Here is a 115,991-nt window from a genome sequence, read left to right as displayed (position 1 = left end):
ATGTATACTCATACTAATAACAGTAAAGGTCTATAACATAGAAAAGCATGCAATATCTTGTTAAGAATTTCCATAGTAAAGCTATATAATGAGAATATGTTGAAAATATGTTGAAATAATTGTGTAAGAAAGATCTCTGGTCAAAATTAACTACAGTTAATCCACTATCAGAGACTTTTGTACTTCCTCCCACCAAGTAGATGCATGAGTCTATGCTGGGAAAATACTCTAAAGAGGCACAAATCTAAACAATTAACTTTTGTTTGTATGCTACAAATGTTATTAAATATTTTCGTGTTATTAAAAAATTGGGGAGACAAAGAAATAAACTTTAAACCAAAAATAAGAACTGAGGAATCTACCCTAATTAAGTTACTGCAAATTTATTGGGCTAATTCATGAAATTGAGCAGATACTTTCATAATGTAATTATTTCAAGAATTTCAAGAATTATAAAATCAATTACAGCTTAATCCCTTAAAAACATAATTGGATATCTTTACTGGAACAAAAAACATGATATAAAATGAGAAAATGTTCCAGTCAGTTGCAAAACACACTTCTACTTGAAACATCTTACATCCCACAATGATACCTTTAACACCATCAAACATCAACATCTGCCTATCCCATATCCTTGGGAGGAATTTGATAGGTAGATAAAAATATCAAATCCAGTCTGAACATCTGGCTGACCATGCAGTGAACCATAGTAATAAATTAATAATAATTATCATTAATGTTTTTGGCTGAGTGATCTACACCCACTCTTTGACAAGCTGTTTAACAATATTGCAAGGAGGTGAAATCAAATATTGGTTAACATCTGGCAAAACTTACCTGATAACAAAAGATCCAGCACTAGGCAACTATAGGTCAATTACCTGCTTACCAACAACTTTCAAATTTCAAATTGTTAACTAATGAGGTAGTTGATGCAATTAAGCAGTATCTAGTTGAAAACTGTTAAGAGAAGGAAGTCCAATTCTAACATAGTGAGGATTGAATATACAAAGGTATTCGATTCCCTGCCATATAATTGGATAATCAAGTGCTTTGAAATAATGAAACAGTAGAAACATCAGAACATTTGTGCAAAAATCAATGGCACAATGGAAGACACAGTTGCTGGTCAATGATAGACCAAGAGAGAAATCTTTCAAGGAGATGCATTATCACTGCTACTGTTTGTATTGCTTGTACTATTTATCATTTACTGGTTCCTTTGTCAACAATACTGAACAAGTGAGGCCACAGCTATGAAATATCAGAAACATCTGCCAGGCTATTTTACTTCCTTTACAGGGAAGATCTGAAGTTGTATGGAAAAACACATCTGAAATAGAATTACTGTTCAACACTGTCTATATATACAGTGAAGATATTGCAATGGAGTTTGGACTGGATAAATATGCCATCCTCTCCCTCAACAGGAGGAAAATAGTGAAAACTATTTAGATGCCATTCCAGTGAGCCATTTATGATTCTTTCAATATCTTTTCACTATTTATTGAAAATAGTGAAAAGATAGTGAAAGAATCAAGATGACCTATGGAAATAACATCAAGAGTTTTGATAGAAACGATCATTACAAATACCTGGGCATCCTTTAAGCTGACAACATCAAGCACACTAAAATCAAGAAAAAGACTGGAAATGAATATATCATGAGAGTGAAGAAAACCTTAAAGTCCAAATCAGTAAAGAAAATGCCCTCAAGGCAATTAACCCCAGGGCAATTGCACTCCACAGCTGGACTATGAATTGGACTTGAGCAGAATTAAAAGCCCTAGTTAGGAAGACCAGAAAAACAATGACAATGAATTACATCCTTCATCCATGCAGCAATGTTACTGGAAGAAAAGTTTTGTACCAATCACAAAATATGCAAAAGCTGAAAACAAAGAAATAATGATTTGCTATTACAAATCTTGAGGATATCTGAAAAGAATGCACCAGTTCTAGAAAGAACATCCAGAATCAGAAATAACACAACAGAGGCCAGCAAATCAACATCAATTATTATACAAAATAAAATATTCACAGATGCAGAATGGGAAGAACTGCAGAGGTCTACAGAGAGCAAAATGTTTTGAAGCCTTACCAGAAATAGCTCACACTGGAGGCAAATGAATGAAAGCTGGAAATATAAGACAGCATATTGAATCACTTTCATTTCTAAACTAGGTCCCTCTCTTCTGCCTTCTCCTCAGACAAAGACAAATTAAAACAAAACAACAGGATCTAGAATAGCAGAAAAACAACAGAATAAAGTTGCCTGAATTGAAGCCTGTTCCAAAGAAACAACTAGCACAATTATTAAAAGATGCCAATACTGTAATATCAAATATAAGCACCAGAACTAAAAGTCCTGGATAGGAAAGCCAGAAAAATATTGAATATTTACCAAGGAAAATAGGTGGGTGTAGACTGTAGAATGTTGCAAGCAATTGAAAAAGAATAGAAGGGCATTAGAAGGCATTATCTGGAGGACAATGAAGCTGATGCACTAAGACTATGAAGGCTTACTGAATGAGATCTAACTGATCTATAAGAAAGATCAAATGAAGAACAGAAAAGAGAGATGCTGAAGCGAAGTATTATATGGCTAGAACACAAAAAACTAGCAAGCAAAGCAGATAGAAAGATCTAGCAATGGCTAAGAGCAGAAAAGTTAATATTTAATTCTTAACGTTATTGTGATTATTAACCAGCACAACAGAATTAATATTCAAAATATCCAAAACTAAATTGAGAATGCCAGGAAAGTTAGGAAAAATATATACAGACAAAAAAAAATAGCTAAAACAAAATATAAAATAAATAAATATAATATAATATTAATATAATATAAAATTAGCTAAAACAAAATATAAAATAAAATATACAAAAAAGCTTGCTCAGGCTATAAATATACAACATGAAGAAATTAAAATTAGCAATCTGGATAACCTAGAATAACAGTATAAAATATAAATGCTATATACATGTGCCTGTGTGTATATATGTATACATACCCTCAGGCAAGGGTGTGGGCCTGTTACACGCGCAATGACCAAATTGATCAGCATTATATAAAAGCAAGCAGCTCTTCAATGGTGATTTTATACGCTGACGAAGTTGGTAGGGGCCGACGAAAGCTTAGCACAAGTTTTAAAATAAAAAAAATTCTTTTTAAAACTTTTAAACGTTCCGGAGATCGTGATGTCTATCGCTTCTTCTATAACTATACCTGGAACTCACATCTTTAGGACAATTCTTAATATATGTTATATACATACATACATACATACATACATACATACATACATACACATACACATAAATTTACACCCACTTACACCCATGTACATTTGTAAATAAAACAGTAAAATTAACCTTAAAAGGTTTTAAGAATTATAAGAGACAAAAAGGCTAATTCTGCAAATGCATATAAAGGCAGAATTGAGAAGACAGCAACAAACAGCAAATGATATATCTGCAAAGAAGCAAAATTGCACAAAATGATTACAAAGAACGTCATGACAAAGTAGAATAATGGTGCATTGCAATATCTGAGAAATACCACATGCCTGCGAGAAACAACTGCAAAGGACTACAAAATAGACCAGTAATAGTGTAGGAAGTTAGCACCCACCTCTCCTAGAAGAATGAAATATTCTAGGTAATATTAAAAAGGCAGAATCTTATACCTCCCTGGATGAGAAATGGAGAAACATGATTTTTAGGCAGGAAGCAGACTCACTCTCAATAGCCCACAGCACTTAAGAGATAAAGAGATAGCTATGTCTATTCATAAGCAAATGCTCTCATCCAAGATCCAACAAAGATAAGATTAGCCCTCTACCCATCTAGCAACAGAACTCACCACATGGCATCTGGGGAGATTGCATCACCCAGCAAGGCTCAACCAGCCTGGGACTCAAAAGACAACCTACAAAGTTACTCCTGCATGGCCCCATGGGAGTCTGACAACCAATCAGAATATAAACTCAAGTTCAAAGCCCAACAGAGGGTATAAATATCTCTCTCTCACCCATGTGCCTTTTTTGCCCAGGACCTCAAAACCATGTGGTCCTGTCCACCATTAAACCATCTTTTCAAACAGTCTCCATGTTTCCAGTGTCTTTCTCCACACTTGGAACTGAACCCAGATGGACATTTCTTCCAACAATTGAAAATGTTATTATAATATTATAACTATTATTTAGAAAGAATTGATAGGTGGACAAAAATGCCAAATCCAGTGTAAATATCTGGCTGACTATGACCAACTATAATAATATAATCTTATGGTACCCAAAAAATGTAACTTCTCTCCTGCTGTGCCTTGCCTGCCCTCCAGTGTAGCACCCCCGCCCCAAAATCTGTATGGCCTGAACCCTTCTGTGCTCACTAGGAAGATACATGTACCTAGTAGAATCACTGCCTTCTGCCAGTCAAGTTTTATTACAGGTTGACTTATTTATCCATGAACAAATCATCTATGAGCTTGGTTTTATTACAAATTGAACTGGTATTTACTAGCCAAAGCCCGAGACCAGAGGCATGAACAATCTGGACTTTGGACTCCAGACTGAAACCACTACTCCAGACTGAAGCAAACAGGACTCTAGACTGGACTCCAGTTCAGCAGTCAAGCTGAACTGAAGGCCAGTATCAAATTACAAGTTGTCCTGGAATGGCATACCCAGCAGTTCCTGTCATACCTTCTTATTCTTGTCAATATCCTAATGTTTCTGTTGTCCCTCACAATTCCTCTGGATCCCCCCTAAGACCCCCTTTTCTTCCTCCATGTCCTCTAGGCCCAAATCACTTCATTTCCACTGTCCTCCATTTACATAATACTATTTTGGTAGACTTCTCAACATAGAAACTCACTCCAAATTGCCATCTCCTCATGCAATTCTTACAGCCTTAGCCTCTCACTTCCTACTAGTAATAATTCTTTGTCTTTCAGTCCTTACTGATGATACCTACTCTAACCAGTTTCCCCCACTTTGAGTTTTGTGGCACTTTTCATTGTATTGTAAGCAGTTTCTGCATATTTCCATTAATTTTATTGGGAGAGTATCTTTTAATACTTTTTCATACAGAACTTGTACATCTTCTTCCTGCAGTTCTCCCTTCTTTATTTCTTTCATTATGTTCAGGTCGATTTGTTCTCAAGCTCTTGGTACTACCAAACAGTGATCTGTTTAATACAGCAAAACCACTCCCAAAGGTGCTTTTTCAAGAGGCAACTGGACGTTCTGGTTTTTCTTTGAAGACATTTCGCTTCTCATTCAAGAAACTTTTTCAGCTTCTCCAGAGCTGAAGAAGCTTCTTGGATGAGAAGTGAAACATCTTCAAAGAAAAATCAAAGTCCAGTTGCCTCTGTTGTGGTCCGCTGACGGCCTGTGGAGCTGGCAGCAGAGTGGGACGTTGAGGAGGCTGGGGAGGAACATGGGCCAGTCCTGAAGTCTGGGGAAGGCTCAGACGAGGGCTCTGCTTCGGAGGCAGAGATGAGGCCAGGGCCATCTGGGAGTTATGTGCGGACTCTGGAGCCTCCAGAGTCGGACACCAGTGAGGCAGAGGAACAGGGAAAGCCTGTTCCCAGTGCGTGCATGCGCAGAGCTGCCAGAAGGCAAGAACAGTTAAAGCAAAAGGGATGACTTGGGAGTAGGGCTTGGAGATGACTGGCCCCTCCCATAAGGCACAAAGGAGGAGCAAAGGCATGCGAGCCTTTGCAGGAAACAATGTTGTTCGTTCTGGCAGGTTTAAATTCTGCAGCTCTGTTTTGACTGTGTTCTGTGTGGCCTTGCAAAGGTAATTGCCAATTAGGTCTTGGCAGCGTGTCAAGGGAGATAAAGGTGGGTGCTTATCAGCCTTATCCCGAAGGACTGTGGCAGACTTCTGTCCGACTGTTTACAACTATTTGTGACTCATCTGTGAATGAACAGATTGAGAATGAACAAGCTGTGAATGAACAGAATTCACAGCCCTTGAAATAAAAAGACTAATCGTGGTCTTTTTTACTGTATCAGGAAGCTTAGGTCAGAACAGCCTCTTGGAAAAGCACCTTTGGGACAACCTCTTTGAGGCACCATGTTATGGTGGTTCTCCTCCTATCTCTTTGGTAGGTCACAGTCAGTGTTGGAAGGAGGACAGAGGTCGACCCCTAGGCCCCTCGTTTGCGGGGTGACTCAGGGCTCAATCCTCTCTCCCCTCCTATTTAACATCTACATGAAGCCACTGGGTGAGATCATCTGACGACACGGGGTGAGGTATCAGCAATACGTGGATGATACCCAGCTGTATATCTCTACCCCGCGTCAATTCAGTGATGTGGTGGATGTGATGTGCCAGGGCCTGGAGGCTGTGAGGGTCTGGATGGGAGTCAACAGGCTAGGACTTAACCCAGACAAGACTGAGTGGCTGTGGGTATTGCCTCCTAAAGACTATGTTGATTGTTCATCCTTGGTTCGGGGGGGCGGGGGGAAAAATTGTCCCCTTTAGATCGGGCTCGCAATTTGGGTATCCTCCTAGACTCGTGATGGCGAACCTATGGCACGCGTGCCACAGGTGGCATGCAGAGCCATATTAGTGGGCACGCCAGCTCAGCTCTGGGGAGCATGTGCGCACCGGCCAGCTGATTTTCGGGCCTTCTGGGCCCACCAGAAGTAGGGAAACAGGCTGTTCCTGCCTCTGGAGGGGGGTGGGGAAGGCCCGTTTTTCTTTCTTACCTGGCTCCAGATCCTCTCTATGCATCTGGGAAGAGTGAAAACAGCCTTTCCCACTCCTTTGGAGGCCCTACGGAGGCTGAAAAGGCCCATTTCCCAACTCCCGGTGGGACAGGAAGTGACGTTTTTTCCTGTCCCAAGCCTCTGGAGAATCCTAGAGAGGCTCCTAGAGACTCCTAGAGAGGTTCTGTAGGCTGGGGACAGCAAAAAATGTCACTTCCTGTCCCACCGAGAGTTGGGAAATGGGCCCTTTCAACCTCCCTAGGGCCTCCAAGGGAGTGGGAAAGGCTGTTTTCGCCTTTCCCAGATGCATAGAGAGGATCTGGAACCAGGTAAGAAAGAAAAATGGGCCTACAGCCATCATGTGCCAGGAGTGGGGGTGAGGTGGGGGGGTTGCGTGCGGATGCGTGTGGACACGTGCGCGCGTGATCTCCCCTGCCCGCCCTCTCCTGGCACGCCATGGCAAAAAGGTTAGCCATCATTGTCCTAGACTCAGAGCTAAGATTAGAGCAACATCTGACAGCTGTGGCTAGGGGGACCTTTGCACAGGTTTGCCTGGTGCATCAATTGTGACCCTACCTGGATCGGGAGGCTCTCCTCACAGTCACTCATGCCCTTGTCACCTCACGGTTAGATTATTGCAACGCGCTCTACATGGGGCTACCCTTGAAAAGTGTTCGGACAGTTTGGTCAGAATGCAGCCGCACGAGCTATCGTGGGTGCACCTAGGTACACCCACATTACACCAATTCTCCGCAAGCTGCACTGGCTCCCTATTGGTCTCTGGTCACAATTCAACGTGTTGGTTATTACCTTTAAAGCCCTACATGGTTCAGGGCAGGTTATCTTCAAGACTGTCTTCTGCCGCATAGCTCCCAGCGACCGGTAAGATCCCACAGAGTTGGTCTCCTCCGGGTCCCGTCAGCTAAACAATGCCGGCTGGTGGGCCCGCGGGGGAGGGCCTTTTCTGTGGTTGCCCCAGCTCTCTGGAACCAGTTACCTCCTGAGGCCTGGACCATCCCCACCCTATTGGCCTTCCGAAAAGCGGTGAAGACCTGGCTTGTCCAGCAGGCCTGGGGCCGTTGATCTCGCTTTTGTGATCTGGCAAGATCCGGCCATGAATGGAATGAGTTTTTAATGTTTTTAATGTTTTTTAAATTATTTTTTAAAATGTATTGTGAGCTGCCCTGAGTCTTCGGCATATAAATTTAATTACTTAAATTAAATTAATTAAACCATGACCTGGATGACTGAGAATCTCCATAGACATCAGAACCTCTCACCATTTTTGAATCTTTCACTAATCTCAAACGTCCATGAAATATAAATCAAAATATAATTTTCCTCTGATTTGCATTTATTCAGAAGGTTGCAGAATTTTCACCTCAATTTCATCATCCAACACAGTGTAACATGCAAGTGTCATTTACTGATGGATTCCTACTTTCATATGTACTTACAATCATCTGGATAACACCACTTCATACTGTTTTACAATTTAGTTATTTCCTTTGTAATTTATACATTTAGTATCCTGAGAGATTCACTAATTCTACTTGTCAATATTAGGCCACCTTTATTAAGTCATAGTACATTCTTTGCCTTCTCTTGAGTTTCCAAACACAGAACATGCCTTTATTTGGTTGATTTTACTCATTCATACTGCTTGTAATATTTCTACATCATAATTTTCCATATGTATGCTTATCACCACGTGCCCATAAATATTGCCCTCTGTTATCAATCATGGTTTTGATTGGTTAAGGCTTTCATGGAATGTTTTTTTTAGTAAAGATGAAAGTATAGACTAAGTTAAGAGTTTTAATCCTATTATGCCACTTGCAGCATGTCCTGTAATTGTAAGGACAGTAGTGGTTACTAAACCACATCTTATTACCGTGGAATTACATGCATGTAATAGGACACAGTAATTAGAAATATTACTTCTCGTGCCAGGCATTTGTCCTTATTATCTGGAAAATTTAGCTTGCATAATTGAGTAGTATTTGAAATTGATAACTTTCATTTATAATTATTTTCCATTAAATATAAGAAATAAAATCTTTTATTACCGGTTCTGTGGGCATGGCTTGGTGGGCGTGGCAGGGGAAGGATATTGTAAAATCTCCATTCCCTCCCCACTCCAGGGGAAGATTACTGCAAAATCCCCATTTCCTTCCAATCAGCTGGGACTTGGGACGCAGAGAATAGATGCGGGCTAGTCAGAAGTGGTATTTACCGGTTCTCCGAACTACTCCAAATTTCCGCTACTGGTTCTCCAGAACTGGTCAGAACCTGCTGAATACCACCTCTGGTTTAAATCTGGAATTGTATTTACTGAAACTACAAGTCTTAGACCCATTTGTAAATTATACTTTGAACTATACTTGAAAATATGGTAAAATAAGACAAAATTCTGCCCAGTAAAGTTTAATCTTCCAATGATTTAGTTATAGTCATGTAACCAATCTGAATTTTATTAAACTGAGAGCTAGGTATGAGACTTAGGGATAAGTGAACATTTGAATATATTGAAAATCTGAATTGGGTCCAATATGAAATGCTGTATCTTTGTTGATTAAATTAGTATTGATAGATGCTAAGTAGATAATTCCTTTATAGCAGATAATTCAGATCATGTGAGGTATTAGTACCGCTTTAGCCTTAGTAAAACCATACTTAGAATACTGCATCCAGTTTTGGTCACCATATTATAAAAAAGATGTTGAGCCTCTGTAAAGAGTGCAGAAAAGAACAACAAAGATGATTATGGGGCTGGAGGCTAAAACATATGAAGAACAGTTGCAGGAATTGGGTATGTCTAGTTTAGTGAAAAGGACTAGGGCTGACATGATAGCAATGTTCCAATATTTGAAGGACTGCCATAAGGAAGAGGGGGTTAATCTATTCTCAAAAGTACCAGAAGACAATACAAGAAACAATGGAGGTAAATTAATGAAGGAGAGAAGCAACCTAAAATTAAGGAGAAATTTCCTAATAGTGAGAACAATTAACTAGTGGAACGACTTGCATTCAGATGTTGTGGGTGCTCCATCATGGAGGCTTTTTAGAAGAGACTGGACAGCCACTTGTCTGGAATGGTAAAGGGTCTCCTGCTTGGAGAGAGTTGGACTAGAAGACCTCCAAGATCCCTTCCAACTTTGTTATTCTGTTTTTGTATCATCCTAACTATGAAATTATCTCTGTAGATTTACTTATAGGTCTTTTTATTGTTTTTCATTGGACTTGGTTTTATTTTTACTATTTAATAAATTTATATGCTGCCAATCTCACTCTGGGAAGTGACTGAGTGGCTTTTATTATTTGTCATACTGAGTATTTATATCTAAACTAAAAAATGGAAACTGTTCTATAGAAATAGATTAATTTAAAAATTAAAAGAATCAGAAATAGTGCTTCCCAACTAAAATTTAATATAAAACTAATATTTATGGTGCAACCAGAACATATAAAACAGTTGACTTTTTTCTTTTTCGTATTATATGAAAAAAAATCTACTGAGTGATAGTTACCATTATATGAATATTTTTACATTTAACAATAGAGATGTAAAAGGCTATATACGGTCTTCCAGATGATGAACTCCAACTCCTATCATCCATAAATCAGTCAGTTACATCTAAATAACTTTCATTAAAGTTTCTGCATGTTATTTCTATATAGTACTTCTATCTATATCAGGGCTGTCAAACCTGTGGCCCGTGGGCCGGATGCGTCACACGCTGGCTACGCCTATGCCCAGCGAAAGGAAAAAAAAGTCCCAATATGTCACGTGGCACTGCCGTGATGACGTGAGTTTGACACCCCTGATCTATATAGTACTAACAGGAAAAATGATTCTTAACCTATTAGTTATAACCAATATACCCAGGAATGTTGAAAAATCTAACTTGCAAAAGAAATGTGTTAAATTCACATAATTTTTAGTGCAAATTGTCTTATATATGATTTCACTCTCAATAAGATATACACTTATCTTTCCTTTTTATGTTACCCTATTCCACATAAGTTGTAGCTTGGAAGCAGACTGAAATGTTTAATGCTGTAATTATCATAAAATGTTCTTTTAAGAATGAAGTGCATCAATATATATTACAACTTTGAAGTAAATTTTAATGTAGGGGTGGGTAAATTTCATATCCAGAAACAACCTTGTTTTCATTATCACTGGCTATGCTGGATGCAGCTTTTTTTTTTCCTTAACTGGTTTAGCTGTTTTTTAAAAGTGAAATTTACTAAAGTTCTGCCAAGTTTCCTCTTTTAACACAAGCGACAGGAAGAATGATAAAGCAGTAGCGGGGTTTTTTTTACTTTTCCACTGGCCCTCAAAAGACATGACCACAAAACATGAAATAAGAAACAAAGGCAATTGATATTTGCTTTTTTAGAATCAGTGGAAAAGAAGCAAGGGCTGTGTTAACTGCAGTCCAGATACAACACCTGGCTATTCCCATGATTAAAGCAGAGGAATGAGTTGAATCCTGGAAAGGGATTTCTTAAGCAGGCTTCATTTCTATTTAGTTTACTCATGGGAGACAAGCATCTTAAAGTTGTAGTGCAAAAAAGTCCTTTACCACTTTCAATCACATCATCACAGAAAACAAATCTAAAGCATACACAAATGGTAAACTATAGTGTTTTATTACACAAATGATAAGATAATGGTAGTTGAAGATTATGCTGCATTCAGTACATTTTACTCCATTCTGCATAGATTAACATTGTGCTCTCTTCCAATGTAAAGAGCAAGACATAAACTTAGCTTCTTTCAGGCAGCATTTTAAAATACTCAAGGTGGATGGGTGGTGGTCTTTTTAATTCAGTTGTTAAGATATTGCTTGTTAGGATTTGGAAGAAAGTGATAGTAGCATTGCAACATGGCCCAGTTGCAAAAACAGAAGTGGGACCACCCTCAACAAAGGCTGAATTCATAAATTGTGCATTTGAGTTGATGAGCTGTATCTTCTAGGTTACTGTTTCTTTTTCTCAACCAGTTTAATAGTGTCTCACTATCCCAATTGCATCTAATGGCCTCTAAGTATATTTATTCTTTTTTTTCCTGTAGCTTTTTTTTAATTTAAAGATTCTTTTCTGCTTTTGCAAACTATAGATTCCCCTTATTTGCTTGTATATTCTTATGTGCATACTTTTATTTTACATAAATGGCACTATGCCTAAATATTTGAAAAAGAACAAATGTGCAAGATGTTGACATACGATAGGTTCTTTTTCAGGTTCTAACTAGTCAGTAAGTGAGCCAATCACTCTTTTCCAGGTTCTGCCATCACCTATGCACCCAGACTTTTTACTAACTTTCAACTTTCATTTCACACTCCTTGGCAACTTTGAGTATGCTTTTCCAGGTTAGCTTGTAAACCTCGTTCTTCCTTTCTCAGTATTTTTTAACTTCTAAAAACAAAGGTATGGATGATGCAGTTTTACTTAAATAAAAACAGCACCAAGAAAATGATTTTAGAGGAACGGCAATACATAATGGCTCTTATGTTCATGACATGATTACCTGTGATTAACAACCATGATTTATACAATCCATTTTATTTTATAAGAATTGATCACACAGCTTGGTTCACATTAAAATAGATTAAAATGTAATTGTTAAATTGAAGGACAGGAGATTATGCAAACACAAGTGTTAACATCCATTAATCCTCCTTATGACATAAAAAAACCCCAAATAATAAAACTGGCCTTTCAATGGTAAGCCTATATTTAAAGCAGCAGCAAATTTAGTAACTCAGAGCCCATGGCACGTCTTTACCAGACCTGAGTGGAATGGATTTAAAGCAAGCATCCAATCATGGCCTCTATCAATGGCTCAAATAAAGTAAACAAAAATCCAGAAACATGGTGTTTGCCAAGGCAGGGAGATCATCAAAGAGAAAAGAGGGCTGGTAGAACTGTGGAAGAAAGGAGGACTTGGGTAGGTGGGGTGGATTCCAAAGAGTAGCTAAAAGTATTGGGAATGGGTGTTGTGGGGGGGATGGGGCGACCAGCAGAAGTAATTGGGTAAATAGATACTTCATTCTAGGTGGATGTTTGATGGTCAAAGGCTCAAGGTTTTTGGTAAACAACTGATAAAGTAGGATATTCTGTTCAGCACTGAGTCCAATAGAAAGCAGTAGAAAGGACACCTATAGACTAGCATAATGGAAGCTGGTATTTTTCAGATATACAGCAGCCAAAATTAGAGCTGTTTTGTTCCTTCTGATTTTACTTTCCATGTGACGTGTGGAATTTCAATTCCCAAATAAGATATATATAAATCCCAGCTTCCCATGCTCCCATTTTTGACTATGCATGTTTATTTATTCAATATTTTATCCTGCCTTTTTACTTTATAGGTAAGCCAAGGAGGTGAACATGCCTAATATTTCTTCCTATTTTCTTCACAATGACCCTGTGATTATATACCTCTTACAGTATTTGTTCATAATGCAAAGAAAACATTTTAAAAATTAAAAAACAAGCATATTCCCATGTCAAAACGTTGCCATAGCCCCTCAATATTTTACCACAAAGGATAAAATATAAGGCTATTCTGTGGGTGAGCATTTTGAAGTTTTGAGCCTTTTTAAATCTGTAAACTAACTAGGTTTGATGCTCCCCTCCCTTTCCAGGTATTTTTTATTGAAGAATCAGGAAGCCTGTCAGAATAGGTGGAAACATGTATTAAGCAAATTTTTTACTTTTTTGAACTATTGATATTTGTATTCTGAAAATTTCAAGAAAATTCTTCCAGGTACATTAGGAACCGGTGATAGTAATTGAGATAGTTGTAAAATAATTTCTCCAAATCCGTTTCGAAGCTACTGGGCTTTTCATTTAAGTAGGTATATAAAACCTAGATGTTTGACTTTATGTCCAAGTCTTTCCAAGTAGGATTAGGTGCCGTAAATTTTCATCGGAAAGTGACGGATTTTATACGCATTACCTGTAGAACAATGCCACGCATCTAATGGCATGTCTCAATTGCTGTTGCCTTATTCATTGCGAGCATTATTCTTTCGCCCAGCGTTATGCCAAGGCCGAGCAGCCATCGGTGGGAATCGTGCGGCCAGTGTCATTAATAATGTATCCAGGACGGGGGAAGGGCGGGAAACCCGAAGCATTGGAGCGAGAAGGGGACGAACCGCTCCAGCCGAGTCCTTTGCCCGCAACGTTCAAGCGCAAAGCTCCGCCCTTCCAACTAAAGGACTGAGAGGGCAGTATTTTAATTTCGGCGAGCGGGCCGCCTCATTGGTCGGGGAAGAAAAGGCGGGACGAATTCTGTCCAATAGAAGCGAACGAAGGAATGAAGGGTAGGGCTTTAACCTGAATGACAGCTCAGGAGATAAACAAGTCCCTGCGCGAGACTTCTCCATTAACCGAGCTCCTTAGCCCAGTTTCTCCCTCCAGAAGGCGGCAGCTGGTGGCGGGCCAAGGGAATAAGCTCGTTTCCCGGTTTCTCTACTGAGCCATCCGCGACTCGTTCACAACGTGAAGAGTCAGCAACTTCCCAGCACCCACTCAGCAATAACCGAGGGAGCGCGCCGCAACGCGCAGGCGCTTGCAAGCTAAGGTATTGCAAGAGACTCTGGGTCTTGTAGTTCCGGCATTCCCAGTCTTCCCCAAGCGCCTGCGAATTCGCGCCTCCATCACTACTACCTGACCCAGAAGCCCTTGCGACTCTAACTCTTGGAAGCGGTGGTTGAAGCGGGTGGCGGCTGAGGGGACTCCCCCACAACCCCCCCCCCTCAAAAAAAAAACCCAAAACAAGGAAATGGTGCCCAGTATGGTGGCCTCGTGCCCTTGCGCTTGAACGCCGCCGGTCCCGCCGCCGCCTCACCCCGTTGTCCACCTCCCTCTCTTCCTTCTCTAGTCGCTCCTTCCATGGGTGAAAGACATGGACTACGAGTTCAAATCCAAGCTGGCGGCCGAGCGCGAGCGGGTGGAGGATCTGTTCGAGTACGAGGGCTGCAAAGTCGGGCGAGGCACCTACGGGCACGTCTACAAAGCGCGGCGCAAGGACGGGTAAGCAGAAACCGCGAGGCGGGGAGCGGGAAGAGCGCGGCGGCGGTGGCGGCGGCGGCCCAGGGGAGCCGAGGTTAGGAGACGTCGGTTTCCGCAGCGACTGAACTTTCAAGCCCTGCTCCCTTCCGCGGCGCCGTCCCAGCAGCGGGGCTTAATATCCCCGCACCCGTCGGGTTGGGGCGGCTGGGGGGTTGGAGGGCAGGGCAGCTAACTGCAGGGAGAGCCTTTGGTGGGCGGATCTAAGGGTCACCGTAGGCGGGGCCAGTGGTGGGCGGGGCCAGAGCCGAGAAAACTCCCGACAGCGTGAGTACCTACGAGACGGGATTGATCGTGCCGGAATTTGAACCCTGGGAACAGCGAAAGCATCTTTTGTGTATTGACACTTTAATGCGCCACCCGAATCCCATGCAGGGGAAAAAAGTCCCATTGAAATTGAAATTAAATCTTTGTTTGGAAAAAAAAAACACAAAAAAACTTGCTTAGCACAGCGATTTCTGCCGTTTAAGGAAAAGGAGCCCCCGTTTGGATGAAATGATGCAAGCTGGTCATTTCTTCTGCTTTCCTTCTTTTCTTTCAAGAAGAAACAAAGATCGGGAGTCATCAGTGAGTTTCCCTAGCTAGAAAGCGGACAAGTCAGCTTCTAGGGAAGGAACTCTTTTGCTTTTCCATTTTTAGTATAAGTCATGGGTGCTTTTCTCCCTGCACCGAAGATTGGTTCCACAACACTACCTAAACTTTTTGCTTGAACAGACAGTTTGATCCAAATGCTTGCTGTGTGTGAACAACACAACATAGAGAGGACTGCCCTAGTCCTAGGACATTTTATCCTCTCATTTGCTCTCTTTTGGCAACTCTGAGTGCATTCAACTTAGTTCACCAACTTGTTTCTTGCTATTCTTTCTGGGGGGTGGGATAAAGTGAGGAGAGATCATTTGTTTACTGCAAGATCAGCTACTGCCTTTATACAGTTGTTTGGCTTCTGTTTTTCTTTGTGTTGAGTTTAAGGATGGAAGGGATTGCACGGTTGCTGCTGTCTCCTCACTTTGCAATGAACATGCATCCTTGTCACTGGTAGTGCAGCAGGAAGGATTGGGCATAGTGGGACCATCAAAAAGAAACACTTGGGTATAAGGAAACATTGCCTGTATGGTTCTTCTGTTTCATGATGTGGTTTGAAGAAGTATGCTAATTGGATCCAGTCCCCACTCTCAGAATAGGGGTGGAATAAGATGAAGCATCTACTCCCTGAAATCTCTTACTCTATACAGTAGTGGGTTCTTAGAAGTGGGAGCAATTTACTGGACCAGTTTGAAACCTTCCCTGCTGGCCATTGATTTTGCTTGTGGGAAGTGAGCAAATGCCTGATATGGCCATAATCACAACCCAGACAACCAAATGCCTGGATTGTGATCATTTGACCTTGGGGATGGTACGACACCTGTAACTTACAGAACTGGTTTTATTTATTTTTTTCAGTGTCACTGTAACTTTGAACAATGAATGGATGGAAGTAAGCAGAGGACTATTGGTATTGCATCACCCATCTAGAAAGGACAGGAGTGGTTGCTTGTATTTTTGTTTATTAATATTTCTGTGGGCAGAGAAGTGCAAGAGCAAAATGGCCAAACTCAGATGCACTAAAGAAGGAGATTCCAGAGATCTTGGGGCAGGATATCTCTCTTTCTATTACGATTCATTATTTTGATGGCATGCCTCACAAATGAGCTGCTTTTGGTTCACTATAACAGGTAGCGTTAATCACCCTTTCCAAAATCAGGACTGTAAAATAGAAGAGGAAAGGAGGATGCATGTAGTAATCTTTCTGCCCCTTTAGAATTAATTGCACAGAAAAACATGTTACTCTGAAATACATAATTGAAAAATGTATTGGAAAAAAAAGGAAAAAGTGAGAAAAATAATCAGGATTGAAGGTTCCTTAATAATTTCATAGCCACCTTAAAATTGCTTCTGTACCATAGAGCAGAGGTTCCTAAACTTTTTGCTATCACACCTCCCTTTAGTGTCAACTTACACAGTTACTCTAAAATTCCAAACACCGAAATGAATACAAATGTGCAAAGAAAACAATGCCATGGAAGTATGTAATGTAACAATGTAACTAAAAATTATTCTCTCTCACACACAAATTCTTAAAATGTTTGCCTGTACCTTCCTAAAGTACAGACAATTTTTAAAAAAATTAAAAACATAAGTTGAAGGAAAGTGCAAAAAAAAAAAAAAAAGCAAGGGAAGCGGCATACCATGGAAATACCACCACCCCCTTCACAAAATTAGTGGTATACCCCAGACTTTACATTTAAAAAAGAACAAATTATTTTAGGAAATACCCAGAAGTTCTAGGGAGCCAATCAGTCAGCTAATGTGATTTGTTCTGCATGGGGGATGATGGAGAAAGAGAAAGGATTTGAAAAATTCATTGCCCTGGATACTGAAGTGATTGGCTCCTGCCTTTAGAAATCATCAGATCTGATATTTATTTTATTTTATTTTATTTATTTATTATAATTTGTCAAACAGAAAAGAAAACAGGAATAATATAAAAATACAATGACAGGGACGATAGGCACATTAGTGCACTTATGCATGCCCCCTCTATGGACCTCTTAAGTATGAAGTGAGGTCCGCTGAAGTCAATTTGTGACTAAAACTGAAAATTTGTAGCTGAAACAACTGAGTCAAGTAGAGCATTCCAGACTTTGACAACTTTATTTATACAAATTTCTACAAAAATTGTATTTTTACAGTCAAGTTTAGAATGATTTACATTGAGTTTAAAGCGATTGTTCGTGTGCATATTATTGCGATTAAAACAGAAAAAATCATTGACAGGTAAAATATTACTATGTACAATTTTGTATGTTCAATTTAGGTATTTTGTAATACCAAATCTGACTGCAATCGACACAGTTCCAAGTTATCCAAACCAAGAATTACGAGCCTAGTAGCATAAGGAATTCTATTATGTATAGAAGAATGCAAAACTTTTCTCATAAAGTTTTCTTCTAAACCCGCTCGATTGTACTAATATCAGATATATGGTAGGGATTCCAAACAGTTGAACAGTACTCTAAGATTGGTCTAGCATAAGGTTTATAAGCTCTAGTTACCAATACAATGTTTCCAGAAAAGAAGCTTTGTAGAATTAAGTTTACAACTCTTAGTGCTTTTTTAGCAACGCTGTTACAGTGAACTTTGGAGCATAGATCGTCAGAGATAAGTACACCTAGGTCCTTAACAAAGTAAGGGTCATCTGCTAGATCAATACCACCTAGCTTATATTTGACATTCTGATTATGTTTACCAATATGTAAGACAGCATTTATTAATCGAAATTTGAAGTTGCCAAATGGATGACCATCCAGACACATAGTCGAGATCACTTTGCAAAACAACAGAATTATCTGTAGTATTAAATAATTTTATGTCATTGGCAAAAAGGACGCAATTGCTTTTAAGTTGATCACATAAATTGTTGATATAGAGCAAGAAAAGTGGGAGACCTAAAGCACTGCCTTGCAGAACACCACTGTTAATTGATGCAGGGTTAGACAGTGAGTTCCCTATTTTGACTTTCTACAGCTTATTAGACAAGAAAGCAACAATCCACTTGTGCAAAGGTCCAGAAATGTCATAAGAATTTAATTTCAACAGCCATTTTTCATATAAGTAGTTTATTATATAAGTAGTCCTCTGTTAATGATGGTATTTGGAACCAGGAACTCTGTTACTATGCAACCTGGTAGTAAAGTTCAACATCAAATGACCATGCTGACTTATATTGGCAATTCTAGTTGCATTCATTAGGTATTTCCACACAATCATTAGCATGATATCACATGATTGCCATTTGTGACCTTGTGACCAATGGTTTCCCCATTGACTTGCTTATTGGAAACTAGCAGTGAAGGTCGCAAATGGTGATCACATGATTGCAGGATGCTGTGACCATCCCATCTGCGATTGTCACAATTGCAAGCTGTTTGCCAAGTATCTGAATTGCGATCATGAATTGCAGAGATGCTGCAATGGCTACAACTTTGAGGACCAGCTGTAAGTCTCCTTGTTCAGCGCCACTATAACTTTGAAGCAGTTGCCAAACAAATGGTTGTTCATCAAGGACTATCTGTACTGTGCTTGGATATGTGCATGCCAAATAAAACTATTAATAAAACTATTTGGCAGTTCGAGGCTCAAGGCTGACTCAGCCTTCCATCCTTCTGAGGTCGGTAAAATGACCCAGATTGTTGGGGGCAATATGCTGACTCTGTAAACCGCTTAGAGGTGGCTGTAAAGCACTGTGAAGTGATATATAAGTCTTAGTGCTATTGCTATTAATACAGAAAGAAGGGATCCCTAAATAACACTCCACTAGCGGCATCTAAAAGTAGGAAACATTTTACCCATTAATGATTCCGTGTCTTCTGAAGCCAGAGGAAAGGTGAACTGATGAGAATATGTGACTAATTAGAATTAGTCCTTTATTGTCACTAGTTTGTGTCATTGTGCATAAGCTCCCAGCTGTTGCAAATAATTAAATTTGCTTTGGGGGCTCATTTTGAAATTAAACATTGAAAATGGCCGCATAGCCTCAGAGCTATTGAAATTTTTTACAGCTTTTTTACCACTCAGGATGTGAGTAGTTCAAAAATGCACAAGTCGAAGAGTACCTCTTTGTTGGAGTGTTGGATATCTTGTATACATGTTATATACATACTTTGTTGACCAAAGCATTTGTGATTCCAATACTTTGAAATTCAAAGTTGCAAGCTTTGTATAGATTTATTGAAAAAAAAAAGACAATGAACATAGTGGCATTTATTTTTAAGTAAATATACATAACATTGGGGAGCATGTCTTGGTCTTCTCCTTCCATGTGTCTCCTTCCTGCCAGACCCATCCCTCCAGTGCCTTGGAAAGAGGCTGCCCTGCCAAGGATCTGCTGGTCTTTTGTCATGAACAGGATGCCTCAGCTGTGAATTTTATGAAGGTTTTTTTAAATAGGTTTTCTTCTTCTTTTTTTAAATTGTTGGGTTGTTATTTTTTGTTGTTTTTATATTTTAATTGTTTGTAAGCTTCCTAAACTCATATATATGAGATGACTATATAAATTTGAATAATGAATAGATACTCCAAGCTAATAGTAAAATCACAGTCATATATTGATGGATCAAAATGCCCATTTGAAACAAAATTATAGCTTCCTAGCACACTAGTTTATTTTTTACTCATTTAACTAGTACTTTAAAAGAAATTCTAGAAGTGAATTATATTTGTATTTCAGAAGGTTTTGACAGTCATTGAAGTCAACTACAACATGGTAGTTGAAATAATTATTGTATAATGCTATTGATTAAAAGGAGAAAGGAAAGACTATAGTTAATCAGACCTTTTAATATTATTTCTTTATGGTGTGGAGCATTGGGAAGGTTTGGGAGTAACCATCCTATTATACTTTGCATATATATGAGGACTAATTTGTTATACTTATATTCTGTATGTTCTTCTTCATTCTTCAAATGCTTTGACTTCCAAGTAGATGATGACCATGCCCACATCTGAAAAAGTATTAGTCAAAGATCTGAAGGGAAACAGGGTAAATTCACGTGTCTGATATTTGAAGAGGGGTAATATGTAAGCTTCTATTCTAAAAGTCTTCAAGTCAAGATGATGAATGTATGGTTTAAATAGAAGGTATAATGGGCTAAACAGAAACCTGGGAGCATTTGTTTTTCAAGGAATTCTACATCATAGCATAGCATAGCATAGCATAGCATAGCATAGCATAGCATAGCATAGCATAGCATAGAATTTGTTATTGGCCAAGTGTGATTGGACACACAAAGAATTTGTCTTTGGTGCATATGCTCTCAGTGTACCTAAAAGAAAAAAAAATACATTCATCAAGAATCATAAGATACAACACTTAGTGATAGTCATGGGTTACTAATAAGCAAATCATACTAGGAAACAAACAGAACAATATAAATCGTAAAAATACAAGCAACATGGTTATAATCATAGAGTGCAGAGTGCCATAATAAAAGCATAAAAAAACACAGATTTAAGACATAATCTCCAAAGTAATTTAATGATAGAAAATATCCTTTTCTATCCAAAACTGTCTAAATAGGTGGTTAAATTGTTGGATGACAACTGAGTGAAAGAAGTACTAGAGCTCAAAAGATTACAAAAAGCTTTGTGTGTATTTTAATCTGACCCAGACTAGCTCTACTTTTTCTTAAAATTAGGGAACTTCTTTCTCTTTTTCTTGTAAACAGAGCAAAAATGGCTAGAAATTTTCTCTCAACGTCATCATTGTGATAGTTGCCAACTGTGAATTAAAAATATCTAAGCAAAGCCTTTCCTGTTTTGATACCTTAGATGGTAGGAAATAGCAATGGAATTTACTCATTGCAAGGTTAAGTGCGGCTGTTTTTAGTTAGCTAGTCAGGCACTTTATCTCTCCTTTTGTCATAGCTGTTGCTGTAGAATTTTCCTTGGGTGAAGAATTGAGTAAAGACATATTCAGGCCAATATAGACCCCATAATTCTGTAGTAGAATTGACTTCAGCTTCTGAACAGTGTGTACTGAAAAAGAAAAAAAAAGTTGGTAGTCTTTATAAATATAAAGATATGTTGAAAATATATATTGGAAATGCCTGTAGAAATCTTATTTAGCTATGCTCAGAGAATGGAATACATTTCTTATATGCCTGTTTGCTCTAAATTTTGCTCAGTTTGCATAATGTGTCCCAGGTGGACAATTTGTTGCTATATGTTGCTTCCATTTCTTATTTGTAGGCTCAAGAATCTCCCAAGGTCAAACTGCTGAAATTTGACATCAGACCACCAAATAATAACATGAGAGTTATCTTCTTTCTGGAACAGGAAACTCAGCTCTGTAATACCTGTAACAGGTTTAATTCATTTTTTTAAAAATAATAATAATACACTGAATCACTCCTCACTCAGGAAGTGATGGAAAATTTCTGCTTTGATATATTTTTATATAATCATTGTGTCATTACCTTCTATGTCTCTCAATGGCTAAACATTTGTTTAGAGTAGCCCTCAATTGGTTCCTTACCCTAATTTTGATAATTTTGACAGTTGACAAAATGTAGATTTTTTTTAGTATAGTATTCTTTCTAAGAATATCTTAAGTATACACATTGTTCTGATTGTATATCTACAACAATATCTTTAAAATTCTGTAAAGCATAGATATAACTAATTATATAATAATAAATTGGTTACTTATTCTCTGTTCCTTACTGAATTTTGTTTCAAACTCAAAGACAGCTTGATTGGTAATGTGAATATATGGCTAAAGGTTGTTTAATTTTGGATATAAAATTAAATATAGATCTACCCTTGGACAGGAACGAACAATGTATGATATTAAGTTTAATACATCTAAGATGTTGTATCCTACAGTTAGCTTTGGGCCATATGAAGTCATACACCAACAAATTATCCTGAATATATTGGAAAGACATCGTGTCCAACCGAAAGCTTTCTCTATGAGCAAGCCATTACTAACTCTGTCTCTGTTTTTCTATCTCTATACATTTTCATTCCAATGTGGAACTAAAAAGCTTGGAAGAAATACCCAATTTCAGCCTCATTATACAGTATTGTGAACTCTGGACCAATCTTCCAACTTTGGAACAGTACATTGCAGCATCATTATACTGGATATTGCACTTATTTTAGTCTTAAAGGGTCAGATAAGCATTGGAAGATTAGGTGAAGAGAAATGATGATAGTGTCCGTGTTAGTAGGGATGCAAAGTGTGAGAGAAATGAAAACATGCCTGGAAAATCAGTTAGACTTTCATGATTTATTCATATAGTGATAATGTTCTCTCTTTAATATGTTACTGTTAAAATGTACTGTACAGTACAAATGCAGTTCCAAGTGTGTGGGTATAGTTGGTTTGATGCAATTTTGATGTAATAATAATGGAGCCACTTTGTTACTTCCTGATGATTTAGATTGTGTACTGAATTTTAAATTCAGAATTTATATATACTAAATCTTGAGGAAGGCAAAGACTGTAAAGAGTTGTATTACTATTTAATTATGCATTATTGATAGCAAAGTAAACTCTATGCAGTTCTGTAGAGAAGTACTGAATGGAGATATACTTGAAGAAAGAATGGCTAAATAAACATCAACTTACTCGAGGTATAAGGCAATTCAGGATAATAGTGTTTGATTCTCTTTGTCAGATTTTCAAGGTTCTAATATAATGCCCTTTATAGAGTTGCCATACTGCTTATGATATCTATTTCCTGAACTGGCCTACTTCATTGACAAATACTAAGGAAGCACATTTAAATAAAATTAAATAATTTTTAGAAGAGAAGCCAAAAGAAAATAAAAGGGGCAGTCACCAGAGGGGTGATAGAGGACTTTGTCTCTTCATTAAAGAAATCTCTGTAAACTTTTAGTGTGGGGATTTTTTTTTTTTAAAAAAGGAAGCCTGTAGCAGTGTTGCCAGTTAAAATTCCATAGAAACCCAGCAGTAATGCATATTTATAGTTTTCTAATCACCATGGTACCAAGGGACTGCTACAGTATAGCTAAAATCCATGTTAGCAGCTTACACAAATGTATGATGATTTCATCTGCCTTTCTTCTCAGAGAGATGAAAACATTTAGTACCTGATACATCATTGTAATTATGTATTTATTGGTTAATCTATTTGAATTCTATAATCTAGTTAGTCAATAAGGTTACATAGATATTTTTATATTGCACATCATCAGTTGTGAATCTTTCTAAAACGATTAATTTTCAGCCAAGTTATTGATATATAGTAGTAGCACTTTTGATTTCAGTAAGTAGTAGCATAGTCAGTAAAATTTCTTTTTTATCTGGTCAGCTATCTGTACATTTGATTTATGTATGAAATTAGCCACAATGAAATGTTAGCTTTCCATGCTTCTTGAGACACATTTAAATGTACTTGCAGGGTTTGCTGGGACATGCAAATGGAATATTTGCAAAGGAGCTCACTAGCAGCTTGATTAGGATGCTGTTAGGTTGCTAACACTGCATATGAGTAGGAAACACTACGCTTAATAAATTTAAATATGGGTAAACGAATTTAATTCTGTTATGTATATGGTAAACTTACCAAAGTAAAGCCTTTATGTGGCCTATATCTTGTAGAATGAGGTTTAAAAGTGAGGAAAAATATTGCAACTTTGGCATATTTTAAATCTACGTAACCTAATATTGGAATTGATGAATGCCTGCAATGCCTGGTTAGAGAGTTACTTGTCTGTAACAACTGTAACTCTGAAGTACTCTGAGTTACATTGATTATGTATAGTGTATTATTATTGTGCCAACCTTGTATTTTTGAACTTGATTTGCTAAAATGCTGATAGCCAGCTAATCTGATCTTTCTAAATCAATATGCCTAATAAATCCAGAGTCTTGGAGTCTATTAAGATTTTAAGCTATTTAATGTGAAACTCTAAAACTGGTAGTTATTCCAACAGGCTATTAACACAAGGAACATTAAAAATATCCAATAGGTTTGAGAAATTTACAGAAAATGCAATTATAAATTAATAAGGATTCGGTTTTTGGAATCTGGAGCTATAACATCATCTAACTACTGTCAGATATTAAATACTGGAAACTAACAATCGGTGTTAATTTTCTGATTTAGACAATATGTAGATATAGCATGTGCTGTATGATTGGATGAGCAGTATGAAGATCAAAATATACTAATACTCTAGTATCTCTGGAAACCAAAGGCACCTTCTGGTGAAAAAGCTTATTGGATGAGAAGCAAAATGCCTTCAAGAAAAATCAAGAAATTCCAGCTGCCATTTCAAAAAAGCACCTTTTGGGACAACAGTGATCTGGATGACTGAAAAGCTTGATAAAGATATATCTCTGGAAACATTTACATCAATTAGAAAACTATGGAAAATAATGTCTATCGAATCTTTTTTAAAGATTCAACCCTTTTCCCATGCTAAATTGACTTTATGGGGAAACCCAACTTTGAAAATTGGGAAAAAGATAATAATATTAAAAAAAAAATGGATGGAAGTGGGAATATTACTTTGGACTGATTTTTATTTTCACTTGTGTCAGAAGCACCGAGGCACTTCCAGGTTGAAAGGATTAGCCAGTGACATCACCACGGGATGATTGCTCAGGGGATGCCCAGTTGCTGGGCTCCTTTCAAGTCCTGGCAGGAGCTAGAGCGAAGGACAAGAGCTCACTCCTCCCCATATGTATTTTGGACATATTATCCAAAGACCTACCTCTGGAGAAGGTTCTAATGCTGGAAAGTGGAAGGGAAGAAGAGAACAACTAATATTTTTATTTATACTGGTGATGGATGCACTGTGGAAAGACTAGAAGGACCATGTTGGGGACAGATTGTCATGAAGAAATCCTGACAAAGGATGCTAAGGTTCTTCTCTCTTTATTTTCTATTTATTATTAAGAACATTTATATGGCTACTCAACTCACAGATGGTGACTCCGGGAGGCTTATAGAAGTAAAACCTCAAATACAAAACCCATTAATTGCAGTGTATATGGCATGTCTTTCATTTTCATCCTGGGATATTCCACTGATGTGGTAGTAGTGGCATATTCCCAGATATACCGTGCCCCATTATAATGTGAATAGAAGATCTGAAATTGGTTGCCATTCTTCCCCAGATGTCCAGCTGTCAGATCTAAGCTAAAGATGAATCCAATCAAACCCAGTTCTTTATTTGCTTATGCCTAATAGACAGAATCTTACCAGACTAAGGCTATAACCTTCTAATCTAACCTAATAGACATATCCTGGGAGATTCCATAGTGCAGCTACCCTGAAGCTTTTCCTCCCTCCCCCATCCAGTTCAGTACTGCACAGTCTCTTATCTTGGGTCCTTCTCTGGAATGTGCTGCCTGCTACTGCAATGCTACTGCTGACATTCTCCCCACCCCCCACCTCCTTCAGCTGCACTTTTTATCACACTAGCAAATGCATTGGGACTATAACTCTCAGAGGTCAAGGTGAGCAGTGCCTTACTGGTTAAGCATTCTGGGATTTGTAATCCCAGTGCACTTGAAGGATAGCCATTGAGAAAAGCTGTTCTGCAGCAACAAGGAATAATACAATTATCACTTGTTGCCATCACTTTTAACTTATCATAGAGACCTGTCAATGTAATTCTTCTCTTTTTATATGGTTAAACAAGTCTTCCATCTAATACTTCAGAACATTTCAAAATCGCCTCTGTCTTTTATGCATTTAAAAATAAAGTTGATGTAATATCTTGGACATAGTGTTCAAAATTTTTAGAACAGAATTCTCCCTGGGCTAGCAAGAGATTAGTAGCATTATAGCTGTAACTAGTTAAGGGTGGAATAATATTTCAGGGTTCAAATGGCAAGTCCCTCCCAAGTAACAACCAGTGTTAAATAACTATCCTCTGTAGAGTAATTGGAACTGAAGAAGCTTCTTGGATGAGAAGCGAAATGTTTTCAAAGAAAAACCAGAAAGTCCAATTGCCTCTTGAAAGAAGCACTTTTGGGTAATTGGAACTCTGTCTCATTAGTTTAAAAAAATATCAATTTGTATGGTACCTGCATCACTGATGACCAGTTAGCTTTATCACTCTTTATTCCTTCCGTGCAGATAAAGTTTTAATTTTTATTTAAAATGTATGAATGCCTCTAGAATATACATTTTTCTTAAACATTTTCATCATAATATTTTAGCATCATGCAATTTCCACTTTCTCTTGAAGCAACAGCTATGGAATTGTCTTCTGTCTCAAAGTAATTGATGAATCCTATGCTGGGTGTTGTAACCTTTTCTTGTGTTAAATGGCAAAGATTTTGAAATACCTCCTTCAATGAAGATTATTTCCCTCACATTATAAAGTTAGGATTTGCCCAGATATTAATGAAAGGCTTTTTAAAAAAAAGGTATTTGTGTTTACTTTCAAAAGCAGAAACCAGATTGTTCATGAGAATTTTGTGCAGTGTGTGAATCAGCAATGCTAGGTTGGATACAGATAATAGTTGTGGTTTTCCACTGAGTTGAAGGTGGTTCAAAAGAAAGGTTCTCATCCTGTTTCTGCTTCCATAAGCATTTACTTTTAAATGTTATAGTTGTAAAATGTGCTTAACCAGAATTAACGGTGGGAAGAAAGAGCAGACTTAGTGTATGCCATAGGATGCAAAGTGTTTTTCAAATGGCTTTCGCTTTTTTAAGGTTGACTATTTCCAACTTAGGGTATATCACAAGAAGAGAACCATATTTGTTTATTTGTTCCCTTGACAACATTTCAGCTACTTAAGAGGATTCAGTTTGGCAATGATCTTGTTTCCAAATAGCATGTCTGCTTATTAAAGACTGGCTCCATGGGTATCTAGATACTAGGCACTGCTGAGTTATGAGGTGTGAATCCTGTATATCTACATAAATTTCTGCCTTTTACTTCTGCTGTGTTCATAGATTCCAATGGGCTTCGTATATGGACTTCAAGCCTTGGAGGTAGCAAGATACTCAGCAGAAGGTAAAGAGGAGTGCTGCCTTCTGGCATCATAATGTGTGCCTGTGTGCGAGTGTGCACTGACATAGTACTGTGCAGTCCTTGAAGGTGAAAAATAAATACATGTATAACATCGGAATCCTGGTTAATGGTCAGTCATGTCATTAGACTGCCTGTTTTAGCTGTTCATACAATCCATGAAATTAAGATGGCCCTTTCGTTGGTGTCTACTCTACCTCTGCATTCCATTCTACAAGGGTCTACTGGCAACAGTAGGAATAAAGGGGCAGAAATGAAGGGAGTAGAGGAAGACAGAAATTTCTGATGTATTTTTCACATGCATGTATACCTGCCTGACTCTTATTTCTGGGTGGATATTTATCTGAGGCGTTCCGGAACCATATAACAAGTTAAACTAAAATCAAACATATGGTTAGCACGATGCATGAAGCCAGCCTAAATAAAAGCTGAAGTTCTGCACAATAAATATATGTTATATTGGTTCTTATCTTACACCATGTGACTTAAGGTTGCAGAATTTATTAGACTCTTTAATTCCTTACACTTCATTAGCACTTAAATCTTTTCTTAACTCGAAAGTGAGAAAATTTGTGTAATATTTAATTTCAAACCCTCTATTTATTGCAGTGTGAGATTTGATAGAGAATTTTGGTGATAATTTCTTTTAGATTATCCTTGAACTGAGATAATTGAGACTTTTGCTTTACATAAACTCATCAGGAACAAATGGAAATAAATATTCTTTTTCCTCAGTGATTATGTTTTTGTTTCAACAGCTGCTATGGGTCTGCTTCTACTGCAATAATTGCAATTAAAGATTGATATGACTCAGGCTATGTAAAGAAATTTAGCAATAGCAATAGCACTTAGAGTTATATACTGCTTTACAGTGCTTTACAGCCCTCTCTAAGTGTTCTGCCCCAGCTCCGGATTTCCAAGGATATTGACACACACCAACAGTCCTTATCAAATTGATTAAGTAGCAAGAATAAACCAAAGTCCGGGAAAGGTTGGCAACCAGCCCAGAAAACAAAATACGATAAGACTTCCAAAAATGCTCTGATGATAATTACAAGTTGTTTCCAGCAAGAAACTTACTAACCGTGTGTGACTTAAATAGGCTAAGGGAGTGGCCAATTAGCCTCAAGCCTTACTCTCGAGGAGACCTACTCTTCCTGAGTAGCCACTCCTATCTTTTGGCAGCCCTGCATGCTCGAGCATTGAGAAGAGGCTCCTCCACTTCGCTCTCTCCACTTGAAGGAGCCTCTCCACTTCTGAAGGCCCTGGCTGAGTCTCTGCCTCTGGCACCACATCCTCTTCAGCCTCCTCGCTGTCCGATGCGAGCGCCGGCTGCACTGGCTGCTGGCGCAACACCACATCAGCCTCCTCGTCGTTGGGATCAGCCAAGATCCGCGCAGGCCACTGGTGGGTCACTATACTAAGCAGTTTACAGAGTCAGCATATTGCCCCTAACAATCTGAGTCCTCATTTTACCCACCTCAGAAGGATGGAAGGTTGAATCAACCTTGAGCCTGGTGAGATTTGAACTGCCAAATTGCAGGTAGCCAGTAGTCAGCAGAAGTAGCCGGCAGTCCTGCACTCTAACCACTGCGCTCCTATGGCTCTTTATGAACAATAATGAGGAGTGGCTATTTATAATAGTGTTTGAACTGGGCCATTTTAAAGCTGCTTGAAACTTGGTGTCATTATTGGATGAGTACCATTCACATGTACGAAACATGTTAAATAATTATGCAGGGCCGAACATAGTTGCATGTAGAATATCACTGCATATACACAGATGGTTTGTGATTGAATTTTATTTCCTGAGGTAAAGGAGAACTATAAACATAAATGTGCTTTATTTCCTTTGGAACAAGTACAGGGAACTTATCTTTTATGGTGATCCTAGGTGCTCAGATATGCATCATCTCTCTTGTCTTGCTGCTGAAATGTACCCTTTGTGCCTAAGTATGTAAAGCGTATGAAAAAAAAGTATTCTGCAGAATTGCAAACTAAAGTTGGTTCTTATGTGGTTTCAGTTCTGTTAAGAATTTTTACTGCTCCATACTGTGTAACAATTTTCAGTGCCTGTTATATCTGCAAGAAGACTGAAGTCATTGGTTTTAGGAATTCCTTTTCCTGACAAGAATAGAATTGGCTTCAGAGGTGGCACTCTCAGCAGGAAATTATTTTAGGATTGCAATAATAGCATGTGACTGAACAGCCTTATTAGAAGTTTAGAAGAACTGAATATAAACCAGAGGTTCTTTTAGATGAATTCTCTGCCCTTAAGGCAGGCTCCCTCATTCCTTTTTTCCTTTAACTTCCCTAATCCATATTGTAATGTCCATAGGACAGCACTTTTGAATATCATATCAAGTTACATGCACTCAGATAACCCAATTTAATTCAGAAAAGGCAAATAAATTGTTATTACCTGAGCTGAACTGGGAACTGTGTTATTTCAAATAAATGTTATCAAAATCTATTGTTTTCTAGTGAATGGGTTGTGGGGTTGAGTGCTATAATGTGAGAGGACACACCTGGATTGCAATAACCCACAGAGCTGGTTTCTTATCTCGGAATACCTTGCCCAACATAGAACTACAATATGGTAGTTTTGAAGCACCTTTGGGATATCACTTGTCCAAATTGACACAACTTGGGTAAAATGAAGATCTTAATATGTGATCTTGACACAGATTTTGGGACTTTGTTTTCACTTAAGGTTTATTACAGATTTACTTTCAACTAGCTTCCTTCTAGATGCTCATGCTAGGATAACTTTCTGTTAATGAAGCTAATCCTCTATTCCAAGAGAGCGCCAGGAAACTGCCCGAAAAACAGCCCCAAAACAGCCTGAAAAATGGCCTGTGCGTGCTGGCCAGCTGGTCTTTGGGTTTCCGGCACTCCGGCGTACGCACATGCACGCACATGCACGTGTGTTCTGGTTTGGGCACTCAATGCCGAAAAGGTTCGTCATCACTGGTTTTAGAGAAGAGCCGTTTCCCCTGCAGCCCCTGCCCTCTGGAACATCTTGTTGCCAAAGATGAGATCTGCCACTATTCTTTTTGCCTTCTAGAAGGGCCTTAAAACCTGGATCTGCTGGTTGGCTTAGGGCACTGATGGGGGTATGCTGGAAGTAGTTGGTGGAGTGAGAAACATGAGCCCACCCTTGTACCCTTCATGCTCTTGGTTTTTAGTCTTTATTTACTTGTTGATAATTTTAATGCTTTTATATTTTTTATATTTATGATTTTATGGCACTGTAAGTCACTCATAGTCACTTTGTATAGTGAGGTGGATAGCGTATAAATTTAATAATAAACAAACAAACAAATAAATAAAATCAATTTCCTAGTCCTTTTTTATTATTATCCCTAAATGATGCATTTTTAGAAAAGGAATATTATAAATGGAATTCTGAAAATAGATTGAAATTACAAGAAATACTACTAATATTAGATTTTGTATCCCTAAACTGATTTCTAACTGGACCAGAAAATTAGACCTCAAGGTGCATAAAAGCTGATTGCAAAGATAAAATTTGCTAGATACTTTAACAACTATTGATCTGCTAGACAGGATGATTTTTTGAAAAATAAGAAACTTTTCCTTTCTGTTTAGAAAAATATTGTTCTGGTTACGAGAGAACTTCAGGAGGGAAGAGAGATTCTTTTTATTGTATTTTATAAACATCATTACATATTTCTCCAAAATATTTGGAAATAATTGGCTTTAAACATTGCTTCTGGAATATTATTTTAAAAATATGCTAGTGCGTAGATATAAAGAGGTAATTTTTGTTTAGAGACCACAATTAGGCCCAGCAACTCAGTTATTAAGTGAAGCGGTTTCTAAGTGCAACCAGAAATGTGCTTATGATCGTACTTCAGCTTTAATTTGCTTTAGAGTTCTGTGAGGGTCATAAATACAAGGTTTGATTGTAAAATTACTTTTTCATCATCTTCATTACTCCAAACAGTCATTAAACAAAACAGTCGCTAAATAAGTACTGACATTTTACCTTAATATCTAATAATTAGTACATTTTTGTATGTGTGCCAATACAGTTTGGTTGTCTTCTTTAAAGAGTGCATGCAAACATATGGGTGGTACATTTATTTTTAATTAGACATTTGTTTGCCTCCAGCTTGTCAGCTACATAAAAACCATAGTCTTGCCTCCAGCCAAATTCATTTCAAAACTAAAAGGGAAAAAAATGTCTGAAGTCAGCATTTGTTCTGACAAACCTTCAACTTTTCTTAGATTCTGGGCATCATAGCCATGTTTGCAGAGACCATACCAAAGCAGAAGTCAACAAACTCCTTATGGATCTTGAAAGATGAATACAATCCTGCATAGGTCGCAAGAACAAATTTCTGGAAAACTGAAGATGTGGTTGGAAAGATTTTTTTTGAGATAGAAGCTGAACATTTTCATAAAGTTGCTTTTTTATCAAATCAAAACTTTCTTGATACATTAATGTCACAACATATATGAAAGTGCATAACATTATATTGCTTGGTTCAGTTTTTAAATTAAACAATGTAAAACCTTTTTAGAAATACAATAGATATCTGTGATACTCTGTTATACCAATAAATTGTTATATAGCCCAACAAAATAAATTAATATGAGGCATGGGTTTTGATTGGTATTAAATCAATACAAATATTCTATGAACAAAATCAGTGTTCCTAATAAAGATAATACGAAATGTACATACTTGCTCACCATTTGGGGTTATAGATCTTATAATTAAGCCAAATGAAATAACCATTTAAGTTCCTTTATATAGGGATATATAGTACATTTTTTACAGAATGGCTCAAATTTTAATAGCGGTTAATAGAGAATAAAAATAGTATGCTGGTACCAAAGATGTGTATAACATTTACAACAGTGTGTTGGAAAACCTTTGGCATAGTCAAGTTCCCAAAATCTGATATATGTGTTGATAATGCAGCAGAGGAATAAAGTTTTTAAAAGTTGATGTTGAGGTTAAATAAGGTAATATTTAAACTGCAGATACAAACTATTCCTATATGTCTACTTAATTATATTAAAAATGTAACTCTGAGAATGTTACATGTGCCAATACAGTTCTGTTAATGGCAACTATATTATGTATTAATTAAATTTAGAAATCTAATACTGACTTACTAGGAGCCAGCCAGAAAATGAATACAAAAATTTTTTAAATGACGGTTTTTGAACTAACAGGTTGAATGGAGTTTATGTAAAATCAGTGACTGAGTAGAATAATATTTTGGATTACTGTACGGAATTTGGTCATTGTGTCATCATTGTATTCTTGCATAATACATGAGCCTTTTGGGGATAATTTAATTTCATCTATGATATCCGTATAGGTTTTTGTACAAGAATCACTTGTATTATTTTTGCTATTTGATTTTCAAATAATATATATTATTTTTTAAAATAATATTTATAAGTTTTATTTGGGGAAAAAAAAGAAAAGTAAAATTTAGTAAATGATTTTATAGTATAGATTTAAAATATGTGTGTATATATGTGTGTGAGAGAGAAATCCTGCATAAAATATTTTTTTAAATTAGTACGTACGTCAATTTGTAGAGATTTTGAATATCAATTATGCTTAAAATTATGTCATTATGCATATTGAATTTTTATGTACCTTTAATTGAAAATAAATTCACCATAAAATTTTACCAGACTCTGCATTCTCGCCACTCCACCACCACAGCTCCTAAAAAGCATTCATTAAAACAATTAACAATTACACAGGAAAAAAGGGCGCATTTTACTATTTCCCTAAGTACTGGGGGAGTGGAAACCTCTAATAAATGTACATAGAAAGTTGTGCAATATCATATCAAGCTTTTCATCTAACTCAAGATTTTGTTCTTTAATTCTGTTTATGCACTATATCTTAGGTATGGATCTGTCTTATCATATGTTTGGTACCTGATTTTTTAAAATTGATGCCAATAACATAGAATTTCTAGATGTAGAAGTTCTGCATTAGAGTAATTAGATATACAGTAGGTGTAACAGCATTACTTTTTAAAAACATTTTTAAAAAATTGATTTCACTCTGTATCACTTTGTACCAAACCTGATATAAAGACGAACATCCAACAACTGAAAGAACCTGTGCTTGACAGGGTAACATAAAGAGCACTTGCCTATAAAGTTGCCAAGAGTCGGACACAGCTAAATGGTTAAAACAACCTGTTATAAGCAAGCTGTGTTGTTATGTCTATGGGTGCTGATAGAGTGCTAATTGCCATTCTCTTGGCAATGTTGTCTTATTCAGGGCAACTATTCCTTCCTACACTTAGTTTTGCTCCACCCTTGCCAAAATTGCCTCATCACTGTGTTTTTCCACATCTTTAATTAGGAGGGTATTTTGAAAAGTATCACTTGAAAATCAGGTATTTTCATTAGATCACAATGTCCACTTTATTATTATTGTTGTTTTTGCCTATCGAACAGCTGCCTGTCAAAGTGATAATTGGTTATGGAAAAATAGGACGAATCATTAACCGCACTGTACCATCAATTAGTCTGTTATAAGAGAATAGAGATTAAGTGTGCAAGCCTTGTTATATATTTCAAGTGTTAATAAGTCCTGTAAAATCCACTTTTTTCTTGCAGAAAAGACGAAAAGGAATATGCACTGAAACAGATTGAAGGCACAGGAATATCCATGTCGGCATGTAGAGAAATAGCAGTAAGTGACACGACAAAAATACTCAACTCTTTCTACAATTAACAGCATGGGGAGAATCCAACTAGTTTCCATCAGAGAAAAGCTGTAGTGCAGTGCATTCTGCTTTCTGTGCAGAAAGTCCCATCTGCAATACTTGGCATTTAATTGAGAAACTGCTAGGCTAGTTGGAGCAACAATCCAAATTAATATGTAAGGCAGCTTCCTCTGTTCCTATTTCAGCTGAGAAGGGGAGACTTAGTTTCTCCATTATAAATTATGATATACACTTCAGTGCCGCTATGGACTAGTTAGGAATGTGCAGAATGGATGAAGTTAGACTGAAAGGGGAAGGAGTATTACTGAAATCAAGCCCATCCTTTTATCAGCCAGTAGAACCTAATGCTTCTAGAGGGAAACTAGCTGAATTTTGCCATGTTAATTTTTAATTATTCTGCTAAATGTCAACTTTAAAAGTTTCCATAAATTTGAACATACTTGGTTCAAATGTCATATTTGACATCTATACCTAAATAACATGGTATATTTTAAATTCAAATTTAAAAGATACCATACATACAATAATCCACATTTAAAAGATACTTAGATACTTAAAAATAATTAGATTAATCCTAATTTTAAAATTTTAATAAAAATATTAATGACTTCATTGCTGTACTATTAATTTATTACTTTTCTAATTTTTAGGAGATTTTACTTCTTGGTATATTTTACAAAAGTGCAGGATACAATATTTAACTAAACTAAAGAAATGAAAATAAAATAATATAGATTTGATTTAGATATGTAGTGATTCTATTTTCCAGAAAACTAGCAGGATACTTTCCACTTACAGAAGTATTCTAAATAAAAGATTTACTGTTTAAGTGCACTGTTTTATTTGCACCACTTGATTATTTGCAGTTGAGTGTATTAACATACAGTACATTTAATGGGGTGCAAAATGCTCTGTAATATTAAGTCTGTGACAAATAACATATTTTTCACACTATAAGACGCATTTCCCCCCTCCCAAAAAAGTGGGTGGAAATGTCTGTGCGTCTTATAGAGCTAATGTTGCCGAAGCCCCACCCACCCATCGACCTCCATCCTTTGGCCTGTGCCTCCCAGCAATTTGCCTCCTTGCAGCAAACAGCCTGGTTAGCTTCAGCACAGCCTGATATAGCACGAGCAGCTGATTGGTGTTGGATCGGCCTCCCGGAATATCACCGATCAGCTGTTACAGGCTACAGGGATTGCTGTCACCACCATGCCCATTGCCGCTGCCTATCGCCACCGCCTAATGCCATCACCTAACACTGCCTATGCGTGCCCCATTTTTGGCCTCTGTGCATCCGATTTTTGGCCTCTGCACATCCCATTTTGGGGCCATTCCAGGTGGCGGGGATCAGCGGTGGCTGGGAACAGGTTGAAAACGGGACACACAGAGGCTGAAAATAGGGTGTGTTGAGGCCGAAAATGGGACGTGCGGAGGCCAAAAATGGGGCACGCATAGGCGGCAATAAGTGGCAGCGGCGATGGGCAGCGGTGATCCCCGCAGCCTGGAACAGCTGATCGGCAGTATTCCAGGAGGCTGATCCAACCGCCAATCAGCTGCTCGTGCTAAATCAGTCTGTGCTGAAGCTAACCAGGCTGTTTTCTGTTTGCTGGAAGGAGATAAATTGCTGGGAGGCAGAGGCAGATTTTTTTTTCTTGTTTTCCTCCCCAAAAGCTAGGTGCGTCTTATGGTCTGGAGCATCTTATAGTGCAAAAAATACAGTATGTTATACATGTATATCACTTTCTGATACAGCATTTGGTTAGTCTGTTGCATCAGTCCAACAAATAGAATAGAATAGAAAATGAACCTTTAATGCAATTAAAGAATATTATTGCATCAGCATTTGTGGACCTGATTTCATTTCAGCAAAATCTCATTTTGTAGGAACTAACAAGTGATGTGTTAACCAGGCCTAAGAATTTTTTTTAAAGAAACCTGAAACAGTATACAAATAACTTTTTCTAGGATTTATAGAATTGGGGAGATAGTTGGATTAGCTCTCCTCCATCCTAAAGTTTTCCATATATGTTGGGAGTTACTGTCTGGAAGGTACCAGTTTGAAAAAGCCATTACTCTACATAGCAAAACTATGCATTGCTGTTTCATGACTGTTTGATTAGGAAATATGAACTTTATGAGATATCTTTTTAAGAAATAGAAAAGGTTATATAATTACATTACATAATATCAGCATTGTTGTCTAATCAATCAATCAATCAATTATATATGGCTGCCCAATCACCAAGTGATGCTGGCGGCTGACAATTTAAAACATCAAAAAAATTATATCCAAAATAAAAAAATGGCAAAGAAATGAATATATCACTGGAAACAATCATTCACATAATCCAGTTGACATGTATTGATGACTCATTTTACAGCCTCGGGCTTGAGGAAAGAGCCAAATCTTCAGAGCCTTTATAAAGGCCAGCAGAGTGGGGACCATCTAAATCTCAAGGGGAATGCTATTTTATAGGATGAAATGTGGCAACACTGAGGTAGAATATATACAAAACTACACATGCTGCTGTCTTCTGAACCATCTGTAGCTTCTGACCTTCAGCCACAGTCCTATGTAGAGTACATTACAAATGCATGAGTGACTTTGAGCAGGGCCTCCTGATTCAGGATCAGGCACAACTGGTACAGAAGATTTATGTAAAGGCTCTCCTAGCCCCAGGTAAGAGCCAGAAAAACAAGAGGACCCACAAATTACAAACCATTTCCAGCCGGGTAGTCTAATCCTACTCAGATGAAAGATCTCCAGCTTCAGGTAATCTCAGCATCCGCAGTCACTCTGTCTTGCTAAGATTGTGCTTCAGCCTATTTCCATCCAGAGCCCCACAATTGAATATGTATAACTAGGTGTCTTCAGCATGTTGCCACTGGATAACCTGTGACTTCATGTAAATAATATAGAGAGAGGAGAGCATTGAGTCTTACAGCACCTTTCCAAGTAAAACCTTAAAACTAGATCTCCCCACCCCATAACCACGGTGAAATGCTCCTGGTTCGGACTGGATTGTCCGATCCGGCAGCAATGGCGGTGGGTGGTTCGGAGAACCAGTAGCAAAAATCCCTCCCCCACATGCCCGGCTTAGCCGCACAATCATCAGAGGGGTTTTTTTTTGTTTAAAGCATTTTTTCTACAAATTCTTTGGTCAAAAAAATGCTTTTAAAAGCCTCTGACGATCCCAGCTGAGTTGCCTGATCGTCAGAAGCTTTTCTTAAAAAAACAAAACAAAACATTTTTTCTACAACCTCTTCGGCTGAAGAGGTTGTAAAAAAAAATGCTTTTAAAAGCCTCTGACGATCAGGCAACTCAGCTGGGATCGTCAGAAGTTTTTAAAAGAAAAAAAAATCCTCTGCCATCAGGCAACTCAGCTGGGATCATTAGAGCCTTTTAAAAGCATTTTTTTACAACCTCTTTGGCCAAAGAGGTTGTAGAAAAAATGTTTTTAAAAGTTAAAAAAAAAAAAAAGTTGGCTACGCCCACCCAGTCACATTACCCCACCACTACCAAGCCACACCCACAGAACCGGTAGTAACAAATTTTACATTTCACCACTGCCTATAACCAATACTGAGTTTAACCAGTCCTGAAGGACATGTGAGAATACTATGCCTGCCACTCCCAGCCTTCTGAATCAGTTCAGAAGAATACCAGGATTGATTCTTTAGAAAGCTATCAAGAGATAAGAAAGATCCAGGATGGACAGACCATTCCACTCTCATCCCATTTCGGTCATAATTATAAAGAATAAAATCATCAAAAATTAATGTGTACTGAGTATTCTACTGAGGCCTGAAACCTGATGAGAACTCACATAATCCATTTCCTTCAAGGCCCTCTGAAGCTACAGTTTGAGTACAAAGAAACAAAAGGAGGAGATTGGACACTGGACAAAATTTGGGAAGCTCCATCACCAGCTCTACTATGGCATCTAGTAACTGCTTTAGCAGCATTCTTCAATCAGTTCCCTAGAGGCCAGCTTCACAAACTGGGTTCACATTCAGCTACCTTCTGGTGCCACACTTGATACATAGATGGGCACATCGTCAAAAGGCCAGCGGTGAAATGCACTTACCTTCGCTACTGGTTTGGGAATGTGAGCGTGCGTGTGCACTATGCTCGCGCAAGCCTCTTCTGCACATGCACAGAGCCTTCTGCACATGCGCAGAGGGTCAAAAACTGGATGTAATGACGTCCCGGTGGGCGGGCGGAGCCTCCCACTGCCGGTGCTACTGTTTCGCGCAAGCTGGATAGATCCGGCTGGATTTTACTGTTGCAAAAGACTACATATCCCTCAGTGTTTATCTGTGTTCTGATTATACTTATCATGTCAGGCCTCTCATCTTTGATCTTGAATGAGAAGAGACTTATTACAGGCTAACTTGCAGAGCACTTGTTTAGTATAGTGGTTTAAGAGGTTGGCTTATAAACCAAAAGATTGTGAATTCGAGGCCTCCCTTGATATGAAAGCTGGCTGGATGACTTTGGACCAGTTACTCTCAGTCCAACACATCTCACAGGATTGTTGATGTGATGAAAATAGGAGGCACAAGAATTAGGTATGTTACCACCTTGAGTTGACCAAATACATATTTTAAAAGGTTGTGATAAAAATAAAACAATTAAGAATAAGGTAGTGTTAAGCAGCATCAGCAACAGCTGGAAGCCAGGATCATCAAAAATCTTCCAGGCTCTGGGGATCATTTGAGGAAGCTGGAGGATGGAATCAGTGGTAAACTCCAAACATATCCTCCCTATGAGTGGTCTGCTGCTATCTCCTGTCATATTTCCTTTTGCTTACCAACATCAAAATATTCTTCTCTGTCTGTCTGTCCCCCCATTAGACCAAGTTCCCTTCTTGGTGTTCCCTCCTCCAAGACCCTAGGTCCCATCCAGCATCATGATACTATACTCTAACCAACCAGCAATCACCGCATATTCTCAAGTTTAAGTTCCCAATCTGGTACCTTTGGTAACCAGTGGTGGTATTCAGCCAGTTCTATCGAGTTCTGGCTGCGGGAGGCTCTGCCCACCCACCCAGATGTCATCACGTCCCATTTTTGACGTTCTGTGCATGCGCAGAAGGTCCTGTGCATGCGCAGAGGTGGCGCACACACTCCCATTTGCAAACCGGTAGCGAAGGTAAATGAATACCACCACTGTTGGTAACATATTTCTTTTCCAATATTGTGCTGAAGCTATCCTTTCTGCCTTAAACATGTATCTTAGTGGACCGTGATATTTTTGTTGGAATGTTTTGGAATTATGCCTGGTAAAAAGAATTGTGATTCAATTTCAAATTTTATTTTTAAATTTCTCTGAATACTGCTATGTATTTTTTTCTAGTAATTTTGGAGTTCTTCCCATTGTTGTGTGGCAACTATTTCTTTAAAGTTGTGCATCCATTTTGTCATGCAACTTTTATTGTTTTCTGTCTCCATGTCATATCTGAGAGAGTTTATACATGTGCCCTACTAGCTGGTCTTGTTTGTTTATGACCATTTCAAATCCTGTCATTTTCCTTAAAAGCCCTCTCTCATTTTTAAAGTCATTTTTTATTCTTCCAGCAATTTGTAAGTACATGAACCATGGCATGTACTATCCTTTCCCAAGTAGTTCTTGGTCTGTTCATGGAGTTTAAATAGACCATATCTCCATATGTATTTGAACTTTTACTTATACCTATCTCTGACATGAAAAGCATTTTAAAAGAGAATAACAGTGAAATTATTGGATGTAATATTTTTCTTGTAATGTTCCATACATTATGGAACATTACATATTGCGTTAGAATATGTTTTATGCATGCTTTGAGGTAGGTAATTTAAAAGTTCCTTAATTATGGCAGAAATAGTTTTCAAAAATGGAAAATGTCAAAGTAGCAGATTATAGAACAGGGTTTTATCAGATTTTCAGTCAGTGGCATAGATCATATGGAAACACATGACTATCATGATGTTAATTTCTGATCTGGATAACTTTAATTTCCATATTGTCAATTTTTTATTGTCAATTCTCCCTATAACATACAAATAAGCTATTGCTATATAGTGAACATTATAAAAAAGTGAACTTTATACTGAATAATATTTCCAGTGCACATATGGATTACAAAGATGTTAATATAAGGTTGATTAAGTGAAAATAATATTGTGGCAATTTATTCCCACACTCAGTTCTCATGTGTTAAAGAGTACGTATTGAATTTCCTGAGTATAAGAGGTTTGGGGGGAGGCCCTGTCTACTCCTCAGGTGGCACATGCTTTTCTAGCACACAGTTCTTGTTGACCCTGAGTTCCTTTTTAATTACCATGGTAGCATATTGGAAAACTCCAGGGTGTTATTCTCTGTTGTCATTCGAGCCTTCCTGACTTTGTTGCCGCCTATTTTTTTTAATTCTGCTATATGCAAGGTTTTCTGTTTTTTCTTCCATGTTCTTGGAAACACTTGGCCAAGTCCAAAATTGCCACAGCTACAGGAGCAAACTCTTTCTATCAAATGTTTATTGGCTCTGATTAGCTAACCTGGGAGAGAGACAAGTGGTTGCCTTTTTGAACAGGTTTCTTTACAGCAGTTAATTGACATTCTGGTCTCTTTGAGGTTATCTGTTAATTTTGAAAATCTTATTTAGAATTAAGCTTGGCAGGGCCTGCCTGGATATGACATCTAGCATGTTCCATCTGGTAGTACTCAGTACTTGGGCCTCAAAATCTGTCCTTGACCCACCCTGTCATTGCATTAGCCACAGACATTACATTGCTTAGCATACTTTGATGCGTATTCTAGAGGCACAGTACCTTCACTCAGCATCAAATGATACACACTAACCTGCATTCCTACTTCTACAAGAAATTCTGGTTATTGAATTTGTTAGATGACATGCTGACAGGAATTTCATTTTTCTCTTACGCTTTCATAACAGTGATAACCTAATACAATGCTTGAAAATTGATTGAGCTTCACTATGCTTACCAGGTTTCCCTGAAAATAAGACCCTGTCCTATATTTTTTGAACCCCAAAATAAGCGCTTGGCCTTATTTTCAGGAGGTCTTATTTTGGGGGGGCACGTGGAGGAAGCCAGAGGAAATAGCAGGGACTGGCTGCGCATGTGTTTAAATATTTTCGGGGAGGGCTTATTTTCGGGAGGGGGTGGCTTATTTTAGCACATGCGCCCAAAAGCCCGATTGGGTTTATTATCAGAGGATGTCGTTATTTTAGGGGAAACAGGGTAATACCATTCATGGAGTTTCCAAATCCATGGAATTTTTCCATGGAAATGTCCCATTAAGAAGCTTGAATTATTATCAGTAGTCAGAGCTGTTTGAGTGTTTGAGAATGGATCACATCTCGGGTGGACCAGTTTATTTTGATGAGCTATACAGAATTATATAAAAATTTACCCATTTTGGTGAATCTTAGCTACTTGTGGAAGGAATAGGGAGCCTTGAACGACAAAAGGAAATGCTGCTAGCATGAGATAAGAGCTTGAGCCAGATCAAGAAGCTAACTTGAGTAAGCTTCTCAGACAAGATCCTTCCTAGTTCATGTAGCAATAAAGTGGGGGAGGGGTAATACTGTCAAGTATGCAAGATTCTGTTACTTTAACTGCTACAATAAAAGTAGTCATGACCAGTATGGATTTAATTTCTCCGTCTGGTCTTCCTTGTAGGGCTGCCAATATTATAATGTGGTATTACCGTATTTTCCGGCGTATAAGACGACTGGGCGTATAAGACGATCCCCAACTTTTCCTGTTAAAATATAGGGTTTGGGCTATACTCGCCATATAAGACTGCCCCTCTTCCAATGCACACCAAATAAAAATTAAAAAACATCAACTGGCTCACCTACAATGTAAAAGCAGCTGTGCTAGACCCAAAATGGCCCCTGTAACAAGCAGGAACCTCACACAGCCACAAAAAGCCCCCCCAAAAAACTTTCACACTCTAAACACACACAACACAACACATCTGGCTCACCCACAATGTAAAAGCAGCTGTGCTAGACCCAAAATGGCCCCTGCAACAAGCAGGAACCTCACACAGCCACAAAAAGTCCAAAAAACCAACTTTCACACTTTACACACACAAAATTCCACATACAGCTTTCTGAGATTTTGTGTGTTTGTGTAGTTGGAGTGAAACACTACAGAAACACACTAAATCTCAGAAAGCTGCACAAATATTGTTTTATTTTATTTTATTTTTATTTTTATATGAAAGCTAAATTTAAAACTTCCTAAACTTTAAATGGCTAGGTCTAAAAAAGAACAACTAAAAAAACCCCAATTGACTATTTTTTTTAAAGCCCCCAAAGGGGAAAAAAACTTACCCAATAGAACAGGGGTCTCCAACCTTGGCAACTTTAAGACTTGTAGACTTCAACTCCCAGAATTCCTCAGCCAGCTTTGCTTTGCTGGCTGAGGAATTCTGGGAGTTGAAGTCCACAACTAACTCCTTGCTTGATTGCAGGCAGGGAGTTGCTTGCTTGCCTGAATAGATTCAGGCAAGCAAAGCAAGGCAAGCGTTGCGACTAGCAGCTGAGGTAAGCAAGCTGGAGGGGGAAAACTTTTTCCCTTTTACATGGCTCTGGCCATCCCAGCTGAGTTGCAGGGAACTCAGCTGGGATGGGATCGACCCTCAGAACTGGGACCGTCAGAGCCATGGTTCTGGCGATCCCAGCTGAGTTGCAGGGAACTTAGCTGGGATCGTCAGAGCTGGGATCGCCAGAGCTGGGATTGCCAGGGCCATTTAAGGCTCGTCAGAGCCTTTCGGGCTGGTCTGCCTGGTTACAGGAGAACTACACCCGGCGTATAAAACGACCCCCGACTTTTGAGAAGATTTTCATGTGTTAAAAAGTCATCTTATACGCCGGAAAATACGGTAGCTATGTGCCTATTATTATGATTGTTAAAGTGGTTTTTGAATTCAACTACCTGCTTCCTGTTCTCAGTTTGGTGTCATGTAGTGATTGGTTTGTACACTGTTGTGATTATTCTGGGAACTAAAGGGTGACTGGGTGCTCTCTCTTAGGACACGTGTAGAATGGATTGAGGTCCCATCAAGCTTCCCAGGCTCTGGAAGGTTCCAGGTAATTTCTGCATAAGCAAGGTATCATTTATGTGAATTCATTGTCACTTGAGAAATCACAGTTACTGGCTTTAAGAAAGATGTATGTGTGTGTATACACACATACACACAGAGAGACTTCTTTTACACCTTATTAATGTTTGAATTTTAAGTATAACAAATAAGTGGTTTGGAGACTAAGTAAAGAGACCCTTTCATTTGGGTCAAATAACTTCTTAAGCTTCAGATGAAAATATAATGAAGATGGAATCCTAAAATAGTATGTGTGTGTGTGTGTGTATTCAGGCTACTGTTGATTCCTGATGACTGCGGGACTAGTCAGTGCAGTTTTCTTGGCAAGATTTCACAAGTGGTTTGCCATTGCTTTCTTCCTAAGGTGGAGAGAATGACTGACCCAATATTACCCAGCTGGCTTCATGCCTAAGACAAGACCAGAATTCTTAGTTTCCTGGTTTTTAAGATGTTATCTTAACTACTATACCAAGATGACTGACTCTTCTGCTTTAATTTTCTTCAAATATTTAAAAAGTTGGTTATTTTAACTTTTAGTGAGAATTGTAACATATGCTGAGACTGGTAGAAGGTCTTTATTAGGGTCCCTGACCTGAATTCTGAAAGATAAGAAAGTAAGTAAACGATTTCTCTTTCAGGTAAAATAAAATGAAAACATAATATCAAGATGTCGTCAAGATGATCAGGAAGTTTTGAGTTTTGCAAATAATGTAACAATTTTTTCCATATTCAAGGCAATGCATTATATTGGTCTGAAATAACTGTCAAATACCTCAAATCAGAATTGCCTGAATACTTCACCAATTTGGGAGTTTTGAAATGGGCCTTATATCCTAATAGAAGGCACAGTATAACACAGCATAGTTTCTAGATTCAGTGAGACCTTCTCCACTAATGGATAATCTTTGGTCATAAAGAATTTATGGGTAAAGAATTAAAACCTAAACTTAGTGTTCCTTGGTGTTTGGGAATGGTTATTTTATTTTGTCAAAAGGGGGCAAGTCCCCCCTGAAATGCCCTCCTAAACAGGACATATTCTATGGTAGTTCCATATCAGATAAAATAATTCATCTCTTGTTGAGAAAGCATAACTTTTGGCCATTAACTTTTGTAGGGTAGAGTAGAGTTTCAACTAGAGTAGAAAAATGTATGAATGTGAATTGTTGCTTAATAATTCTTACTCCCTTAAACTTTCACACAAGTTCACTATTATTTTACCTGGTATGTGCATCCAAATACATGGATTCGATTTAGCAACAAGCAGATGTTGATTTTATTTATTTATTAAATATTTACGCTGCCCATCTCTCCTACAAGTGTTACTCTAGGAATACATGATGTATTTAATCTTTGGACTAGAAATGCGTCAGTTGGGATATGATATATAACTGCATCATCCATTCATCTATCAGAAGAAGTTGTTAGAAACGTATTTCTAATCTTTCTGAAACTCCATAGGATAAAAGACACAATGCTAATTGTTTTATTTCCTTTATTTTAGGCATAGTATAATCCTTTTAAAAAATCACTTGCAATGCTTTTGTTTAAGAAGAATGCTGTTTAGCAGTGCCAGAACATTTTCAGAAGTGAAATTATTTATAGAACAATTGCTTTTCAAAATGCTTATTACCAAATGAGGGTGTTACGTGACATGAGCAATTGTGGCCAAAAGAGGCCTCTCTCAAAAACAATACACAAAAAAATATAAACAATTTTTTTATTATATAGTCTGTGAGTTTCAAATCCTAAATATTGTTTGCTCCTCTTGGCAAGGGATAGCTATTCTTAATCGGTAAGACAATTTGTCTTATTAATTCTGATACTCATTGAAATTCCAGTTTGACAGCTAGATATGCAACTGCATAACTTAGCATCCTTAGCACCCAAGTTTTTTTTAGAAAAGAATGGCAGTAATTAGTGGTTTTACAAAATAGCCTTGTATTTCCAATAATCTCAAAAACAAAGCTGTAGAAAAAGTATATGATTTTGGGATGAATTGTTTCACTCTTTAGACACCTAGAAATTAGGTTTTTAGAAGCTGCATCCATTACTAGGTACATTTTAACTACATTTTTACAAATCTTAAAAGCTATGTATTGTATTTCCATTTTCCAAGAGAGTAAGTTAGCAAAGTTGCTTCCCAGATTATCCCTCTCCAAGTTTTGCTGCTGTTAAAATTGTGCAAAATCATTCTCCTTCTCTGTGTCATTAAGTTGACTTGGCAGGTGGCACAGGCTTTTCCTCCCCAGACTCTGTAATATCATCTGGATTTTGCTTCTAAGAGTTGCCTAGGTGAAATGGACGGAGACTGGCTTGCAGCAGTTCATTTTTTTTTCTTTTCTTTTCTTTTTTTCTTTTGCACTATGTTATGTGACTTGGTGAGTAGCATAGTAAGATCGAAGCCAACAGGAGAGTCCCACAAGCAGATGTTGTAGAGGAAGGGTTACTTACTGGGTTTAAACAAGGCCATAAAAGAAAAGCAATAGGTGATCAATATAATAATCTACTTAATATGCAGACATTTCTGTATTTCAATTTTGTAGGTATTGAAAGAAATCAGATAATTGGTATAATTGGTATATTCAAAGAGGATCTATATTTAATTTTTGGTTTTCACTCCTTTTTAATACCCCAGCAAAATCAATAACCTAAAAAGCAAAACGCTTTTAGTTTCTCTGATTTAAAAATAGCTTCTGCCTATTAATCAACTACAAATTTATTTATGTCAAATAGATAAAACTTTGAGCTTTTTAATACTTCTATGACAAAGATTTATTCTCTTTCTATTGTTTTCTTTTATATGAGAATCTGCTGCTTCACTGCTGTATTTTTTGTTATTGCAAATTATTCATGAACTTTCAGAGCAATATATTTAAATTTTTATTGTAAATTATGTGTAGATTCTGTTACAAAGATAGCCTCAATGGTTTACACCCAAAGATTATGGAAATACTCATAATGGCATACCCAATATATAAGATATTAATTTTGCAGTTTGTTTAGCATTTGATAATTTTAGAAGATTCATGTATTGAAGTGATTCAAAATCCTTTTAGTGCATTAATTTAATCAAGGGTTGCACTTCAAAATGTTTATCAATTATTTGCTTTAAATGGTAAATTAATAAAAGAAACAGCAAATTATTGTGAAATGACCAGCTTAAAAAGTAATCTTTTTGAAGTTCACACTTGACTTCTTTTTAACTACAGAGGACAATTTTGTAAGACTAATTTACATTATTTTAATGACATGCATATACTTTATCAAATGTTTATAATACTGTGTTCTTAATAATCAGTGGAGCAAAAAACAGACTGCTTATTTAATTTGTTCATTTGGCATTCCAAATATTTAAAGCTTGGTTATAGTGATATAGTCTGAAACCTGAAAAAAACATTCTGGAGATGGTTTTACATTTTATGTTGAAATATTACTTCAATTTTCATGCTCATTTCTACTGAAAGGAAGAAAATACAAAATATAAACCAACACAGGATATTTCTTGAACAATAAAATGTCTGAATGATTTATGAAAGTTGTACATATAAAAAAATCTTTCACATTTCAGTTAAGAAACCTAGATTGATTTACTGTAATAAAATTATATACAAATAGCCCTCGACTTGCATTTGTTTAGCGACTGTTTCAAATTACAATGGCACTAAAAAAAGTGACTTATGACTGGTTTACATGCTTACAAGCAATGTAATATCCCCATGGTCATGTGGTCAAAATTTGCATACTTGACAACTGACATATATTTATGACAGTTGCATTATCACAGGGTAATGTGATCACCATTTGTAATTTTCCCAGATGGTTTCTGACAAACAAAGTCAATGGGAGAAGCCAGATTCACTTAAAACTGCGATGATTTATTTAACATCTGTAATTTTGGTTTATAATCCCTCCCTATATGCATTTTATCCCCCTCCCCAATCAAATCTCAAGGCTTGGGGAAAGCAACACAGCAGGAAAAATACGCCGCCTATCTCACTATTTAGCCTATAACCACTTTCTCATGTCTCTATCCATAGAATATTCAAAAAGGCAAACTCATATAACTCAGTCTGAACTGGAAGCTATTGAAAAGACTATCCTATTTCTTGCCCTAGCCACTTGAATCTCATCATAACTTTGGGTAGAGCGTAGCTTGTTGCCCCAAGCATTATATATATTTGATACAATATATTTTAAATATTAGATACATGTAAATGTTAAAGCAGTACAGTTTTTCATAACTCCTTTACATGAACTTGTGTGAAAATGACCAAGTGATGAGTAAGAGTTTTTATAATCCTACACTACTGAACATACCGTACTTTTCAGGGTGTAAGACGAACTTCCCCCCCCCCAAAAGAGGGTGGAAATGTTGGTGCGTCTTATAAACCGAATACAGCCATTTTTGGCCTCCTGAAGCCCTGCCCCGCAGATTCCGTTTTTGTGAAAAACGGGCCCGTTTTATGCAAAAATGGGGTGCTCCTGGGGGCTGGGAAGGGCAAAAATTCCCCTGTTTTTGCAAAAAATGGGCCCATTTTTGGCCTCCCAAACCCCCCACGCATCTCATTTTTGCCCTTTTCAGCCCCCAGGAGCATTCTGCAGGCCTCCCAAACCCTCTGCACGCCCAGTTTTTGCGAAAAATGGGATGTGCAGAGGGTTTGGGAGGCCTGCAGAGTGCTCCTGGGGGCCGGGGATGGCAAAAACTTTTTTTTTATTGCTTACCTCTTCGAAATCTTGGTGCATCTTATACACCTGTGCATCTTATAGTCCGAAAAATACGGTACATTTAGAAAGGAAATAGGAATGGGAGAATAAGAGCAACAAAGATTCCATATTTCTCTTATTCCCATAGGTAATGTAGGTAAATATTGATGGATCTCGGTATGTTGTTCTGTTTAGTTATCTATTAAACAGTTCTTCCATGGAAGGCTTTTGATAAACCAAGGACCCTAGTTTTCCTTATATCAGTGGGAGCATTTCCTGAATAAAATTGGTCTGGATGTTTCTTGCACAGGGAGCAAAACTTCCACCCAAATAAGCAATTGACTTTTTTAAAATATTGTTTTCTACTAAATGGAAAAACAAGCTTTTTACTTTCCCCCTTTTGTGCACAGATTATTCCAGAGTTGTTGGAATGAAAAAGAATAATTTTATGGACATCTCTTTCGCTAATTAAAGTGTTTTGTTTATTGGTACTATATAGAAAGATTTATGTTATTTCTCTCTTTACTTGCAGCTTTTGAGAGAACTGAAGCACCCTAATGTGATTGCATTACAGAAGGTTTTCCTTTCTCATAGTGATAGAAAGGTGTGGCTGCTGTTTGATTATGCTGAACATGATTTGTGGGTAAGTTCTGAAATTCCTTTTTTTCTTTTTACTATAATTATGTTATGTTTTAAAAGAAGTAACTGCAATTAGAATGGATTTAAAACCTTTGCCCAATCTCACGTGGTATCTTACCTATATAGCTACACAAAGCATGTTAGGAAAGAAGAACCACCAAGAAATCCATGTATCTGTATGGAAAAGTTTCATTGTGAGATATAATCAGGTAGTCTTTGAAGTTGCAGAAATGTTTTCAGGATTTTTTTTTAAATAACATAAACTGAAAAACTCCCTGCTAGCCTTTCCTGAGAAGTTGAGATTGCTCTGCATTTATTTAAGTATCTTTAGAGGCTTAATTGTGCATTCTGTGTATGATATGATTTGGAGTTCATATACTGAAAGCCTTACACTATCTTAAAACCATGATTGGCTACAAAAAACAAGGAGAAACAGGTAGAGGCATTTTGGAGGAGGCCCTAATGCCATTTTGAGATACATAACTATCCAGAAGTTATAGCAGTATGGCACCAGAACTGTTCTCAATTTCATTTTCCCACAGGATTTAAGAGTGAAAAAAGCTTAAGTGTTTTCTGTTTTCCTTGCCAAAGATCAATGTCATTTTTTCTAAAAAAAATATTTTGGAAATCAAATATGTCATTTCTTTCCATAACGCAGTTATTAAGAGTTTTAGTGTATCATTATATCATTGAGCTTATAGTTTTCCAAAGTTATAAGAGAGAGCTAATTAATGAGAGCTAATATTATATATGCTCAGAGATTAGAACTGTGTGTGTCTAGATCTGTGTGTGTCTAGAACAGGACTAGACAAGTTTTATTTTGTCTGATGGGGGAAAAATACACACATACATTCAGATTTTAATTACAGTGATATCAGGAATTTATTTTAGCTATCAGAATTAAATGAAAGAAATTTACATTTAGTAATTCCTCTAATTTTCTTCATTTGAACTGGCGTACACATTCAAGACTCCAACATATATATATCATTTAGATCTCTTGTAAAATTTAAACTTTTGGTGCTAGCCTTTCCCAGGCACCAATTTCTCCCAGCTACTGACATTTCTTTTCCAGTGGATTGTTTATAGTGGACTTGTAAACTATGTCAGGACTTTTTGCCACAGGAAGTGATATTTAGATCTTTTAGATAGCAGTTATAAACAATTAATTTTTCCTTCTATTTAAAAGTTTCCCATGTGACTAGGTTTTCCTGTATTTTTCCTCAGAGGAGCACATTTCCAGCTGAGGGAGAAACTGACATTGTCTCTCACTCCAATACATCTGATCTGCAATCCAGTTTGAGAAGCCCAGTGGCTGCTTTTATGAAGAAACCAAAATGTTAGGCAGATTTCCCATTTATCTTCCAGTTTGGTCTCAAAGTGCTTTAGAATTAAAGGTTTTGAAAGCTCTGCACTACATGCTGGCAGCTGCAGTATAACTTAAAGATGGGCTTGAAGATCAATATAAGAAAGAACTAATTCAGATCTCGACTGTAAGCTAGGATTTTATATGTGCAATTAGTGTAATGTTTTTGAAGTATTACACTTAATATGAAATGAAATATTTGCCTTTTGCAGCATGTTGTGATAGGTTTCATGGGGAAATATTCCTTTTCTCTTTTTGCCGGATCAGTTCAAGCTATACTTAATGAATATTAAATTAACATGAAAGTTAGATTTGCTAGAGACAAATTACTGTATTGCTTAAACGGTATGATGAAAACTCATTATGAAACCCATGAGTAATAGTTTACTGTCAAGAAAATTACGTGTATAAACTGTTCCAACCAAAGAGAAACTTGGATCACAATAATATAAAGTCATGAGATTTCATGCTGTTGCACGCGCCATATAATTTAATTGGAGAGTCTTGTTCTTGTAGTTTTACTAACCTGCACCCACTCTGGAAGCTTTCTCCATCAAAGTTAATTACACCAAGAGTAAATGTACACTTCATAGCTCAAAAGTGCCATAGTCTCACTATGAACAGCTTCATTTCACGTGCACAAAACTTTATCTCTGTGTTTCAGTTGTTTGCTTTTAAAAGCAACTGCAGAAGAATGTATTGCTGCTATAATAGGAAGCATGTTTAATAATCCAGTTTGCAGTTCTTGCCACCTGAATACTGCATGTTTTGTTTGAAAAAGAACCATCTAACAATAGTTTTGAAGGGGCACTCTTCCTTGTTGATAGTCTGTTGTAAAGTCATAATGCAAAGTGTACATTCTTCCTAATGTGCTCCCTAGCTTCCAGTGTCTCAATACATGCAATACATCATTATCACAAATTCCTAGGCTGTATCATTTCATATAAATGCTGCCAATATTTGCATGTGTTTGTACTGTGAATGTTTTTTTTCCTGTTCACTTTTTAGTGTTCTTGAAACAAAGCATGGAACTCATTAAAAAGTTATATATATATTCCCATCCAATTGTTAGATTAATGACCACTTCACATTTACCTGCATTGTTCAGGGAGCCACTTCCTGCATGGTATGTTCCCATGCAATTTTAGTTGCTATACAACACAAACCAGATGAACAGGACATATGCTGTTCCCACTCAAATGTTTTTCTCCCACTTGGCTGAGAAGTAGCCACATGATTGACCTTGCCTATTTGATTCTTGGAATGTTGTATATTAAGTGCTCTCATTCAATGGAGTAAATATAAATTGGTCATTTCCACAACCCTTCACTTTCTCTAGTGCAACTTTTCTTGTTCTTTTGTTTTTGCACAGGAACAATTAATCATCTCTTGAAACCTAGAAGTCAGCAACATTATTACCCTCCAAACAGATCTCTCTCTCTCTCTCTCTCTCTCTCTCTCTCTCTCTCTCTCTCTCTCTCTCTCTCTCTCTCTCTCTCTCTCTCTCTCTCCCCCTCCACCTCTTTCAATAAAGTGTAGAAAGCAGTCATACTGGTTTAACATTGAGTAATCATGCACCTCTGTGAGCAAGATTTTTTTTTAAAAAAAATGATAACTTAGGGCTAGTGAAGCAAAATGAAATATGAAGAAAATGTTGTCCTAGAGATAACTGCCGGATTTTGCACCTATGCAATTTTTTTTCTTGCTGTACAGAGTTGAAAACTGTTTAATGTTATTTTCTGACATTTGATGATGATGGCCCAAATTAATATTCCTCATGGTCTGAATAACTCCTCCTCTCAGTTATCCTAAGCATCACTCCATATTTCCCCATTGTCTTTTTTGCTCACTCCCAACTTTGTCTCTTTCCATGCTGCCTCTTACACTTGGAACAGCTTCCCAGTCAACGTATGTAAAGCTCTCCTCCTTCAAAAAAATAAAAATAAAAAAAATAATAAAAAAAATACCACTGTTGAAATCCACATGCTTAGGAACATATTTCTTTTATTAACACCATAACATTCTCGAACATGATAGTCTAGGGTGATTATTTTTTTTATACTTGATACTGAGAGCCAGCATGGTATAGCTGGTAAAGGTTGGGGGGCAGTAGACCCCAATTTAAATCTTGAACAAGTCATCAGAAGTCATTGATTTGCCTTGGAACAGGCATAATTTCTCATTTCATATTTTTCCTCTTATAATATAATGTTAACTAATTTATTGTCAGGATGAACCTAACTCAAAATTTGTAGGACCAAATTCTGCATCCAAAGATAATTTCCCTATGTGGTGATTAATATTGATGGATTGATATTTATCATTCTACAGAAAACCCTTTCCTGTAGGAGAATTGGGAATTTAATTAGTTATATACTGAGAAATCAGAGCATCTTTGTATCTTTCACATATTAACTCTGCCATCCCCAGTTTCCCTTCCCAATTTGGAACTGAGAAGAGAGTTATAATGTTGCATAAACTTTGGGCTGATTGCCTACCACCACTGTGTCTCTTAGATTGGGAGCAAGACTAATGACAAAACAGCAAAGGCATATTTGGTGGGTGAAGATATTGAATAAAAACATAGCAGTCTTTAACATTTGATAATTGATGTTATACCATTTGTAACATTCATCAATTTTATTATACTGAAATTGTTTTAGGGACAAACATTCTCTTCATTTCTTGATATCTATATCAATAATATTTTAAGGATTCTTTTTGCTAGGTAAATATTCATTTGTTGAAAGGATGTTGCTATGCATTGATTTTTCCTACTTTTATTATGGTTACATACCAATTTAATTGGAGAAAAAAAGTAAGCAAGAGCAATGAGCATTTGCAGTACTGCCATTTGTTTTTCTGTTGAACTGTCAACAAGACAAAGAATACTTGTTTTGGCTTTAATTCATTATTAATCCACAGAGCTCTTTTGTATGTATTGAATTAGCAATTTATGTGGTAAGCAATAATTGAAATAATTTTACTTTTCAACATTCCTTTTATGGAAGTTATAGGTTGGAGTCTTTCGGATTCCTTTTCTATAAAGACTCTATATTGTGGATAACTTGTGGTTCTTCACTTCAGTCCTTAAGAATGATATTTTGTACTTGAAATCTCGATGGTGTATGAAAGCCACACTTTCCCCCTGAGTTTATTTAGATCTGGTGCAAATGTAATTCTGACTTTTTGCTAACCATAATTTGCAAATTAGCCCCAAATTGACATTTTTCTTCTCATTACCCATTCATACTTTCAAATACATTTTCCCATCCCTTTCCTTGACAGTTTTAATAAAGTTCTGCATTACATTTGTCATGAATAGTAACCATCTAGTTGTGGTATCCTTGATGTTCTTTCAGTTTGGTTGTTTGCCTGAAAATGTTTCACTACCTAAGCAGGTAACACCATCAATGCAAGTGGGTGCAGGGTTTGATTCTTGTTTATATACATTGCTTGCCCTGCCAGTTTTGGTAGGGATGTGGTTTTCTCCTTGATAATTCCTTGATATTATGTCCTGCTTTGCTTGATTGTTTCCCTGGTGTTAATCCCTGCTTATCTGGGTTATGGCTCCTGGAGAAGATGTATTCTTTCTTCCTTTCTTTCTTCTTCTTCCTCCTCCTCCTCCTCCTCTTCATCATCATCATCTTCTTCTTCATTTTTTTGTCTCTTGAGTGGTGAATAAATATGATTTACTACTTTTCGATGTGTCTGTTGATTGCCGAGTTGTTTGAATACCAAGCTTCCCAAAATTCCCTTGTGTTTTTGGATTTAATTTGGTCTAGGATGCTCATAATTTCCCAGTTGAAATTATGGTTGACTCTATTCCATGTGAAATTATGGGATTGTGTCTTCTGATTGCTAGTTGGTACTCATGGATACTCTCTGCTAATCTTCTACCTATCTGACCTACATAATGACTGTTACAGTCTTTACACTCTATGTTGTAAATGTCTTTTTTTCTCATGTTACTGGGTCTTTTTGCTTATTTAAAAAGTTTTGCAAAGCTTTGATTGTTTTGTGTGCTATAATAATGTTGTGTAGTTGTAACAGTGTTGGTTATTTCTGAAATTTTTGATATATGTGGTACTGTTATCTTTTTCATAGTTTGTGTTGGTTATGCAGTAGTGGGTTGAGTGGTCAAGCACATTTTTATAAAGTTCTGTGGATATAAAGTTGTGTGGAACTTTATATCCACAGATATAAACAATAAAACTTTGTGTTTTATTTTTTTGGTGCTCTGGATTGCTACAGTGCATTTGTACTTGTCTGAGAAATATTGTTATATAGGTCCTCCTGTGGGAGGTTGAGCTGTTACTTTGGTAATGCAACACTTGGTTAGTGGGGTTGGGTTTTGGCAGTAGCATTTCCAATGTGCTACTATTTTCTCTGTTAATGTGGATATGCAAGATGGGTAGTGTATTGTTGGTTTCTTCTTCCCTTGTGAATTTTATTCCTTTGAATATGTTGACGAATTCACGTGTTTTCTTTTTTATTATGAGGAAGATTCTATAGTTTTGCTATATCTGGGAGTGCAATAGTGTCTAGAGTCTAGATACTGATTTGTGGTCTCTGCTATAAATGTTGATAGTGGTGATCCCATGGGTGTTTCTCAGATTTGTTGGCATATTTGTTCATCAAACTGAAAGTAAATAGTAAGCAGAGGTTGATGAGGTCCATGATTCTGGTATTTCAATCCTAGTATATTTGGCTAGGTTGGGTGTGTTGTGTTATACTTCTGTCATAGATTCTTTCACTGCTTCTGGATTTATGGATGTAAAGAATGCTGGGGCATTGAATGAAACCATCATGTCATGTTCTATTTTAGGTCTTTCATTTTCTGAAGGCACTGTAGTGTGGGAGTCGATAAAATATTTGCTCCCCTCTGTGAGGTGTCCAAGCTCTTTTGTAAATTTTTTGGCTGTGTTTCTTGTTAGGATTCCTGGTAATTACACAGATGGACAAAGTGATATGTCAGGTGTGTATATCTTGGGGTATTCTGCCACACTGCAAACAAACAACCAAGCTCAGAGAACACCAGAACTATATCATTTAACCTTGAGCTACATATATTTTATTCTAATGGAACCATCTAATCCAACCATCTATTCGAATTTGAAATAAATTTATAGAATCTTATCTGATCCTCATATATAGAGGATTAAGTGATATGGGTTAGCACATCTGCTCAGATATAAAACTAAATTTAATTAAAAATGACCTATTCAAGGGGGATTTTATGCTGGAGATGGAATGAAGAATAGGCGTTGCTGGGCTTGTTTCCAGTTTGAAAACTTCATTTTGGAAAAAGTTCCAGATATTTCTACATAGGAGTTCACAAGAAAAGGAGTACAGAAGAGTGAAGAGACTGCATCTTATTATCCAATGTTTCCTAGTTCAGTTTTTATACTGGAAAAACTGTTCTAATTTACTATATTATAATGTGTGGATCATCTTCAATTCAAATTTTCTGTTAGTATTGATGTGCTGCCAACATTTTTTCTAAATATCTAGAAAAAAATATGCATTACTGTTCAGGCCCATTCTTGACCTGAAAAGGGTGCCCTGTGTTTGAAATGGATTTTGAATGCAGGATCAATCAAAAGCCTAGAAGCCTTCCCAAATTTTCAGACCACACTGAATAGGAATCCTGGAAATTGTCATCTAACATTCCTAGTGGGCACCAGGTTGAGAAGACTGAACCAAAGGAAAATTTAGGGATTTAGGGCCCAACGGACTTCATTGCTCCTGTTTTCATTTTGGTTTAGTGACAATTTCCTTTCTTATTCCAATTACTGATAAATGTTCAAAAAGGTTCCTAATCTGTATTGCTTTACTATCAACCTCTAAGGTAAGCAAAGCCAATAGGCAAATTTGTCATATTTCTGAAATTTGTTCCAGATGCAGTCCATAAAATATTTCAGAGCTTTTTAAGTCTTTAAGTTTTTTTTTAAAGGTGTTGGGGGAATTATCCTAAAATTATTTTAGAACTATAAGATAATTTCATGAAAATGTCAATGAAGAGTAACTCTGTAGGAAAAAAAACCCTGTTTCAATCCATGTACCTTTAAAGCTGAGGAAACAATGTGATGTTACGGTTTCTTTAATATTAGATATAAAAAGGTCATACTTAATTCCAATTTAAGATTTCAAAATTAAAAGACTTTCATCTGTTGCAAATATTTTGTGGCTTTTTTTTTACATGATGCTTTCATGTTCGTGTTCTTTTTTGTTTCCAGCATATTATCAAGTTTCACCGTGCCTCAAAAGCAAACAAAAAACCCATGCAACTGCCAAGATCTATGGTCAAATCACTACTTTATCAGATTCTTGATGGAATCCATTATCTCCATGCAAACTGGGTGCTTCACAGAGACTTAGTAAGTGCTGTGACTTTAACTGCCTGCAAATAGACAGTTATATTTGTATTTCTTGAAAAGTAGATAAAAATGCAAAATATTAATTTCATGGATTACTACACTTCTTCCTGAAAATTTTACCATATTGACCCAATAGCAAGATGAGCCAGAATGTAAAGGTGCCCATTTCAAAGATAATGCAGAATATATAGAGTAATCCCATGGAGTTCCAAGCTTGTCACCCTAGGTTTGCCAGCTTCAGTTGAAACCAGTTCTAGAGCTTTTCTCTTTTCAGTATCTGTAAGCAGCTGATAGGCAGGCAGGCAGCTATTGGCCAGAAGTCACACACCAAAATGGCAGAGCAGAATAGCAACAATAACAAAAGACACAACAAAACAACAACTTTTAAAAATCTATGTAAAATTAAATACTTCATTTATCAAATTAACTGATCCCCTCTCCCCACATATCAACTATTATGTCCCAAACATAGCAGAAATAGCAAAAAAAGAAAACAACGGAATGAGGTGAGGGAGAAAATAGATATACATGGGGAAGGACAGGAAGGACAAAACTAGAGATGAGGCAAGAAGAAATAATTAGCAGAGAAGAAAAGTTCTCTTTAGTAATTTCAGAAAAGGGCTAATCTTCAAAGGCACCCATACTTTTCAGCAGTGATGCCTGCAACCATTTCAATCCCCTGCCATGTTTGTTATTAGCAGCCTGTATATCTGGAGTAAAAGATTGTCTCTTTGTCAGTAAAAAATGGTAAATAACTTTTAGAAATTTCAAAGGCAAAATTATTTTTAGCAATAGTATTTAGACTTATAGACCGCTTCACAGTGCTTTACAGCTCTCTTTAAGCGATTTATATAGTCAGCACATTGCCCCCAACAATCTGGATCCTCATTTTACCGACCTTGAAAGGATGGAAGGCTGAGTCAACCTTAAGCCAGTGAGAATGAAACTGCTGAACTGCTGGCAATCTACAGTCAGCAGAATTAACCTGCAATGCTGCATTCTAACCACTGCACCACCATGGCTCATTTTAATGACATTTTAGGATATTTTTACTTATAGTATATTCTACAGGTCAGTTTTAAAACTGTTAAAAACAGCTATAGAGTCTGCTACATTTTACATTGGAAGATATTAAAATATAATAGGGCTATTGTATGTTTCTACTATTGTAAAAACTGCAGCTACCATTTTGTTGAAATTCTCTCAACTTTTCACATAGTTTATAGGAAATAAACTATTGGTGACATAATTCTGCATCAGCTTAAATGATTCCTTAATAATATTGAAAATATTGCCTAAAAAGAAACTTAAAATAGCTTTGCGTTGATTCTGCACGAGAACAGAGGGAAATTCTGGCAGCTTTCAAGATTCTGTTATTGTATCCTATAATGATAAAGTAGAATATCATTAGTTCTTGTAGAGACTGTTTCTTGACCTGAGCTACCTTGAAGGATTCATAGGGTTGTAGTGTTTTGAGTATAGAAAGAAATACAATTCCATTCAAAACAGAAAAGGCAGTTAAAAGGAAATTAGTTAAATTTAATTATTAAAATTATTACATTTTTAAATTAAAATTGTTAAATTTAAATTATTTAATTTTAATTTTAATGCTTAAAAAGATGAGACTTTTCTTGAGTTTTCTGTTCTTTAAAGAACTACTTGAGTAATTAACATTATTATAAGGCCTTGTGTCTTTGAGCTGCCTTCTCAATCAGATGTTAACAATATACAGTTGTATACCCTGAAACAGTTGCACTGCTGTCTAGGAATATTATAGTATTGGTAGAGCAAGTGAATAGGGAGTGGGCAAATGGGAGTTGCCTTTGAGTTCAATAGGAAGAACCTTAACAATTTTCCTTCTAATTCAGCCTGTTTTTAGTTAACTTCAAGTCTGCAAAAGGAGCAAGAAAAAATATAAGCAATGACTATTACTACTTTAAGAAGCAGAGAGTTTTTAGTTGTGACCTGTAATGTTTGTGGCAAATTTGTGCTCCTGTTTGAGAACAACTTGTGAAGACTGTAGCAATCCTTGAAAAAAAGCACAAACTTATTGGAAAACAAATGTCCTGTAGAATATCAAGACCTTGAGGCTGAAACATTCCTTAAGTTCTGATGAACGAGATTGTATTTGGAAGAGACTTAGGAAGGTGCCTCTCATGATTCATTGAGGTGTAAAAAGAAAGAGAGGTAAAGCACAATCAGACTTGTAAGTTTCTGGTACTATGCTCTTTCTCAATAAAATATAGCTCTAATCTTCCTATGAAGTTGGTTTCCTGATCTGGTCTATCTTGTAGGGCTGACATGGCCATGCTTCAGTTCAGAAGAGAGGTACAATGTTTTTTAAGAAAATCAAGAAAGGTGCTATAACAGGGATTGATGGGGGGAAAACCCTTCAATTCTTTATAAGGAAGACAAAGAAATAAGACAGCTCAAATAATTGAAACAAGAGTCACAGAAGATAGTTTGGGTCATTGGAGCTCAGAAATAGTTTTTAGGCCTTTGGAGGATAAATTGGTTCAGAGCCTTTGAGAAAAGAAAAAAGGCTAGGATTAGGAGAGATGATAGTAGAGTCCTAAAAAACAAAGGGGATGCAAATAAACCTTTCAAGGAGAGCCTTTGGTAAATCATAACTCACTACTAGGAAAAACAGAAGTATGTTCACTGGAACTAATAAATCTTTTCGTCTAGTTCTTAATACTAAAATTGCACTAGTTATCTGGTATATCTGTATGCCTTAGAGTAAGAACTACTCAGATGTTTCTCAAAAGTGTTTCTTCAAGTCCACACTCTTTGCTCTCTATGGGAAATAGTAACCTAAGTTTTAATCTGATATATGTACTCCTGATTGTAGTAGCAGTGTGATCATTCCATGACAGAATTATAAACTGTTTCTGTATGTCTATTCAGTATAAATTAATAAGATATTTTTCCTTTTAAATAACTTTGATCTATTTAATGTAAATGTTATTTTGGCCTTTTAGAAAGGCTATGGTGGAAATAAGAATCATAGCATAGGACCATGATGGTGAATTTATGGCACGTGTGCCATAGGTGGCATGCGGAGCCATACTTGTGGTCACACGAGCCATTGTCCTAGCTCAGCTCCAGCACGCATGCGCGTGCCAGCCAGCCTGCCCACTCTGCCCCTCCCCCCCAGGAGTCTCCATGTGGCCCATTATGGATGCCAGGTAAGTACAGGGCTCACACAGAGGCTCTGGGAGGGCGTTTTCAGCCTCCAGAAGGCCTCCAGGGCAGCGGGGGAGGCCCTTTTTGTATTCCCCAGGCTCCAAGAAAGCCTCTGGAGCCTAGGGAGGGCGAAAAATGGGCCTACCGGGCCTACCGGAAGTCTGGAAACAGGCCGTTTCTGGCCTCCAGAAGCTTCAGGAAGGCCTGCTAGGCCCAAAACAGGGCATGGGGAGGGCATTGAATTATGTGGGCACACGCTTGCGCTATTGGCACCCGAGGAGAAAAAGGTTCACCATCACTGGCATAGGAGAAACATGTTAGCCAGTCCCTTACAAAGACTACATTTTATAGGCCAATGGTAGTGAAGTTTTTACTCACCAAGTGCTGAACAGGTAAGTGCTTCGTGCGTTTCACACGCATGTGCTCTTGGCGATAACCTGCGGCTCCTCCCCTGTGGGCTGTGCACGCAACTGCACCATCTGTGTGTGCGCACAGCTTTTGCGTGGCTCCCCCCATGCACTGCACGTGCAATTGCACCATCTGGGCATGCATGCAGGTTTTGCGCAGCTCTCCCTGTGCGCTGTGCATGCAATTAGACTATCTGCGCATGCATGCCATTTTCACATGTGAATGCACATGAACGCTATCTATGCATGCACTTACTGCATGCAAGTACTCTCATGCACAAACGTGCATGAGTGCTCAAAAACCAGCTGGGTCCCCTGAATTGCACGTGCGTGCACTGGAGCCCAAACACCAGTTGGGGCGCATGCGCAGCTGAAGGTGAATTAGGCGGTAGCTCGCGTGCCCAGAAAGATGGCTCTGTGTGCCACCTCGGGGACGCGTGCCATAGGTTCGCCATCATGATTATAGGGGATCCATCTATTATCTCAGCATACCATATCTATATAAAGGTGGATGAAGATGGAATGTATGCAGTAGGCAGGAACCTAGATGAATTGTGATAAGCATTTTTTTAAAATTGTGGTTAGCTTATCTCATATCATAGTTATGAGTTAATAGCAGGGAGGAAGGACTTCTGATTGTGGCCTACAGTGACATCAACAGTATTTGAAAATATAGTCCTGAAGTTGTAGGCAATGGCTTTTTGAAAAGCATCGGCTTACATTACTTAATGTCTAAGAACAAAAATGTCTAGGAACACCGTGAACCACAGTGGCGCAGTGGTTAGAGTGCAGTACTACAAGCTACTTCTGCTGACTGCTGGCTAGCTGCAATTTGGCAGTTCAAATCTCACCAGGCTCAAGGTTGACTCAGCTTTCCATCCTTCCGAGGTGGGTAAAATGAGGACTCAAATTGTTGGGGGCAATATCTGACTCTGTAAACCGCTTGGAGAGGGCTATAAAGCACCGTGAAACTATATATACGTCTTAAGTGCTATTGCTAAACAGCATTTCGGGATGACAAGAGGACTGAAGTCAAGGGTTTTTTTGAATTCAAAGTCCTAGGCTGACTCTGCATACCCAGATTAGACATTGGATCCTCACACAGGAAAAATGTTGTTCTTGTTCAACCCTGTCTGAGCAACAAAGTCTTCCTGTATCTTTTGCTGGTGTTCTTTTCGTACTCTCTTTGGTACTGTCTCCTGGTTTATCCTTTTGTCCTGAGTTGTTCTTTGGTCCTAGGCTTCTGCTTCGTCTCTTCCCACCTTTCCACACATTTCTGAGCTGAAATTGAAAAATCTGAAACAAGTGATAAGTGGAAGGGCTACCCAATTGTACTTTAACATTGTTCCCTCCATAAGCGCATGGCTATGTATTATTTCTGAAGTGAAATCTCATGACAGCTTTTGTTCTGGATAGCAACCTTATCAGAACCTTTTATTTAAAGTAGGTGTTCTGCGGGCGCAGCTAATTTTTAGCTTGCTGCCTCATGACCATTCCAACTAAACTGATAGCGCAGAGCTGTTTTCCTTGCCTTCTCAATCCAATGGCAAAACATCATTTCACACTTGAACAGCAGGGCAGCAAAAACTATGCTAATCTCTTGGTTTATCCTTCCTACTGTGCTGAGAGTCCATTTGCAATCGTTTTATGAACATTGTTTATATCTTCTGGATAAAATATGTCCTTCAAGGGACATTTCCAAGAGCATTATTAGAATTCTGCTCTGACACAATGTTGCTGACTGTATTTTAACAATTTTCAGAATAGCAGGCACAGATTGTGAACAAATCCCACTGTTTTTACTAGAGTATAGTGGTGCTATTGTTATAATATTAAAAAAAAAAGTTCTGAAATATGCAATTGCCATGAGAATAAGGTTTTTTAACATTTCTTTTTTTTCATCAAACAATTGCCACATATTACCATTTTAAGTTACAAAGAAGTTTCCTTTGAGATCTCTCCCCCCCCCCCCCGGTCCAGGCAGAAATAAAAAGGCCCAAATTCTACAGGCTACCCACTATAAATAATGAGGTCACATTCTTGCCCTTCTCCTTTCTTTTATCCCCCAACCCTCAGATCCTATTTTAGTTAGTTTAAAGCCATCAAGTTCAATCAGATGGTCAAATCATATATGTCACATATATTTCAAGTTATTATATGTTAGAAAATACTTTCATTCTTTCTCAGAATTTGGACCTAGTTGGAAGACGTTAATTTTTCTAAGCACATCTCTTATTTAGATAAACCTGGCACAACACCACATGGGCAGAATCACGAAACATTATGAAACTGGGTTTTCACATTTCAAGCCTTTAAGTGCTAGACTTAACTTTTAGATTGCACATTTAGATCTTCTATTATACTTTTCTTTACAAGGATCATTCCCAAATAATTACATCAAGACTGTATTTTTGCTGGCTGAATCTAACTTTTATTTTTTTCCCCATCCTGCTATTTGTCATGCTCAAATAAACGAGTTAATGGTTTTCAAAAAGAGCCAAGATGCAGATAAGTCTCCCCCTTTTAAAGAAATAATACACAAGTCTCTTTTCTGATTAACTCCTTCCTGATTTAATTACACAGGTTATCATAGCCAACCATTTGTAAAGACAAATTCAACCTAATTAAGGGATCTGAACTATAGCAGTTCCTAGAATATTGCTGAAAAAGAATGTTACTCTGGAAATGTTTTTATTTTCTTTAACATTGAGACTACAGAGACTTTTCATGCCATTAATAAAGATGTTGATGTACCCAGCCCATCATATGATCAATATTCTTCTACTTTTATATTGTCTCCCTTATAAATTTATATTTCAGGTATGTGCAGTGATTCATTCTAAGTTCAGAAGACATGATACCCAGGTGGCAAGCCTTCCAGTATTTTACTAATCTTCATGTTAGTTAAAACTGGGCCCCATTAATGAAACTGGGTTCATTAAAGTTAACTACAGGATCAAAATTGCAATGGATGCAAATGTACAAAGCACATGAATGTCCTAATAAAAACTTTCATTTGTTGTACAAAATACAAAATGATGCAAAGTGATATAAAAAAAGAGATACTGTGGCTCTAGAAAGGGTGCAGAGAAGAGCAACAAAGATGATAAGGGGTCTGGAGGCTAAACCGTACAATGAACAATTGAAGGAACTAGATATGTGTAATACACAGTCCCAGTGTATTCTGTCTGTATGCACATTAATGATCACACAAGGCCTTATATACAAGGGATCTTGAAATCCAATGCATTAAGTCCATGATACATTGACCACGTTAAAGCCAGTGGCTTAATTTATCAAATAATATCTGTGCCATGTTAAATAATCATACAACTATTATTGTTCATTCATTTTCATTGGCCCAGATTATGTTATCAGGATCTGTATTTTCAGGGATCTCTGTTATCCTGCTGTGAATTACTGAGTGCTTAAAACCTTTGTTTTTTATTAGATTTTATCTTTAGGAAAGGGTGTTTTCCTAATTTCAGTTCTAGTTTTTTGCAAGAATCTCAGCAATGTTTATACTTTTCAGCATTAATTTATCATACAAATTAATTCATGTATGATAATAAATCCCTGCAATATAGTTTCATAATATAATGTATAAGGCAATACAAATCATTTTTTAAAATAAAAACGTGCATGGACAACAGCACTGTGCTAAAGAGAATGTTTTTCTCATGGGAATGTCAAGTTTCAAAAGAATTATATTCTAGATAAGCCTGGGAACAGTAAGAGTTACTAAATGCTAGCATTCTGTTGTCCATTGTTTCTCTTATCACTTAATCGGGTGTGTTCCTCTCATTCAAAACTGCAGACAGTTTTACTTCTGTTTGTTTTTGCTGGCTCCCTTTTGACCTTCTCCATACTAAAAGAATTGATCACACTGAGTTGATGCAATAGCAATGTTCATAGGGATTGATTTCTTTTTTATGTTAAACGAGTTTTATTCAAGAGCATGTCATAACTGCCTTTGCACTTTCTTTCTCCCTGAGATATTTATATTGTTTATGTCCACTAATCTGAATGGAATGATAACATAATCAATTCAGTTTTTACAACTCTAAGGATTTTGCTTTAAATTGCAGCATGTATATTTTTTTTCCACAGCAAATATGCTATGTTATTTTTGATCCTGTTCATTCTGCATTATATCTTTACTGGATAGTCAAACCCTATGTTTTAGTCTCAATTGGGATCTCTTTGTTCAATTTTTATTCCTGATAATTTAAACATGAAATTCCAAAACTTTGTTTCTATAGCAACTAATGTGGCTTACTCCAGGGCCGGCATTTTCTTTTAAGTAAGGGTGAAAACCAGCAAGACCCATCAGTAAGCAGAATGTTTACTGCTAGCAGAATAAATTCCTTCACTCTCTATTATACCCAAATGGCCGCAAATCTGCTTTCTGTACAGTTAGGAGGACAGAAATAGAGGTCTCTCATACAAAACTGAATATGCCCTAATTTTGGTCATGACTTTCATAAAAGAATAACTATTTTGAGTGAATTTAAATCTTCAGAATCGGAATCAGATGAATTGCACAAACATATACCAGATTTGAATTTTTTTTCTTTTTTCCCAGTGAGAGCAGACAATATTAGAAGTCACACTGGATCTGATTCCTTCTAGGTCATCTTAGCATCTGCATCTGGAACTTCTTTCAATCTATATAATTATCTGTATATTTGTTTTCTCAGGTTTTCGCGGGTGTTTGTATGTAGGTCTTTGGTTATTCGAGTTTTCTCCCGTGTAAAATTGGAGGTGTCTTGGCAACATTTCGACGAAGTCTCATTCGTCATCTTATCTGTATATGTTTCTATACTGTATATCTTTTGAGAACATTCTTGTACAGGTAGTCTTTGACTTATAACCATTCATTTAATGATCATTCAAAGTTACAACAGCACCGGAAAAAGTGCCTTATAACTGATTTTCACACTTATGACCGTTGCAGCACTCCATGGTCATGTGATCTAAATTCAGGTGCTTTGACCCCTAGGGGTCAAAGTATTTATGACAGTTGCACTGTCCCAAGGTCACGTGATCACCATTTGTAACCTTCCCAACTGGCTTCTGACAAGCAGTCAGTGGGGGGGACCAAATTTGCTTAATGATCAAATGATTCATTTAACAACTGCAGCTATTCACTTAACAACTATGGCAAGAAAGGTCATAAAATGGGGTAAAACTCTCTTAACTACTGCCTTGCTTAGCAATGGAAATTTTAGGCTCAATTCAAAGGAAGGACCCTCGCACATGCCCAAGATGGCGACTCCCGATGCAGCTCCGGTTTTGCGGGGGTGATGTCCTGGCAGTTAGGGGGTCGTTAGGGCCAACTGTCCACCTATGGCCCATGGCGTGGTGAGAGGGCAAATTTGCCGATCTGATGGGAGCATTTTCGGCTCCGGAAGACCTTTTGGGAGAGCAGTTTATAGCTTCGCTCTCCGGAACAGCTTATACTGAGACGGACGGTGCTGGCGGGATATAAGAAGGCGAGACAGGCCAGGAGCTTTGTGACAGCCGGCCCTGCATTCATCAGAGGCTGCCGGAGGGATGGCGATGCGCAACTGCGATGGCCATCTGGCACCCTGGGCGAGACTCCGTTGGTCCCTGGCGAAGACAGGAGTTACCTGCGGAGGCCAGCGATGGACGGAGTTGGCGCGGAGGAGGCCTATGGCGATAGCGGCAGTGATGACGGCACCCAAAATGGCGGCCGAAATGGCAGTTACAGGCGGCGGTTATAGGCGGCGGTAATGGGAGCAGTGGAGACCAAAGAGGCCACAAACGGGAGAATAGGGACCTGCCTAATTATTTTCAATCCGAAACTCCTGGGCGACGGAGGGATGCCGACCCTTTCATTGTCAGGCCAGCCCTGGACCGCCTCCCAGAGGCCTCCCCCCCTCTCTTTCTATGGGGGGGGGTTTAAACCTTTATGAATGGAAGACCTGAAGGAGGCTAAGGAGATTAGAAGAGGATTGTTATATCTATCATGGGGGCTTTGCTTCTGCAAAGTGACTGCCTTATTCCATCTCCCCCCTCCTGTATTTTTATCTCCTGTGCCCCTTTTGTAGCCGGATATTAGGCTTTTCGTGATCATTTACTATCCAGGTTTGTTGTTTCCTGTATATCAGGATGAGAGTTTCCCTACTTTTATGTCATCTGAGTCTCCCTGGATTTCACCCACTATATATTACCCACAGACTATCCGTGTCTCTGAACTCAATTGATTGGCTATTCCATCTGTGCCTAGGTACAACATTGAAAAAAAACAGGACTAAAGCTGCTGTTTTTCTCCCTTATATCTGGTTGCCGTGAGAGGGTGACTGATGTTTACATCTGAGTTCAAAATGGCTTAAGTTTTTCTACCACTGATGTGAGAGATCAGTGGGACTAAAATGACTTGTACCTCTGATTGATACTCTCTCCACGGGACCCTGAATAACTAGGACATGCCTACCAGCTATGGACTATCTATCTACAAAATGTACTCATTGGGAGAACTCCTCAAATTGCGAGATGCCCCCCTCTCGCAGGTCTGGCCCTCTTCTTTATCGAGGGCCTATCTCGATGACGGACTTTGGAGTCCGGAGAGATGGCATACAGCAAAAAGAGGGTTATGGGGTTTTTTAGGGAAATTTTTAAATAAGATTTTAAGGGATTCTGGGAGGGGGGTAGGTTGCGTGGGTTCGGGGGAAGACCCGCGGAGGAGGGTATCTGGGCCAACCGAGGGACATGGCATGGTAGGTGCGGACTTGGGGGTCAAGGAGATGATTAGAGCTTACGATACAGATGGCCATAACATCGATACTGTAGGTGGGAGGGGCAGATATGGCGGGAGCAGGGGGCCACATCCTGTGGGAGTGCGTCCTCGCTGGTTGCAAGCGGTGGCGCGCTCCGACCCTCAAAGCTCTTCTCGTTCCCCAGGTTGTACGGAACCTCGGGCCCCAGGCCTTCGGCTGATGCTGTGCAACGCCAGGTCCGTAGTAAATAAAGCCGCCCTCATTTGTGACCTTATTCAGGAGGGGGGTGCGGACCTGGCGGGTATTACGGAGACCTGGTTGGGCCAGGAGGGGGGAGCTCCCCTTGTTGATATGTGCCCACCAGGTTTCCGTGCTTTCCATCAGCCAAGGTCACGGGAGGGGCGGAGGGGTGGCGGTTGTTATTAACGAAGGTCTTAGACCGAGGGAGGCCACTGTTCCTCAGACGGCTGGATGTGAGTCCCTCCTTGTGAAGTGGGGTCATAGGGTTCAGTTGGGCTTGCTAGTCACATACCTGGCTCCCTGCCATGTGGCAGCAGCCCTGCCTGAGCTGCTTGACATTATAGCCGCAGTGTCGGTTGACACCCCCAGGCTTATGGTCATGGGGGATTTTAACCTGTCATCAGTCGGCGAGACGTCTGAAGTGGCTCGGGAGTTCATGGCTTCCATGATGGCTATGGACCTGACCCAGTTAATTTATGGCTCTACTCACATGGGGGGACACACACTGGACCTGGTTTTTGTCTCTGGACAGTGGTCGAGTGATCTCGAGATAGGGGATATAGCGATTGAACCCTTGTCATGGTCAGATCACTCCCTCCGCCTGGACCTCTGAACCGCCACACCCCGCCGCAGGGAGGCGGAACCAACCAGGTGGTTCCGCCCCAGGCGCCTGATGGATCCTGATAGATTCCAGATGGAGCTTGGGCCATTTCCTGAGGTTCTGGCACACGACTCGGCTGAGGACTTAGTGGCCGCCTGGGATAGGGCGGCGGCTGAGGCTTTGGACCGAGTCGTGCCTTTGCGGCCTCTGACCCGGCGCCGGTCTCACCTGGCTCCTTGGTATACTGGGGAGCTGAGGGAGATGAAGCGCCGGAAAAGACGCCTAGAGAGCAGTTGGAGGGCTAGTCGTTCTGAATCCGAACGGACACTGGTAAGATCTCATATTAAGAATTACCTAGTGGCGATAAGAGTAGAGAAGAGTAACTACTTTTCTGCTCTTATTGCGTCATCAGATAATCGCCCAGCCGCCCTGTTTAGGGTGACCCGCTCCCTGCTCCACCAAGGGGCGCGGGAAGACCCCTTGGAGGGTAGAGCTGAGGATTTTGTACAATATCTGTATGACAAAATCGCTCAGATTCGGGAACGACTGGACTCTGACTGGGTAGATCCAGAGGAGATGACAGGGGCAGGTCCTGAGAATATTATTTGGGATGAGTTTGATCCTGTGACTCCCGAAAGCGTGGACAGGATACTGAACAGACTGAATGCGACCACATGTTTATTGGACCCGTGTCCCTCCTGGTTGGTACTGGCCTCCCGGGAGGTGACCCAAGGCTGGCTCCAGGAGATTATAAATGCTTCTTTGAGTGAGGGTGTCTTTCCCGCCGCCTTGAAAGAGGCGGTGGTGAGACCCCTCCTCAAGAAGCCCTCCCTGGACCCAGCTGTGTTAGCAAATTATCGTCCTGTCTCCAACCTTCGCTTTGTTGCGAAGGTTGTTGAGAGTGTGGTTGCACGGCAACTGCCTCAGTACCTGGATGAATCGAATTATCTAGATCCGTTCCAGTCGGGCTTCAGGCCCGGGTACAGCACAGAGACGGCATTGGTCGCATTGGTTGATGATCTCTGGAGGGCTCGGGACAGGGGTTGCTCCTCTGTCCTGGTCCTATTAGACCTCTCAGCGGCTTTTGATACTATCGACCATGATATCATGCTGCACCGGTTGGAGGGGTTGGGGGTGGGAGGCACTGTTTTACAGTCGTTCTCCTCCTTTCTCTCTGACCGATCGCAGTCTGTGTTGACAGGGGGGCAGAGGTCGACCCTGAGGCCCCTTATATGTGGGGTGCCGCAAGGATCGGTCCTCTCACCCCTTCTGTTCAACATTTATGTGAAGCCGCTGGGTGAGATCATCCGTGGTTTTGGGGTGAAGTACCATCAGTACGCTGATGACACCCAGCTGTACATCTCCACCCCAGACCACCCCAATGATGCCCTCAAGGTGATGTCCCAGTGCCTGGAGGCCGTACGGATCTGGATGGGGAGGAACAGACTCAGGCTCAATCCATCCAAGACCGAGTGGCTGTGGTTTCCGTCGTCCCGATATAGTCAGTTGGCGCCATCTCTGACTATTGGGGGCGAGTCGTTGGCCCCCACAGATGGGGTTCGCAACTTGGGCGTCCTCCTGAACTCGCGGCTGTCCTTAGAAGAACATATGGTGGCCGTAGCCAGGAGGACTTTTTATCAGGTTCGCCTGATTCGCCAGTTGCGTCCCTTTCTGGATCGGGACTCGTTACGCACGGTCACTCACGCCCTTGTCACCTCACGCCTGGATTATTGTAATGCTCTCTACATGGGGCTTCCCTTGAGGAACACCCGGAGACTCCAAGTGGTCCAGAATGCGGCCGCGCGGGTGGTGATGGGAGCAATATGGCGCTCTCATGTGACCCCCCTCCTACGCGAGCTGCACTGGCTCCTGGTGGTCTTCCGGGTGCGCTTCAAAGTTTTGGTTACTACCTTTAGAGCGCTCCATGGCTCAGGACCAGGGTACTTACGAGACCGCCTCCTGCCACCAATAGCCTCTCACCGACCAGTTCGCTCCCATAGAGAGGGACTCCTCGGGGTGCCGTCGGCCAAACAATGTCGACTGGCGGCCCCCAGGGGGAGAGCCTTCTCTGTGGGGGCACCTGCCATCTGGAATGAGCTCCCCCCGGAGATACGGAGGATCCAAGACTTACGCATCTTCCTCCGCGCCCTAAAAACATTTTTATTCCAACAGGCTGGTCTGGCCTAACTCTCCTTTTAAATTAGCTTTGAAATTGGCTTTTAAATTGGGTATTAAAATCTCTTTTAGATAAATTGGATGTTTTTAATCTCTGAGCCTAAATTATTTAATCTGTTTTTAATAGTTTTTAATTTTTGTATGTCTTTGTATTTTATTTTTGGATGTTCACCGCCCTGAGTCCTTCGGGAGTAGGGCGGTATACAAATATGAAAAATAAATAAATAAAAAATAAATAAATAAATAAATAAATAAATAAATAAATAAATAAATAAATAAATAAATAATGGTTGTAAGTCGAGGACTACCTGTAGATGATAGTATCTTAGAAATGTGATCTCAAAAAACTATGTTTTCTCTAACTGTTTTGTCATACTAATTGATCAGCCTATTCTCCTTGTTTGGGGCACAAGCCCTGCAAGACTGAATTTGCAAGGAAGCATTCTCTGTCATTGCCCCCTTTTCTGAAATGCTGCCCTTTTAGAAATGTAATGTCCTCCCTGCACACCAGAGAGCCAATAAAACCATTAAGATTTGGCTCTTTCAGCAAGCTTGAAAGATAGCATGGTTCTTTCCTGTAGGGAAATATTTGTAAATTTCCCCCCTTGATTGTAATTGTTGCTTTGTTACTGTTATCATTTGATATTTTTAATTGGGTTACTGAATGAAGTACGTGAGCCTCTCAGAATCAGTTTTTGATTGGAGAGGCACATAAACGTAGTAGATAAATAAACAACAAAGAGCTCAGTTCTTCCTAACTTTTGCTTCTCTTTGTCTCCCTTGCTCTGTTCTGACAAACTGAGGGTTGTATTGGTGCCTTCAGGACTGGAATGTTTCATAAATATTAAGCAGAGGTCAAGAAACATTAGGAATTTTGACTTGTTTAGTGGAATACCTTTGGAAAGTATCTGAAAGGGAGAAATAAGGATGGGAACAGAGACTTTGCAGGAGGGAAGGATTTTTAAATGGTAAGAGAAAAGCCAAATTACAAAATAAATCAGAAGAAGCTGGTCAACGAGAGATTAGAGTTCGGGTGGGGAGAGATACATAATACACTGGAAAACTTGTCTGGGAAAAGAATTTCTCAGTGGCATAGTGAGCTTAATAGCCTGTCATTGTCCAAGTAAAGGTTTAGACCACTGTTTCTCAATCTCAGTAACTTTAATATGTGTGAATTTAAACTCCCTGGGTAGGGAATATTGGGAGTTAAAGTCCACATCTTAAAGTTGCTAATACGAAATAAAACTGATTTAGATGCAGATGATGGTATCTTTACAGGTAGTCCTCGACTTGCGACCACAATTGATCCCAAAATTTGCTAAGTGAGACATTGGTTAAATGAATTTGCCCCTTTTTATGATCTTTCTTGTCACAATTGTTAAGTGAATTGTTACTGCAGTTAAGTTAGTGACACGGTTGTTATCTGGTTTCCCTATTGACTTTTCTTGTCAGAAGGTCGCAAAAGCTGATCCCATGATCCCAGGACACTCATAAATATGAATCAGTTGCCAAGTGTCAGAATTTTGATCATGTGACCATGGGGATACTGCAAGCATCATAAGTGTGAGAAACGGTCATAAGTCACTTTTTTAGTGCCGTTATAACTTTGAATAGTTACTAAATGAACTGCTGTAAATCAAAGATTGCTTGTATTTGAAAAAAATGAGAGTCTTGGACAATTTGACAGGGTATCTTCCACAGAAAGAAAAATGTGCAGATTATAGTCAGAACAATTAAAGCTAGTTTCCAAAATTAGCTACAGGCCATGAAAATAAACATAAATTGAATTCTTCCAGTTGAAGGAAAAATATTGCTGGCTGTACTTTCCTTGGCAGAGAAACAATGATCATAGATCACATATTTCAGCTGTCAGTCAGAGAGTGACAATGGGTTGTCCTGAATTCAAGAGACTAGAGAGATATTTAAGCATTTCCAGGATACTACTGTGTTTCCCCGAAAATAGGACAGGGTCTTATTTTCTTTTGAACCCTGAACTTGGCCTTATTATCGGGGGTGGTGGTATCTTATTATTTTGGGGGTGGAGGAGGTGGTGAGCATGGGACTGGATGTTCCATTGTCACTGACACTTCCCCTCCCTGTTCTTCACTCCGGCCAAGTGGCTGGCCGCCACTGCCCTGACGTGTCTCACCACCACCGTTGCCTCATGGAGCAAGACTCTGCAAGGCTTGTTGTGCCGTTGTATGCATGAACTGCAGCACCGCTACGAGCTTCATCAGAGCCGAGGTGGCACAGTGGTTAGAGTACAGTACTACAGGTTACTTCAGCTGACTGCTAGCTGCAGTTCAGCAGATCGAATCTCACCAACTCAAGGTTGAGCCGAGGTGGGTAAAATGAGGACAGAGATTGTTTGGGGCAATATGCTAACTCTGTAAACTGCTTAGAGAGGGCTGTAAAGCAGTATGAAGCAGTATATAAGTCTAAGTGCTATTCCTATTGCTATACTGGCACAGCTGGCATCCTGCCACTCGTGGCTGCACCGGTATGCCAAACCTCATGGTAGTGCTGCCGTTCGTGCATGCAAGGGCATAAGCCTTGCAGAGTTCTGCTCTATGAGGTGGTGCCGGCAGCGCGATGAATCTCACAAAAACTCATTTCTGACAGGTGGGGCGGGGGAGAAGCAGGACGCGTGGAGTGAGACGTGGCTCCCCTTGCTGTCTCTTCTCTCCCCCCCACTTGCCAGGCATGGCTGGGCTCTTGCCCCTTGCTTAGCCACCCGCCCCCTTTATGGATGCAATTTGGGGATGGCAAGTGGGGTGGGCGAGAAATGGGATGTGCGTCTTAGCTTTCCAGCAAGACTTGGGCCCTTGCACGCACAAATGGCAGCACTGCTGTGAGGTTTGACATACCGGCGCAGTCGCAAGCGACAGGATGCCAGATGAAGCTCGTGGCGGTACTGCAGTTTATGCGTGCAATGGCACAACAAGCCTTGCAGAGTCCTGCTCCACGAGGCAGCGGCGATGGTAGGATGCATCAGGGCAGCAGCGACCAGCCACTCGGCCGGCGTGAAGAACAGGGAGGGGAGGGCATGTTCCCCCCCTCTCTTCCTCCGGCCTCACCTCCTCAACTCGTTTTGGTTGCGTGGCAAGTAGTTGGTGGGGGGCTTATTTGGGGGGGGGACTTATTTTAACGCATGTGCTGAAGAGCCCGATTGGGCTTATTATCCGGAATGGTCTTAGTTTCGGCGAAACACTGTATTTTTCATTTCAATACAACTTTTGTCAAATAAGTTGGAGCCTGAGAGGCCAACACGGGTAGGCATGAAGAGATAAAATAGAGGTAAGCTATATTGAAGCAATGTTTTAATAATATGGTTTTTAAAATTTCAAATGGTTTCATATAAAATAAAACAGAATAATTCTGTGAAATACTACAAAAAGAAACCAGACCATTCGAAAAACCAATCAACAAGAGAACCAATCAGCTGCTCAGAATTTAAATATAACTCCAAATGAACAACCAATCAAACGACCAACTGACCACACTGGCACACAAGACATTTGTAAGCTAAGGAGAATAGAACAAGAAAATCCTGCTGATGATGTTACCTAGTCTGGTAACGAAACGTTTAGAAATTAAATTGAAACAAGCTTGGAGAGCAAACCACTGCCAAAAAAAAAAAAAAGAAAGAAAGAAAAAAAGAATAATTATATTTCTATATTGAAAGAAATATACATTATATCCAATTTTAAATAACATTTCAAGGGAGGAATGTGCATGATCTGTGCATTCTAATTTTTTTGTATATAAAGCTGTACCATTACATTAATGTAATGATACATGAGATATATGAATATTTTACTTTACTTTCCCAGAAACCAGCAAATATTCTAGTAATGGGAGAAGGTCCTGAAAGAGGAAGAGTTAAAATAGGTAAGTTTTATAATTACCTGTATTTATAAATATAAGTGCAATAGAAATTAATAGAAATCCAAAGTAAAGCATCTCAACCACACTGACTTACAAATGGTATAAATAGTTGGGTCCAAAGGAAAATTTATGGGAGAATATGGGAAAGGAAAATAAGTTTCCTGTATACATTCAGGAGCCTCCAGAATTCAGCTGGATGTTGTTAAGGTGGGTAAGTAAGGTGCCAAATAATATGGGAGAAAGTCCAGTGTTCTCCAGAGATCAGTAGTAACTTGTACTTCATTTAATTAAAGACAATACCATAAAAAGAATGTGCTGCACTGGTATACAAGGTAAGTGCAAAAACATTTAAAATTATTCAATAATTATAAAATATATAATGAGTTGCTAGGGTAGGTTGTTATTACCTCTAAAATTTCTAGGCTACTTCCAAACCCCTCCGAAATAGCTAATGAAAACAGCCATGGGTGAAATGCAGATGAGAAATTTCTGTGTATATTAATAGCAGGAAACTGTTTAGAGGGATTGATGTGATGTATGAACCAGTTTTAAGGATATGAATAGGAGTAGATCTCTACTGAAGCACTAATAACAATGCATGTTAAAGACTGGTGTTACCAGTTTCTCTGGCTCTTGGAGCCACTGAAAGGGAGCAATTAAAACTGAGTATTCTTCTTCAGCTATGACTGAATGTTTAAAAGCTTGAAGCTCTTAACTCTGTGGGTAAACATTACTTTTTCCTGTGGATCAGTATCAAAACCTGCCAAATCTCAAAAATTGTTATTTATCTATCTCTACAGAGCAATTTATAGCAGAATTGTACAAGCTGTTTACTTGAGATTAATTATTAGTTATCATGAGGCTTCTTTCCAGACACCGCAATAGATCATTACTCTCCAGATATTGAACTGCATATTCATGAACTTGCTTATTGTGAACATTCGTAGACATTACATGACTACATTAGCTATTTTATTAGTTTTAATGAAGTCATATTTCCACAGAAGAAATTTTTGCTGCAATACACAGAAATTGAAGTCTGTTTCTGTGTCTTTGCTTGGGATTTAAATTCAAGGCCTTTCCCCCATATTTTTGGGAGTCAATGGAAATTTGGCCATTTGCTTCATGCTTTTGAGATCAATAATGATAAAATGGTTCACTCTGACCCAAGACTCAAATGTATATTTTTATATTTATCATCCTATAATTGATTATGTCAATAGCAAAAAAAAAAAAAGACTTGCTTATTTCAGAAATTCCCAGTAAAACGTTTTGTGGCAGAGACATTACTTGTTTTCCTGCAAAAATATTGTCATTCATCAATCAGAATTGTGAATGTAATTTTTAAAAAATATTATATATATTTTTATAAAAGAATTGTGAATGTGAGAAAATCTCGAATATAATAATGTACTATATTCCATAATGAGATGTATGTAGCACCTCTGTTAAAACACAATTCACTTGCGTTTACTATAGAACATTGGTATCGAACTTGCAGCGTCACATTGCAGTCACATGCCATTTCGTGACATTTTTTCCCTTCACGGAGCTGGGGTGGGCGTGGCCTGTGCGTGACACATCTGGCCTGAGGAGTCGCCAGTTTGACATCCCTGCTATAGAACATAAATGCATGTGTCTTTTAATGTTCCTTCTAACCAAATGTTGCCATTTTGAGACCTAAAAGCCATGCAAACCAAAGTATAAACTGCCATTTATGCTTAACATCTGCATTAACAGAAGGTCTTACCTTAGTACTTCTCATTTACTTTGCTTTATTCAAAACTGCTTTTGTAAATTGTTCAGAAAATTCATTTAGTGTAAAATAGGGAAGCTGGATTTTTTTTCTGGCAGATGCTTTTTAAATTGTACAAAACTATTCATATTGTGTTTAAATTGGTTTCCAGTGCGTGGCTCAGATCATTTCATGGTACTGGTTATTATCTATAAAGCTCCAGAGCTTTGTAGATAAAAAATATCCGGTAAGCAACAATTTCGTTACTTATAGAATTTATCTGTTTTATCTATCATTTAATATATCACTGTTTTACTAGTCTAAGTATATGATAATTAGGCAGAAGTTAGGAAAGCTTTGTAGCCTAGCTCAAATTAACAGGGATCTAAATTTACTTATTTTCTTAAATTGGTGCAAAAGAATAAAAGGCATATCTCTATCACAAGTTTTATAGTAGACATTTATTTCTTATTTTTAAATTGTTCAAAAAAATGACTAAAAGTCTGAGGGAGACAGTGGGAGAAAGGCACAGCTTCCTTTGAATCAGTTAATTGTTTAGGGATGCCCCCTCCCCCAAAACATGTCCTTTCATTTTGACAAAGAAATCTCATGAGGAAAAATTTAGTACTTTGCATTCTTTTTCCTATTACAATGATTCCTATAAACATCTTTATAATATTGAGTGTTATTGTCTAAATATGATCTATATAATGCCAGTAAGAATAGACTCAGACTACTGCTGCCAAGAAAAACCTTGGTCTGCCAAGCCTTTAATGTTAAGCTTTCTAGTGCTTTAGATACAATTGCAGAAAAGTAGTTGAAGTTTATGGGGATACATACACACCACTCCTGCCTACTACTACAGCAGCTGCATGTTTTTTCAGATTGCACAGCGTTTCAGAAAGCAGTTGTACAATCCTGGCTAAAGATCAGCTATTTTAAAGAGCCACCTATAGCAATAGCAATAGACTTATATACCGCTCCACAGTACTTACAGCACCCTCTAAACCAGTGATCCACACCCCCCCCAACCTTTTGGGCACTAGAGACTAGTTCTGTGAAGAGAGGTTTTTCCATGGACCGGAGCCGGTGTGGTTTCATGTGCTGCCTGCATCCCACAGATGGGGCTTCACTTGTTTGTGCAGCCCAGTTGCTGGCCCATAGATCAGGGGTTGAGTACCCCTGCTCTAAACAGTTTACAGACTCAGCATATTGCACCTAATATTTTGGATCCTCATTTTACCAACCTTGGAAGAATGGAACACTGAGTGAATCTTGAGCCGGTGAGAATTGAACTCCTGGCAGTTGGCAGAATTAGCCTGCAATATACAGTGCATTCAGAAAGTATTCAGACCCCCTTCACTTTTGCTTTCACTTTGTCATTATGGGGTACTGAGCGTAGATTAATGAGAAAAATGAATTCCAACAATAGTAGAATCAGGCTGCAGCATAACAAAATTGACAAAAATGAAGGGGGTCTGAATACTTTTTAAATGTATTAGGTGGTTCATTTGTGCTCTGCATGCCATGAACCATATTTTTGGTCCTGAATGTCATGAATAACAGCCTTATATGTACTTATGCTAGATATTAAAATATTTGACTACAGGTTTTATATCAAGTCTATTAATCTGAACAATAATATACATTTGTTTTAATAATAACAAAGTGTTTGGACTTGCATAAGTCAGTTAGATTTCTAATAGCTACATAGAAGTTTTCTTTTGGCCTAACTTATGACATATTTGATATAATATAGTAAATAATGATGTTATCTTAACCGATGAAGTCAATTCAAATCAACACACATGTTCAAAAGCACTCATACTCAGTTTATGATGTTAAGGGACTAGCAATAGGGAATGTTTGTAGCTCCTAACACGGATGAAATGCATATATTTTGGGTAATATGTTCAGGATTATCAGCAATGTTAACATATTGTTCATGCAAATACAGTGTTTGGGATGTGGAGTAACTTTCAATCATTAATTTTTTTAAAAAGGGAGGAGGAATAAACTAAGTAATATCCTCAAACAGGTCCTATAGGAAAGTTCTAGACAGGCCAACAATGTAAGATTGTGTACTTGGCCTAGCTTTGAGATAAATGAAGCAGTGATAATATCAGGAATAGCGGTATAGAAGAATTTATTTTAGAAAAATTTTGTTTGGTGTAATACAAAAACTGGTTATTTTGCAGCTGATATGGGTTTTGCAAGGCTATTCAATTCTCCTCTCAAGCCGCTGGCAGACCTTGACCCAGTTGTGGTGACATTTTGGTATAGAGCTCCAGAATTGTTACTTGGAGCACGGCACTACACAAAGGCAATTGGTAAGTGTTTTGATTTTTAAAAATATAGCTCAATAACTATCAGAATTATCAATGTAAATAATAAATGCAAGAGTTCTAAAGTTCTTAAGTACTTAAATATCTACTCCATTTCAGAAATAAAATGCAGTTCTGTTAATTCATACAAATTAAAGCATGCCCATATTGCAAGTACCATTATTGGAGGATGTTTCACAAATATTTTGAATGTGTTTCTATCAGACTTAATAGCTTTTTATTCCAAAAATATCCAACAGCCATTTCCTTTAATGGTCTCCTGGTGTACAAGATCCTGTGTTTTAGGTCATCTTTGTCCAGAAACCTTCTTTATCTTCAGGAAAAAGAGCAAAATGTTCTTATCAAATCATTTCCTCTGTCTACCTTCACCAATCTGGGTTGTCCAAGTATGTACGGACTGCAACTTCCAGGTTCTCCAGCAAGCATGAGCCCTTGAGAATTCTGGGATTGCAGTTCTGACAAATTTTGATGGTGCTTAGTTGAAGAAGTTTTTGCTTTTGCGAATAATTTTAAAACCTGCTGGAGTTGAAGAATTGAAGAATATACTATGCTGATGCAGCCATATAAGGTCATGTTCCTCTAATGGCCACTTAGTAACCATCTTCTATTTTATCTATCACTTTTATTTGATTGACTGAACTGCCTGATACTCCTGCAGAACCATTATCTACATTAATTACATCACTGCTTTCAGAGATCATCCTCCTTTGTTGTTAGCTATCTCATATATTTAATTTCTTTGGCTTATAATTACTCATTCCTTTTCCACACTCAATGTTACATTGTTTATCCTGGGAAAGAATAGCCTGTGTGTATGATTCTCTGAGGGAATAATGAAAAAAAAAAAGATGTTCAGGAATGACATAGAGACAGCTAAACAGTGAGGGAGCCTGTGGAACAGGTACTGTAGGCTCTCTTTCTTGGGTTGTAAAAATGCAGAATTCTGCATATCCTTCAAGTACTCCTATTTCTGTGATTTATTCAGGTTCTTCTATTTCTATGATACATTAATGAAGTCACTATATATTGCCACTGAACTCTATTGCCTGGTGTATTAGTAATTCCTATTTGAAAAAGCAGAACTATGTATGTGGGAAAAGAAGGACCAAACTTCTTTTTTTAATTTTCCATTTCCATTCTGTCATGCTTCTTTTCTCGTTGTCCATGCCCTTTTCAAAGTAACATTATTATAAATGTGATCCTGTGTACATGTACAGAATATTGAAGTTAAATATGAGACATGGATTTTAAAAAGTAACTTTCGTCTATTCCAATTCCTGAATCCTAGTGGTTAAGAAATATTCTGTGTGTAAAATAGTTTTGCTTCACTAAACTTGTACTTTTAAGAAATGTTTAAATGTTCTTTGGGATGCAGAGAGAATGATTTTCCAGTTTCTCTGCTTGCCTTTCTTTTCTTATTGGATTTACATCTCTAATCTTCCGCAATCAGGAAAAAAATAATTTATAGATCTACTCTGAATATTCTGATTATCCTTGCTGAACCAAAATGAATGCCCCAGAGCCATGTCCATTACTGAAAAATATCCAAAATTTGTCAAAAATACTAATTTGGGGACTTTTTTTAAGGGGTTAGGGGGATGGGAACAACTTCCGGAGGTCTCATATTCCCATTCTCAGTCATTAGAGATGAGTCTAGCATGTTTTTTGGTAGACGTACCGGTAATATTAGACTTAATATTTGTTCCTTGCCTATAGAGGAACTTACTTCCCTTCAGTGTTTTGAATTCAGCTGTATGTTAATTAATTTCTCCTGCATTGCATATTCCACTGTAACAATCAACTTGCAATTGATAAAATATATGAGAATGGAAGAATAAGGTAAAAACATTTGATATTATACATGCCAGGCACAGGCAAGCAAATCTACTCGTGAAATGTCCAAGTCAACAATTTTATTATGTTCTATCTATATTACAAGTTTCTCCCCAGACTGCTTGCCTTCTCTTGGGAACAACTAGATAAGGTTCCATGGAACTTGGGGCAGAAGGGACAAACATGTGCCTCTTGTGGCTATGCAAGGACTCAAGGCTAGTTCCCTGTTTGATCCCTTTTCCCTGCATGACTGAGAATTTCCCAACAGTACAGTAATATAACTCATATGTCAGCCCTTGGGTCACTTGGATATACTGTATTAATCTACTTCCCCTCCTAAATAGAATGGGAACATTGGGCCTGTCTCCTGATATCCAGAGAAATACTTCATAATAAGTTAAACTACTATTCTTGATCAATGCATTCTCCAACACTGTCAGTTCATACTAGAATAGGACATTTATATCTTCTGATTTCCTGTAGTAGAAGGCAATCAAACATAGATGACTTGAAGGACAGGAGGAGGAGCCGCTACCCAGTAAACAGTCAGATAAGTGGGATTGAGCCCAGACCAAGAAAATAACTTGAGAAAATTTCTCAAACAAGCCCTAGATAAGGTGGGGGGGGGCACACTGACATTGAAATAACATGGTTGCTATTGGTCCCAAAATGTAAAGCAGACTTAGGAACCAATGCCATATAGGTCAACACTATTTTTACTGTGACTACTATAATAACAGAATGTTGCAAGTCTGAATGTGTTTTTGCCAGCACTTAATTTTATTGTCTGAAGGTAGGAGCGGCTTGAGACATTTTCTCGAGTTATTTTCTTGGCCCAGGCTCATGTGCTGCTCTTTTTGTTTACTTATTTAAAAGATACACCCGCTACCCTTTGGGTGAGGTTTCAGAATTACATGCAGAAACAAGATAATACTTTCAATGTATAAAATGTAGTCATTGGTGAGGAGAATGAAACAAAGATATAGAATGCAGATGAACAGAAGACTTGGACTGAATTGGGCAAAAACACGTTAAAGCTAATTATCAAGCGTATTTTAAGATGGTGAAGGGTAACAAAGAATAATTTTTCACTAATGTTGAATTCTTCACAGTTTTGTCCTGCAGGGATTTTTCAAATTCTTTTTATAAACTAATTAAAGGGGGGAAATCCCGGCTGAAGTTTTGCTTACTTGTTGAATATAGATAAGATTGCTCAGAATGCCATGAACTGGACTTTATGATTCGTGCAAGTCATTATTGTTGAAATGTTTGTGAAGCAGCCACATGAACTTAATAAATGATGTGACTGCTTCAACAGTTCAAAGAGAGATGCTTCATGTATACTCCCAAAGCACCTCTTTACAACAAATTGTATAACCACAATAACTTGATTTCCCTTCAGAAGGCTCGTGATCAAATTTCTCCAACAATCCTGTGAAGGTTTCCTTCTTAATATACCTTCATTGTCAAGTTCTACCCAATTTGGTAAATTCAGAAATATTGCACTACAATTGCTTTACTTCTTAGGTTTTGGACTTGGTCTGCAGATATTAATATTTAATCTGCACTTGATCATAGAGCTCACTGGTGATTTTTGGATCAGTCAGTCAATCTCAGCCAACCTATCTTAGCAGGTTACTGTTGTGAAGATGAAATTAGAGGAAACTTCGTATAAACAGCCTTGAATTGTTAGAGAGAAGTGAGATTTAAACCCTTCATTCAGTTTATTGGTTCATTGAATTCCTTTTACTTGTACTTAGTTGAGCTGGCACATGGAAAATGTATCGTTTCAAAAAAATATAGTCTTCCAGTATCCAATTTAGCAACTTAATTTGTCCTTCCAGAGTTTTAAAATTAGATTTTTTTTCTCATACCAATGATGCTGGTATGCAGTCTGATTTCTCCTATGTCACCACCCCACGTGTATTAGCTGTAATGAATGTGCAGCATTTCTATTTCATGAGATCCAGACATAGAAAGATTAAAAAAAACATGTTAGTGGACCTGTCCATCTAGATAATGGGCAGAAACAATTGAAGCCCAGAAAAATCAGAGGCCAAGAAACCAATCAAGAGAGTCAATATTCCCTTTGGGTTTTAAAAATGGAAAAGACAACCTCCATTTTGTCTTTGCTTTTGTCTTCAGTATTTTTCCCCCATTAAGGCTGGCTGAAGACAAGTTCAGAGCAAAGCCTCCAGCCAGCAGTTACCAAGCTGGAAATTAGTGAAGTTGGACAGCAAGCTAACACTAGCGAAGCTAATTGTAATATAGTTTCTGCTCTTGTGAGAAGCAGGTGAGGGAGGAAGAGTTCAATTTATGCACAAAAGGCAGGTGTTTTTACCATTAGGTAGCATTAAACCTTCTGAACTCCACATGGTTTTTGTACCTTTAGGCTCAACAGCTACGTGGGGTTTTGTTTTATGGGCTGAGATCTAGGTTATGTGAATCTGTTTTGAAGTTTGTGCATTTGTTGAGATCCTGAATCTGATGGAGCAGTTTCCTAGCTCATTCCTTTCAAAAAGTAACTGTTTCTTTTTTTTAATTTCAAACTTTCTTCTAAATCTTGAACCTAGATATAAGAAAAATGGAAAGTTCTTAATGAGCCAGAGAGTCTCATTCTAGGAAAGGAATCTAACTGTTAGCACAGATCTCCAGGCCTCTAAAGGAAAAGGGTTATCACTTGCATCTTGGTAAACCAGCAATAGAAGGGGATTTTCCTAGAGTAACATAGTTGGCTGTGCCAAAGTGTTGTAGGGAGAATTGACAGAATCATCAAAGCTGGTTTTCGAGACCCATTGTGGGAATGCATGGGATTTCAAAGTATCATATTCTTAATCCATTATTCCAGCCCATTTATGTAAACTGACTTCATAGGAAGTCTTCAAGCTATTCATTACCCAGGAGGTGGATACTGTATAAGGACTTTTTTCTTCTTTGCAATTGATATAAATTGTGACTAGTTGGGAACAGTCCTGCTAGATTTTATTTTTAAAAAAAGTATTAGATTTTCCTAGTAAAATAAATGCATTTTATGTTCCCGGTTTGCTTTTCTGGCTAAATGTCCTGACTAATTCCTAACATGATTCTCATAGATTGCAACCTTAAATTAAATCTTTGGAAGTCCTTTCTCTTAGCTCCTGTTGATTCCCTAGAGATTTCTGTTCACAGTTTGACACCATCTATCATCTCTAGCTAAAAGATGCTTAGCTCTGTCTTGCCACAGACTCCAGATAAAAAGCTGGCTAAGTTTATGGATGATATCAAACAATTCAGAGCAGCAAATTGAAAGTGTGATTGTGATAAGATTCTGAAGGATCTCTTTAAACTGGGGTGAATGGTCACCCACATAACAGATAGAGTCAATTTAATTAAATGTAAGGCAATGCACAATGCCAAAACTCTTGTCTGAACATACAGTCCACTGATGTGATCTGAATTGCCTATAACTAAGAAAAGTATCTTCAGGCCACAACTCAGTAAAGAGGTTGGGCAACAGCTATGAAAAAGGCAAATTGTGTACTAAGGATCTTTAGGAAAGAGATTGCAAGTAAAACTCCTAACTTTGTAATCTCTTTGTACACATCTTTGTTTGCTTATTTATTTATTTGTTAGATTAGTTTGCCATCCATCTCACTTTCAGGTGACTTGAGGCGGCTTACAATATTAAAAACCAGTAAATCCATTAAAAATAAATGTTTCTAATAACAGTAAAAATTACAAGGAATGTTGTGCTCACATCTGGAATATTATGCAGACATCCCATGAAAAAAGTGCTGGAAAATGTACAGAAAAAGCCAACTAAAATGATCAAGGCATGCAAACACTTTCTCTGGGATAAAAACAACTAGAATTTTATATATTCATGCATAATATCATGCACGGCATGGAGAAAACAATTGGGGGGAAATTTCTCTCTTAAAATATTGGGACCAGGAATCCTTTGCTGCAGCTGCCTGGAAGGAGAAGAAGTAAAAGAAGTAAAGTGCATAACTAACCTTTGGAATTCATTACCACAAAATGATGGATAGGATAGGACAGGACAGGACAGAACAGAACCACAACACCATACAACACAACACAACAGAATTCAATTCTTTATTGGCCAAGTGTGATTGGACACACAAAGAATTTGTCTCCAGTGCATAAAGTCACAGTGTAGATATAAACAGCAAGTAATAGGTCATAGATCATAAATCATAAGAAACCAATAGGAGAAGATAGTAGGAAAGATGAGAAAAGATGAGAAATGATATATCCGTCACTTGACACAACTCACACCTGACCCATCACAAGACCCATCAAAAAGACCTATCACAAGACCCTATACATACTGTACACCTGGTCACCAGACGTGACCTCACCATCACAAGACCTACTGACCACACAAAGCCCTTATAAGTAGAAGAACACTGAACATTGATATCCCCTAAATTCCACTGAAGATGTTACCTAGCCCGGTAAGCTCAGAGAACGAACCTCCACCCTCAACTATCTTTGTGTCTAGTTGCTTTGGCATGCAATGCTCTATAGTGGCATCCTGAGGGGAGAAGTGGAAATAGATTATGTCCAGGATGCGAGGGGTCTGTAGATATTTCCCCAGCCCTCTTTCTAGTTTTGCAGTATACAGATCTTCAATGGAAGGCAGACTGGTGGTGATTTTTTTTTTCTACAGTCCTAACTATCCTTTGAAGTCTGTACCTGTCCTGTATGGTTGCTGTGCCAAACCAGATGGTTATTGAGGTATAAATGACAGATTCAATAAATCCTCTGTAGAACTGTATCAGCAGATCCTTGGAGAGGATGTGCAAAATTTATTGAGGCAGGAGTAGAACTTACTGTTTCCTTCTGAGCTATGAACCTTTCCTAGACTTATGCCATTCTGGGAAAATTGGAAGCAGTTTGTGGTGTTCTTGAGATGGTTCAGTCTCCAAACAGGATTGTTTCATCTAAAATGATGCAGGAGGTTGATTACTGTAAATGAAATAGGATGGGTACTAAATAGCATTTTTGTCTATTTTATTTTATTTTATTCTATTCTATTCTGCCTACTCTCTTTCATGCCAAGGGAGCTGTAATAAATACAATTTTTTAAATAAACATATGGTAATACCTTACTCATTTGAAGTAGGTTCTCAAGTGAAATTTATGCATTGTTTGTTCATCTTGTTATATCACTATTTCATTTTATTTTATTTTTTTGTCTGACTGTTATACACCTACTATGACAAATAGTTAAACGTAGTATTTTATTTTCTAAAAAGCTGTTTAGATTTTATATCTTATTTTGTTTCCTAGATATATGGGCTATTGGCTGTATATTTGCTGAGTTACTGACTTCAGAACCTATATTTCACTGTCGTCAGGAAGACATCAAAACAAGCAATCCTTTTCATCACGATCAGCTTGATCGCATATTTAGCGTCATGGGATTTCCTGCAGGTAAATTCAGTGACCCTTAAAACATTATAAGAAATCTTTGATCTGGATTGTTTTCAATGAATAGATTTTTCTTCATATGCATGTATTCCATTCAAATACAATTTTATCAATTTGGCTTTTGGTCAGCAAATTCATGTGCTTGAACAGGTAGCCCTCGACCTAAGATCACAACTGAGCCCAAAATTTCCATGGCTAAACAAGACAGTTGTTAAATGAGTTTTGTCCCATTTTATGAGCTTTCTTGTCACGGTTATTAAGTGAATCACTGCAGTTGTTGAGTTAGTAATGCAGTTGTTAAGTGCATCTGGCTTCCCCATTGACTTTGCTTGTCAGAAGGTCACATGACCCAGGGACACTGCATCCATCATAAACACATGCCAGTTGCCAAGCATCTGGGTTTTTATCAGATAATCATGGGGATGCTGCAATAGTTGTAAGTGTGAAAAACTGTCATAAGTCACTTTTTTCAATGCTGTGGTAACTTTGAACAGTCACTAAATTAATGGTTGTAAGTCGAGTTACTATAGAATATAGAGTAGACCAGAGGTCTTCAAACTTGGCAGTTTTAAGACTTTAAGCTGGCTGGAGAATTCTGGGAGTTGAAGTCCACAAGTCTTAAAGCTGCCAAGTTTGAAGACCTCTGGAGTAGACTGTTTCCAGTAGCTTATCTTGTGCTACTTTAACATTTTCCAAATTTTTACTTTACAAAGATAAAGACTGGGAAGACATTAGGAAAATGCCAGAATATCCTACACTTCAAAAAGATTTTAGAAGAACAACGTAAGTTATATATTTCTGGTCATTATATTTTAAATATATAATTATCGGTATATAGTTTTTATTATTTTTATTTGGGAGGTTTGGTAGTAAAAAGAAGCATGATGTAGATTTGGACATAAAGTTTCATCCTTCTCTATCTTTCTTTTCATGAAAGGATAATTGTTTGTAACAAATTCTTCTTTTTTGGGATATGAATTTCAGAAACACATTTGTCAAACTTAAATGGAAGAAAATGGGATAAATTCAGCATGACCAAGAAACTAATTTAATTTATATAGTATGTGAAATCTCAATTATCATTTCCTTATAGAAAGGGGGAGTACGTCATATTGAGACTTTTATTACAATACATAATTCTAAATCATGAGTTGTGGCTATTATACATGCACTTACCAACTGCAATTGAGACTGGCAACTAAGCAACACAGTCATATAAAGTAAAACATCACATTACCATGCTCAGCTTATAATGTCAGTTAAGCATGTGTGCCGTAACCATGACTTTCACTTCCTGCCAGCTTTCCCATTGGCTGCTTGTTTAATGCCAGCTTTGAAGATTGGAAATAGCAATCTCATGTTTATAGGATGCTGCAACCATCATATGTGTGCACCAGTTACTAAGTGCCCAAATTGTGATCACACAATTGCAGGATTGCTGCAACAGTCACATGTTCAAGGACCACTTATACATTTCCTTTTTAGTGCTGTTGTAACTTCAAATGGTTGCTGAGCAAGGCATCAGTAAGCAAGGATTTTATTTTAAAATACCTTCTTGAGGCTTAAAATACAAATGCTTTCTATGTCTCAGTTAGATTATTATCATTTGATATACAGGTTGTCCCTTCAGCTACTTTAGAAGAAATGGGCAGCCTTCTGTCATATGATGTCAATTTTTTTTCTGGAACTTAAGTATCACCAGCCAGAGTCCAGGTGCAAATTAGTGGCTTATTAAGGCAGATACATGCTATTAACTGCCTGTGTCCCTATGAATAAATGAAAACCAAGCTTAGGTCAACTTTAAATATTCTTTTTACACTAATCAAGTTTAATGGATAATTGCTTTTTAGTTGCTCTGTTTAGAAGTTGAGAATCAGGTCCTAACAGGGACAGTAAATTATATCAGTATTGAGAGAGTTGCATTGTTTCCAGACTCACATCAACATGTAACAACTTGTGCTTCATATAAGTTGTTCAGTTTCAGTTCCCATCATCTTTAAACTTTAAGAATCACAAATGCTGATTATTGGGCTATGTGCCTAGCAAATAAAATCTTTATTGGAGGCCCTTCTCCAAATATTTTACTACCTCTTTGAATTGGGTTGATGAATAGAACAAAGATTCAGATTATCACATTTCATTCCTGAGCATGGACAACCCTATTTTCTTATGTAGTACTGCCATATCTGGTTTCTAAAACGTGCACTGCTTTCTGTATTTCCTTGCTGCTGTTCTGGTGGAATTTTGCAATCCATATATGATAGTCCAAATTTTTTTTTTTAAATTTATTTTATTAATTTTCAACATATAGTCCAAATCTTATCTTACTTTTCTTAAGCATTGGCTAGGATTTCATCTGCATTTTTAGGATATTTGCTTCTATTTTAATTTTTATTTCTGATTTTATTAACTTTGGTGAGGGGAGAAGATCTGTATTACTCAATGGACACAAGGTAGTTATGGACTATAATGGCTCCTTCAAGACTAATTGGTTTTATTGGGCATTAGCATTCTTGCAGCTCACATCCACAGATCCATATTATGGGCTTGCATTCTGTGAATCTGATGAAGTGAGCTGTTATTCACAAAAGATTGTGTCCCAATGAAGCTGATTAGTCTTGAAGGTGCTATCAGACTCTATATCTATTTTATTACCTTGGCTTCTGCTGCCTATTACTTTTATGTTTTAATTGTTATTTTCACATTAGTCATTTCAGATTTTGTTAAAAAGGAGTATTAATTGAAATATATACACGCAGATACACATTATGATACATTAGAGAAACCTAGTTTAGTATATTTTTATAACTCCTTTAATTATTCCAAAGTAGAGTCTATTTCAAGATTAGTTTTAACAAATAAAATGGGATTGGCACCTGTATAGTAATAAAAAGTGCCACTGCTATCTGTATGTGGTTTATTGTATGAATCAGGAAATAAAATCTTCTGAAATGTAATTAACATATAGTAAAACTTTTTTTTTATTTTGATGCTACCTTATTCTTTTGATTTCATTCTTTGTTTCTTTTTTCAGATATGCCAATAGTAGCCTCCTCAAATACATGGAAAAACACAAAGTCAAGCCTGATAGCAAAGTATTCCTTTTGGTAAGTGACAGAGAAGCTGTATTTTTCTTTTTAAGTAAGTTACACTCTTAGTATCAAATAGCTATAGAAGAAAACTTTGTTGCTGCTGAAGTAATCTTTTGTTTTGTAAAGTTAACAGTGCGATCCTTTACATTTCTAATCAGAAGTAAGCCCCATTCAGAGACGCTGAAAGGATATATAAGATGTCACCTTTACTATATTCTGGCAGAAAATGAGGTTTAAAATGTACAGATCTATGTAAACATTCTTCTCAAATTTATATCACCAGGAAGAAATAGAGAAAGAAAAAATTAAACAATATATAGAAGGATCAGAAATGAATAAAATCACAGAAGAACAAAGAGAAAAACTAAATCCAAGACCTCAGTGCCTTCTGCCGTGCCCTTAAAACCCACTTTTTCCAGCAAGCCGGGCTGGCTTAAGAAGAAATTTTTAAATGTTTTAATTGGTTTGTGATTTTTAATTTTTGGGCCAAATTTATATATATATTAATTGTTTTTTAATATTTGTATTTCATGTTCTTAATTCTGGCTGTACACCGTCCTGAGTCCTCAGGGAGAAGGGTGGTATATAAATTGGAAATAAAATAAAAAAAATAAAAAATAAAAATAAATAGACCAATAACTAAATTGGAAATAAAATTGGCACTGAAAAAACAAAAAAATAACAAAACACCTGTTCCGGATGGGATACCAGATACCAGGAATTATATAAAAATTCACAGGAAATATTGGGAGAAATAATGTTAGAATTATATAATGATGCTCTGGGAAATGCAAAAATCCTGAAAACTTGGACAGAAGCGATAATAACCATTATTTATAAAGAGGATACAGATCAGCATTTAATACAGCATTACAGACTAATCTCTTTATTAAACACAGACTACAAGATATTTGCAGCAATTATAACTGAAAGAATTAAAAAAATTTTGAATAACTATTTACACCCAGATCAAAATGGATTCCTTCCTGGGTGACAAATTAAAAACAACATGAGAATAATAATAAACACATTAGAATTCTACGAAGCACACCTGGAAAAACAAGCTTCACTGGTTTTCCTTGATGCCCAAAAGGCATTTGACAATCTGAATTGGAAATTTTTAATGAAACAACTAACATTTATGCAATTCGGGACAAAATTTGAAAAAAATGATAGGGAAAATTTATACAAAACAAACAGCAAGAGTAATCATGAATGACGATACAACAGAACAATTCAGTATAACAAAAGGGGTAAAACAGGGATGCCCACTATCTCTACTTTTGTATATATTAACGTTGGAGATGCTCCTGAAAAATGTTAGACAGGATCAAGAAATAAAAGGTCTAAGAATAAAGATTGAAGAATATAAGGTTCAGGCTTTTGCCAATGACATGGTGTTAATAGTAGAAGAACCGCTAGAATCAGGACAAAAATTAATTAAGAAATTAGAAGAATTTGGAGAGGTAGCGGGACTTAAGATCAATAAAAACAAATCAAAACTAATAACCAAAAACCTTACTAAGAAACAGGAAAAAGATTTGGAAATCAAGACTCAAATTCAAGTAATCAAGAAAATAAAGTATCTAGGGATCTGGTTAACGGCAAGAGGTTCCTCAATCAAAGAGGATAGTTATGACAAAATAGTATTACAGATTAAAAAGGACTTGGATAGTTGGAAAAACTTGCAGATATCATTATTGGGAAGGATTGCCACCATTAAAATGAATATTCTACCAAAACTACTATTCCTTTTTCAGATTATACCAATAAAATTGGAAAAAAAGTTTTTTGAAACATTAAATAAAATAATTACCAAATTTGTATGGCAGAGAAAGCGACCAAGAATTAAACTTAAATCTCTACAGGATACAAAAGACAGAGGGTGAGTAGCACTCCCAGAATGCTACCAAGCTGCTGGCATAACATGGTTAAAGGAATGGATAGAACTAAGAAATAAGAGAATATTAGCGATAGAAGGCCACGATCTACAAGTAGGATGGCATGCTTGCCTCTGGGATGGAAAATATAAAATACATAGTTACTTTAAGAGACATATAATAAGAAATGCATTATTATAAATTTGGCTGAAAATTAAAAAACAACACTACACAAAAATACCAAGTTGGCTTTCACCGACAGAAATATTTAAACACCCAAATTTAACAGAATTAAATAAAATAATAAGATACAAAGACCTAATAGCTCAACAAGGAAAACTGAAATCAAAACAAGAACTGGAATCGGATTTGAACAGAAATATAGATTGGTGGATATATATACAAATTCAATCCAAACATAAAGAAGACACAAACACATATGAAATACAAAGAGAACCGCACGAATTAGACAAAATTATATTAGGGACAGATGAAAAATTAATTAGCAAGATATATAAATTTTTACTAAATTATAAAATGGAAGAGGAGATAGTGAAAGATTCAATGATTAAATGAGCACAGAACTTTAATTATACAATAGATTGTATAATTTACTTGCCATTTGGCAAGTAAATTCAAAATTAACATTATCAGCGGCATACAAGGAAAGCCAGTTGAAGATGTGAGCCACGGGCCTGGTGGCTCAGCAGACTGATAGCATTGTGATTAACACCAGTTGTCTGCAATTACTGTAAGTTCGAATCTCACCAGGCTCAAGGTTGACTCAGCCTTCCATCCTTTCTAAGGTAGGTAAATTGAAGACCCAGTTTGTGGGGACAATAAGCTGACTTTGTATAAATATACAAAAGTATGAAGGCTATTGCTTAATGCATTGTAAGCCGCCCTGAGTCTCCGGAGAAGGGCGGCATATAAATCAAATAAAAAAAAAAAAGATGGCATTTACCACCAACAAGAATCGCAAAGATGTTCCCAAATAATGATCCAATATGTTGGAAGTGTAAGAAAACCCATGGAACCTATTACCATCTATGGTGGACATGCCCAGCGGCAAAAAAATTCTGAACAAATATAAAAAAAATGGTTAGAAAAAATAACAGAGCAAACAATAGAAAGAAAACCAGAAACATTTCTATTAGGAATATTTACGAGAACATATACCAAAGAAATAAAATATCTGATTTTACACATCATAACAGCAGCTCGAATAATATACGCACAAAAATGGAAACAGAAAGAAACACCAACGGATAAAGAAGTGATAAAAAAAGTTTTAGAATGTGCTGAGATGGACAAATTAACCAAAGAAATTAAAGAAAAAGAAGAGACAGACTACTATACAATTTGGAACAAATGGTATAAATGGCTTGAGAGCCATGAGGGGGAAAAATTACAGTGGAAAGCAGACCACGAAGAAACAGTTGTTAAAAAGAGGATATATTTATATGTTGTATGATATGTGTTTGTCATAATGTGTATTAATAAAACAATAAAACTTTTTTTTAAAAAAATGTACAGATCTAAAATATATTGTATAAAAGATCTGAAATTCTTTTTGGTGGCCAGAATATCCTAGTATTTTTAATATTATTTAAAGTTTTACCTACACTGACAATAATAATACTTAATAATTCATGTATTAACTAATTTGTTAGGTTTATATCTCCTCTTTTAAAATTAAAAAAAATTAAAATGGCATGCCTTGCTTTTCGTTTCTCCCTAAAACACCATGTGGCATAGGCTGAGCTGAAAATAACAGGCTGGGGCCAGTTATCTACTCTGCTTCCTTGTCTGAGCCAGATGCTCCATACGGTTCTGTCATTTATTGCCAAATTCATCCAAACAACTTACTTTCCATTTCTGAATATCAGTTACAGCGGAAGAACAAGTATAATAGCCTTCTGTTAGCTCCATGTTTATGGAGGGGGAACCAGTGTGATGGAATGAAGCTTAGATCAGATCAGATCAGATCTCATTGCTTGCCAGAATTGTTTCCCTTTCTCATGCTGGGCTATGATCAATGTAAGGGATACTTCTACATTTTAGGTTTTCTATTTTAGGTTTTCTAATATTTTTAACTATATGATATATATTTTCTGTATATAGAATGCCATAAGTTTATTTCTATTTGTTTTATTTTAATATTATTGGTCATAATACTAAATACCATGTTTCCCCCAAAATAAGAGCCTGTCTTATATTTTTTTGAACCCTGAAATTAGCGCTTGGCCTTATTGCCATGCACTCAAAAGCCCGATTGGGCTTATTATCCGGGGATGTCTTATTTTGGGGAAAACAGGGTACATAATGCATGTCATTGAGTTTTACTGAGAAATTCATACAAACTGGCTTTTTTGCAGCTTCAAAAACTTCTGACTATGGATCCGACTAAAAGAATTACCTCAGAGCAAGCTTTGCAGGATCCTTACTTCCAGGAAGACCCATTGCCTACATCAGAGTATGTTTTTTTCTGTTCTTTGTAGTCCTTCCTCCGCTGCTGTATAACTTAATTTACTTTCCAAATCGCTCTCTAAACTTATATAAAAATAAAAAAATAGCCGTAATATGTGTTTGATTATATCTCTGAAATATTCATTTTATAACATAAAAGATTTCTCTTTTATAATAATAGATCCATACTCGGATTTAAAATGGCATAACCAGAATTCTATTCTTAAAGTAGTGTCAATAGTAGGGACATTTATATTTAAACAGAACTGAATGTAGAAATAGATGGAATATACTCCAGTCATCTATAAACATTTCTTAATGCTGGTGAAAGATTTCATTACAAATTGCAGCTTCTGAGGAAATGTTGCAGAGGTGATAGATGCCCAACATGACATTATTATCAGCTTTTTCTCTGGATCTCCCCCCCACCCCCGCAAGTTTGCTTCAATTTCTATGCTCTTTTACTGGGCATTAAATCCATTTAATATATGAAACTTCATTTTGAGTAAACATGGATAGGACTGCATAGTAAATTACTTGAATTTTACCCTAAAGGATGAGTACACTAGATCTGTTTTGCTTAGTAAGGTAACAAAGGCTTATTGATGGGAGAAAATATTATTTGCTAAATCCTTTTTAAGCATCAGTAATGCTAAAATTATGTTAGAAACACTTTTTGAAATGAATGCTAAATTAGATAGAAACTTCAAACCAATAATTCTTTTATGCTACACATACCTAGTGTTTTTCAACTGATTTGAAATGAAGACTGATATTGAGCGATAGTCTCAAAAATAATTATAGACTTTCTATATTATTTTGAGAGGATTATAAACAAAATGGTATGCGCTACCATCTTGGTACCAATACCTAATTATTAGTGTTTTTGGTTGATGGTTTATGAAGGAAATAGGAAAAATCAGCCTTTTTCATTATGAATTGCTCTTCATTTACTGCCCATATTTTCTGATGCAAATAAATTGGTGCAACAAAAACAATTCAATTAAATAGTGACCGACACATGTCATGGACTATGTTACACATAACTGCCATGGCATTAATGATATTGTCACAGTCAACATTTTTGTAATGGATCTATCAAGTACTTATAGTACAATGAAATAGCCTAAGATAAGGAGACTAAAATAATCAACCTGAAATCACCATGACTAGTTATGGTGAATATGTCCAGTGTGTAACAACATATTGACCATATTAAAATGAAAGCAAATACTCTTCATTTCATCACATTTCTGCTAGAGATGTCCAAAATTTTATTTGATCTCTAATACATTTTTTAATGAATATAAGATTGTAAGCTAACATATACTGGTGCAATTCCACTGTATTCTTCTGTTCCAGTGTTTTTGCTGGTTGCCAGATTCCATACCCCAAACGAGAGTTTCTTAATGAAGATGAACCCGAGGAAAAGGGTGATAAGGTATAGTTCATAGACCATGTTACCATCAGTAAAAAATAATGTTTCTGAGGAGGAAAACTTATAGAACATCAACCGTTACTCTGACCAGGATTTCTGGTCAATATGATTGTAATGCAATGTCATGGGACATACTCAAAAAGGGCTGCATGTTGATATGTGATAACTACAAGAAATTAGATTGTTTAAAACCGAATAATCTTTAGTAAGTTTAGATAATGAAAGTAACATATAGCTGGAATAAAAAAGGGAAAAGGTCTTAAACCCATATATCCAATAGTCTTAAAAAAGTCATCAATTGGCAATAAATATTGTGATGGGTTTTTTTGTAGTGATGCTGTGTGAGTAGGAGGAGGATATAGGAAGGATATTGCTCAGTGACAAAAGATCATGCATTCTGAAGAGTCCAGGTGCAGTCCTTGATATCTCTCATTAAAAAGGCTCAGGTACCAAGTACCTTTGACCCTGAAGAACTACTGCTATTCAGTATAGGTAATTTCAATCGAAAGTCCTTGTTGATGTACAACAATGCCCCATGTTCCTATGGCAACAACAAAAAAAATAAAATGAATTAGAAACTTCAAGAAGAGCTTCATACTATCAAAGATCAAAATTGTGGAAGCAAGGCAAAAGTCTATTAAGAATGAGAATAAAAGTTGCAGGACATGAAATATTCTAGTAAATGAGCTATATTTACTTTTGGTCCCATTAAATAATATTTCAGACATATATTTGTATTCGTTTATTTATTCAGTTCATATGGTTTCCTATCTCAACAAGTGACCCTGGGAAGCAAACAGAATTAAAATAAAATAAAAACAATTATAAGAATTAAAATACAAAGCAGCCGAGAACAGTATCAGTAGTACTTGTGTGTCAAACTTGTGGCGTCACGTTGCTGTCGTGACATTTCGTGATGTTTTTTTCCTTCGTGAAGCTGGGGTGGGTGTGGCTGCACATGACACATCTGGCCCGCGGGCCACCAGTTTGACATCCCTGAGACTAGTACAACCAAGAAGAAGACTCCTGTTTTGATTCTGAAACTTAAGAAAAAGAATTTTCCTTAAGTGGAGCTTGATTCCTAGTGACTGCATAGACATAGCCATAACATTTTCTCTGCAACAATAAAGCAATTATTAATTGCTTTAAGTCTAGGAGATAGATGCAGTGATAAATATAGATATCAACATCTTTACCTCTGATTTTTGCTCCACTTTGTTTTCAGACTTGCCACTTTCTGTGACATTAAGTCTGCTGAATTCTAAAATAGATTGTAAATAAGTTTAGTTGTTGCAGATGTTAACAAATGGCTCCAGCTGGTTAAATTTCAACCAATTACATTCCATCAGCTATTTTGGCCTGGGGCAACATCATAATCATATTCCTTTGACTAATACACAAATGCAGATTATAGTTCTAGCTGGCTTTTCCCATAGGACAGTATTGTTCCTGAATATTGGTTCATCTATTATAGTAAAAGTATAAACATGGCTTTAATTGTAATTCTTGGCAGTGATAACAGAGTTGTATAATTAATGGGAGGAATTTTATTTGGTTTGTGTTCTCCTTTTTTCATCTCACAGTGAAAATTCTTTATTGCATTGAGACACATGGAAAAAGACATACTGATTTCAAAGCCTTTTGTTTAAAAGGGTTGTTTGGCCATTACTGTACCTCAACATTTAATTGCACTTACTTTGCTGAAAGTTTATACTCAAAAGTCTACAAACATTGGGACCAAATGTTAAAAGAATAATCATCTAGTTTGACTCTTAAGATTTACTTAAGGTTTGTTGTTATGTTGCCTTCCTTTCTTGTCCTCAGACTACTCCAAATTTTCTGCTGCTTCTTTGTCCTCTTTATTGTTGTGTTAATTGGAGTACTTTCTCTGTCTTTGACCTGACTTGGAAAACCTATGTCAGCGTCACTCTCTATATCCTGCTATTTTTATAATTAACTGAAAGATTCATTCCTTTCCTTTCTCTATAACATCACTGGCTCCAGGAATTCTGATATTGAACCATAGATTTTGAGTAATATGGATTTCAATTACTATAAATCAACCAAAGTCATAGATGAAGTATAAGAGGCAAGCATTTAAGCTGTAACCATCTCATTCCAAGATTTGAGATAAGGGTCTTTGCAAATTTTATGGAAATTTTATATTCCTATTTTTTTCTCTGTTACTTTTGTTACTTTTGTGTTATGGTTTTAAGAAGAAAAATACAAAAGTAGAAAGCACAGCAACATACATCTTAAAAAAGCCATTATTTGCAGTCTTTGCTCTAAAAATGAATACGTTCAACCATACCATTGTTTCAAAAATGGAAGGGACAAGCAAAGCCTATTATCGTGTGTAAAGAATAGTCAGTAGAAATTGGTGAGGCAATGAAAGAGCTACATTATTTTAAGAGGCACATAAGTGTCACATATACAGTACATGAACTCATTTTTTAAAAAAGATGGCCACTGTAATATGTTTAAAAGACATTCAAACAATGGCTGAATAAATGGAAAGCACCTACCAAAAGAGGAAGTCCAATATAGAATTTAAACGATAAACTTGCTTATCGTTATACCGTGCATTTTCCTAAGGAGTCTACAGAGTCTTTCTTGATTCAATTAGAGATCTGATATCAGATGAGCAAGAGAAGGTCAGCCAGTTATATAAAAGATTTATGGCTCAGTGAAGTTTAGCCTTTCTCATCCTAGTATAGATGTTCCTTAGGCTCTCTAAACATTATATTACTCTTACTGAGCCAGTGTACTGCTTGTGTACATTTCTAGGAATGCTCTGAGAACAACCCTAAGACTAAACCTCATGGTAATCCCAGCTCTCTCTCCTTCCCTTGGATTCGATCTAGAATCAACAGCAGCAGAACCAACATCAGCAACAAACAGGACCTCAGCAGCAACAGCAGCAGCAAGCAGCACCTCAGCAGCCGCAGCAACCACAGCCACAAGCAGCACCTCAACAGCAAAACAGCACCCAGACCAATGGAACTGCGGGGGGTGGCGGGACAGGAGGTGGCGGGACTGGGGCAGGTCTCCAGCACAGCCAGGACTCCGGCCTCAACCAGGTGCCTCCAAACAAGAAACCACGCCTTGGGCCTTCAGGCACGAATTCAGGCGGGCCTGTCATGCCTTCAGACTATCAAGTATGTTCCTTTTTTCCTGTCTTCTTTATATCATCTTTGATTGCTTTTCAAGGATTGAGGGGAAACAAGTTAGGAAACGCCACCATAGGATGGCTTGTCATAGAACTAGAATGTTTTTATGGGCCCTGCTCAATTTATGAATGTGTGTATGAATGAAAGCATGTATTCCTGCATAAGAAATAATTAATTGCCACTTTTCAAGGTAAATCTTGCTCAAGACAGTTTTCAAAGTTTGAGATACAGGTGTTATGGTTAATTAAAACAATACCCTTCATTTTATTATAAGAAATAGATCCAGTTCAGTGAGGTGAAGCTTTTTGCATTTCTTTTGCTGATAATACTATGAAGTTTCACAAGTAAAGTTTATTGTAAAGTGCTGTAAACATTCACAGGTAGTTACAGGTATCAAAGAGACAGTAATTCTATATCCTTCCTTGCCCAGTCATTTGATTGGTAAAGATGTTGGAACATTTTCCATAATTCTTAACTATGGAGCATAATGACTGGAAATATGTTGTATTGTTATTATTAAATAAATTATGCTTGTGGAAAGTAATTCATAATCTTGAGTGCAGGGGTCTGGTCATTACATGTTGATGGTAATCATCTCTGTAGTTACATGCCATAATATTCTCTTGTGACTCTTTAGTGCCTATTCCATTGGGCTCTGTGTATTATCTCTAGTACATTTATGACTTCATCTGGCCATGGTAACTGCAACAACAGTCATCTGATACATTCATTTTCACAAAATTAAAATATATTAGCTGTCACAAATAATAGCATTTGTATATGTGCATGTATTTTCATTAAATGGTTTTTAGAAAGTTAATACTGAAGTATCAATACATATATTCAGGCCTATCAAGTTCTGGCATCAAGCTGTTTCTTTATATTATGCATTGAATTTTATGAATCCCATTCTTCATTCCCCTTTTCTAAATTTTCTAAATGCAAATTAGACATGGCTGTTTTCATTATATTTATCTAGCTACTTTCCTCTTTGGGCGACTTTAAGAGAAAGTGTCTCTCAATGACAAACCATCTTATTTTATTTGTTTAATGTAAATTGTTACATAGTCAATTTGTTTTCTATTTAAGCATGCTAATACCAAATAAGCTTTCCAATTGGCATTTTATGGAATGGAAAACTTTCCCCATAACAAACATGCTTGCTTGTTTATTGATGCTGCAAACACACAACGTATAGGATGTCACTAAACTTTGAACAAATTTTGGATGGTAAAATTTGGGGGCCATTCCTCGACTTTGTGGGAATGTAGGCAGCACATGGATATGCATCTCTGCCTTATACAATGATTTTGCTTCAGACAGCTAGCTGTTTAAAAGTGCAGCTCAGAATGTAGTCCCACCTTAATCCAGAATGATTGGTTAGCTGGTTTGCATGGAAACAGTAAGCATGGTTAAAATCTTAGACTCTCTTCATGTAAGTCTGTGCCTGAAGATAAGCATTTGAGGCTCTGGTTATACATAGATTTCAAGGAGAAGTTCACTAGTGTCTTGTTTGTCCTCACTGTCAAATCCAGTTTTATGAACTCAGCTTCAAAGATTAAAGATATATTAGATTAATATTAGCATCTGGCTTTTAGTTATTCAACCTAAGTTTTCTCTATTACCAATAGCTAAATATTCCATAGACAAAGCAGAAGTAAGGAAGACAGGGAAAGAGGGACATGCCAGTCTCATTTCCTTACTTAAACCCATCCAAAGGAAATGAGAGGGAGCTTGCTGCAATAATTCTTTATGGCCATCCTCCACCCCCTCTTTTATGATAACAGTTCTGCTTCATAAAAACATTTATTTTATTTTTTTTTGCTTTTTTTGTAGCACTCCAGTTCACGCCTGAGTTACCAAAGCAACATTCAGGGATCTTCTCAGTCCCAGAATACAATGGGCTATTCAACATCATCTCAGCAGAGTTCTCAGTACCATCCGTCCCACCAATCTCACCGGTACTAAAGAGACTTCATAAAGGGTGTTAGAAAGGAATGAACTAACAATGAGTGGACTCCAGCAATATGAAGTTCATAACCATGAGAAGAACCAAAAAATGCAAATTGTGATGCAGATTTTAGAATTGCAAACTTTTTATTTACTAATTATTTTAAGACAAGAGACAGTTTTTATCCTTTTTTGCCATAAAGGAGATTCTTGTGAAGTTTCCCTTCAGCTTGCTTTCGCATGTGTTCCATTGTGGTTACTCGATCTGATCTGAACCAAGCACTTAAACTTCTTTAGCCTATGGAATTGTTGAAGGATTCCTGGTGCACCTTTCTCGTGTTGTAGTAATTGCCATAAATCTAACCTTTTCCAAATCCTTTTACCAGGATTTTAAATTTTTGGAATCTTGAACTCCTGGGCTTTTCAAGCTTGTATATAGTTAATTTTTTTACTAGGCAGACCAGTTTAGCTATACAGGTATAATGCACCTTTTAAAAGCACTATGTTATTTTCACAGGATATTACTCTTTTGCTCATGGATGTCAAGAACAGCAGATTTTACTATTCCAGAGTATTTTATTATCTTTTTAGTAGTCTAGTTTTCAGATGAGATATTTAAAAAAAAAAGAAGAAAAGAAAAATATACAACCCAAGTCTCTGCAGCAGCTATTACATGTTATGTGTTTGGATTGAACACCAAACAGAAGATTATGAATGTTTCTTTTATCATTCAGATGAGCATCCCATAGATGATTGGTCATTTTCTTCCAAGTGAATTGACTGAAGCTTTGCTTTATTTTAAGGTATGGAAGCAAAGCAGAAGACATCAACTTTTGTGGCTCCAGTAGAACAAATTTGTCTATAGTGTCTTCTTTAGTGGTTATCTGTTACCTGCAGTGGTGTCTTTGCTCTGTGTTGAATCTCTACAGTTGGGGTTCAGCATCAATGGGATAAAGGGCAAAGAAGGCTTTGCCACTCCTTTGGGGAGGCCGGGTAGAGGGACAAAGTGTACTCTAATATATATGTGCATCCTTCATTTGTTTCTTACCTAGACTTTGATTGAATTTTGATTTTGAAACTTGCAGCAAAAACAAACAAAATGTGCTGTGGCACCTTAAAAGACTAATAATTTTGTTCTTGCATTAGTATCTGCCTAGTTGCAGAAGACTTGCAATCATGAACCTTGAGAAGCCATTATTGATGTTGCTGTTATTCCTTCATTATCCAGTTGAAGCAGATCAAATACTGAAAAGGAGTAGTTGAACAATGTATTGAAGTTGCTTGGCCTTCTCATGTACAATACACATCTGATGTTGTTGTGTCACTGCAGTGATTGATCCAGATTAGATGTGATAGATAAGATATACTATACTGAAATGTTTTTTAATCCTAAAACAGGAATAGACTCCATGCTATCCTTCCAGTGTTTTGGACTATAATCCTTGCCATTGGCTGTGCTAGCTAAAGCTGATTAAGAATGAAGGTTCAGGACACCTGAAGGAGGGCACTAGGTTGCCTGTCTCTGCCCTAAGATTTGACACAAAGTGTCCTGAAGAAATATTGTGATCCTGGACAAGCACTTCACATGAAAAATAACAAAGCTTATGAACAGATCCTATATGTTGGAGACTTGTTGTCTAATTACTAGTTATAGTATCTGTGAACAGAAGAACATAGACTATGAAGCAACTCCTCCCTCCCCTCTATTTTTAAAAGAACTACATAAATAAGGTAGTGCGCTTTATTCAGAAATTTAGAATTCATCGTTGAATTCACCATATTCTGACTTTTTTCCTTTTTTAAACTAGATTTTCTGTCTTTCTACGTATGAAGATAACTTAAACTAAGCATTTCTTAGTTAACGTTTTATAATGTGAAGGAATGCAACTGAATAGGGTTTTCCAGGGGCAATCACTATTACTTCCCTACGACTACTAAAAGTGGAATAATTAGATATCAGTGCAAATTTGTGTTGTTTGTACAAATTGTAGAATTCAATTTCCTTGTGTGGAATTTGGCTCATCATGGTGCGGAAGCTTTTTAAACATACAAGGCCCTAACTTTATTGCACTAAATGTAAAAGGATATATACTTTAGAGTATATACAATAAGCAGCACTCAGTATTTTAAAAATAATTATTAAAAAAGAGAGATGGAGGAAGAAACCAGGTTATATAGGCATTTTATGGGCATTTACACTATACAGCATAAGCTTATGCCTCATGGCTTTTTTCTTCTTATATATAAGAACTCCTTAACAAAAGTTAAAACTTTATACTAAGACTGCAATATAAATTTGTGTTGAGTATGTTTGCCGCCTTGAGTTATTTGTAAAAATAATAAAGGCGGGATATAAATAAACAAATAATAATAAAAAAAATTAGACAGTGGATCCAGTCGCTTGGAAGGGAAAATTTGAGTGTAATAGAGGTGTCTGATTCATGAAATAACAAGTAATTTATGTGAGAAGAAATATAACTGGATCTTTCTCCCCCGAAAAACTTTATTTTTTGTAATATTTTGTGCATCATGAGTCTAAATTAGTTTTGTTGGATGGAGTTTGCGTCTTCCATACAAATCTTCAGTGATAACATTCCTTTTCTTTCATACGTCTCAAATTTTATCTGTCTTACTGCATTCAAGCTAATATCTGGTCAGCAGCTGAGAAGGTTATTAAATTTCATTTTGACCAGCTATGAGCAACCCCTTTTCTTTTTGCTACTCCAGCCTTCTTCTTGTTGCAATTGCAACTATTGTGAGCTCTGTCAAAATATAGCTTCCTCTGTGCATGCAGTGTGATAACCTGTGTTGAATGTGCTTTATTTCCATGAGCTTCCGATCCCCTTGAATATGGCCATGATTATACTCTGTATTGATATATTTGCATATTTGCTGGAAAATAATGGCTTGCTGTGCTCCATTTCCCTGCAGCGTCTGTGCATACATATGTAGCTGTGCTCAATACTTCATGGCCTTCCAAATAAGCATTGACGGGGGAATAGATGAAAGTATAGGTTTACACTTTTGAAATGTTTACTGCACTCATTCTCTATTTGTATCTTGGCTTTGCGGCATACTTGGCCTATAGGGGTGAACTATTTGTGTATAATATGATGAGTGTCTCATGTATTGCAGGGCTAAAGTGAGATAGCTTTGTTTCAGGGGAATTTAACAAATCAAAATACATTGTATAATAAATCATGTATGTTATGGAAACAGGACACAGAAATGTTCATAACTGTGCAGCTTTGCTTTAAACCTAGCGTTTTCATGTTGCTCTCTCATTGGCTCTTGAAAGTGGACGTCAAGCAATTGACCAGTTTTGCTACTACATTCTGCAGTGCTCCTCTTCTCTGGTTTTCAAAGAAAAGGGCCAAGAAAATTTGATTAGCAAAGCAGGGATGACGTGAACGGTAACACAGACTGCGTAATGAAGGAAGAATCATGTGAAACCTGCAAGTCCTGCACTGTATCTGTGACACTGTATCTGGTTGGGTGGGAGTCGGGTGGGGAGGTTGGGAGGACATCTTGTTGTTAGGGAAGTGGAAGCTTGAAGTATTTGATTATGTATAATATTTTATATAAACGTAATAAGCTTAGTTCCCCTTCATAATCTTCATTGATGGTACTTAAGCAACATTAAGTAAAGATAACTGTTTTAAGACAAAAATAAACATACTGTATATAAGATCATGTGTAATCTTTGTTTTGCCAGCAGAGTAATATGTATTGCTTTATGGGGGGGGGGAGTCTTTTAATGCACTGTTATCTCCTATGTATTTAGTAGTAAATTAATTATATTTAATTTTTTTTCCAAAAAAATATCTGTCTTCAGTAGACACTAAAAAGTATTACATAATGAGGACTGAAAGTGTCCCCTTTGAACAGCAGTTTAATAATTTTTATATCTGTAAGTAGTTTGTCTTTTTGTTTGTTTTATTTGCTCATGTATTACTATTTGTGGAAGATCGCCTGCCTTTAATTCTCTTTTATACATTACTTCACATATTCATCTTCAGTTCTTGCATTTGTTTTTATTATATCCTTGTGTGTCCTCTTTAATGTCTCTTTAGTTCAGTAATAATCCATGATTACCAATATAGTTTTTGCCTATTGAAGATGGATGGATAGACAGACAGACAGACAGACAGTTGCAGTAGATATTTCAATTTCCCCAGTGCAGAATTGCATTTTCGTTGTTAATATTCCATGGTATATTTACACTTAAATGGAAATGATTACATCATTATATTTTACATCAGTAAAGTATTATTATGCAACCCTTTTTTCTCATTTCTTTGTGTCCCCCAATCTTTAGAAGGTGCCCCAATCACTCCACAGGGAGAGAAAATTAGTGCTGTTGGTGGAAACAATTTCATCAGAGGACAGATGTAGAGGGATATAACTGTTTGTATGAGTCTATGTATTAACTTCTTAAAAAACATCTCCAAGCTCACTGTTTAATGTACCCCTGCTACTAACTTTAATCATTGGAGGTTTTTTTACCCACTCTCAGCAATATTGATCTCAATTGACTTTCTTATTGATAAGTAAGAAGAAGAGTAAGCTAGTTACTTAGGAACTGTCCAATATAATTTCCAAACTTGGCCTTGCTTAAATAGTGCAGATGAAAGGTGAGTAGAGATATGTATACAGGGAATTTATTTCCTAATATCCCCAGGTCAATTTACCTTCCCTGGCTCTGTTTAATAATTGGCTTAAAATTTAGAACTGTTGTACTGGGCATTTGCAACTAAGAGAATCCAACAAACTTTGCCCTCATTAAATATTTGTGCTTTTTAAAATGTCTTTACATTGCTCTCGATAGATTGTTTAAAACTATGTTTTCATTCATTACATCTGCAGTATTTTAATTTTTGTTGTAATTATTTTGAATTGCTTCCGTGTGGATTTTTTAAAATAAAATAATATACATTTGTCATAATAAAAAGTTTGAAGTCAAGCAGGTGTTTGATGGGAAATCTGTAAACTTTGGACTGCAGGAGAAATATGATGTGCAATTTTATTTACCGCCTTCCTCTTCTCCTCACACACCTCTCAAGAATTTTACATGCCCACCCACCTCCATGACATGATTCATAGTTTTGGAGGTATTTCTCCTAAGTGAGGTCTTTTTTGCAATTTTCATATGCAAAAGACCAGGTCCAGGTGTGAAGGTTCAATTCAGCTGTTTTATTGCTAAAAGCCTATGCGCAGGAAACTTCTCAACTAATGGTTGACACTTGCTTAGAGTTAGATAAGGGTCAGTGGAATTCAAGGGGAGTTGGACTTAGTACTCTTGTAGCTATGTAGGAGTTCTAGGTTGATCCTCTTTTAACTCTTCCCCTAGGTTCTGCCATCCCTTTTCCTTTATCAATCAACTATACCTAATGGAAACAATATAATTATTCTTAAACTATGAGCTGATTAAAATATTTCACCACCAGAGAACAATTGATAGACTTGCAATATCCTTATGGCAGCAGCTCTGTTATTGTAAAGGGTGAAACTAGGTAAATTGAGTGTGGCGTCTCAGTTTGAAAGTTTGTGAACCTTTTTGAAATTTCAATATTTATGCATAAATATAACCTGAAACATCTAAAACTTGATAAAGAGAACCCAATTAAATGAGTTAAAATGTATACTTCTTCAATTATTGAGTAAAATGGTCCAAAGCTACATATTTGTGTGTGTCAAAAGTATGTGAACCTCTAGGACAGGGGTATCAAACTTGTGTTGTCATGGCGTCATGTGATGTATCACAACTTTCCCCCCCTTTGATAAACCAAGTGTGGGTGTGGCCAGCGCGTGACACATCTATCCTGCAGGCCGCAAGTTTGAGAGCCCTGCTCTAGGAGTATCAGTTCACTTGAAGGGGAAATTAGAATCAGGTGTTTAGTCAATGGGATCAGGTGAGAGTGTGAGGTGCTGCCTTATTTAAAGAATAGAATTCTGGGTATTCACTATCTAAAGTCTGATCTTCAGAACACCACCGTGTCATAGTGTAAAGAAAGGAGATTTTTGAGGAAACAGGTTTCCTCAAAAAAACAGGTTTTTTTATGATCAGGCTTGAAAAAGTTACAAAACCACTTCCAAAGAGTTTAGACTTTGCGAGTCTGAGACAGATGTGAGACAGATTGTGTATAAATGCCAATTCAACATCATTGTAACCTTAACCAAGACTGTTTGACCAACAAAGATCACTCCAAAAGCAAGGCAGGTAATATACTCTGAGAGATCTCAACCTCAAAATAACATCTAAGGAACTAAAGGCCTTTTTTGCATTAGCAAACATCGGTATTCATGAGACCACCATCAGGAAAATACAGAACAACAATACTGAGCATAGTAGAGTTGCAAAAAGAAAGCTGCTACTTTGCAAGAAGAACATAGCTGCCCACTTACAATTTGCAAAACCACAGAAGGCTAGTGGAAGAATGTTTTGTGGATGGATGAGACCAAAATAGAATTTTTTAGCTTCAGCTAAAAATATTATGTTTGGCAAAAGGCAAAAACTGCATTCCAGCACAAGAATCTTATCCCATCTATGGTGGTGGCAGAATCCTGTTTCAGGCCTGCTTTACTACCTCTGGGCCAAAATGGCTTTCCCATCATTGAACTCTGAACTGTACCAGCAAATTATACAAAAAAACTTCAGTGTATTTCTCTGTGAGAGAAGCTCAAGAGAAAGTGGATCATGTAGCAAGCCCATGAGCCAAAACACATAAGTCATACAACCAAAGAATGATTAATACATTAGAAAGTTAATGTTTCTGAATGGCCAAGTCAAAGCCCAGACCTTAACCCTACAGAAATATGGTGGAAGGACCTGAAAGCAGCCAGTTCATGTGAGGAATCCCATCAACATCTCTCTGTTGAAGCTGTTCTGTAAGGTGGAATGGGCTAAAAATCCTGATGTGCAAGATAGATCAACTGTTATTAAAAATGTTTTGTTGCAGTTATTGCTATTGAAGGTGAGTACACAACTTTTGCCACATACCAATATGTAGCTATGGATCATTTCCCTCAATAAATACATGAATGTAGTTTTGACTTACTTGTTGAATTAGGTTCTCTTTATCTAGTTTGACAGATCACAATTTAGCTTATATTTATGCAGAAATGGAACATTCAAAATTTTTAAACACCACAGCGGGTAAGTTCCTACACTTATGAGAGAATCAGCTTCTTTTATAAGAATTGCATTAGGTACTACTTTATTCCTATGTTTTTTTTTCCTGCTTCAGTTCTCTTTGTCTGCTTATAACAACACTGAAGGAAAGAAGTCTAGAAAATAATGAGCAAATGTGGAGAAAATTGCTGTTTCTTTGATGTTACTATCAAAGCTATGGGTGTATGTGTGAGAGAGTGACTATCCTTTTTTCAATTGTTTCAAAGAGCTTGTGATTGGGAAGCAAATACACAGATCATAATTGAGTTAAGGGTTGAAATCTGTGCTGGTGGGAGAAGAGATTATTGTACTTATTTATTTGCAATATAGAAGTGTGTTAGATTTATTTCCCCAGGAAAATGTGGTTATCCTGAACTTCTGATTCCAGAACTAGAGTTATCCCACTTTCTTAACAGAAATTGTAAAATTACTTCACACACACACACACACACACACACACACACACACACACGTATGTATGTATGTATAGTATGTTATAGAAGTGAGTACAACCCCTCACATTTTGTAAATATTTAAGTATATCTTTTCATGTGACAACACTGAAGAAATGATACTTGGTTACAATGTAAAGTAGTGAGTATACAGCTTGTATAACAGTGTAAATGTGCTGTCCCCTCAAAATAACGCAACAGGCAGCCATTAATGTCTAAACTGGTGGCAATAAAAGTGAGTACACCCCTAAGTGATAATGTTTAAATGGGGCCCAAGAAGCCGTTTTCCCTCCCTGGTGTCATGTGACACGTTAGTGTTACAAGGTCTCCGGTGTGAAGGGGGAGCAGGTGTATTAAATTTTGTTGTCACTCTCTCATACTGGTCACTGGAAGTTCAACATGGCACCTCATGGCAATGAACTCTGAGGATTTGAAAAAACAAATTGTTGCTCTACATGAAGATGGCCTAGGCTATAAGAAGATTGCCAAGACCCTGAAACTGAGCTGCAGCACAGTGGCCAAGACCATACAGCAGTTTAACAGGACAGGTTCCACTCAGAACAGGCCTCACCATGGTTGACCAAAGAAGTTGAGTGCCCATGCTCAGCATCATATCCAGAGGTTGGCTTTGGGAAATAGATGTATGAGTGCTGCCAGCATTGCTGCAGAGGTTGAAAGGGTGGGAGGTCAGCCTGTCAGTGCTGAGACCATACGCCACATGCTGCATCAAATTGGTCCACAGGACTATCATCCCAGAAGGAAGCCTCTTCTAACGATGATGCACAAGAAAGCCCGCAAACAGTTTGCTGCAGACAAGCAGACTTAGGACATTGAGGGAACCATGAATGTCAACATGGACTGTGACATACTGAAGCAGAGCATGATCCCCTCCCTTCAGAGACTGGGCCGCAGGGCAGTATTCCAACATGATAACGACCCCAAATACACCTTCAAAACAACCACTGCCTTGCTAAAGAAGCTGAGGTTAAAAGTGATGGACTGGCCAAACATGTCTCCAGACCTAAACCCTATTGAGCATCTGTGGGGCATCCTGAAATGGAAGGTGAACATGCACAAGATCTCTAACATCCACCAGCTCCATGACATCATCATGGAGGAGTGGAAGAGGACTCCAGTGGCAACCTGTGAAGCTCTGGTGAACTCTATGCCCAAGAGGGTTAAGGCAGTGCTGGAAAATAATGGTGGCCACACAAAATATTGACACTTTGGGCCCCATTTGGACATTATCACTTAGGGGTGTACTCACTTTTGTTGCCAGCAGTTTAGACATTAATGGCTGCCTGTTGCGTTATTTTGAGGGGGCAGCACATTTACCCTGTTATACAAGCTGTATACTCACTACTTTACATTGTAACCAAGTGTCATTTCTTCAGTGTTGTTACATGAAAAGATATACTTAAATATGTGAGGGGTTGTACTCACTTCTGTGACATACTGTATATATATATATGTTCATTTGGCGTATGTATCAGTGGGGATAATGACTCACATAGCAATACACACACACTTGTAGGTTGTGATCAACCTACAATCACATGCACCTCTTCTGGATGTTGGCAGTTACAGACAAAAGACAATTCCAAAATCATAATCTTCAGACTTCACATTACTTATGCCGTTATGTTGTGAATTGATAAAAGAAGCATACTTACTTTAGCTATAACTCTCAGTATTGTTTCTTATGCAGCTGCAATGGGGGATATACTTTTTTGCATTGTTCAGCTTATCATTGAGAAGACAATGCACAGTTTCCAGTCGAGCTTAGATATCTGTTTGTGTGAAATCAATATGGTTGTGGGAGGAAAGGGCAATTTTATTTCATTTGCATAGGTGTGTATGGGTGTTGGACTGTTTGGTTTGCTCCATAATTGCACTAGCTTGTGCTTTATGTTTATCTTTGCCTTACCTATGTAGCTTTTCACTTAGTAATTTTGGAACACCCAGTCTGTTACCTGAACATACAATAGAAAAGGGTGGTGTATTCTCCCTGCCACCATCTGATCCAAATATAGCTTTTCTCAGTGCTCGGCATACATAAGGATGGGTTTCGGATATAGACGAAGAGGCAACCAGAGACATTGGTTGAGTTACTGCCAATGCCTGTAATGCCTTTTACCTAAAGCTGCGATGCTGAATCTGTTGTGTCAAAATTGTTCTCAGTCTTGCACTCCTAAGCAATATCCTGATTCACTTCAGCCTTAGAAACATTTTTTTCCGCTCTTATTTTTCCCCACTCTCCATCCGCCTTCAAAAATGGGGGAATAGTTTAGCAAAGTATTTATAGGCCTTTGTTATCTGCTGTACAAAAAACACGAGGATTTTTCACGAATGAAGGTGAATATACGTGTCCCAGGATAATGTTGCAGGATCCAATCTGGGTCAGTCACTATGATCAGAGCTTTTGTCTTCGGAGCTTTCAGACTCATGCTGGAGCCCATCCTCAGGAAACTTCTTTCTAGCAGAGTGTGTCCCTGAGGATGGGCTCCACCACGAGTCCGAAAGCTCGGAAGACACCTCTGGTCCCGGTGACTGACCCAGAATGGATCCTGCATAGTTATTTTTCTTCAGTTGATGTGCCAAACAACAGGACAGAAAAAAAATGTATCCACACATTTAACCATCTGCAAAAGAAAGAGACTGGCTTTCAGATCCTTAAGTATTTTTGCTACTACTGTAGTTGGCTTCTTCACCAGTATTTTTGGTGCATTGAAACTTCACATGCATAACAGACAGGATGAATTGTTTTCACCTGATATCCAAATATCCGAGTCTTTTTGAGTATGCAAATTCTGATATATGTCCTTTGCATACATTTGATCACTTTTTATTCTGATACACATTTTAATCCATTATACACACACACATAGTCCCAAACATACATACACTTCTTTCTGAAAGTACCCCCATCCTCCAAAACTGAGTTTCTTCGTGCAGACTGTGTTATTCCCATTCCTTATTTTCTTATTCTGATTTTTACGACACAGCTAAAGATTCAGAGTCCTGGGTTGTCGGTCCTCTGAGATAGGCCAGGCCTTGAAATAATGTAGAATAACAGAATCCTGAAAATTTGTCTCAAATTTCTTTCTGACCCAACATCAATGAGGGGTTAATTTGATTTTTTTTTCACACTTCTCTCATTCTCATGGCTGCCTAATTTTTTTCTGATAGCGCCTCTTAACAGCACACTCAATCCTTCTCTATTTTCAATTCTACATTCCTTCATATACAATTTACTTCAGTAAATAGTCCTCAACTTACAACCAAAATTGAGCCCAAAATTTATGTTGTTTAAGTGAGAAATTTGTTAAGTGAGTTTTGCCCATTTTATGACTTTTCTTGCCACTTTCAGCTCCAGCGTGCTGTCGGCATGGAGATGCCATTCTTGGGGGGAGGAACGCACAAACCTCGTTTCAGCTCAGCATCTGCTTCATCAAGCCTCCCAGGAACTGATAGGATTGACGGGAGGGAATAGCTGGGGGATGACATCATCATGGCGAGCTGGAAATAACAAGTGAATTAACTGTTGAGATGCTGGTTGTAAATACTCAAGAATTAAACGTAAGCCAACTTCCGGGTCACATGGGAGGGAGCAGCACGCGTGATTGGGTGGGTGGTGATAACTAATGGATAAATGGTGGTGGGAAGCACAGGGCAGTAGCCCTAACAAGATTTTCATCTGCGATTGTCAGTGAGTGCCAAGAAGGTAGCAGCCATCCAGGTTTGTCTCCTTTTATTTCCTTCTGTTTGGAACCAGACAGCCACATTTGTTAAGTGAATCACTGCAGCTGTTAAATTAGTAACACGGTTGTTAAGTGAATCTGGTTTCCCCATTGATTTTGCCTGTCAGAACGTCACAAAAGGTGATCCCATGAACCCAGGACACTGCAACCATCATAAATGTGAGTCAGTTGTCAAGCATCTGAATGTAAATCATGTGACCATGGGGATGCTACAACGCTCATAAGTGTGAAAAACGGTCATAAGTCACTTTTTTCAGTGATGTTGTAACTTCAAACAGTCACTAAATGAACTTTTGTAAGTCAAGGACTACTATAGAATATGGTAAAAACAAAAGTCACCTGAGATAAACTATAACAAACACATATCTATTTTTCTTTGTTGCAGGTTTTATTTGTAGGGAGGTATTTTTATAATGGATAAATACTCTGTGGTCTTAAACATGGTGGGCCATATAGAACCTGCAGATAGTTTGACTCTCTCCAATGTTCTGTGGAAAATCTTGCTTGCCTTTGAACAAGTTGGCAATGTTGCTGCTGTTAAGGAATATGCAGCGTAACTCTTGAGTAGCAAGGGTGTGCACATGAAAACAGCTGAGAGTAGTTATGAATAATCACAGTCAACACACAGATACACTGAGTTGTGATATAATTTACTTTTAGGAAAAGTAAAGCAAAGTACAATAAACAGTCCAGGTCATACACAGATAAACCAGTAGATAGTCAAACGTCAGTCCAGGGATATTCTAATAACAAGGTCTTCTTACCATACGTCTTAGTCATTCACAGTTCTTCTGGTTTCACAAACAGTAGCAAAAACAGCAAAAGCAGCAGTGACCAATAGAAAGCAGCAACCAGCAGGCAGAGAGAAGCAGAGAGAATAAGCCATGATTCTAGCTCCCTCTTAAGGACATTGGCTACAGAGCTAGCCAATCAGGATACAGTATGATGCAACACAGCAATACAGTCTTAAAGCTATACAATACAGGTTTATATCAATATATGATACAAACATATATTGATGGTTTATATATTGCCAACCCAACCAGTTAGGTAACAGTCATTTCCTAACAGCTGCAGTCGCTGATATCACGAACCAAATAAAAATACAGGCAGCCCTTGATTTATGACCACAATTGAAACTGGGATTTCTGTCATAAGTTGGTGCAATTGTAAAGCAAATGTCATGTGACCAGACCTGATTTTACCACTATTTTTACCATGGTTGTTAAAGGAATCACTGCGGTCATTAATTGTAGGCTCGTTATTGGGGAATCTTGCCTCCCCAATTGATTTTTCTTGTTGGAGGTCAGCTGGAATGGTCACAAATTGTGATCATGTTGCAGCAAGATGCTGCAACCATTGTAAATGTGAGCCAGTTGCCAAGCACCTGAATTGCGTTTGTGTGATTGTGGGGGCGGTGTGATAGTTGTAACTTTGAGGATGTGTTATAAGTCACTTTTTTTTTTGGCTTTAATTTATATGCTGCCCTTCTCCGGAGACTCAGGGCAGCTTACTTTTTTCCAGTCTGTCATCACTGTTGACAGTGGTGAACTGTTATAAAACAAATGGTTGTAAGTTGAGGACTGCCTGCAGCTCAGCTTGAAATAATCAGGACCAGATTGTTCTAATGCACAGGGTCATCCTGCCCTCACAGCACTACGTATTTTTTCTTACACATAATTTTAAGCTTCATTTGGATTTCACGGAAAGGAAACATGTTGCCCCTTCTTGCCCACAAGACCACATAGTGCCCCACCCAAAACCTCTCAAAAGCCTCCACACAGCACAATTCTGAGATGAACATTAGCCACAGGAATTTTCCAGGATCTATTCTCCTGTCATTTAAATGCCAAACACTTCTGTTCTCTTGAGAGGAAAACAGATAATGTGTTTTCTTTGAATGGTCTTACGCTTTTTATTGTCGCTTTAAAGCTCCTTTTGGCTATTTGGCTACTATTTAATTAGTGTATTTGATTTTAATGTGTTGAAACTTTTCACCGAGTTCTCGTTTGCTCTCTTGGAAATTTCAGCAGAAAGGGGAGTTCTAAACATCATTTTAAATAAATAAATGAGAGTGTAATGGACTTTGGACTCCACCCAGCAAAGCCCAAAAAAGATTATCCCTCCCACCCTTATTTGTTGATAAGCTGATTTTGATTTAAAATATTTAGCTTAATTGGCAAGGCATCAAACTCTAGCCAAATATTTGCATTTCATAATCTTGTCAATACGATGTTGATTCCCACCTTCACTATTTTTGAGTGTCTTTGGATTTTAAATTAGTGGGCTTGTGCGTGGGGGAAAGTTGACAACACCTCCTATGTCCAACCCAATCCATGGTCATGGGGTTTTTGGAACTGGATTTGGGCATAAAGCCCGAGGCCCTGATTAGTAGTATAAGCAAGCCAGCTCCCTAGTGGCTCACCATGTTTTGAATTGTGAGGTAGTGTCATCATCTAAAGCAGTTTGGGAAGCACTTGGACCTCCAAATATTGCTGAACTACAACTTCCAGCTGCCTCAGCCCTAATGCCCAATATTGATATAATGGGATTCTGGTTCATGTCCACTTTTGAACTAAGTAGAAAAGAAGGTTCAGGAAATGCCAAGTCATGTAAAATATTTATCCAGTAATAGCATTTCCTCATCCCTGGGATTTTATTCAGAGGGGAAAGAGTCCAGTTTTCCTAATTTCCCATTTTAAAGTATTCACATACGGTATTTTCCCATTCAGATATAGCAATGGAATTTGGCCTACAGAACTGTGCTACAGTAAAAATCACAAACAATAATGGAATTGAAATACCGAATGACCAAACCATCAGGAACTATCAGGATGAAGCATATAAATATATGGGTATGTTACATTTGGATAACACAAGTATGAACAAGTTAAAAATGTTAAACATTGTACAAATTGATTATAAATGACAATGTAATACAGTCCCCAAAATGAATCATAGAAGATATGTAAAAATTATTATGTACCAGTAATGAAAAATTGATGGGAAAATATGGTTGAAAAAGTAGTCGAAAATGAGCAGGGTAGAATATTGTGCGATTTCCAGATACAGACTGATAAAATCTTGGCTCATAACACAACAAATACAATTGTGATTAAAAAGAAGAAAGTGTGGATAATTTATGTGGCAATTCCAAGGGATAGTAGAAGAGAAGACAAAGAATTGAAGACAATTGCAAAGATCTGAAAATTGAAACTTAAAAATTATGGCATAAACCAGTTTTGGTGGTCTTAGTGGTTTCCAGCATACTGGGTGTCATATCAAAAAATCTTGGACAGCAATAGAAAATCTATGCCTTAACAAAATTTCCATGTTTGTTGCAAAAGGCCACCTGGATCTGCTCATACACTATGACAATACATTATGATACCCTTGATTCTTGGGAAAAACTCAATGCATATGAAAGCCAACAATGCATATGCAAGCCAAAGAACTAGCAGGAATATCAACAGGAGTGCTGATTTACCACCAGCCTATCATGTACTTAGAAGGCAAAGGCTGGGCAGCACAAGCAAAGGACAGCTAATGACTTAAAAGCCAGCCATCAACACACCCCAATCAACATCTAAAAATCCACTTACAACAGGCACTGTAAATACCACACAAAAAGCACATACTCTGCTACAGAGAAGTTCCTGAAGATGGGCTCCAGCACAAGTTTGAAAGCTCGAGTTTGAAAGCTCGGAAGACAAAACTTCTGGTCCTGGTGACTGACTCAAATTGGATCCTGCAACATTTTCCTGGGGCACATATATTCGCCTTCATTCATAAAGAACTACCAGCTGTGACTTCATATTGTTGTGAACATAATAACAATAACATAACAATAGCAGCTTTTATATGTATTTCGAACTTCCTCGCCTCTTTGAGACCCTTTGATTGAAACTTCTTCCTTATAGAATGGTGTATGTAAGGAAATGTAAAGTGGCTTTGAGATCAATTTGAGCAACATTATGACACAGTGGTAGATCCAGCTGGACTATTTGAGAAACAATATATTAATGAAAGTGCAAGCTAACAGAGACCTCTAATAAAAGGGAATATATGTAGAGCAGGATTGAACTGTGGAGTCCTTGGTGCTCTCTGATCTTGGATGTTTGCTTGGACTTTGGACATCTGCAAGCAAACAATCAAGCTCAGAACACACCAAGGACTTCAGAATTTTCTACTTAAGTCAACGAACCATGAATCACATCCAAAGTATGTGATTGCAGCCATCCCTGTATATAGTTACAGTATTCAGTCATGGAAGGACAAAATCTATATATTTCAAACAATAGTGACACAACTTCCTGGTATTTGAAATTTAGTTAAGGCTAAAGCTAAATAACCACTAGGTAGCTAGTATCACTTTTCTGCCACGTTGTAGTAATTCTTCTGCCAACCTAGCAGTTTGAAAGCACGTAAAAAAATGCAAGTAGAAAAATAGGGACCACCTTTGGTGGGAAGGTAACAGCGTTCCATGCGCCTTTGGTGTTTAGTCATGCCAGCCATATGACCACGGAGACGTCTTCGGACAGCACTGGCTCTTCGGCTTAGATGAGCACTGCCCCCTAGAGTCGGGAACAACTAGCACATATGTGTGAGGGGAACCTTTACCTTATGGTAATTCTAGTTTAGGACAGTTTCCTACTTCCCTGCTCCTAAGTTTGAGTATACCCAAATAACATATTTAGTGCAATGCTTCATATTAGACTTGGTCTCATCCACCCAGCTGCTGGGCTGTTTTCCCTTTGCATTTTGCAGCAAGTTGAAAATGATGCCATTTGAGTTCCTCTTGGCCCCCACAGCACACATTTATGTGCCCATATGGTTTTGCTGTCCAAACTGTATATATAGTTGATGTTAGACATCTGTCCAACATCATCCACTACTGTATGTGAAAAGTGTCCTTCAATTGGCACGCACAATGTCACATCCTCTTTTTTCCCCCTTTTTCATTCCCATTCTGTTGGCAAGAACCCCTTGTGGCTATTGTGAAGGGAATTCTGCACTAGGCAGGCTTTAGAAATTCAAGAGCTCAGTTCTTTGAAGTGCATTTTCAATTCTATGCCTTAAACCTGAGATGGGCTAAATTATTTCACTTCGTGAAATAATTTCGTAGCCACTTCGTGATTACTGTTTGACCTTTCAACCATTAGGTGGTAGCAAAGAGTCAACATTTTTGAATTGACTGCTCACTCAAGCACTGATTAAGTTAATTAGTTGAGCACATGAAAAAACATGAAAAAAGTAAGATTATATTAACAGAATCGTGATAGAATGCCCCAAATTTTCATTGCCCCTTTTTAAAGAACACAAAGTCAAGATAGGGCTGTTCTGAGCTTCTTTCTTGTGCTTTATATTTTCCCAGAGCTGAGTATTTGTTTCATCTCTCCCACTTGCTTTTCAAGACCAGATATAAATTCCATACACCTTCCCTAGCCTGCTGTTGTCCATATGAGTTGGATTTCCATCCCATAATCTGGGTAGAAGATTGGACTAGATCTCCAAGGTCCTTCCAACATCATGATTCTATGATCTTTTACTTAATGTGGCAATTGCTATGAAGTCCTGGATGAGTTTCCATCTGTAAAGTGGTAAATTACGTTTACGTCTCATGTTCCTATTATGCAGTATGTTTCTCGAGTTGATTTATCCTTCTCTTTTTAAAGGAATCCCTAGGGGAAAAAACAGCAATAAC

At 37.6% G+C, this 115,991-nt stretch overlaps 1 protein-coding gene across 4 annotated transcripts; it reads left to right on the top strand.

Annotated features, from left to right (window-relative positions):
- The first annotated feature begins 14,060 nt into the window (after positions 1 to 14,060).
- Positions 14,061 to 99,121, top strand: CDK19 (cyclin dependent kinase 19). 4 transcript variants are annotated; one of them, XM_087882636.1, is made up of 15 exons: positions 14,091 to 14,322; positions 14,623 to 14,774; positions 27,293 to 27,353; positions 33,999 to 34,074; positions 48,463 to 48,573; positions 56,175 to 56,315; positions 73,501 to 73,558; positions 77,489 to 77,620; positions 84,764 to 84,907; positions 85,618 to 85,687; positions 87,939 to 88,011; positions 92,255 to 92,352; positions 93,708 to 93,786; positions 96,648 to 96,941; positions 98,790 to 99,121. In XM_087882636.1, the coding sequence occupies exons 4-15, from the start codon at positions 34,051 to 34,053 to the stop codon at positions 98,919 to 98,921; spliced, it is 1,356 nt and encodes a 451-aa protein (XP_087738762.1). In that variant the 5' UTR covers positions 14,091 to 14,322; positions 14,623 to 14,774; positions 27,293 to 27,353; positions 33,999 to 34,050; the 3' UTR covers positions 98,922 to 99,121. The 4 variants fall into 4 exon arrangements, with proteins under 4 accessions (XP_034265054.1, XP_087738762.1, XP_034265053.1 ...); XM_034409163.3 differs by lacking the exon at positions 27,293 to 27,353 and having other exon boundaries at positions 14,061 to 14,322; XM_087882637.1 differs by lacking the exons at positions 14,091 to 14,322; positions 27,293 to 27,353 and adding an exon at positions 43,158 to 43,215 and having other exon boundaries at positions 14,447 to 14,774.
- The last annotated feature ends 16,870 nt before the right edge of the window (positions 99,122 to 115,991 follow it).

Source organism: Pantherophis guttatus, chromosome 1, assembly GCF_059756535.1.
Source record: "Pantherophis guttatus breed Tessera chromosome 1, ASM5975653v1, whole genome shotgun sequence".
NCBI classification, from domain to species: Eukaryota; Metazoa; Chordata; class Lepidosauria; order Squamata; family Colubridae; genus Pantherophis; species Pantherophis guttatus.
Note: the sequence above shows the minus strand (reverse complement) of the source record. Positions and strands in the feature narration are given on the sequence as shown.

Coding starts and splice junctions, on each gene's coding strand:
- CDK19 (XM_034409163.3), top strand. CDS start 14,647: ATGGACTACGAGTTCAAATCCAAGCTGGCGGCCGAGCGCGAGCGGGTG. Junction 56,316..73,500: donor GGGTGCTTCACAGAGACTTA/GTAAGTGCTGTG, acceptor TTACTTTCCCAG/AAACCAGCAAATATTCTAGT. Junction 92,353..93,707: donor GACCCATTGCCTACATCAGA/GTATGTTTTTTT, acceptor CTTCTGTTCCAG/TGTTTTTGCTGGTTGCCAGA.